This window comes from Crotalus tigris, unplaced genomic scaffold, assembly GCF_016545835.1.
Source record: "Crotalus tigris isolate CLP2741 ecotype Arizona unplaced genomic scaffold, ASM1654583v1 scf7180000017541.2806704, whole genome shotgun sequence".
Classification (NCBI taxonomy): domain Eukaryota; kingdom Metazoa; phylum Chordata; class Lepidosauria; order Squamata; family Viperidae; genus Crotalus; species Crotalus tigris.
In genome coordinates this window covers 2,112,340-2,229,337 of record NW_024096462.1, presented here as the reverse complement: position 1 = coordinate 2,229,337, position 116,998 = coordinate 2,112,340, and the positions used below count along the sequence as shown (strand labels likewise).

General features: G+C 40.3%; 5 protein-coding genes across 9 annotated transcripts; 1 reads left to right on the top strand and 4 right to left on the bottom strand.

The window, feature by feature from the left end:
* Positions 1 to 3,641: 3,641 nt before the first annotated feature.
* Positions 3,642 to 24,040, top strand: LOC120319359 (aldo-keto reductase family 1 member B1-like). Its single transcript, XM_039368186.1, has 10 exons — positions 3,642 to 3,818; positions 8,678 to 8,845; positions 9,743 to 9,859; positions 12,611 to 12,688; positions 13,877 to 13,999; positions 15,894 to 16,000; positions 18,044 to 18,125; positions 18,604 to 18,687; positions 22,254 to 22,336; positions 23,541 to 24,040. Exons 1-10 carry the CDS (start codon positions 3,753 to 3,755, stop codon positions 23,581 to 23,583), a joined length of 951 nt encoding a protein of 316 aa, XP_039224120.1. The 5' UTR covers positions 3,642 to 3,752; the 3' UTR covers positions 23,584 to 24,040.
* A 15,285-nt stretch (positions 24,041 to 39,325) lies between these two features.
* On the bottom strand, positions 39,326 to 64,096 carry USP18 (ubiquitin specific peptidase 18). Of its 3 annotated transcripts, none has more exons than XM_039367966.1 (12): positions 63,968 to 64,096; positions 53,386 to 53,516; positions 52,452 to 52,640; positions 50,882 to 50,978; positions 48,865 to 49,010; positions 48,566 to 48,645; positions 46,316 to 46,462; positions 45,531 to 45,626; positions 44,705 to 44,872; positions 42,195 to 42,326; positions 40,442 to 40,491; positions 39,326 to 39,748 (listed from the first exon to the last, which is right to left on the bottom strand). In XM_039367966.1, the coding sequence occupies exons 3-12, from the start codon at positions 52,630 to 52,632 to the stop codon at positions 39,643 to 39,645; spliced, it is 1,203 nt and encodes a 400-aa protein (XP_039223900.1). In that variant the 5' UTR covers positions 52,633 to 52,640; positions 53,386 to 53,516; positions 63,968 to 64,096; the 3' UTR covers positions 39,326 to 39,642. The 3 variants fall into 3 exon arrangements, with proteins under 3 accessions (XP_039223900.1, XP_039223819.1, XP_039223994.1); XM_039367885.1 differs by having other exon boundaries at positions 53,405 to 53,516; XM_039368060.1 differs by lacking the exon at positions 53,386 to 53,516 and having other exon boundaries at positions 63,968 to 64,062.
* A 7,584-nt stretch (positions 64,097 to 71,680) lies between these two features.
* LOC120319152 (tubulin alpha-8 chain) lies at positions 71,681 to 88,251 on the bottom strand. Of its 2 annotated transcripts, none has more exons than XM_039367754.1 (5): positions 88,115 to 88,251; positions 85,598 to 85,820; positions 82,904 to 83,052; positions 75,754 to 76,434; positions 71,681 to 72,122 (listed from the first exon to the last, which is right to left on the bottom strand). In XM_039367754.1, exons 1-5 carry the CDS (start codon positions 88,115 to 88,117, stop codon positions 71,829 to 71,831), a joined length of 1,350 nt encoding a protein of 449 aa, XP_039223688.1. In that variant the 5' UTR covers positions 88,118 to 88,251; the 3' UTR covers positions 71,681 to 71,828. The 2 variants fall into 2 exon arrangements, with proteins under 2 accessions (XP_039223688.1, XP_039223597.1); XM_039367663.1 differs by lacking the exon at positions 88,115 to 88,251 and adding an exon at positions 87,759 to 88,043.
* A 5,137-nt stretch (positions 88,252 to 93,388) lies between these two features.
* On the bottom strand, positions 93,389 to 98,360 carry LOC120319063 (tubulin alpha-8 chain-like). 2 transcript variants are annotated; one of them, XM_039367523.1, is made up of 5 exons: positions 98,079 to 98,360; positions 96,889 to 97,108; positions 95,519 to 95,667; positions 94,154 to 94,834; positions 93,389 to 93,707 (listed from the first exon to the last, which is right to left on the bottom strand). In XM_039367523.1, the coding sequence occupies exons 1-5, from the start codon at positions 98,079 to 98,081 to the stop codon at positions 93,414 to 93,416; spliced, it is 1,347 nt and encodes a 448-aa protein (XP_039223457.1). In that variant the 5' UTR covers positions 98,082 to 98,360; the 3' UTR covers positions 93,389 to 93,413. The 2 variants fall into 2 exon arrangements, with proteins under 2 accessions (XP_039223457.1, XP_039223365.1); XM_039367431.1 differs by lacking the exon at positions 98,079 to 98,360 and having other exon boundaries at positions 96,889 to 97,114.
* Positions 98,361 to 102,980: 4,620 nt separating this feature from the next.
* PEX26 (peroxisomal biogenesis factor 26) lies at positions 102,981 to 115,374 on the bottom strand. Its single transcript, XM_039367301.1, has 6 exons — positions 115,022 to 115,374; positions 114,577 to 114,833; positions 113,424 to 113,570; positions 107,445 to 107,758; positions 105,784 to 105,930; positions 102,981 to 103,420 (listed from the first exon to the last, which is right to left on the bottom strand). Exons 2-6 carry the CDS (start codon positions 114,795 to 114,797, stop codon positions 103,317 to 103,319), a joined length of 933 nt encoding a protein of 310 aa, XP_039223235.1. The 5' UTR covers positions 114,798 to 114,833; positions 115,022 to 115,374; the 3' UTR covers positions 102,981 to 103,316.
* Positions 115,375 to 116,998: the final 1,624 nt, after the last annotated feature.

The following is a 116,998-nucleotide window of genomic DNA, read 5'->3' as shown; positions in this document are numbered from 1 at the left end:
CCTAAGTTTAACTTCCCCCCCACCCCATCACTTCCCACAACTGGTCTCCCATTGTCCAATCATATTCAAATGAAATGTTTTGGGAAGGGTTGCTTCAGTTGTGAGCTGGCCAGTATGCAGTTGCATGACATTCTCAGCTATTGAAGTTGTGTCTCCAGAAGGTACAATGAGTAGTGAACTTTCCCCTCCCATTCAGCTCCCTCCCCCCCAAAGTTCATGGCAGATTGGCATTGAGCAAATGCAAAGTGCAGGCGTGAGATGGCAATTCTGACAATAAGATTGAGACTTACGTGAAAGAGGATTTTAAAATGGCACGCTTCAAGAATGATATGGAAAAAGATGCAGCACTGGATATACCCCATGATGAAATGGGCGGCAAACAAATTTAATAAATAATATTGAATTAAATAAAAATATACAAGTGAAACCAGTTGATGCCTTCAGAATTAAAAGGGATATACAAATAACAGATTTAAAGAGTCATCGGGATAACTTTCCTACATTGCATTTACAAAAGAGACTTTAAATTAAAGCTTTGAAATTTTTAGTGAGAAAGGACAAAAAACAAATGAAACACTAAGTTCTATTTGAAGAGATTAAAGACCAAGATTGTTAGAAATAAAAGGAACTTGCTTTATTTATCAAGGTTAAAATAATGTAGATACGTTGCTCTCTCTTGCAATCCTTAATGAACTTTTGCCAATCAGGACTGAAATTACCAGATTTAATTATTTCTTTATAGATAAGAGATGGGGCATGGGAAGAAGAGATAATTTTAAGAAAAGATAGTAATTTATTAAAATTGTTTATATTTTTGAAGTACAGGGTTGATGAAGGAAGAAGTCATTACTTTATATATGTCTTTTTTTTTACTCTTGTTTTTCTTTTTTTTCTGCAGTTTTTTTCTTTTTCTTTTCTTTTTTTAGTTTGCATTAGTTTTTCTCCTTTTAATTGTAATGTTTAATAAAATTACAATTAAAAAGATACTGCAATGGAACTTATACCAAGCTAGGGATTAAAGTAGATGATCTCTTAAGATTCTTTCCAACTCTATGGCTGTAGTATTCCATTTCCTACAGATAGTAATGAAGAGGGTTGAGGGTGGGCACAGAATAACACCACTCTTGCTAATTCAACAGTTACATTTTCAGCCATTAGGCTGGACAGGGGTAGGCAACCTTTGCTCTTTTATGACTCGTGGACTTCAACTCCCAGAATTCCTGAGCCAGCCATGCTGAGGGGAAAGGGAGAGGTTTCCAAGCTGAGCTATGCTGGCTCAGGAATTCTGGGAGTTGAAGTCCACGAGTCATTAAAAAGCCAAGGTTGCCTAACCTGCACTAGGGCAACAAAGCAGTGCTCTCCATTTTTAGCTTTTTCAGGTTGTACTTAGTAGTTTGAAAATGGGACTGTAAACTGAAAAAAAATGTAGTCGATATGTCATACAGGTAATCCTCCATTTATGAGCACCGTTGGGATCAGAATTTCCATTGGTAAGGAAAATAATTGTTAAGTAATTCTTGCCCAATTTTACAATCTTTTGTTTAGCAAATCACTGCAGTTAAGTGAATCATGCAGTCATTAAGCAAATCTAGCTTCCCCCCCCCCTTGATTTTGCTTGTCAGAAGCTGGCTGGGAAGGTTGCAAATGGTAATCACGTGACCCTGGGATGTTGCAACCATCATAAATACATGCCAATTGCCAAGCATCTAAACTCTTGTGACTGTAGAGATGCTGTGATAGTTGTTAAGTGTGAGTACTGGTCACTTTTTCAGTACTGTTGTAACTTCAAACAGTTGCTAAACAAATGGCTGTTGAGGACTACCTATTATATCTGTTCAAATCACACACCGGATAGCCTCCAGTTGATTTAGCTTTGAATTTCTAAGAGAAAATAAAAGAGAATATTCTCCATGGAGCACGAGGTAAAATGAGATTTTCCCCACGAGACAGAACTGAGGTTAGCAGCTCTGGGATTGCTGCTCTATTAACTGCCTTGGCTAAATGGCAGATCAACCTAGGGATTATTTGTGAATAAATGAGGGCTATATTTCATTCTTGAAAAAAAAGGAGAGGGAGGCAATTAGTCTCAGAGGAAAATCTGCTTCAGTCTCGGTCTTTTAAATCAGTGTTTCTCAACAGCTTTAAGATGTGGAGTAGGGAATTCTGGGAGATTATATGATATGATACTGATGTACTATGGAGATCCTGTGAATTAAAAATTAAAAAAGAGAGAGGAAGAGAGAGAGATTACACCTTGGCATTTTGACTCCTATACTGCAGTTCTACTTTTTTATAATCTCTTTTGCCCTTGCAGCCCCCCAACTAGGGGTGTTAAGCAGGCTCAAGTCGCAACTGCGATACATTACAAATTCAGATTTTTTTTCTTTTTTTTGTCAGCAAAATGTGGGCCAGGGAATTCTGGGAGATTTTATATATAATACTGATATATATATATATATATATAACAATATCATATTATGGGAGTGTAACTGGGAAAGATTTTGAGATTACCCTTGATGCTATTCAAATACAAAAATGTACTTGTGAACTTGGTATAACATGGCCTAGAAACTAGAAAACTGTGAGGTCTAATCTTGCCTTCTGTATGAATGCTGCCTCAGAGACTTTGGGCCTGCCACTCACTGTCTGTCAGCCCAACAAGGTTATTGTTATAAATTTAATAAATGAAAGGTGGTAAAGGGAGGACTACCTGTACTATGGACAACCACAACTTTAGCTACAGTACAGGTACTCTTCGGACTTGCAACCATTCATTTAGTGACTGTTCAAAGTTACAACACTGAAAGAAATGACATGACCAGTTTTCATACTTACAATGACCATTGCAGCATCCCTATAGTCATGCGATCAAGATTCAGTGAGAGAGGGGGATGCAGCGGGTAACAAATGCCTTGCTTAGCAACAGAAATTTTGAGCTCAGTTATGCTCATAAATCAAGGACTGTACAAAAATGGGGCACAGCCATATTGTTAAGAAAGCCTGTCCACCCCTAAAATATCGGTTTCTAATCTGAAACGGGTTGATTTTGTGAACTGCCCAGAATCCCTTATGTGAGATGGGTGATTAAATAAACTGAATAAATAAAACGAAGTTTAAAAGAAAAAAAAAACCCCTTCCCTTTGCTCCAACAGCGCTCCACTTCGGACTAGAAAACTTGTGAAGCGAAGGTTGCACAGTGAATACGCCGTACATAAATTAGGTTTTCTGGAAATTCATCCACTTCCCTCAACGGTCGTACCATTTCGCATAATCCTCGGCGCGAAGCTAAAAAAAAAACAAAACAAAAGGGACTTTGTGGTTCAGAGCATCCTAGTCTCCTAACTCTGTAGTAAAGCGTGGGGATCCTTGGTGCTGAGGAAGGTTTCATTTCCAAACCAGGTGTCATCAGTGCATCAGTACCGAAGTCTTTCAAAAGCTGGGAGTCACCCTATAAATGCCCATAAATGCCATTTATGCCGCCTCACATAAATCCCTGCCCATCATTCCCTGGTTGCTTGCCTGTCTGCCTGCGCTGACCCTTCCGCTAGATAAAATCTAGCAGCGGGTAACCGTCCCAGGAGGCATTAAAGATCCAGCTTTGGAAAAACGCCTCTCTTTTTCACGCCCCGGCGCGCCCGCCTCCCGAGGCGGGTCTGGCGTGTATAAAAGCGGCTTGTCCCGGTCGTGCCTCGCCTGGGTCTTTCTCCGCACTTGGCGCGCACATCGGATTTGGGCTTCACGGAGCGGCTGCCATGGCCAAGTACGTGGAGCTGTACACGAAAGCAAAGATGCCCATTTTGGGATTGGGCACGTGGAAGGTAAGCATTCGCAACCCGGATCTGGATGGGCATCGGTTGAGGTTTTCCCTCATTTGTTCCTTCCCGTTTTCGTTGGCGGGCTTTTGCTCCAAGGGTGACAAAGCCGAGGATTTGGGGAAGTGGGTAGGTGGATGGGGGGGGGGCTTTCGTTTTGCTTTTTGCACATGCCTAAAACCAAATTGCAAGCTTGCAATAAGCCACGTGTCTTGCAGGCTTGCAATTAAATTGCTGGCCTTGCCGCTTTGCCATTTCTTTCTCGTAAAACCGTGGGGCGGGTTTGTTTTTCCTCCTATGTTTTGCAGAAATCCTTTGTGAGAGGAAGAGGTTCCTCGCTGTCCCAGATGCAAGCGGCGGTTAGTTAATATCCGTTATGCATTTGGAGAAGGCTTCTCTCTCTTTAATCCCCGATATGGAAATAAAATTTCAGACTCTTCCATTTTCTCGGAAGAGGGGCGGAGACACTGACACTAGACGGAAATTAAATAAAATGGATTAAAGTTCCTTGGGCTTCGGATTTCCTAACGGTTGTCTAGAGCTAGCTTTGCTAGCATTGTTTGGGTACCGGCTTCCCCTTTAGATGCTGAAGTCTCCCAGGAGTCTGAGCTAAGGATGCTGGGAATTGTAGTTTGGTATTTCAAACCGGTCAGTCCTAGAAGAGATCAACCCCGACTGCTCTTTAGAAGGCCAGATCCTGAAGTTGAAACTCAAATACTTTGGCCACCTAATGAGAAGGAAGGACTCACTGGAGAAGAGCCTAATGCTGGGAAAGATTGAGGGCAATAGAAGAAGGGGACGACAGAATGAGATGGCTGGATGGAGTCACTGAAGCAGTAGGCGTGAACTTAAATGGACTCCAGAAGATGGTAGAGGACAGGAAGGCCTGGAGGAACGTTGTCCATGGGGTCGCGATGGGTCGACTTCGCAATTAACAACAACATTATGTGAGGGCTTGATTGCTCATTCCTGCATTATATATAGTTGCTTCCTTTGATATCACTTGGGAGCCAGTATTCTTCTCTTACCACTACCACTTTTTCACAGAATTAAAGTCCAGAATGTGAGGCTTTTGTCAGGAGATATTCTTACTGTGTTGGTAGTAAGTTCTTTTGAGTGGGATAAGATCAAGTGGCTAAAATCGAAATAGTAAGAATATTTTTCTCCCTGTTTCCATCTTTGCACCCTTAAACTGGTATGAAGAGAAATAAATTGCTTTACTGATGTATATCAGTATATAGGAGGCCCTTCATATTTAACTGCTGCATAATTTATTCCTAAATTAATCTGGTTAACATCATTTTTTTCTGAAAATAAATACTTGTCAGTCCAGTTCCTTAATTGACTTACTTGTATTGTCTTTTTAAAATCCCATGAGATCTTTTTTCTATGGCTAATTACAACTCTTACAGGATTTAAAGGCTCTTTTTACTATAATTAAGAAAGTATTTAATGGAATATCCCCATTCTTTTTTTAAAACATGCATTTTTTGCATTAGAAGCTTCCATTGGAGTGCCCTTCCTCTATGTACCCAAAATGATGGTACCTGGCTGGGGAATTCTGGGAATTGAAGTCCATGCATCTGAAAAGTTACCAAGGTTGAATAAAAGTACTCTAAATCATTTGTGCTGTTTATTCCTTGCTTGCCCGTGCAACAGGTTTCTGACCTCATCTAGGCACTACAGATATTCCTTCAGGTGAATGCCTTGAAGAAAATGGGCCTTTCATTTTTCTTGGATGGCCCTTCTATATACAATTTATGACCATTTAACAACCGTTTGAAATTACAATACTGCTGAAAAAAGTGACTTACGACTGGTCCTTGCACTTATGAATATTGCAACATCACACTGTCATGTGATCAAAATTTGAGTGCTTGGCAACTGGCATGTATTTCCGATAGTTGCCGTGTCCCGGTATCATGTAATTGCCATTTTTGACTTCCCCAGAGAGCTTCTTACAAACTCAGTAGAGGAGCAGGATTCACTTAACAACTGTGGCAAAAGTAGTAAAATTAGGTACAACTCACTTAATGACCACATTGGAAGTTCTAGTCCCAATTGTGGTCATAAGTCAAGGACTATCTGTAATCTCAAACCATCATGCAAAGAGAGAGTTAATAGCATTGGTCAAATTACTTTCAATAATTAGCAGTGACAGAGTCATTTCAGCAGGAGTTTTTGCTATAGAAATCTTCTGTTCTGAACAAGGTTTTCTTCTGTTAATTCTATTTTCTAATAAAAGGGCAGCCTGTAACTTTATCTTTGCAAGAGCCTTGCTACCTAAATCAAATATGCATTATTTGCCCTTAGGAGCAGAAGAATTTGTTCCAGAAATCCTCAGATGCCTCAGATAATTTACTTCCTTTATTGTCCTTGACATTTTGTTGTCTTTACAAGAGAACTACCAGTGCATCACTTGAAAAACTGTTAAGGGTACATGAAGACCTAATTAAGATAACTATATATTTTGCTTTCAGTTTTCATTGGAAGTGCCAGCTGCAAGTATCCAGAGTGGCAATCAGGATTCTGGGATATCAGCTGCACAGTGGTTTGCGCAGGCTATTAAAATTCTGCTTGGTTGTTTTTGATACAAGTACAAAGATAGGTAGGTAGGTAGATAGATAGATAGATAGATAGATAGATAGATAGATAGATAGATAGATAGATAGATAGATAGATAGAACGAACCACAAGGGATCACCAGTATTCTCAGGCTTGGGCAAGTATGTCAGCATCTTCCTACATGATGAAATAAATAAATCCTTAGTGTAAATAATATCCTAAAAACAAACAATTTCTGCTTTAAGGATAAGCAGTATGGTATCCTCTTGAGTATTTGAGGGTACAACTTCTATGTTGTACAATTCCCCAGCATGCTGAACACATCGAAAAGTTGCCACGGTTGAGAAACCCTGAAGGTATTGGCGCACTATGTTTCATCAGTGGCTTAATTTGCACAGAGAAGTGAATCAAATCCTGTCATCCTAATTCAGTGGTTCTCAACCTTTTTAATGCCGCGACCCCCAAACGGTTGTAAGTCGAGGACTACTCAACTGGTGCAGCACCGTTTGCAGAATGGGACTTTTGGCGGGCTCAGCAGGGCAGAGACAGCCTGGACAATTCCTATTGGCTTTTGAAAGCCAATAGAATTAGACTCTATTCAAGAGAGTCTATTCTATTGGCTTTCAAAAGCCGATAGAATAAAAGGGAGTAGCACAGCTAAGGAAAAGGGGGGAAAAATGGTGGACTGCGTTGTTTGGCGACCCCTGTGAAATGGTCGTTCGACCCCAAATGCGGTCCCGACCCACAGGTTGAGAACCACTGTCCTAATTAATTGGGAACAAGCTGCATGCTATTGAACGTAGTCCTTTTGTAACCTCCCACTACCACAAATGTCTAAATGAATCAATCCAGGGGCATTAAATGATATCACAGCACCCCAACCAGAACAGTACATTCGCAAAGAACTGATCAAATGAAGGACCATGCACATCATCAGCAAAAGGCTGGTGACATCAAAGTAAGCATTATTTCAGAGTGTTGTTTTTTTTCCTTTGAAGGTCAGAATAGGAGTTGGGAGACAAATTGTTCCCATCTGCACAATCAAATCCTTCATCCTGTCAAGAAATAGCCTTGAGTCCACACATGTGAAAGTTGCCAGGGTTGAGGAATACTGTGTTAGCTAATAACTAATAAATATATGTGTAAATAAATAAAAGAGCCAGTTTGGTCTAGTGGTAAAGGCACTAGTCTAGAAATCAGGAAACTGAGTTCTAGGCATGAAAATCAGCTGAGTGGCTTTGGGCCAGTCACTCTTAGCCCAATTCATCTCACAGGGTTGTTGTTGTGGGTAAAATGGGAGGAGGAAGAAATGTTAGGTATGTTCACCACCTTAAGTTATTTATAAAAATAATAAAAGTGGTATTTAAAAAAATTAAAAACTAATAAATGTATTGGATTACATTTCCCATTATCCCCCCAAAAACAAGACTAACATGTAAGGAGTTCCAGGAACCTTGATGGTTATCTTTTTTTTCCGGCTCTCTTCCTAGGTTTGCAGTTGCAGAGTATTAAATTATATCAGTATTTCTGTCAAAAATTGCAAATAAATTATATCACAAGTGGGACTTGGAAATGACAGTCATTTCTTGTGGAGAGGTTAAGTGTATACAACTCTCCCATCCAAGATAGTATAAGCATCAAGAGCTAAAATACCCACTCTGACTTTTCAGTCTGCATTTCTTTGAAAGTTAGCACCCCTCCTTAAGATAACTGCAGTGAACATGTTCATTGGCACTCATGTTTATAATATAGTTTCTTACTAATGAAGCTTGCAAAGTTGGCCTATGTAGATGTGACAGTTTACTTTTTCCTTGCCTAGAGATATGCCTAGACACCTCATTGTACAAATTGTGATTAAATATTGGCTGCAAATCAAGATGGGAAACCATGGTTAGAAAGGCTAGGAAATCCTATTTTGTACCATGGTCTTTGTTAGCCATGGTTAAGTATAAAGTACTTTCTATTCTTAATAAACTTTGTTTCCAAATTGACAACAGGCATGGTTAGTATCTGTTTTTGCATATCTTTGTCAGCATGATAAGACCCTGACAAGCTGAATGCGTTATTTGGAATCAGATATCATCCTATACTGCAAAATGATTTTGTTTACGGCTTAGCCATGCAGACTAAAGGTTGCCATCTTAAGTCTTGTATATTATATCATTTTTGAACCTTGCCCAAAACAAACCAACTGTGGTTAAATATTAAACTAATATCATCTTACTTTTTATAGGTAAGATGCTTGCCATGTAATAAATTAGCTAAATAGGATTCTTGATTAGGATTCTTCTGTTGTCCAGTCTCCACCAGGAAAAGTCAAAGATGCTGTGAAGAAGGCCATTGATGTAGGCTATCGCCATATAGACTGTGCCTACGTGTACCAGAATGAAGAAGAAGTTGGCAACGGTATTCAGGATGCAATCCAGGCTGGGACTGTAAAGCGTGAGGATCTTTTTATTGTCAGCAAGGTATATATATTTACATCTTAAGGAGAGAGGGGAAAAAACCCCTTAATTCTGAATGTTTTTAAATAGCCCGCAACAATATTTGTAATCTCCCTGGAGTTTAGGAAGATTCAGCAGCATACAAATTAAATAAATAACTGTTATAGATAGAAAAAAAATAATTTATTGTCAATCATACTGATTAGTTCCAGAGATGAAGTTACCGTATGTAAAGAATGCAAGATTAGAACTGGTATATCCACAATAGAATGTCCTCTAGAAAGTGGGAGACCAGGAGTTCTAGTTTTGACTTAACCATGAAAGCTAGCTGGGTGACTTTGGGCCAGTCATTTTCTCTCAGCCCAACTCACCTCACAGGGTTGTTGTGGGGAAAATAGGAGGAGGAAGATGTGTCGGATACATTCGCCATCTTGAGTTATTTGTAAAAATAATAAGTTTAGGATGAAAATAGATAAAATAAAATAAAAATTACAAATAGTTGTATAAATCACATTTAAGAAATTTTCCATTCATCGAGTTAATAACCTTGTTTGTCTTTTTTTTGTACTGGTCACAGTTGTTGAACTACTTTCAAGGCTAGGGGTTTTTTTTTGTAATGTGGATTGTGGCAGCAATTGCAGCTAAGGCATCTCCAGCATGCTTTTGGAGTTGACTTTAAATTTAGTGCCCCTATGCAGTCTATTGTTGATTTGAAGAATGGACTGGTAATTTAGGAAGTTGGTCTTTTTCTTGAAAGTTACTTTCCACCCTCCAGATTTTTCATGTTTCTTATACAAGATCTAGTCTGATTTTTAAATAATTCCTTATAATCCAAGGGAATTGCTATGGACACATTGACAGCCATATGTGTAGTTCAGGGAACACAGGAACTAACCTCTCCATATGGCGTTTTTCTTGCAGCTTTGGTGCACGTTCCATGAGAAGACTTTGGTCAAGAATGCCTGTCAGGCAACTCTGAAGGCCTTGAAATTGAACTACCTTGACCTCTACCTTATCCACTGGCCTCTAGGATGTAAGGTACGGGATATAAGGATCCTAGGAGGAAAACTGATACACAAGTACTGTGGGCTTCCCCATCCTTTCAGTATGTTTAGATTATAGTTCCCAGAATTCTGTAGCTGTTCAGCTTTTCTCATGGTCAATCAGCTGGGAACAGGAGGTCCACAAGAAGATCATTGATGTTCCATCCCACACTTTCCCCATTGCTATCTGATTGGCATCAGAAAGCTGAAGGGGGAACATGCAATGAAAATCCAACCTTAAGTATTTCCATTCCCACGCATTCAGATGAGTGGATGTGAAGAAGGCTGAGTATGTAAAAGTGTAATTAGAAGAGGCAAGTATGGAATTTGGGGGGGGGAGGTGGACACAGCTCCCACAAGCAGCTCTGATCAAAGACTGTTTGTGGCGTGGATTTTTCTATTGTTTGAGTGAATCTGTGTTTGAATGGGTTTCTTGTTCCTGTGATTTAATTCTGGCCATAAATTTGGCACTCACTATTTAGAAAACCAAGCTTTTAAGGATCCTGATTTTAATGGAGACTAGAACACAATTAACCCTGCAGTCCTTGAGTGATTACAGTTGAAGGATGGTGGTATAAACCTGGGGCTGGCAAAATAAAACACCTAGGTGGCATCCACACAGCCACAAACCAATTTTTTAATTATTAGAAAAATTAAAGTGGTTAACATCTGTTTTGGGAACTTCAGGGTGAAATATTCAAAAGCTAGCAAGGCGTGGTGGTGTTAACTATTGTATATTTGTATTTTGGGGTTCTGGTAGCATCTCAAGAGGCTCTGCCATGGAATCTGCCTTCTAAAACCTTTTGCTGATGTTCTCTGTAGACTTTTTATATTTTCAAGTCCATCTTTAATTTATTTAAGTAACTGGCTGAATAGTTTCATATAAATGTAAGAAAGTGCTGTTTTTAGTTTGTGAAAGGAATGTGCTCTTACTTGGGGAGCATAGATTATAATATCTGTTTTCCAATCAGTACACTCCGTGTTTAGCCTCCAGTATCTCATGGTAAAACTATGAAAAATTACTGCCAGGAATTTAGCAAATCATTATTTTAATTAACCGGATATTGCTTTGATTTTTTTTTTTAAGGCATCTTCCCAAATTCAGAACCAAGCACATCTTATTACAGGTGGTCCTTGCTTACCAACTACTTCATTTAGCAATCACTCAAAGTTACAACAATGAAAAAATAACAAAGCAGAATGGCTGCAGCCATTTTCCTTCTCATTCTAGGTTGCCATAATCCTTACATTTACAGCCATTGCCATGTCCCACATCACGTGATCACTATTTGGACAGTTCCAACAGGCACACATTTATGACCAACACAGAGTTATACAATCACTATTTATGCTTCCCAGCTAGCAAAAGAAGAGTTAATGGAGATGTGGAGGTAAAATAGCAAGTCACAGTCATGTGATGTCTTGCTTAACAACCGAATGGGAAATAATGTTGTAAGCCTATCATAGTCACATGACTTGCCAGTTCCAATTGCAGTCATTAAATGGGACAAGTTGAGAAGTTTGTGGACCACCTATAGTTCCTTGATACTGAGGCCCCTAAAAATGGCCTCTTTCTGACTTTTCCTAAAAGGGTTGAAATAGAAGCAGGAAACTTCTGTTGAACAGTGCTCACCTAGACCTCTCAAAGGACCTTAAATTCAGATACTGCTGAGATCCAGTGGTGTAGTTTCAGGCCATTTGTTTGGAAGGGTGAAGGATTTTTGATCAGGCAAATGGGAGCAGTTTCCCATGATCTTCAAAAAAAAAAAAAAATGAAATGATGTTTGATGTCACCAGTCTTGGCTGATGATGTGTTTAGTCCTTCAGCTGATCAGGGGCACGATATAGGAGAAGAAGCAGAGCCAAGGGGCAGAGTTAAATGAGTAATTAGTCTGGAGTCGTTACATTGTCACACATGATCCAAGTCCAGTCTCCCCTGAATTCTGTAAATTCTTATCTAGCACCAATTTAGTATTGACTAATAGTTGATTAGATTCTTGTGCAATAAATCCTTTTGAATTGCAAGTGATCCTTTATGCCTGATATACAATCCTTTCAACATTGCCTAGTTCTGCATACTGAATAGCACCATTAGGAAAGTTCCACTGCTTGGTTTTTTAAATACTTTTTTATTTTTTTATTCAAAAAGCTAAAATACAAACCTCCAAAAAATATTTTTTTTAAAAAAAGCCATTAAAATGTGTGCATAAGAAAGACACAGACACACACATACATATATATATATGTATGTGTGTGTGTGTATATAAATACACACACATACATATATATATAAATACACACATACACACACACAAAGTTTTTCAGACAGACTGGTCTGATTGATTACACCTTGGCATTTAAATTGCTATACTGCAGTTCTACTTTTTTTTTTTTTTTAATAATCTCTTTTGCCTTGCAGCCCCCACTAGGGACGTTAAGCAGGCTCAAGTCGCTACTGCGATACGTTACAAATAATATATATATATTATTATATATAATATATATATTATTTGTATTATTAATATATATTATTATTATTATTAATATTATTATTATTATTAATATATATATATATATATATATATATATATATATATATATATATATATATATATATATATATTAATATTATCCTCCATATTTTGTGTTTGTTTGTAAAATGCATGCTTTTAAAGCTTGGTTCTGACTAAGGCAGTGTCAGCTATTTAGAAGAAAACTGACTTGGGATCTTGCTATGTATTGACAGGCAGGAGATGATCTGTTTCCTGTGGATGATAAAGGCATGATGATATCCAGTAACACAAATATTTTAGACACATGGGAGGTATGTTCAATTTTAACTAAAGACGTTTCTTCTCTGTATGCAGTGGTTTGTAAGTAGATATTATATACTTTGCATTTTTATATTGAAAATATTATAAATTTGCATTTGTTGAAATTATGACCTAAATTTTATGTCCTGGAGATTTTTTTATTTGTGATTTATTTTAATAAGACACTTGCTTAATTATGAGTCCCTCCTGATTTTTTGAGGATATTTACCAAAAATGCAAAATATTTTTGCTTAGAAATACAGACTGAGTTCTTTTCCTTTATCTTGCCTGTGGCAAACTTTCAAAAGGAGATGAATCTCACTGTTCTCTCTCCTATTTAGGGTAAGCAAAAAACCCCAGAGAAAACGAAATTGCTGGAATTGTATATGCATTTATATGTTAAACACACTTTGCGTAATAATTCTTTGTTCAGGAATGTTTGATGTTACTATAAACTAATTTTCCATTTATTTCAATGTGAAATGCATCAAGCACATGAATATGCAAAGTATAAATCAATAAAGGTGTGTGTCACAACTGATTTTTGAGAGAGAAAAAGCATCTTGAAAAGTTACATATGTACAATTGAATTTCTATTAGTTGCACACTTTCCTTTTTAGGATAGTTTGAAGCATATCCAAATAACACATCATAACTAGAATTGGCTGACCTATTCACCTAGTGGGGTATATTTATACTCTTAACTGCTGGCAGAGTTATAAGCCAATCTTCTAACTTCAGAAATTGAATTGCTTATCTTCCTCAGCTCCCCCTCTGAAACTCTCTCGTGGCCAATCTCTGTGATGGGGACATATATTGTATTAAGACAAAATGTGGTTTAGTTTCAACTTACGTTGTATGAACTCAACCAAATTTGATTTACAGAATAAATCATGGCCTATAGCAATGTGTGACCCAGGGTCTCTCACATGCTGCAATATTCAGTTTATTATTATTATACAAAAATAATGAAAATAATCATCAGCTCCCCTTTTCAGCCTGATGTGTTCAGAAGTTTGTATGTTGTGAAGTGGTAGAATTCCAGAAAGGTCACACCAAGTGATGTTTCTCAACACAAACCTTTTTATAATGGTTCTTGCTGGTCTTGAAAACTCCTAAAAAGACTAATGTCAGGCAGATTTTTGTGTCAATATACGCAACTGCTTTATCTCATATTTGACCTTTTGTTATGTCATTAGGCAATGGAGGAACTAGTAGATGTTGGATTGGTGAAGGCAATTGGTGTTTCCAACTTCAACCATGAACAGATTGAGAGAATCTTGAAGAAGCCCAAATTGAAATACAAACCTGCAAATAACCAGGTAAATTCATAGGAAGTGGTTTGGGGATTATAAAGAATTATTTATAAAGAGAGATAAGGATCAAAACAACGTACCGATAGAATATTTGTAGCTCAGGGTTGAACTGAGGGGGCCTTGGGGCTCTCTGAGCTTGATGATTTTCTTGCAGACATTTCATTACCAAACTAGGTAACATCATCAGATCATCATTATCAGGTGATGTTACCTAGTTTGGTAATGAAAGGTCTGCAAGGAAACCATCAAGCTCAGAAAGCACCAAAGACCCCACAAAACAATGTTCATTGCACAGATATCGGGGAATAAAGGAAATTTCTGAATGTACAGTTTTGCTATACCTCCCCCCTTTAATCCATCATTCTGACAGCTGATCTCAACATTTTAAAATTATTTGTAATTCTAATTTGAATTTCACAGCAGGCTTGTTGATTGAAATTGTAAATTGAAATTAACATGATATATACTAATTGCAAGATTTATTTGTTTATTACAATTGAATGTAAAAAATTAAATCTATTATTTTGTACCGAATTAGAAAAATATACCATCTTACAAACACTGGAATTAGATATTTTACTAGGAGTTCTGTTTACAGCTCGATAAGTCAGAATCATTGGAAGAAGAGAATCTCCGGAGGAGCTCAAGATGCTTATGGTAGTCTGCTTTAAAAATATCTTTGTGAACATTAGGAATCGAAACCAATTTGAAGGCACAGCATCATCATCTATTGAAATATCAAACTTAATTATAAATATGCAATAACAAATTTAAATTGATTAGAAACTGTAACAGTTGCCTTTTTGCATTTCTACAGTCTATGATATATTCTGAAAAGTATTGGATGACAGAGAAGGATGCTTTAGAGTAAAATTACATTCTAAATATAGTTTGTCTGTTCTGTCGGATTCTGTTTGTGCACCAACTTCTCCTATGTCTTTTTTGCAAATACATTTTGAATTTCTAGATGTTTCTGAAACAAAATATTTTGCAAATCAGCAGCTCCTGATTAATAATCAGAATTCAGAACAAAGAATGTTTGAGAAGTTTCAATGGTGTCTCTTTAATAAGCATTTCAGCCAGAAGTAGAATTAAACCTTCAACTCTGTAACCCTATAAAGTACAGTGTATCCTTTTGATACACTTGCAAGCAAGTGGAGAACTCAACACATAAAGACTGCAAGAACAATTGCTTTTTTTCAGAGCCTCGGTGAAAGTGCATGAATAACATATTTTTATCAGTCAGGTTACATATTCTTTTGACTTTTGTGTTAGCCTTTCCAAATTTATTTTTTTCTCTTGTGACACAAAAATCTGTTCCATAGTTGCTGTTAATATGATTGTGTAATTTCTCTTGGCTAGAGGATAATTTCATATAGCATCACATTAACCTGACTTTAACCATGATCTTTTGAATAAACAAGACATTGTTGATATCACACAACCTGCTGAGCTGTAAATTAAACAAATCATGGGTATAACGTGGCAGAATTGCCAGCCCAACAAATAAAGTTGGGTTTGTTTTTTTTTTTAAAGGAAAGCATTGGGCTACCTGTTAATTTTTCTTAAGCAGCAGTAAGGCACTTCAGCATGAAAATCCTGCTAACCATTAAGTAAGGATTGCAGTATGAGTGCAATTATATAGGGAAGGCGTGTAATGGCAATGTAGCTTTAAAAAAGGAAATCTATCATGTTTTCTGAAGAAACAAACTGTTTGAAACTGGACATGATCTTTCTTTCCCACAGTGAAAAGAAGCTGGTTGTATCCACAATTGAACGTGACCCAAATGCAGATTGTAATTTTTTTTTAAAAAAATAAAAATGGGAAACATATTGAATTTCAGCCTGTTGTGGGGTAATAACAAACATAGACTGACATCCATTTTTGTATGTATTATAGGTTGAATGCCACCCGTACCTTACTCAGCAAAAGCTGATTGAGTACTGTCAGTCCAAAGGGATCTCCGTCACAGCCTATAGTCCCCTTGGTTCTCCTGATAGGCCCTGGTGAGAACATTTGGTCTTTTGTTCCTGCATTGAGCAAAAGCTGCTGGAGCTGAGAGTCCTTGAAATCTGATTTGCTAATCATTAACCGCACATTGGAATGCATAAATGAGAAATGGAAATGACTCGAGAGCTAAGGCACGCCCTGAAATTTATTTTATTTATGTATTCAATTTATTTGCCACCCATTGCCCTATCCAGCCATTCTGGGGAGCTTACAATATAAAGCGACAAGTGCATTAAAAACATCCAGCATTAAAATTAAAACATTAAAGATTAACAAGAGATTAAAGCAGTGGTTCTCAACCTGTGGGTTGGGACCCCATTTGGGTCAAACGGCCATTTCACGGGGGTCGCCAAACAACGCAGTCCGCCATTTTTCCCCCCTTTTCCTTAGCTGTGCTACTCCCTTTTATTCTATCGGCTTTTGAAAGCCAATAGAATAGACTCTCTTGAGTAGAGTCTAATTCTATTGGCTTTCAAAAGCCAATAGGAATTGTCCAGGCTGTCTCTGCCCTGCTGCACCAGTTGAGTAGTCCTCGACTTACGACCGGTTGAGTAGTCTTCGACTTACGACCGGTTGGGGGTCGCGGCATTAAAAAGGTTGAGAACCACTGGATTAAAGGGACAAATAGGTGAACGGGATGGAATCACAATTACAAAAAGAGATGACGGGCAGATAGTTTAACAGATGAAAGACAATGGATTCTCCCTAGTTCATCTACTTCTGAAAACCTCAGTATTAGAAGACATATTTTTGCCAGTTATAGTACAACTAGCTATCTACAGATTGAGTTTAATCATTCGTTTCTTTCTCAACAAGAATTGTGATTAGTAAGAGGAACATGGATACATTACAAAAATAATTACGGTGATTATCAATGGTGACCATTCATAAGGTAACATAACAGTGAATAAGAGAAGCAGCAGTAGTTAAATTACAGAAACATGTAAGGTGGTGACAGATTTGATGCAGAGAGAAAAGATTAGGAAATTGGATTCATACAATATGTGAAGCCTAAGATCACTTTAACAGTGTGTTTATTGTGTTAACCTAGTTCAGTGATGGTGAACCTTTTAGAGACAGAGTGCCCAAACTGCAACCCAAAACCCACTTATGCATTGTCGGGTGCCAGGTAGGTGTGGCCCATTGGCTGGGTGTGGCCAATAGGGTGGGTGTGGCTGCGGTGGGTAACAGCAGACTGGGTGGGATTAAAAAGTTCAATCAATCAATTCCAACTTTGCAAGATCTTCTTTTTCCCTGCGAGAAGTTGAAATTGACTGATTGATTGAACCTTTTTTCTTTTTGCACGGGGCGGCAGAGGCCTAAAGCGAAAAAGTTTTATAAAACCCGGCTGAAGGCCTAGCACTGGGGCGACAGCGCGTGTGCCCACAGAGAGGGCTCTGAGTGCCGCCTCTGGCACCCGTGCCATAGGTTCGCCACCACTGACCTAGTTTAAATCTGAGGAAACTATAATTTAATGTGCTGGGTGAATCCACCCCTAGATTGGATTTATACAAAACACATGGGTCCATAAGAATTTATTGATTCGTTTGTTTGTTACATTTATTTGCTGCCTATTTTTCCAGTGGGCAGCTTACTTAGTTTACTTAGCCTGTTATATGAATTTACCCAATGTGTTTTATAAATTATTTCTTTTTAGGTGATCTTTATACTTTAACTCAATAGTCATGATTCAGCTAAATATTATGTGTGTGAGTGAAAAAGCCCTCCAAAGATCACCAGATGTATTCGGGGGCTAATGAGATGTTAAGCCATATGCTTATCATCTCATTATCAAATTCCTGCACTAAAGAGAAGAATTTCTCTTCTTTTTTTTCCCTTTTGTAGAGGATGAAATCATATATTAGGAAGAAGAGCTGATTTGGGAAACTGCTACAAGATACTGTAGTGATGCATCGTTTTCCTTTCTAGCTAGTTAACTTTGCAGCTGGATAGCAATATTTTTATTAAATTTACCTATTAAATGTACATTTTCTCAGTGTTATTAATTATTTGCTACCCTTGATTTCTTTTAATGCTAGGGCCAAGCCTGAAGATCCTTCACTCCTGGATGATCCAAAAATTAAAGAGATTGCAGCTAAGCACAATAAAACAGCAGCTCAGGTGGGTGCAGTTAAGTAGGAAATCTCATCAATCAGATGGTGATTGGAGGGGCAGATTCTCTAACACAGAGGTCCCCAACCTCCGGTCCATAAACTGGCACTGGGCCACAGCATGCCAAAAACTGGGCCATGCAAACAAGTGAAGCCCCATCCGTGGGATGCCGGCAGCATGCAAACCCACACCCCCTCCAATCCGCGGAAAAACCTCACGCCATAGAACCAGTCCCTGGTGCTCAAAAGGTTGGGGGGCCACTGCTCTAAGGAGCAACATATAACTCCTAGGTAGACTGTACTAACCAAGATACCAAATAGTGCAGAAAGGAATGGTCCATTTTGCTGGGGGGGGGAGTATGTGTGAGTTCTTGGAAGGGTTTATGTGTCCGCATGTTAATATACATACATGAGTTGAGTGGGAATAAGATACTTATTTTTTTCTGATCAATAATCCTTACTTGGTTTGGCCTGATCTTGACTCTTAGGTTCTGATCCGGTTTCATATCCAAAGAAATACAATTGTGATTCCCAAGTCCATCACTCCATCACGGATTGAAGAAAACTTCAAGGTAAAAATGATACCCACTTCTGGATTAGTTGGTTCCTACATAGCATATTATGGTTGGTCACAGTCAGCAAGATGTTTAGACTGGATTTGGCATTTTTATGCACCTATCAAGTGCTTCCCAAGGATTTGGGATAGGCAGATGTTGATTATTATTATTATTATTAACTATTATTATTAGCAGCAACCCAGATCAATCCAGTATAGGATGAAGGGAGGCTTCATTGGAGGCTATGTGATTGGTGTTGCTCGGGTTGGTAGTTGGATATTTTTTGACTTCTCAGTGACTTGACTCCAAATCACAATGGTGATATGGTACGATATAAATGTGATGCTGCTTTACACAAAAATTGGTTATTTGCAATTATACTTCCTACTAAGTAAGGATGGTTGTGGGTCACTTTTTTGGTTTAATTAAAACAATATGCAGCAAGCACCTGACTTGCTTCCTTGCCTAAGAGATTATTAGAGCTTGGGCTTCCTTGTTTTAACCTTCTAATTGTTTTATTTCACTATTTTATGAGTCACTCAACAGTGAGATGAATTGCAGCATAAATTTGATAAATAATATCTTAACACTACAGCATCCTGGCTCTCACATGGCATGTGTTATCCATAAAATGAAGAATTCTCTGTTCATTAAAGAATTCCAAATTTTATATAATTGTTTTAGATTCTTTAGACAGATGGAATATACTTTGTGTTGTTTTGTGTTTTCTCTTCTGACTTAATCGATTTAATAGGATTTAAATAGCAGAATCTGGAAAGACTCTGAGACTCAGAAAAAGGAGATGAACAATTTTATAAAGGCTGGCTGGTTTCACACTAAGCCATAATGTGTATTATTAGATTAATGGTTTAGTGCATCAAATGAATATAATTACTCATTGCTTTCCTCTTCTGAAGTTGGTTTGTCTGCATGAGTTGACCATAAGTGAGGAAATATTAATAAGACTCAATCTGAAGACTCTCCTTTGATTCCCAAGATTGAAACAGCTTGCCCCAATTGTGGGATGATGGATATCGCTGAAAGGTGGCTTTGGATAAATTATAAGATTCTTGAGCTCTCCTAATGTTATTTTATACAGTTCCTTTTTTTCTTGATCGTTGGCAATGTTGGCTGGAGCAGATTGGAGTTATAGACAACATGTCTGAACAGGCAGACATTTCCCAACCCAGCTATAGCTTCTTATAATTGCATTGGGCCTCTTTGTATATCTGGCAGCTATTGCATTTCTTACTGAAGATAAGGTAGGCTGTTAGGCAAAGAGTTATCTGCATGGATGGGAAAAAACAACACAATTATATTGGCATTGTAGGGCTTGATTGAAGCCAGCTAATGCAGAGATTAATTGCACTCATTTCTCCTTTACCTTTCTTCTGGACTGTTTGGCTCACCTATCAATTTAAGATTTGTGGACTTCAACTCTGTGAAATCTGTGGGCTTCAACAGCCAGTGGGGAATTCTGGGAGTTGAAGTCCACAGATCTTAAAAGCTGCCAACACTGGTCTATGCTAGCTAATGTGAGCCAAGTAGCCGAACTGTGGGCCACTTACGGCCATTCCAGCCACATTTTTGTAGCCCTCGGGGTATCATCAATCTTGGGACCTCAATTTCCACTAAAAAAGGTCTGTTTTGTGAAATGTTTACCCTGGCTGATGACAGTTATACATGAACACAGAAATGGAAAAAGATTGGCAAAAAGTAGGGCTATATTATATAAAATGATAAAGAGAATTTTCTGTGTCTCATTTGTTCCAAAATTACAGTTTTGGAGGAAGAAAAAACACCAACTTGAGCAGTAACTGGCAAATGTATATTTTTTTTCTAATTATGCTATGGCTTTCAGATCAGTATCAAAAAAAGCAATATATTCTGCTTGCTCAGGTCAAATAGTATAAATGGAATCTACTATGAATTTTCAACAGAGTTGCCAAATTGTTGCCCAGACCAACTATATAAACTAACTTTGATTTTATTATGTTTAATGTCATCCTTTTTGTTAGCCTGCTTGTTTTTGTTAGAAAATTGAGAAGCATTCTCAATTAATTAAATTAATTTAATTGCTTCAAGCAGAGGATGACTAATGTAGACTGATGCAAATGTGTGCTGCTGAAATATTTCTGCAGGCAGCAGAACCAGGCACAGCATGGCATGAACAGTAATATATTTAGCAATGGAAGAAAATCAGTATAATGAAAAAACAGGAGTACTTCTGTAGACTTTCAGAAATTTTGGACAATAATCTTTGTACTAACTGGGAATCACAAAAGTTGAAGATATACAGTATATGGCATCCATGGTTAAATAATAATAATAATAACTTTATTACAATCATAGACCAGCAATAGACATCACTTTTTACAATATATTAAGAAAAAAAATAGTACTGACATTAATAGTAAATAAATAACATCCCTGTTAAGAAAATACATGTTCTCAAAATGTTAGGGTCACTCCCTAGTTTATGTGAGTGGATAGCCGATTAGTGTGTGAGTAAATATAATGTTCCAAACATTATTAGAGATATCTCCAAAAAATTGGCACAAGTTGACGGGTATAAATCTGTAACCAATTTTTTTCTTGTGCACATTGCAGCAACACAGTATTTTGCCACTGCATGCGTGATAGAAGGGTTTGAGTCCTGGAGGAGAAAGCCTACATAAAAATGGTCTGCCCTCCCTGGCAATCTCTCTAATAAGGGGAGAATATATACTGTCCTATAAACTCGGTAAACTCACAGTACAGTAAAACATGTGAGATGTCTTCGACTTCTCCTTTACCACATATACATACCCGTTCTGCTACTGGTGTTCTCTTATACCTGCCCTGGAGGAGTGCTGAGGGAAGAATGTTAAATCTGGCTCTGAAGAAAGCTATTCTTTGTTTTGGGAAGGTCAGATCATTCAGATATCTTGCCGATTCTATCCCTACTGTGGCAAGGCAACCTATTTAGTTCTTCTTGGAACTCCATGTCCTTTATTCTATTGGATACTACTTGCTTTGCTTGGTCAAAGCCTAGGGACATTAAGAATACCGAAGAGAGCCCATAAGAGCCCAGTTTATGATCTATCGCCTGCTTCCAGGGGGAAGGGAAGTTGTCAGCACTAATGGGGACAGTCCCTCTGGAAAGAAATGCAGTTTAAGCCAGTGAGTGATCATCTTCCAGGCTCTTACCTGGATTTGGGGCATGCCTGTCTCAGTTCTTAATTGGGCATTTGGGGTTCTTTTGGGTGCAGCTAAGATAGCTCGCAGGAATTTGGATTGTATGGTTTCGAGCAAGTTTCTCTTTGCAAGGATTCCTGTTTGTGCCCCATATAGAATTTGCGCCAATGTTTTGGCCTCGAAAAGTTTTAAGGCAGCAGGTACTAATTGACCTCCGCCTGTGTAAAAGTAATGTTTGATTGCATTTAAGAACCTATTGGCTGCTTGCAATGTATGATCCAGGTGTGCCTTCCATGTCCCTTGCGAGCATCCATGGTTAAAGGTTCCTCAAGCTTGTCATTCAACAGAATGGTTTTTGGAGTTCTTAGAATTTCTTATAGTTGCTTTTTTTTCATGTCTGCTAGGTATTTGACTTTGAGTTGTCTAAGCAGGAGATGGAAACCATCCTCAGTTTCAACAGGAACTGGAGAGCTTGTGCAATGACTTCGTAAGTACAATTTGGAGAAAATGTTGGAGTGTTGTCCAATTCAGTTCTAACTAAAGCTATGATGCTTTATTGGGCAGCAGCCTGTAAAATGATTTTATTGTGCATAAACCAACTGATTTCTTACTTATTCAGCAAATCAGCACGTGAAATGAATATATTTACAGGTAGTCCTAGAGTCCCACAGCCATTCCTTTAGTGGCCATTTAAAGTTAAACAGCACTGGAAAAAAATGACTTAAAAACTGGTCATCACACTTAACAACCATCTCAGTATCCCCACAGTCACTTGATCAAAATTTGGGCACTTGGCAAACAGCGTGCATGTGCAACAGATCCTTTTGACAACCTTGTGTCAAAAGTATGCTGGACTAACACCCTGAATTTCCAGCCAGTAATGGCTTATGCTCCATTGTATGTGAAGAACACCAGGTTGGGGAAAAAGAGATAATTGCAAGGTGATCCAACCGGTCAGTCCTAGAGGAGATCAACCCCGACTTCTCTTTAGAAGGCCAGATCCTGAAGCTGAAACTCAAATACTTTGGCCACCTAATGAGAAGGAAGGACTCACTGGAGAAGGGCCTAATGCTGGGAAAGATTGAGGGCAATAGAAGAAGGGGACGACAGAGAATGAGGTGGCTGGATGGAGTCCCTGAAGCAGGAGGCCGGAGCTTAAATGGACTCCAGAAGATGGTAGAGGACAGGAAGACCTGGAGGAACGTTGTCCATGGGGTCGCGATGGGTCGGACACGACTTCGCCATTAACAACATAATGCTTTCAGAGTTGTGAGCATTTGGTGTTCAATGGCCATATTAATTGTTTATTAATGAACTCTATGGCTTGACTAGCCGGCACCTACTGTATGATTAGTACCTTCTTAGACCCAAATTGTAGACATATTTGCTAAATAATCATTGCCACAATTAAAATGTGGATTTATCATGTTTGATATTAATCCAGCTGGGTTTCTACAACAGAGGATCTGCCTTTGTATTTTTAAAGATGAGGGGAAAAAAACACCAAATGAAGAGACTCTTAGTGTGCTAGAGCTACATTTGTTTGAGGATCACAATTAGTGCAAGTTTTTGCTAGATGCTATCAAGGACTTTTGAAACAGCAAGTTTAGGACATTAGCGTACAATTCTTGCTTTGGCAAGATAGACCTAAGTGCCATTTAATCCCAATGTCTGATTCTTTCTCTCTTCAGGTGTATCAATCACAAGGACTATCCTTTCAGCATTGAATACTAAAAGTCCTGCAAAACACGGGAGTACACAGTGGACTGTTGGTGTTGATTATATTGGCATTTCTTTTTTGGATCAGTCTCTCCATGCAATCTTTATAAACTTTTTTCTGCCTAAATTGAATATGATGTGATTATTTTTATGAACATACATTTCTCTGGCAAGATCATAAGTGGCTGGAGCTTTAGAAAAATGAGCCATAGTTTAATTTGTCTTATATTTCTCATCAAATCATTTCAGATTAATGTCTCCTATTTGAAAAAGCAGAATATCTTTTGAACATTTGGGGGGGGGAAGTTTAATGATTTGTGTGTATGCTTGCATTACACTTAACTCTTTGGCTACATACTTGGGGCATTAAAGCTTTGGTAGAGTTGTATGTTTTCGTAGTTACTCTATGTGGAATTCTCATTCAAGAATTTGGAGTGTGTTTTGTGTTTAATAAAACTGTTTGGTTACTCTAGTGGCTCTTCTGTTTTCTGATGATAGAAATCATATTAGCTATGAATCATTTCCAAAACCCACATATTTAAAATAGATGTATTAAAAGCCTATAATAGGGCCCTGGTGGCTCACTGATTAGAAAGCAATATTGCAGACTAACTCTGCCCACAATCTGGGGTTCAATTCTGACCAAAGTTGACTCAGCCATCCATCCTTCTGAGGTCAGTAAAATGAGGACCCAGATTGTTGCGGTAATATACTGAGATTTTAAATCTCTCAAGGAGTGCTGTAAAAAGACTATGAAAAGATACATAAGTGACAAAATTAGTGGATCAGAGGAATGCTGTGGACATAATTTACTTGGACTTCAGTAAGGCATTTGATAAAGTAGATCACAACCTACTACTTGACAAGATAGAAAAATGTGGGGTAGAAAGCACCACCACCAGATGGATCCGTAGCTGGCTGACCGGCCTTACTCAGCGAGTGGTCCTCAATGGAACTGCATCTACATGGAGGGAAGTATATAATGGGGTGCCCCAGGGCTCTGTTCTGGGCCCAGTGCTCTTCAATATCTATATCAACTATTTGGATGACGGGATAGATGAGGAACTCATCAAATCTGCAGATGACACCAAGCTGGCAGGAATAGCCAACACTCCAGAAGACAGGCTTAAGATACAGAGGGATCTGGACAGACTTGAACACTGGGCGCTATCTAACAAAATGAAATTCAATGGTGAAAAAAGTAAGGTTCTACATTTAGGCAAGAAAAACCAAATGCATAGGCATAGTATAGGGGGTACCTTGCTCAATAATAGTAACTGTGAGAGGGACCTCAGAATCCTAGTGGACAATCACCTAAATATGAGCCAGCAATGTGCTGCAGCTGCCAAAAAGGCCAACGCAGTGCTAGGCTGCATTAACAGGGATAGAATCAAGATCACATGAAGTGTTAATACCACTTTACAATGCCTTGGTAAGGCCACACTTGGAATACTGCATCCAGTTTTGGTCACCGCGATGTAAAAAAGATGTTGAGACTAGAAAGTACAGAGAAGAGCAACAAAGATGATTAGGGGACTGGAGGCTAAAGCATATAAGGAAAGCCTGCTGGAATTGGGTATGTCTAGTTTAATGAAGAGAAGGACGAGGGGGGACATGATAGCAATGTTCCAATATCTGAGGGGCTGCCACAAAGAAGAGGGAGTGAAGCTATTTTCCAAGGCGCCTGAAGGCAGGACAAGAAGCAATGGGTGGAAACTAAGCAAGGAGAGAAGCAACCTAGAACTAAGGAGAAACTTCCTGACAGAGCAATTAACCAGTGGAACAACCTGCCTCCAGAAGCGGTGAATGCTCCAACACTGGAGGTTTTTAAGAAGAGACTGGACAGCCATTTGTCCGAAATGGTATAGGGTTTCCTGCCTGAGCAGGGGGTTGGACTAGATGACGTCCAACGTCCCTTCCAACTTTACTATTATTATTATAAGTTTAAGTGCTGTTGTTACTGCTATAGTTTTCATAAGAAATACCTTGTCATTTCCAGATTAGAATGGTTACCAACAGACCTCACTCCAAAAGGGATGAAGATTAGATCAGCAGCACACTATATGACAGGCCTTCAGAGATGGGTTTTTTGTTGGAACCTCTGAGACTCAATATTCAAGTTGCTTTTTTGGGAAAACACATAATTGATCAAGGAAGAACATTTTAGGACAGGGCTTTTCAACTTTTTCACCCATTGTACCACTTTTAGGATATGGCAATATCTGAGTACCACCAGTCGCCTAGCAAGGTGTCAAAAAACGTGATGACCAAAAAAAAGGGGGAAAAAGTGATAAAGTACAGGTAGTCCTCGACTTACAACAATTCGCTTGGTGACTGTTCAAAGTTACAATGGCACTGAAAAAAACTGCCCCCCCAAGCCACAACCGAGCAAGGTACCTGCCTGCCCACCTGGCAGTGCTCTTCCTCCTGTCCGAAGTTTTCATTGTTGTGAGCATTTCTGTTGAGGATTGGGGTGGGGGGGTGTTTGGTTTTTATCCCCCCCCCCATCTGCAGGGTGGTTGCAGCAGGTTTTGGTCCCTGGGACACTGTCCGTCATAAATATGAATCAGTTGCCAAGCATCTGAATGTAAATCACAAGACTCTGGAGATGCTGCAACATTCCAGCTGAACAGTGCTTCTTCTGCACTCAGCAGAAGCACCAGGATCAGCACCGAGCTCCAGTTGGAACCTGGAGCTGATCCTGGCACTTCCACTGAGCCCTGACAGCCCCGAAGAAGCGCCAATCAGCTGGAAAGTGGCACTGATCCTGGTGCTTCTGCTGAGCCCTGAACGCCCTGCAGCTCCAGCCATCTCTCGCTCAGGCTTGTGGGTTCTGCCACCGGTTCAGCTCATTCCCTTCTCCTGCTACCACTTTTCTAGGATGGTCGCGTACCACCGGCAAGGTGCCAATGTACCACAGGTGGTACCCGTACCACTGGTTGAAAAGCCCTGTTCTAGGAAGACCACTTGGGCGTTATGAGATGTTGCAAGGAGCAGAATAGAGGAAGGGTCCTTGATTCTAACCTCTTGCTCAATGCAGGTGTCCAAATTAAAACATCCCAAATGAATGGCTATCTAGTCTTTGCTAATATACTTCTGATAACGAGCACCCCACTGCCTGCCTGGATACTTGGTTCAATAGTCACTACTATTGTTGCAAGGATTTTACTAGCAATGTACTTTACGTCCCACAAGTAGATTATGGAATGAGAGACAATATTTCAACCATCTACCTATCATCCTTTCAGATATCTGAAGAGACATTGTACCTCTATCTTTTCTCAAAGCTCAATGTGCAATCTGACTCTGGAAAGAAGGCAGAGAAAAGCAGCTTCTCTGTTGTTCTTTGCACTCTTTCTAAGAATCCCTTTATAGGCAAGATCTCCCAAATCAGGTAGGCTACGGCATATATCCAAGAAAACTAGGAAACAAACCTCTATTACTGGGTCAGTCAACATCCAGGTCAACATGGGCTTCATTTAATGATACAGTTCCTGGACACCAGGTAACAAGGAACTAACAAAGCTTAGCTTCGTTTGCTAGGCAACCAGGACAAGGAACTGGAAAGTTGCTGGAGATTATGAAAAACTGTTATATGTCAAATCCATCAACTTCTGTCTTGTTTTTTTAATTTAGAAACTGCCCATTACTATTCCAGTGTCTCTGGGCAATTTACAGATACAAATGATGAAACCATATGAAAGACATACAGATAAAAACAAGAATAAAGTAAGGACAAATTTAAAAGAAAAGTTTAAAAGGTAGAAGGTGTGACCTCAAGTCACCAACCAACCCCAGAGTTGTGTGCCACTCTTTGATCCCACCACAGTTAGCAGAGCCCAGTCTTCACACTCTTCCAGAAAGCCCAAGAGTAGGGACTAACCTCACCTCTGGGGCAAGATATTCCATAGGGTATGGGCCAGTGGTTCTCAACCTTTTTAATTCCGCGACCCGGTCGTAAGTTGAGGACTACTTAACTGGTCATAAGTCGAGGACTACTCAACTGGTGCAGCACTGTTTGCAGAATGGGACTTTTGGCGGGCTCAGCAGGGCAGAGACAGCCTGGACAATTCCTATTGGCTTTTGAAAGCCAATAGAATTAGACTCTATTCAAGAGAGTCTATTCTATTGGCTTTCCAAAGCCAATAGAATAAAAGGGAGTAGCACAGCTAAGGAAAAGGGGGGGAAAAATGGCGGACTGCGTTGTTTGGCAACCGCCATGAAATGGTCGTTTGACCCCAAATGGGGTCCCGACCCACAGGTTGAGAACCACTGGTATGGCCAATGGCAGAGAAGGCTCTTTTCCTACCCTTCCAGCCACAGTCCGCTCCCATGACGGACGGCTCTCTGCACCAGACCACACAGCCCACCTATCTCAGGCTAACTGAGGCTCTATGGCAGGGGTCTTCAAACTTGGCCCTTTTATGACTTGTGGACTTCAACTCCCAGAATTCTGGGAGCTGAAGTCCACAAGTCATAAAAGGGCCAAGTTTGAATACCCCTGCTCTATGGTTTCAAAAAATAATTGCATGAAATTGGGAAAATAAAATTTCTGGAATCAAATTTCACTGAGAAATGACTTACAGCAGGCATGTCAAACACGCGACGAAATGTGACGTCGCGCAACGTATCGGAGCTTTTTCTCCATTGCCAGCAATGGGGTGGGCGCGGTTTTAGGATGATGTGTCCGGCCCAGCAGTTTGACATGCCTGCTGTCAATTCCATGCTGGCTCAGGAATTTTGGGAGTTGAAGTCCACGAGTCATAAAAGAGCCAAGATTGCCTACCCCTGCCATAATCCTTTCCCTGTTTTGATAGCAGTGTTCCAGTATCTCAGGGGCTGCCACAAAGAAGAGGGAGTCAAGCTATTCTCCAAAGCGCCTGAAGGCAGGACAAGAAGCAACGGATGGAAACTAATCAAGGAGAGAAGCAACTTAGAACTAAGGAGAAACTTCCTGACAGTTAGAACAATTAACCAATGGAACAACCTGCCTCCAGAAGCGGTGAATGCTCCAACACTTGAAGTTTTTAAGAAGAGACTGGACAGCCATTTGTCCAAAATGGTGTGGGTTTCCTGCCTGAGCAGGAGGTTGGACTCAATGACATCCAAGGTCCCTTCCAACTTTATTATTATTGTTGTTGTTGTTGTTGTTGACTTTCCTTGCCAGAAGGTGGCAAATGGCAATCACATGACTCCAAGTTACTGTGACTATCATAAATATGAGTCAGCTGTCCAGCGTCTGAATTCTGACCACTTGACCATGGGGATGCTGCAACGGTCGTAAGTGTGAACATTGTTGATAAGTCACTTTTTTCAATGCTGTTGTAACTTTGAATGGTCACTAAATGAACTTTTGTAAGTCAAGGACTACTTGTAGTCCCTTTCCCCCACCAAAAAAAGATATTCAAAAAGCCAGACAATACTTGATTTTAAGGCTACTGGACAGAGAACATGAGGATAAAAATCACATGTCCTCCCTTTGCATAAATGGCTGGTAATCTATTTTCTCCCTGCTTTTGCCTCCCTGGACAGATTATTTTGTCAAATTGTTTTTTTAATGTCTCTTAATATTTAATAAACACACATATTTTTGTATGTTAAACTGAACGGTGTATGTGCTTGCATTAATCTGGACATAGAACATTATTTAACAGGCTGCTGGATACAAATTAGTGTGTGTATGTGTTCACATGTGCACATGGACATGTGCAAAAAAGGTTCAAACCAGAAGTAGAATAAACCTGTAAAAGTGTTATTTCCTTACTTTTTTATTCAAGGTATTTTTATCCCACCGCAATCCAAAATAGATTCTCAGCCACTTACATAAAATATATAACACAGTTAAAACATCCACAGTACAAGCAAAGTAAGAAAAATAACAATAAACAGTATTAAGCCAAAAACCACAATAATACCATCAAAGTGGAAAATAAAAAAATGAAGCTATATAATTGTTAGGAAAAAAATCTACAAAGCCAATTGCAAGAAACTGGAAATTACTCTTTTCCAACCAGCAAGACAAAGTCCTTCTACTATAATAACATTATCTGCATATATAAATGAACATTGCCACATGTATTAACTTTCCAGAAACTTCTGTTCCCTAAGCTAAAGGTTATAATGCTTAACTGTCTGATCATATCTTGAACGGCTTTATTGTTAAATATGAAAGGCGTTTCTTGGTGGAAACTGTAACACTACATTTCATTCCTGGCTGTTGTTCAGCATTCCATCGGGCGTTAAGCAAAAAATTCAATATCACTGCAGGCCCATGCCTGTTTTGAGTTGGGACTTGTTCCTATCTGTTATATTTCTGCTGCAGTTTGAATTTTTGAATTTAATTTTTCACTGAATAGTGGACTAAATGAATGTCATCACTCTCCTCCCTCCTCCCAAACCCTTCACCACTTTCTGGCATCCCTGTCCAAACACCTTTTCTCACTTTGGCAAACACAGTCTTGTGGCACCTTGTTGACTGTCTATCTGTCTGTCTGACTAACTGACTTTGTCTGCCTGTCTATCATCTGTCTGGCTGGCTGTCTATTTTTGTTTTTTTACAACCCTGTAATTCCTGAACAGAGCTGAGCATTTAGTGGCTGGATGCTCTGATAGGGAAACATTTGTTACTGCCTAGGATTGAACTCTCAACCTTCCAGGTGGAAGGTGAGTGTCTTGACCTATAGACCACCATGACACTTATCATCTATCTATCTATCTATCTATCTATCTATCTATCTATCTATCTATCTATCTATCTATCTACCTACCTATCTATCTACCTACCTACCTACCTACCTATCATCTATCTTATATCTATATCTATATCTATCTATCTATATATAAAACTATTAGAGACAAATATCAATATCTATATATGTATATATCTATATATGCAGGTCTTGGTGTATTCAGGTCTTTTCCCGTGTAAGATTGAGAGCATCCTGGCGATGTTTCGACGAGGTCCCACTCGTCATCTTCAGGCTGGGGTCTTCGGCTTCGTGCTTGTGTGAGCAAAGTGTGATCAGAGCTGGCGTCTCTCTATATATATTGGTGGGGGTGTGTGGAGTGCTGGCTTAGTTGCTGTAGGTGGATTGGTTGGCTGTGTAGGATGTTACAACACAGCCAACCACCCAGGATGGTGCAACACAGAACTCAGGATATCACTACACTAGATCTCAGGAGGTCATCACACAACCCATTACCCAGGTCGTTACAACACAAAAGACTAATGGGCACACAGCCAGCACCTCAACTACTCAGGATGTTACAAAACAGCCAAACAATCCACAAACAATAGCTCCTACACAGCCAACCAATCCACCTACAGCAACTAAGCCAGCACTCCACACTCCCCCACCGATATATATAGAGAGACGGCAGCTCCGATCGCACTTTGCTCATACAAGCACGAAGCCGAAGACCCCAACCTGAAGATGACGAATGGGACCTCGTCGAAACATTGCCAGGATGCTCTCAATCTTACATGGGAAAAGACCCGAATACACCAAGACCTGCATACCTATACCTGTGAAAATCTACGAAAACAAATATCTATATATGTATATATCTATATATATCTATCATCTATCTATAGATAAATAGATTAGAGATAGGGATAGATAGATAGATAGATAGATAGATAGATAGATAGATAGATAGATAGATAGATAGATAGATAGATAGATTTTATTTATTTATTTATTTTCAAATATTTATATGCCGCCCAATCCCAAAGGACTCAGGGTGGCGTACAGAGTTAAAACAATCATAAAACAATAAAATAATACAGTCATACCGCGAGTCCGATCATATCCCGCCCCCCCCGGGGACATCAGCCCCAGGCCTGCCGGAACAGGAGAGTTTTAACGGCTTTCTTAAAGGCCAGCAGGGTGGGAGTAGTTCGAACCTCGGGGGGAAGTTGATTCCACCAGGTCGGAGCCACCACAGAAAAGGCCCTTTCCCGAGGGCCCGCCAGCCGACATTGTCTGGCCGACGGGACCTGAAGGAGGCCCAATCTATGGGACCTCACCAGTCTCTGGGAGCTGTGCGGCAGAATGCGGTCCTGTAAGTAACCTGGCCCTATGCCATGAAGGGCTTTAAAGGTGATAACCAACACCTTGAATTGTGTCCGGAGACCCACAGGAAGCCAGTGCAGCTCGCAGAGGATAGGTGACACGTGGGCGTACCTTGGCGTGCCCACAATTGCTCTCGCAGCTGCGTTCTGAACCAACTGCAGCCTCCGAACACCCTTCAAGGGTAGCCCCATGTAGAGCGCGTTACAGTAATCCAGTCTTGAGGTGACAAGGGCATGAGTGACTGTGAGTAAAGCCTCCCGGTCCAAGTAAGGCCGCAACTGGTGCACTAGGCGAACCTGTGCAAAGGTCTCCCTGGCCACAGCCGATAGATGTTGTTCCAAATTTAGCTGTGAGTCCAGGAGGACACCCAAGTTGCGTGCCTGCACTGAGGGAGGTAAATTTGCCCCCCCCCCCAGGACTAATGATGGACCATCCAGTTGGCCTTTGGGAGGCAAGACCCAGAGCCACTCGGTCTTGTCAGGGTTGAGTCTAAGCCTAGATAGATAGATAGATAGATAGATAGATAGATAGATAGATAGATAGATAGATAGATAGATAGATAGATAGATAGATAGATAGATAGATAGATAGATCCATCTATCCATCTATTTTCTTCCTTACATACCACCAAATTCAATAAAAATCGCTCCCAGCAGTTTACACCATAAATACTAACAAATTTTTTGGCATATGCATTCTTGAGTGAGAACCTTTAGCTGAAAAGTTCAACTGCCTGTCCTTTGGGAAACATTAATACATACCTGGATACAGAAAAACAATGCTCCCTTGTAAACAGTAAGGGCAAATGATCATGGAATGCAGGAGACACAGTTGGTGACATTGCAAAATGTCAAGGCATAAATGTCCCACAGTGGCCATTCATCACAATATTAACTTGTGATAACAATCTTCCCGTTGAACAGTCACCAATCTGCTGACATGGCCTAGTTAAGAAAAGGAAAGAGGGAACCTTCTGGATTTTTAATCTTTTAACTAAGTAAGGTTATCCCTGTCTGGTCCACATTTTCTATATACTAATGTATCATATTGCAAATGTACGTGGTTTTAGCCAGAGCTTTCTAAAGATACCCCAAAACATACATCCCAGATTCCATATTTCCAGGTACTAATACAATTCTATAAAGTCTTAGATAGCTTAGGATCCATGGGCAAAGCTGGAACGGACTTGTTGGTCGTTTCAGCAATGGCTTACATTGTGGTGACCATTTAAATTGGTAGCTATCATTACACCACTGTGTAATGCTACTATGCACCACCTCAATGTGTCACATTGTCCTGGTGAACCCTGCCTTCCTTGGCACCCCATGCCGCCAATTGTCAGACCACACAACTCATCCCATTCCCCCAACCAGCAACTAAGAGAGATGTGGACTATAATTGTGTATACCTGGATAGAATCAGGTTGGAAAGGAGGTCTTGCTTTGAATTATGCCTTATTTGTTCAAAAAGGCATTCTTCAATTGCCTTTTTTTTAACGTTAACTGCAAAATGCCAGAAGCTTTCCTGCCACAGACTTTCTGAGCCAAAACAAAAGCAACCAGTTGGGACAGTAAAGCTGAAGTATATAAAATAACACTGTCCATGTCTGTGGTGCAGTGTTGTCCACACAGGAGTTTAAAAATATACCTGTACCGAATGAGAACTCACAACATCCAGGATGTCTTCCCAAAGGTACATTTCCATGGATTCAGAAGGATCTTATTTGTAAAATATTAAAATATGGGCAGCATAGTCTCTTTCAGATATGCTTATTATCCTTAGCTAACCTTTGGTTGCAGAACATGGGTGGAAGTGGGTGTCTTCAACTTTTGGCGTCTGTGGGCACATTTGGTATCTGAGGAAGCCAGTGTGGACACCCATACAATTTTCCACTTTCTCTTATTCCTCTTTATCAAAAATGCTATCCCGCTGAATTGATAGGGCCTACTTTCCAGTTGTCATGTTGTGACAAAAACACTTCAAAAGCTGTGGAATCACAAAGCCCCCTTCAGAATCTGATAAATCAACTTCATACATTTGGGTTTTTCCCCTCAAGAGCCTCTCACATGGAGTCCCATTTATCAACTGGAAATTCTGGTCCCAATTGTGGTTTATTTATTTGTTTGTTTGTATCCTGCCTGATTATTTTTACAAATAACTCTAGGGGGCAAACATATCCAATACACTTTCATCCTCTTATTTTCCCTACAATAACCCTGTGAGGCAGGTTGGACTGAGAGACAGTGACTGGCCCAAAGTCACCCAGCTGACTTTCATGGCTGAGGCAGGATTTGAACTCATGGTCTTCCCCTTTCTAGCCTGCTGCCACAATCACTAAACCTGTAAGTCGAGGACCACTCATACTGATATTTAAAGATTTATTTATAGAGTAAGTCCTCTATCAGTCCAGATAGCAATGTCCTATAAGTGCTGTTTATCAATTGCCCTTCCTTCAGAAAGTCCAAGAATGATTAAGATTGATGAATGCAAGGCTATACTAGCCATCTTCTGTTCCATCTCTCCATCTGCATCTCCAGCTAGATATCTGCTTAATAACACACAAATATGGGATGACCTCAAACAGAGTCCCCAAATTTTCACAAACCAATGTCCCCACCTGGAATGTTGAAAACATCTCACAGGCATTTGTCATATAATAATTGGTGTGATCAATTTCAAAATACCCAGACCGCCCACCATTTTCTTTTGTAAGAATGCCTCTGGGGCCTGGGTGGAGTGAAGAGGATTTATTGAAAGTACAAGGAACACTTGAAGCTGGTGCTGTTTTATTGAAAGCTCATTTCTCATAAAGGTTTGCAACGGTCTTCCTGGCAGTTAATTCTCCAAAGAAAAATGCTCCCTCTTGGAAAGGAAGCACAGAGTTGGGGACTCCAGATTCCTTTCATATCGCCTCATTCTGATTGAAACATATAAGTCATTGATACAGTGATTTATTTATTACAGGTAGTCCTTGACCTATGAACGGCCGCTTAGTGACTGAAGTTATAATGGAGCCCCCAAAAAAGGGATTTAAGACCTGGATTCAAAGTTCCAATATCCACCTTTGCTGCACCATCCCCTTGCTCACATGATCAAATTTTGGACGAAGGGGTCTGTATTTTTGGCTGTTTGCAGCATCCCTTGGTCATGGGACCGCGGTTTCCAACATTTTTGGTTTCAGGAAAAAAAAAATCCATAGCAAACAATGACTGTTCATTTAATGGTCATGGCATTTGCTTAACAACCACCATAAGAAAGGTTGTAAAATCGGTTACAGTCACGCAGTGACCGCTTTACAAACATCACAATTTATGACTGAAATTGTGGGCTCAGTTATGGACGTAAGTCAAGGGCTACCTGGAATAATTTGTGCTTCAGTCACGTCCATTCACTGAAAGAGGAAAGAAATTGTTTTTCTTTGATAAGCCATGAAACAAACTTGTTAGGTTGATCCACTCCCTGAGGAAGGCGAAGAAGACAGACAGGTCATTTTTTGGTCTTGTTCACCTGAAAACAAGGTCCTCAAACAAGCTGGGCTGGAAGGGATTGACTGAATCAATGCCTCATTGTCTGTGTTAAATAAACAAAAATTCTCTGCCTAAAAGATTCAATTTGAGCTGCAGGACACAACTCAAAACATTTTAGAAAAGCCTTTTAGAAGTCCCTCTTGGGACAAGACAGAAGGTCCTGTCTCTCCAAGGCCACTTCAGTTCAGTAAGCAACGCTGTCCTCCTTTGCCCTCAGCTTTCTGCAAATTTTTCCTCTATAATTGAAATTTTCCACGTTGGAAGCAGTGATACATTGATGATTTATAAAGAGGAATTATTTAATGGCTAAAGAGATACAAAAGAAATTTTTGTGCAAATTTTGACCATTGTTTGGGGGCCTTAAATGAATTGTGAAGGCTATTCTAACCTAAGAAATGCAATTCTGAACGATGACAGTAGAAAAATCTGTAATATTGCAAAGCAAAACTCTGCAAGACACATGCTCTTCTAAAAGTTTTTCCTGTACAATTGTCCTGCCTTTTTCAATGGACTGGGTCAAGAATAGAGACCTCAGGAGCTGGGTTTTCATAAAAATAAATTGTGGTTGACTCCTTTGTAGCTCTGCAAGCCAGCAGATATGGTTATGCTCAGCATTTTAAACAAAGCCAGGATTGAATATACTATAGATGGGAATTTGGTGTGAAATACAATCATGGTCTTTTATCAGTAACTGTCCAACTTTTTCTTATTTGATGAGAGCCTATCTCATCATCAGATAAGCGGTCCCAATTTTGAAGGGTTTTTATCATAGGGAACGATTTCTTCATATATATCAGAATTTGTGTTCATGCCACTTAAAGCCAACTAACCCCGTTTCCTGGCTTCACACAATCTACTGAACTGTGACCTAATCACAGAAGGACAGTGTGCAGTTGCCAATGTTGAGAAGCACTACGTTAAAAATTCTACCATTTTTTTTTTAAGTACAGCTACAAATTTTAGGACAACTGCATGTAAACCAAGCAACAAGGCAAGAAAATTGAGGCCCTCAAGATAACATGGACTTCAGTTCCCATAATTCCCAACAAACATTTCCATTTCTGAGAATTCTGGGAGTTAGAAGGCGCCCCACATGGAAGTTTCTAGGTTGGGAAAGGCTATGCAATATGACAATACCCAACATCTCTTTCTTGTTTGTAACCCTGCTTAGATCAAAAGGATTGACCTAAGCCTTTTTTAGGTTTCTCAGCTCTGATTGAATCTATAATGGCAGTGTAATTTATGTGTTTAATCTGTCCTACAGAACTGTCCCCAGTCTTTCTATGGAAGGTGTGTTATCCTGTCTCCTCCACCATAAAGAGATGGGAGGACAGATTTATAGCTATGCCTCCCTGGAAGTAGGATACTTAAAAGCAGTTTTTTTCAGGTAAAAAATCCAGTATAGTGTAATGTGGATTAGAAGTGTTGGATGAGAAATGGGGAAATCCAGGTTCAGATCCTTCTGCTGCAGTAAAAATTGATCATGCGACTTTGAGCCAATCACTCTCAAAGCAACCCACCCCTAAGTTTATTGAGATTAAAGAGAGATTCCTGAAGGTTGTACAATCGAATAAAAGGTTGGAAATGAAAGCCAGATGGGTAACTCTGGTAGTCTTTCTTAGCCCAATTCATCTCAGTGTTATTGTGAGAAAAATGGGAGGAGGAAGGAGTATTAACTACGTTCAATACCTTGAGTTGGTTTATAAAAAAAATAATAAAGGTGGGATATAAATAAATAAATTTAACACACAAAAAGAAACTGGCAATGTTAAAATCCACAAAGCATCTCTTCATCATCTGATATTGGATGCGTCCAAGAACACCCCACTCCATCCAAGAAAATTTAGCCAAAATTCTATTCTCCCTTGCAATATATTTCTATGCAATATATTTCTAAAGCTAATTCTTTTGCACCACTGGGGGGAAAAATGGAATTTCTCTGCCTCGTTCTTAGGCTGCCCTCTGCTGTCAATCCATTGGAAACAATGTGGTTCTAGATTTCTTAGCCCAGCTTCCATAAGGAATGTCTCCTTTGCAGCAGTAGGTAGAAGATCCAAGACACCTAGTATACCTGGACATCCTTTCAGTCAAACTTCTCCAAGGAGTTTGTTGGCATTTTGTAACCAAGATGAAGCACACTCAGCATCTGAGGATGTTCTCTTCTTGCTTCAGCAAACCATTTTCTTGGTATCAACTTTCTTCCTAACTTTGAATGCTTTCTCCACCACTAATGCTTGTTTCAAATTGTCTTTTAAAAGGGAAAAGTAGAAATTAGTCTCAGCCCAAGTGCTTTCTCATCTAAAAACTAGTAGGGTTGGAGAAGCCAAAACTTGTAAGGTTAGATTTGGCCTGTCTACCAGCGGGTCATTACATGAACATAAACATGGAGAGGAAACCTGTATCCAGATCTGATTAATATTGCCCTCTAGAATTCCTCAACATCAATATGACCATGGGTTGTACAAATTGTATTTAGTATGTCTTCACTTTGGATTTTCCAAAGTCCAAACACACCTTAATATTCCATAATTGAATTAAAACTCATTTATGATCTGCTACCATCCTTAATTGCATTTTTATTAGATCTGCTCCCATCAGAGGTTTCTCATCAACTTAACAGAATGCTATGATTAACTCTCTTTCTGCATCTTCAGAGAACTACTTAACTGCTTCCTGACATAGAATATTTTCCAAGCAAGAAAACATAATTAAAATATAACATTATTCATAAATATTGCAATGACAAGTTGATGATACTGATTATTTATAAACAATTAGTTTATAAATATATAAGGCATTATATTATTATAAATAATAGTATAAAGCATTCCTGAAATAAAGCAAAACTAAAACAAAGCAAAATAAATCTGTTGTAGATACAAACCCTTTTGCTAAATTTGATAATTTATTTATTAAATTTATATGCTCGCTAGTCCAGCGCCAGTAAATTATTATTCCATCCCCAAGCCAAGTAGCTAATTTTCTAGCCAGTTGGTTATTTTTTATACTGTATCCCTCATTTGTCAGTCTTATGAACATGTCCAAGGAAACCTGAGATAGATCAAGTAACCATTCATTTACGGAAAAAAAAGTGTCATTTCATTCACTTCCCCATTCCAAGGAATTTCTGGCACATGGTGGCTATAATAAAATACATCATCATAAAATACATCAAATTAAAGCACTGGAGTAATCGTAAGAGAGTAGAGAAGACCTCATTCTACGACTGATGTTGAAACGTTGATCTAAGAAATATATGCTCCAGGTGTTCTTCTATTATACAATGTGCCAGAATTTAAGCAGATGTAAAGTATCTCTTTTTCAATCGCAGCATCTTACAATTCCTATGACTGTCTGTAGGAGAGAGTAGCTGGTAATTAACCATTGTATAATACTATGTCCTCCTAAAGAAAAAGCAAGTTACTCAGGTCACTGAAAATGCAATTTCAAGTATACAAATTCATTTTAAACAGACACACTTGTATATATTAGTCTTGTGCAGAAATACTAAAATTTACTCCTATGCTAATTGATCAGTTGTGATCACTCTAGAACAGTGATGGCGAACCTTTTAGAGACCGAGTGCCCAAACTGCAACCCAAACCCCACTTATTTATTGCCGGGTGCCAGGTGGATGTGGCCCACTGGGTGGGCGTGGCTGTGGTGGTCATGGCAGATTGGATGGGTGTGGCCAAGATGGGCGTGGTCACCTCAATGTTGCTCATGGGGAAGGATGCCCGTGGGGGGTGGGCAGGGTTGGGAGAAATCCAGGGGGTCTCTGGCAGGTGGGGCAGGAGGCAGGTCCTGCGGGGTGAGGCGAGGCAGGGTGGGGATGCCATTGCCATGTGGCAAGGCAAGGGGCGCCTACTGCCTGACACCATTGGCCCCCACACACAGAAGCCAGCGAGTGCATGAGGGCCGACAGTGCCCATCAACAGCCACAGCCTGCCAGCCCCTCAACCAGCGCACTCTGTGGCTCTGCAGCCCACCACCAGCAGTTCAAAGAAGCCGCCTCTGAGGTGGATGGCCGGCCAACAGCTGAGGCGATGCAGTGGGTCATGCCTGGGAAAAGGAGAGCATGCGAGGCCAGGAGGGACGGGATGGGGGGGAGGGAAACCAGCCGTGCTGGGATGCATCTGGCCACGTGGGACCTCGGCGAGTTAGCAGGCGGCTGGTTGAAGAGATAGTTGCCATCTCTGGGGTATGGCACGTGTGCCCACAGAGAGGGCTCTGACTGCCACCTCTACCAAACGTGCCATAGGTTCACCACCACTGCTGTAGAAACTGGACCCCCAAAAAGGAATTATGGGCAGCTTTCCAGAGCTATTTAGAAATAAATTCATTCTTTTGTTTATGTACTCATTTTCTAGAGGGCTAACTACATTCCTAATTCTCCCTTTGAGATGTACATTTTTCATATGAATTGTCTTTCACTGATGTTGATGGACATGGGTTCAACTTGCTGGGTTAATTCAGGGAGTGTGAATGGGGCCTTCCCAGTTACTGTGAGTCTTCATTTCCATTGAGAGGGATCTGCTACTCCTTCTCATGTAAACCAGAAGGTAGGCAGTTTCACCCCTGCAAAACATGAAAGAAATAGTGAATGATGGGAAAGCAGATCAATTGATAACACAAGAATTACTCCTTCAAACATCTTTCAGGGAAGTACATAGAATCTTTTGCCCGGAATTCAGACAATTTAACTTGTTTCTAACTGACACAAGGAACTTGGTGTCCTCCAAATGTCTCATAATCAATAGGAAAGGACAATACAGATAGTCCTCAATTTATAACCATTCATTTAGTGGCCAAAGCTACAATAACATTGAAAAAAGTGACTTATGACCAGTTTTTATTCTTACAACAATTGCAGTTTCCCCATAGTCACATGATCAAATTCAGAGCTTGGCAATTGGTTCATATTTATCCTGCTTGCAATGTCCCAGGGTCATGTGATCACATTTTCAGACCTTCTGACAAACAGAGTCAATGGGAAAACCAAATTCACTTAACAACTGTGTTCCTAACTTAACAACCGCAGTGATTCACTTAACAACTGTGGCAAGAAAGGTCATAAAATGGAGCAAACTCACTGAAGACCTTTCTTAGCAATGGAAATTTTGGGCTCAACTGCAGTCATAAGTCAAGGACTACCTGTATATTGTACTGATCTAAATTTGTTCTCCATACAGTCAACTATATTCGGTGGTTTCCACCTTCTCCTGCCTCTGAACTACTATTTCAGATGGATTAGAATAAAACCTTTCTTACCAACAGAGAGATTGTCTTCCATAAGTAGATTTGATATCATCCCAGAATACCTGCAGAATATAAAGCACAAGCGTCCACATTCAAGGATATTTTTCAAAACATGTTTCACCTATTGAATGGAAAGTCATGGTTTATTTTAATTGTTGTTTGTGAAACAACATAGAAGCAAATTAGTCCACAGCATAAACCAGACCTGGCATTTTACAACCCCAGGACCACATTCAGCCCTTTTTACTATGAGCACACAGGCCCACATTAAAAATGAAATTGTTGCCTGCTCTCAAAATAAAGTATATATCTACCCATACCCATAACACACACACACACACACACACACACACACACACACACACACACACACGTATATATATATATATATGTATATGTCATGGTTCCGACAGATGAATCTCTTTCAAAACTTTGAGGCCTTGTTTTCCTTAAGGAATCTTTTATTTGAGAAACAAAGTATCAGCACTACATAGCTGAAGCCAAAAACTGAATTCCCCTCCCCTGGCACAAAGTAGCAAAGAGCAATTCCTTCCTCCAATTAACTTGAAGTGTGGGCTTTCTCCCCATCTTTCTCCCCAAATTTCTAGCAATAACCTTGGGTTCCCACGGCTGAGTTATTATTGTTATAATTAGCTGGACTCTCATTCCCCCCTCCCAGCATCAACGAACTCTAAAAGCAATAGAGAAAAGATGGCTACATTTCCATCTGTTATCAAAGCAAGAGCAGCGTTGACATATATGTATGTATATGTATGTACATGTATGTATATGTATGTACATGTATATGTATATGTGTTATGTATATCTACACACACACACACAAATCACTGTCCATTTTGAATACATAGTAGAAAGAAGAAATTTGAGAGTTCACAAGTTTGATGCTATATGGAACAAAACTGTGACTGAATCTGGATGTTCTGCTTCGGATACCACAGAGCCTCCTCCCAGGATGTAACAAAGAAAATAGGTTGTGAAGAAATGTTAACATCCCAGACAATCCTGCAAACTTTGCTCAAGCATCGCTTATATGCTATGTCCTGGATAGAAGAAAGTGAACTACCAATGATCTTTTCTTCCATCCTCACCATTCTCTGCACTGCCTTCCTGTCTGAAGCAGCGATGCTTCCAAACCAGACTGTTAATACCATATAACAGGATGCTCTCGATTGTCCCTCTATAGAAAGTGGTAAGGACAGGGGAAGGAAGTTGTGCTTTTCTCATGCGACGCAGAAAATGCAGCCGCTGCTGTGCTCACTTCACCAGTGTCTCGCTGTTGAGTGACCAGGCTAGTTTGTTCATTAGCTGCATACCCAGAAACATGATGCTGCTAACCAGATGAGTCATTAATGCACAGAGCAGTGTGTCTGTGCCTGCCTTTTCTAAAATCAACAATGATCTCTTTGGTTTTTCCTACGTTTAAAACGAGGCTATTTTTGTTACACCAGTTCACCAAACCCTCTACTTCCTTGCGATAAGCAGCCTCATTATCATCTTAAATAAGGCCCACTTCTGTTGTATCATCTGCATACTTCACAATATGGTTGGTGGCAAAACTGGCACCACAGTCATCAGTCAACAAGGTGAACAACAGCGGACTTAGGACACAACCCTGAGGAGAATCTATGGCAAGCTATCCCATTCTGCCTGCAGGAGCCCCAGATTCAAGTCAAAATGTATCTAACAACATTGGAAGTGATTGTGATTCTGAAAGACTATCTCCAGGAGTGTCTGGCTTCCTCACCTTACAAACACTGGAATCGTTGAAGCAATACCACTTATATTCGGTGAGACTCCAGATATAGGCACAATAATGACCAAAGTCAGCTGATCCCGAGTGGGCAATCACCGCAAAGAGATCATACATCCCATCACGCTGGAAAGAAGTACAGAACAATACTTTGAGGAACAATGCAGATGCAACACTTTTTTCTTTTAACAGGGAATGACTATTATTGTCACATCACTCCTGGACCTTCTACTGTCAAAGGACAATTGTCCACAACATGAGTTCTTTTGTTTCAACTCTTTCCCTTAACAAGTACCATTTTTGCGCCTTGCTTTCTATAGAACAATTAGGGCATTTTACCAACAAGGCAATTGTTTATTTTAGGGGAGAGAGCAGGGAAGAATCCTGATGCAGGAAGTAGATCAGATGTTTGGGAGTTTTCATGTAGTTGCTTGGCAGAACAAGTTGGGAGCGAAGAAAAGGCATTTCCTCCACCTACATCTAATTATGCTACAAATAAGCCCTATAGTAGTGATTCTCAACTTTTTTAATGCCGCGACCCCCCAACCGGTCGTAAGTCGAGGACTAAACCGGTCATAAGTCGAGGACTACCCAACTGGTCGTAAGTCAAGGACTTTCCCTGCCCAGGAGCACCGCGCATGCGTGGTGCCACCCCCTGCGCCAGCCGAAGCGTAGCTGGCAAGCGGCAGAGACGGAGCAGGCCAACCACCGGCTGGGCCACCAGCTGGCCCAGCCCAAGGGAGGTAAGGCACCCGCCGGAAAAGGGGAAAAAAATGGTGGACAGCCTTGCTTGGCGACCTCCATGAAATGGTTGCGACCCCATTTTCCCCAAATGGGGTCGCAACCCATAGGTTGAGAACCACTGCCCTATAGTGTCTCTGTGATGTTTCCTTCACCTCATCCTGATTTTTTCTGGCTTTAAAGTAGTATTTCTCAAATAAACCATGGCTGTTTCAAGGTAGATAACATCTAATGCACTTGGTCAAGTCTTCTATTATTGTCACAGTCAAGATGATTCACAGAGCCTGATGTCTATTAGCCATTTGCTGATGGTGCTGGCATGCCCTTCTCCTTCAGTCTTGGGCTGGCTTCTTGAATACCATTTCCTTCTCCAAGGGGAAAGAACTGGCATAATAAGGCACCCTAAAACTTTTTATAAAGCCACCTCATATTAAGCATCCTGAATGGAAACCAGCTTTCATCTTCAGACTCATATAACTTTTTATACAAAGGCAAAACGTGAAAGGTGGAAATCAAACTACTTTTATAATTCAACAAAGGTCTTAAGGAAGTGGGTTTAGTCTCTCAATAATTTCTAATTTGCTGACTAGATGTAGACATCAACCAAGAACCTCTTCATGATTGGGTAGAGCCAATCAGCTTCTCTGTTTCACCTAAAACTCACCTTCATTTACCCTTTATATTCTAGAAAACTATTAGTTTAAAAAAAAAAGAAAACAAATAATGTTTTTATCTATATATCTAATTTGTACTGCTAAATCTTCAAGACTCAATGCAGTTTACATACTAATATAAAATTTCCACAGTAAATAAAAATAGCGAACAACCAGGAATACAGTATTTGGTAATAAATAAGAAATATGTAAGTAAAAATGGGGAACAGTCATTCCTCAAGATCCTCTGGAACAGCGGTCTTGAAAAATTTTCAGGCTATCATAGATCGGTCCAGTCTAGTTTCCAGAGAAAACAGGGTCTGAGACTTAGGGTTTATTCAAGGGGGAAATAGCTAATCAATTTAATTAGGCTGATTGTGTTAATTTATTTGAAATGTGATTCTCATTTTATCTTTTCCCAATATATCTCTTTCAGAGAAAGAGAGAAAGATCTAATTTCCCATAAACACTGTTCAGGCAAGCCTTCCCAACATGCAAGACTGCACAGTTACACTTTACACTGACACTGGGCTTGTTAAGATCTGCATTTCAGGGTTTGGGGGTGGGGATCCAAAGTACCTTCATATATATTTTTCTAGAACCGGGCTGAAGGAAAACATCCAGGATATATGGACTAAGGTGTCTCCAGCTGAACAGATTAGAGCAGTGGTTCTCAACCTGTGGGTCAGGACCCCATTTGGGGTCAAATGACCATTTCACGGGAGTCGTCAAACCATGCTGTCCGCCATTTTTTTCCCTTTTCCCTAGCTGTCCTACTCCCTCTTATTGGTGGCCACACCCACTTGGGGGTCACCACAACATGGGGAACTGTATTATGGGGTCACGGCATTAGAAAGGTTGAGAACCACTGGATTAGAGAATATCAGAACGCTCTGTCTGAATGGACACCTTGATAAACAATGGAAAATCCATGGAGAAAAGGCTGCGTCTTCGTCCTGGTCTGAAATACCAGTTTTGGGTAATTATATTATCCAAAGCTTTAAAGGCCATGTCTGGGGTTCAAGGACTGGCTATACCCCTCAGATCGCAATTGCTCATCCTAAATGATAGTAGCCTTAATGCCAGAGGGAATGCATGTCAATATCCTACCTTTTTAGCATCTGGATGAAACTGTTCCGGTGCCAAGATCTGGCTGAAATCTAGCTTTGGTGGGAAAGCCAAGCTATGTGTGACTTTCCTAGTTCTGTTGCCATCTTTGGAACGGAAGCGAGCAAGATGCAGCGTCAACATGCGTGGCAAATACGTTATTTTCACCGTCTGCAAAATCAGCAAAACATATTCTGTCTGAATAGACAGTCTTGATAGGCAGTGGGAGATCCCTGGGGAAAGGGCTGTGTCCTCTTCCTGGTTGAAAACACACCAGTTCTGGCCAACTGTATCTAAAGAAGGCTTTAAGGACCATAATTGGGGTTTAAGAACCAGCAAAAAATAGTCCATTGCAGCCAACATAAAGAAACTACAAAGATGGGATTTCTCTACAATTAAATACAATTTAATTGTATGTAATTGTGATACAATTAAACTTCAATTCCCAAAATTGTCAACCAGGACGGGCTAAAATCTGGGTCTAACATTAAGTAACATATACTGGAGGCTTCTTCCAAGGTGTGTTTGACAAAAGCCATGGAACTGCTTTGTGGATTTTTTCTAGCCATAAAGAGATACAATACTAGTTATCTTAGGCCAGTGTTTCTCAACCTTGTCAATTTTAAGGCATGTGGACTTCAACTCCCAGAATTCCACAGCCAGCAATGCTGGCTGTGGAATTCTGGGAGTTGAAGTCCATATGCCTTAAAATTGTCAAGGTTGAGAAACACTGTCTTAGGCAAACAAATAATTTAATCCTAAAATATAAAGGCAATGAAATTCCCAAAACAATCATCTCTCCTATCCCGCCACCTAAAACAAGCATTACCCGCAGACATGATGTTTTCTTGTCACACTTCGTACAGTAACACATATTTTCTTTAGTTAATTGCTCTGGTCTGAAAAAACTGCGTAGTGAATTTTCCTAGGAAAAGAGGAATAATGCATTGTAGAAAGCAAGGATAGATATCAGTTCCCTCCAATATATCCCATGTTTAATTCTTTCCACTTAAATTAAGGCCATAAAGCTACCATTTCCCAACCTGCAATTCTCCAGATATATTCAGCTATAGGTTGCATCATTCCAACTACCAGTGGTAAGGTTAAGAGTAATACCTCTGAAAATGCACTTTTACCACCTATTTAAAGTAATCAAGGAGCATGCTGCAGACTTCATCAGGCAAGGAATTTTGGCAGGTGGAGTCTAAGAGAAGGGTCTTTTCTACTGTGGCCCCTACCCGTTGGAATATCTTGCTGTCAGAGGTGATATCCACCTCCATACTCTTGGTCTTTTGGAAGAACCTCAAAACGCGGCTCTGCTGGTTGGCTTGGGCCCCCGAAGGAGATGCTTTACACTGGAGGTGGTTGGTGGAGTTATGAAAAAGATAACTCACCTCCTTATCACTCGTGTACCTGGTTCTTAGTTTTATCTAATTTCTGTTCATTTTAATGTTTTTGTTTTTATGCTTTTTATTGTATTGTAAGCTGTCTGGTCACTTTGAATAGTGAGCTAGGCAGCAGAGAAATTTGATAAATAAATCAAGTTTGACATGCCTGCCTTAGAGTATCTTGGTTGCATCTTCCTGTCTTTCAAAAATGCCCAAATGAACTTACCAAGTTAATAATCGGATGAGAATCAAAATCAAACATTGGAAGATGAAGCATTAGCTGGTTACTGTCTATCTTTATTTCATGGAAACATTTCTGGCACACCAAGAGCTCTTGTAAACGGATGGTATACAGATGAGTCAATCTTTCAACCTTCAACAAATGAAAAGTGAGAAGAACCAAAATGGAAACAATTTTATTATTATTATTATTTTATTGCTTTCTCAGAAATGTGATTTTGTACCAGTCTTTCCTAATTTGATAATAACCACATGCTAGAACTGTGAATCCAAGAACCTCGTTCTGTCATGTATGCAGAAGGCTCAGGTCTATCTAGAGCAGTGGTTCTCAACCTGTGGGTTGGAACCCCATTTGGGGTCGAACGACCATTTCATGGGGGTCGCCAAACAATGCAGTCCGCCATTTTTTCCCCCTTTTCCTTAGCTGTGCTACTCCCTTTTACTCTATTGGTTTTTGAAAGCCAATAGAATAGACTCTCTTGAATAGAGTCTAATTCTATTGGCTTTCAAAAGCCAATAGGAATTGTCCAGGCTGTCTCTGCCCTGCTGAGCCCGACAAAAGTCCCATTCTGCAAACGGTGCTGCACCAGTTGAGTAGTCCTCGACTTACGACCGGTTGAGTAGTCCTCTACTTACGACCAGTTGGGGTCACGGCATTAAAAAGGTTGAGAACCACTGATCTAGAGGGCAAGAGCTTAGAGCAGGCTATATAGGTAGTCCTTGCTTTATGATCACAATTGGGACCAGAATTTCTGTTGCTAAGCAAGGTGGTTGTTAAGTGAGTTGTGCCCAATTTTATAAACTTTTTTTGCCACAATAAGATCACTCCAGTTGTTAAAAGAATTCAGCTTCCCCCATTGACTTTGCCTATCAGAAGCCAGCTGGGAAGGTCGCAAATGGTGATCACATGACCCTGGGATACTGCAACCATCATAAATGCAAGCCAATTGCCAATCACCCAAATTTTGATCACATGACCAGAGGGGAATATCGTGATGGTCATAAGTGTGAGGACTGGTCATAAGTCACTTTTTTCAGTTGCTAAACAAATGGTTGTTAAGTCAAGGACTGTACCTACCAATACAGATACAATACTACACAGTTTGACACATAGATTCTATGTCAGCGGTTCTCAACGTTTGTGTGACGGCGACCCCCGTCACACAAACGTTATGCGCATGCGCGGCGCGGCGCGCATGGGGGTGGGGCCCCTGCGCGCGGTGCGCATGCGCGGTGCCGCCCCCCGCGCGCAGCGCGCATGCGCGGGGGCGGGCCCCCGCACGCGCGGTGCGCATGCGCGGCGCTGCCCCCCGGAGGCACAGCGCCGCCCCATGCGCGGCACGCATGCGCGGCGGCGCCCCCCAGAGGCGCGCCGGCGCCCCACGTGTGGCGCGCATGCGTGGCGCCGCCCCCCGGAGGCGCGGCGCCGCCCCCACGTGCGGCGCCCGTGCGCGGCACCGCCCCCCCGGAGGCGCAGCGCGCCCCCGGAGGCGACAAAATGGCGGATCGCCGCGTTTGGCGACCCCACAAAAGAGGTCGATCGACCCCAAATGGGGTCGCGACCCATAGGTTGAGAACCACTGTTCTATGTGGTTCCTATCATTGTGAGACCATCTAATGCAATGCTCTACTATGTCCAACTTACTGATGTCCAGACAGTTAGAATTTTAGTTCCCATAATTCCCTCCCACACCAAAAAAAACTTGGCCAAATTAAATAATATGCAACAGAGATCACTGCTACATTGAACAGAGAGGAATAGGGGGAAAAAATAATTACGATCATTTAATTAGTTCTTTTTTCTCTTCTGCTGTCTCTTAAATATATAATCATTCTCTTAAATATACTGCTCAAAAAAATAAAGGGAACACAAATGTATAGGATCCTATACGTTTGTGTTCCCTTTATTTTTTTGAGCAGTATATATAATCATTAAGTTGGCAGAGAATCATCTTTACTCTTCTAGGACATCAGTAGACGAAGCAGGATTCCACATTTCCCATAATACTGTTTTCCATTCAAGCTTCCATTTAAAACTCAGAGCCAAACTACGTTACACTAATAACATTGGATGCTCAGACAGCCACCACAGCAAATAGGAATGCAGAGTAGTCAAAGTGTGAAGTCCAGCAATTGGGCTTTTCTTAAAGCAGATTACAATTAATTAACTCCTCATGCTTCTATAAAACCACAGTGATAAAAGTATTTTTTCATCTTTATAAAAGTAGGATTTTACCAGGTCTGTGTTTGTGATTTGGTCTTTAAGTAGGTTCCAGATTTTGTAATAGACTTCTGAAGCATCGTGGCGAACAAACACTAGAAGAAACAATAAGCCACAATTTAGCATAGGGGATTTTACATTATATTCTTCCATTTTCCAAATCCCTAGATATTTTTTAACCCATTCTGGACTCCTAATAAACCCAGTAAGTCCATTTGCAGAGTTTTGCCTTCCCCAGCTAACACTATTTGCTTTCCAATCCCTAAAGGTTATGCCATCCAAATGGTATCCAAGAGGCTCCAGGTCTTCCTTACATCTCACGCCGTGACGAGAAAGGCAGCAGATAAGATCGAAAGGGCGCACAGACTTCCCCTTGGCCTGCTGCATACTTTCTAACAGCAGAAGCATTTGGTAAGGGACACTGGCCTTCTGTTCTGCCGCTCCAAATGGTACTTTAATCCTGCAGTGAAAAGAATCAAAATGTGATTGTCTTTCACAGTCAGGAAAAACTGAGCTCATACTTGAAGGCCAGGTCCTTAAAAAGAAATAAAAACCTAACACATTTACTATATTGTACAGACAGGAAGGCCTGGAGGAACGTTGTCCATGGGGTCACGATGGGTCGGACACGATTTTGCAACTAACAACAACAACAACAACAACAACAACAGAGATTGCAGTTTTGCCATCACCATAAAGGAAGGAGGCCAACGATTTAAATGTGGCTTTAAAACTTCAATATAGAAATTTAAAGCTTTATTATTTTTATAAAAATAAAACATTATTTGTGTAAATAATACATGTTTTATTAAATAATAATGCATTGCTGTTGCACACCTGGTTTAAAAGAGTCACACTAGCTTCATGGTTCCAGTTAATCATAATAGTAGCCACAAGTGAAGTAGGAAATGTTGAAATTATTCTATGGTTTTACAACAATCCTGTAAAGGAATGTTCATTTTTTTCATTCTGCAAATGGGGAGGCTGGATTGAAAGAGGTGGCTTGCCTAAACATTTACCCAGAGAAATTGTTAGAAGAAGAGATAAGAACAGGCATTTCCTATTTTCAGTTCGCAACTGAAAAATATAGAAGCAACTTACTACCGATAGTCCTTGACTTATGACCGCAATTGAGCCTGGCAATTACAGTCCTATTTATGACAGTCATAAAGCAGGTCACCACATAACTGAACCCACTTTTACGATTTTTTTCACAGCAGTCGTTAAGCAAATACCATGGTCGTTAAGAGATTCCATTATACCAAAGAGTGTTTTTTTGCCAGAAATTAGAAGTAAATACAAGAAACTGACAAAAAATGTTGAAAATTGCAATCATGTCACTGTGAGATGCTGCAAATGTGGTTCAGTCACATGACCATGGGGAGAGGTAACATCAGAACTTTGAAAGCAAATAGTAAATAGTTGGAGGGCCAGTTGTAATTTCAACAGGTTGCTAGGCAACTAATCATAAGTTAACTACAAGTAGTCCTTGACTTACAACCACAATTGAGCCCAAAATTTCAGTTATTAAATGAGACATTTATTAAGTGAAATTTGCCCCATTTTATGACCTTTCTTACCCAAGTAGTTAAGTGAATCACTGCAATTGCTAAGTTAATGACACAGTTGTTAAATCAATCTAGCTTCCCTGTTGACTTTGCTTATCAGAAGGTTGCAAAAACTGATCACGTGGCCCCAGGACACTGAAACCATCATAAATATAAACCAGTTACCAAATGTCTGAATTTTGATCACATGACTCAGGGATATTACAACCGTCATTAAGTATGAAAAACTGTCATAAGTCATTTTTTTCCAATGCTGTTGTAACTCTGAACTGTCACTAAATGAACTGTTGTAAGTCAAGGACTGCTTGTACCTGCACCATCTTTGAGGTTGTTTGTTTCAACTTCCCAGTTAGTCCTGCAAGATAGTCCAGACAAGAAGCACAAGCTTCTATCTTTATTGTAAGTTACATTACATTAACTGAAGCTTGCAAGATTGAATGAATTTCTCTCCTCCGTTCCTTTTACTCTTTGGAAAATTGGGGAGGGTCCCTTCTGAAACATTTCCCTCTCCCTTCTGTGGGCTGAGATGTCTTTTCCATGCTGGTTGACCAGTCTGTAGCTTTCCTTCCTGTCTCCCAAGGTCATTCCCACAAACCAATGCAATCCCAGTCTAAGCGAGGGGCAGTTTCTTATCCAAACACTAACCAGCCCAATCTTGCTTAGCTTCTCCAAAACTCGCCATGCTTTTCTAGCTACTGATGTTGGAAAAGGAACACTCTTTAGATTGAGGACAAATTAACTATATTCTCTGAGCACGACTCACCTCCGAAGTATCGTAGTGAAGTATCTGTTCATTAAGAAGCTTTGAAGCAATGAGTTGATGCAACAGCTCAATCCAATGTTGTATAAGCCAACAGCACCTGAAAGACCCAAAACCAGAATGAGCAGCTTGGACAAAAAGGAAGGAGAAAGATATTGCAGATATCTAATGCTACCTGCTTTTTCAGAGAGACTACAGGACACCTATAGCAATATGAAGCTTATACTTGAAGGAGAAAAGTGTGCAGGACTTTCCCATTTAGAGGAAGGAGCACTGAATTCAAAATTATTTTCATTAGTTTTCTGGTAAATGTAATCCCTTCCACAACCTATGCCAGTGGTGGCGAACCTATGGCATGGATGCCAGAGGCGGCACTCGGAGTCCTCTCTGTGGGCACACGTGCTGTTGCCCCAGCTTCGCCTGCCCCCACAACTCCTCCTCTCCAGCAGCCCCCCTGAAGATAGTCGCCCCTGAACGTGCAAGGACATGGCAGCCAGGCAGCATAGACAAGACTCTGCCCTCACACCCCATCATGCACAGTTGATGCTGCAGAGCGGAGGCAGAAGGTGTGACCGCCATAGCACTGCTGGGCTGCCTGGGCGATCTGTGGCGGACCTTGGAGGCGGTGACTGGCCCTGCGGGGCCGGGGCAGGGGGTAGAGCGGGGGCGGGGCCAGTTTTTGGGCACTTGGTCTCTAAAAGGTTCGCCATCACTGACCTATGCTATTTTCAAGTCTTTTGCCACTGGAGTTTCAATATAACTTTTTCCAAGCGCCAGAAAGAGAAATATGAAATCCCCAGAGTAAGAGTTCCAGCTTATAAAATTATAATGCTATAAAATCTGGTATCCTGCTAAAACTCTATTATAGTAATTATAATTCAATCCTTTTGTTACGAAGGATTGAATGAAAAATTATGTATGGTCCTCCTTATCTAAGGAGTTGAAGTAATAATAGGCAACCATAGAGGAAAATGATGACAGGCAATAGAAATTGGCCATGAAAACTTATGCCCCCATTCCCGGCATCCAGACCACTGTAACACACTATACTTAGGGCTGTCCTTAAAGACTATTCCAAAATTGCAACTAGTTACAGTAGCTGCACACTTATAGGCTCCAACACTGGAAGCAGGTTACACCAGCTTTGTGGAGTCCAAATTGGTTTTCAGTTGGATTCCAGGTCCAATTAAAGGTGCTGGTTTGAGCTGTAAATAAAGCCCTTCATGGTTTAGCATCCAGATACATTCTGGATTGTCTTTTGCAGCCAGCTGTAGTCCAGCCAATTGGACCTAGTATGGAGGCTATCAAGCTGGCTGCCTCTTCATTGCTTTTTCACAAGCTCCTGAAGACCGGATTTTTCCAGGCAGCTGTTCTCTAATTTGATTCTCCTTGCCATCTTTTATTTTCTCCCTTCTCTAGTAGCATTCTTGTTTTATTTCTTTTCCTATGGAGCTTGTTCTATATTGTATTTTGCTATGAGACATGCCAATAGGGTTCTTTCTGAAAGGAGCAGCGTACACAAATAAAAAGTCAGATCAATAAATAAAGCACAAATCAAAGACGACCCAAGTACCGTTTCTTGAGTCTGCCATTCCAATGATTTCTTCAAACTGCTTGCTAATCTTTTCCAAATTCTTGTTGTTTTCTTTCTTGTTGTTTTCTTTGTCTTCTTCTTCTTCTTCTGGTGCCAGAATCTGATAACCATACAGTTTGGGAGATCTTTTTTCCTTGGGATGTCCAGATTTCTGACCCATCAAGGTTGCTGTGTACAAAACACACAATAAACTAGTTACAGTACCTGAAACTCTGACTTCTTCAGTAAAGCAGGTGTACACAAATGAGGGCTTAGCAGCAAAGCCTGACCCACTTAGTAGTACTCAGCTCCAGATATTTGATAGGTTTTCAGTTACAAAACTACTGAATAATTTAAATGGGAAAAGGACAGCCAGTCTTGGTCTAGTACAGTGGTTCTCAACCTGTGGGTCGGGACCCCATTTGGGGTCGAACGACCATTTCACGGGGGTCGCCAAACAACGCAGTTCGCCATTTTTTGCCCCTTTTCCTTCGCTGTGCTACTCCCTTTTATTCTATTCCAACAGGAATTGTCCAGGCTGTCTCTGCCCTGCTGAGCCCACCAAAAGTCCCATTCTGCAAACGGTGCTGCACCAGTTGAGTAGTCCTTGACTTATGACTGGTTGAGTAGTCCTCGACTTACGACCGGTTGGGGGTCGCAGCATTAAAAAGGTTGAGAACCACTGGTCTAGTAGTTAAGGCACCAGGCTAAAAACTGGGAGACTGTGAGTTCCAATCCCACCTTACGCAATGAAAGCAGCCGGGTGACCTTGGGCAATCTCTCTCTCTCTTAGCCCAACCAACCTCACAGGGTTGTTTTTGTGAGAAAAATAGGAGGAGGAAAGAGTATTGTATACGATTGTTGTCTTGACTCTAAAAAATAGTAAAGGTAGGGTATAAATAGTATAAAATAAAATAAAAAAAAATAATAAAACCTGTAAAGGTCTTCCCTACCCATCAGTCTTCTACATCAGGGGTGGGGAACAATGGCCCTTTTATGACTTGTGGACTTCAACTCCCAGAATTCCTGAGCCAACTTTCCTCAGATGACTGTATGCTTTCTTTTCTGAAAATAAGAGATTCCAACAGCCTGATATTCCAATTCACAGGCACACCCAAGTCAACTTTACAACACAAATTAATTAAAATATATTAAATATAATAAATCAATATAAATCAATTCATTAATGTTCAAATTATGGGGAAATTATCAGAGTTGTGTGATGTGGTTGTTAAAAGGTATCAGACTGGTCCTAAGGACACAAAGGTCCTAGTCTACTCTCACCCATAGAAATTATTTGGGGACAGTTTTTCCTCAGACCAGCTTACGTCACAAGGTTGTTGTTTTTTAAAAAAAAAATTATTGGTTTTTTTACAATAACAATCTCCAATGCCTGGTTTACAGTGTGTTGTCTTGATTTATATATTTGGAAAAAAAATTAATTAACAGTCAATAATGATTGATCTTGATAATTACATAATTAGTATATTAATTAATATTATATTTCTTTGATCTTCCCTTCTCCCAGTTGTATTCTCCTTCTTCAACCTTAAACAAATATAATTCTTAATATTTTTAATGTATGATTAACTAGATTTTTTCATATTTGTACAGATAATGATAACATCTATGTATAACTTTTTAATCAGCTTATATTATTCTTATAAAAATCATCTCATTAGTTCACCCTGCATCCTATTTTCGTGGTTTTTGTTTAAGCTTAATTTCCTCTTTATATTCAATCCATTCTTATCAGTTATGATTTTCTCAATGCTAGTCATCTAAATATTCAAATTTTTCCATTTCAGTATACCATCCCAATATTTTCATATTTCATGCAAAAATACCGTACTTATCTATCTTATAGCACCTGCCTATAACATTCTTTCTGATCAGCTTATATTTCACTTATGTTTATAAAAGTTACATTATCCCAATATTTTTACATTTCATATATTGTAAAACATACTATACTACCTAAATCTCTTATCCCTCTTGTTATAGGGCCCCTTTATGTTCAAAGTTCTCTATTCTTTTAACCATATTCAAACAAGTGTTTGCTGATATAATACTCCAACTGGTAGGGTGAGTCAAGTCTCTTGAATCTGTCTCTAGCCTTCTTCTTCTGTCGAACTGCTTTCCAAGTTGGTGTATTCTGCTTGCTCGGCAGTTCCTGTATTTTTGTAAGTATTGTTGGGAATAAAGAAGATAAAATAGGTAAAATATATACTTTCTGTCGCCCAAACTCTGATGATTCTCCTGGGAATTCTATAGTCCATTCTATTTTTGTTGTTATATCAAAGTCTTGTAGATTTTTTCCTATTTGTATTAAATTGTAGTTCTTTTCATTTGTAGCATCATTGATTTGACCATGTTCTTCTAATTTGTGTTGTGTTATCTGATTTGTTTATTCCTTCGTCATCATTTTCTGAGTGTTTTTTGATTGTAGATTTAGGTTAGAAATGTGCTTATTTATGTCGTCAAAGTTGGTTTTGATTTCCTCGTGGTTTAAATCTATTGTCATTTGTATCTGTTGTAACATTGTGTACATTTCCTCTTGAAAAGTATTTGTCTTGCCTTGAAATGTTGCTTCTGGAGATCTTTGATGTTCCAGGCTAAGTCCTTCAGGGGTAAATATTGAATGTGGTGGTCGACATTTTTTGATAGATATACGATATTCATGTTGTCTCCCCCCCTTCAAATAATCTTTCATCAATATTTTAGTCTCTATAATTAGTAATACAGGCAATATTTCTGTAACAGTTTTTTTTATTCAGAGATCAATTATTAATCAGTCAAAGTTGCAATTCAGTATGTTTAGCCACCTTAAGTCCTTCCTGTAAATTCTCCTCTAAAAGATTAGCCAAAAGCCTAAGCTTTTCTTATTTTATAAACAATTCTTAGATTTAGACAACAGTCCAGGTATTTTTTTTTCAAACACTTTTTAATCTTATAGCTGGCCTAGCTCTTTCTGTTCCCAAATGTCTTCTTAAAAGTTATTTAAAATTCAAGGTAACAGATTATTCTTTGTTTCTGGGCATCCTGCCAATTTCTGAGTCATTATTGTTAATGTTCTGTGCTCTGATTCTCCACTAGGTGTCAATAGTTGTTTATTTTCCAGTTTTTTCAGACAAAAAGTTATTATTGTTATATATTTTTTATAATTTTATCAAAATCCTTTAGGGTATAGTCTTAACAGGTTTTTTTTAGTTTCTAGATTTTTCCAGACTGTAGAATTTTAAATTTCATTTCAATATATTTCTTCCCCTTAGTATTAATTCGCCGCTTCCCTCTGTGAGGGAGTGGGGATATAGTCCCTTCCCTTCACTTTTGGAGGTTTTATTGCTTTGGGGGTCTTTCCCAAGGATTCGGTTAAAAGATAGAAGAGAGAAGATCGATGCTCTCACCAGTTCCAAGCACACTGTTCACTAATGTTCTGGTTCATGCTCTTGGACTTTGGCTGCATATAGCTTGGGCTAGACGCTAATGTACAGCTAGCCTTTCTCCTGTCAGGTCAAGGGCTTCCCTAGATCGAATGAAACAACCGCTGCCATTTCATGATTAACAGAGTGCCCCTTCTTCACGGTCACCTCTTCAGGGAAACTTCAGACCCATTTAGGGTCCCCCTGGCAGGGCGAAACTGGCTATGGGGAGCGGAGCGCCGCTATCCCATGGTCGTGCGCTGTGGAGCAAAACCGGAAGTCCTCTCACAGAGTTGTTGTTTGGGGAGGAAATAGGAAGAGTGTGATCTATGTATACGCCAGAAAGAAAGGCAAGATAACAGTCTAAGAAAGAAGCAAGGGAAGGGGATGAACTCATCAGATCCAATCTCAATTCTCAGTCAAGGAAAGATATTTACGAGCAGAAAGAAGAAATGATTTAAGTAAAAATACAAAGAGCCTGGGAAAAGGTCTTTCAATAAGAAGAGAAGAGGACACAACAGTATTCCAGTCTTCAAAAGAAATCTAAAGACAAAGCAGACATGATAGGAAAGAAGAGCAGTCACATATAGGTGGTCCTTGATTCACGATAGTCCCCGTAAAAGGTACTTACGACCCAATTTCAAAGTTAAGATGGCCGTGCATGCGCACACACACACACACATCTGAGGTCACATGTTCACATTCTGGGCACTTAGCAACTAGCTCATTTTTATGGCCTTTTGGAGCATCCCAGTGACAAGACTGCTATTTTTGACATTTTTTATCGATTTCTGGCACTTACTTCCAGTTTCTGCCAAAAAACATCTATTGGGTATAATGGATTGGCTTAAAAATTGCTACATTCACTTAACAACTGCAAAAAAATGTCAGAAAATCATGTCCAGTCACATGGTGACTCACTTAACAACCACGACTTATGACTATAATTCCAGGCTCAATTACAATCGTAAGTGGAGAACTACCTGTAATTCACTTTTTTTAACTGAAATGGCGCAGCCAGAATGTCACTTTACTATATATAGAAGATACACATATGGAAAGGGTTAAAAAGGGGGGGGGACAGGAGTTTTCATTCTCCAGATGTGCCTGCAAAGTAGAGTAAGAACAGCCCAGGTAATGCCTACTGGTACAAAGCTCCACCTATTTTTTTATGTGTCAAACATGTAATGCACATAAATATGGTCAGAGATTCAGTCACACTATCGTGACTGCTATCTTGACTTTTCTGATCACATCCTACAGATATCCCTGCTTCTCACCCCTTAGCCTTGCTGAAATATCAACGATTTTCATAATCAAGGCAGCTGGAAGAATATTCATATCTCAAGTGTAGCTGGAATAAACCACACAATCCTCAGCCTCTTGATACTGAAAGAAACATGGTGGGCAGCCATTTTCTGCATCATGTTTTCCTCTCGGATTGTGGAATAACAAATGCTATAAAATGGGGGGGAGGGTTGGGGGAAGTAAGAGGCAACCAATGTTAAGTCAAAGGCCCGTTCCTTCCTGGATAAAAGTGGTTTGTTGCTCCTCGTCATGTAGAGACGAACAATCAGAGACACAGAGCATCCAGAGTTAACACCTCTGTCCTATGTTAAGGCATACATGACTTTTCTACATGGTATTACTAATGGAAAAATCATTTTTACATTCTCAACTGCATTCACGAGCATCCACTGATGGTACATGTCTCATAAAACATTTTTAGCATCTCCTTTCTGAAAACCAAGCTAATTTTGTACTAGTTGGATGGAGAACGTGGTTCCTTTCAAAATGCACCCAAATACCTTGCTTCAAAGTCAAAATCTAAACAGAATTACCATACCCAGAAGGAGAGCTTCAACCTACAGAAGATTTGTAAATAAATAGAAAAAAACCAGACTGTTGATATTTATATCTGAGCAAGAATCAAACAAAGCTCTTGATTGGCTCCAAATAGGGTCCCCAAGCCAGGTGTCAAAACCATATATTCAAATCTTGCAGAAAAGCAATAAGATGGAGACCATCTTAGCTCTGGGGGAATGATGTTCCAAAGAGAGGGAGAGAAGGCCCTTTTCCTAAGTCCCTTCAGATGTACATGTAGTCCTCAACTTACAACAGTTGATTTAGTAACTGTTCAAAGTTACGACGACACTGAAAAAAGTGACTTATGACTATTTTTCACACTTATGACTGTTTCAGCACCCCCATCGTCACTTGATCAAAATTCAGATGCTTGACAACTTGGTTCATATGTATGACAGTTGCAGTGTCCCGGGGTCATGTGATCGCCTTTTGCAATCTCCTGACAATCAAAGACAACGGGGAAGCTAGATTCACTTAACAACTGTGTTATAACTTAACAACTGCAGTGATTCACTTAACAAACGGACAAGAAAAGTCGTAAAATGGGGCAAAACTCACTTAACAAATTTCTCACTTAGCAACATAAATTTTAGGTGCAATTGTGGTCGTAAATCAAGAACTATCTGTACTTCCTTGATAGTTGGGACTTGCAACATGTCCTGCCTTTCTACGCTGGTGAGCCAGGTAATTGGGGAAGAGGAGGTCTGCCAAATAACCTGGTCCCAAGCCATGTAAGGTTGTAACTAGCAACCTGAGCTGCATCTAGAAGCAAATTGGAAACCAGTGCAGTTCCCACAAAAGAGGTAAAACATGTGAAAATTTAGAATTGCAGGAAAACATGTGGGCCACTGTATTTTGAGTCAACTGAAACTTCCAGATACTCTTCAAGGGCAGCCCCATGTAGAATGCATTACAATAGTCCAATCTGGAGGTGACCAGGCCAGGGTGACTGTGAAAAGGGTCTGTTGGTCCATGAATGGTATTTAAGATCGGTCCTTAAAATTTCAGCCACTGCAATATCCCCACAGTCATGTGATTACAACCCAGTTGCTTGGCAACCAACCTGTACTTAGGAACATTACAAGGTCCCATGATTATTAACTATTTACCTGCCTACTTACTTACAAATCACCAGGAACTTGTCAATCCTTTCCAGCTTCCACACGGACTTTGCTTTTTTAAGGCTGGCAGGCAGTTGCTTGATTGACAGCAAATGGACTGTCAAGATTGTAACATCACATTTTCCAATCACATCACTTAGCATCAAAAGTTTCCACCCCAATTACCGTATTTAAGCAAGGACTATCTGTATTTATGTCATTTCCTTTGCAGTAAAAGGCAGTCTGTTCACCACAACCTTTGCCCAGTAACTTTCTTGACTGCCCAGTCCAGCTAACACACCTTATATTTTCTAGCAGCCTCCCATTCGAGTTTTAACCAGGTCCGACTGCTCATTTAGGGGGAATCCTTCAAGGTCTGCTATAACTGTAATACTGCTTTTTAAAATGCCTGTTTTATGTTTATTTATTTACATCCCACCTTTATTATTTTTTAATAACAATACTCCTTCCTATTTTCTCACAACAACCTTGTGAGGTAAGTTGGGATGAGAGAATGACTGGCCCAAAGTTACTCAGCCAGCTTTCATGCCTAAGGTGGAACTAGAATTCAGTCCCCTAGTTTCGAGCCTGGTTGCCTTAATGACTAGACCAGGGGTAGGCAAACTTGGCTCTTTTATGACTCATGGACTTCAACTCCCAGAATTCCTAAGCCAGCCATGCTGAGGGGAAAGGGAGAGGTTTTCAAGCTGAGCCATGCTGGCTCAGGAATTCTGGGTGTTGAAGTCCACGAGTCATAAAAGAGCCAAGGTTGCCTACCCCTGGGCTAGACCAAACTGGCTCTTTTATTGTTTTACTATTTATACTTCATCTGACTTGATTTTCTGAAGGTCATAATATGCAACTATATTAAGGCCCCATCTTCATTTGCATGTCACCATAATGCCCTCATGCTCTGGCAATGCCAATCTTCTCCCTGACCACAAGTTTTCCATCTCTGTCTATGAGTGAAACAATCTCAGTTTCTATTAATTTTAAAACCATCTTTTCCCCTTTAAACTGACCTTCTTTCACTCCAGAGCTTCAGAATGTGTAAAACCTGCAGTGACCAGCTTACTCATTATTATGGGAATGAGTTCTGTTTCAGTGGTCTTCCACGCTCTGCTTCAAGTTCTTTCTCTACCAGTTATTTTCCTGGCTTCCCAACTTTGATCTTGAATTGTAACCAGCACTAGAAGGCAGCAAAGATCTGCCAGTTTATTGGAGAATGAGATCTTCTTATTCTCTCAAACAATATTCTGAACTTGCCACATCACCATTTGAAGAAGTAGTCTTCAGCAACCTCAGCTATCTTTCTCCTCACATCAATATCCAGAAAATAATAAGGGTATGTTTTGGGGGGAGTGAATTGGAGTATTGTTCCAATTTGTCATTTTCCCTGTATTGGTCAGTTTCAATCACTTTTAGTTCCCAGTAGAAGTTTAACAGCTAAGCAGTCTCATTTCTCCTGCTTTAAAGGACCTACCTAGATAGTTGCGCATTCTGTCCCAGTGCCTTCCTCCATGTTTCTTTATTATAGAGGTAATCCTCAACTTACAACCACATCTGAGCCCAAAATTTCTGTTGCTAAGCGAAACATTTAAGTGAATTTTGCCCCATTTTGCGACCTTTCTTGCTACAATTGTGAAGTGAATCACTGCACTTGTTAAATTAGGAACACGGTTGTTAAGTGAATGGCTTCCCCACTGACTTATAAGAAGGTCGCAAAAGCGGATCACATGACCTTGAGACCATCATAAATATGAGTCAGTTGCCTAGCATCTGAATTTTGATCACATGGCCATGGGAATGCCGCAACAATTGTGTGAAAAATGGTCATGTCACTTTTGTCGGTGCTGTTGTAACTTTGAATGGTCCCTAAATGAACTGTTATTAAGTCGAGAATTACCCTGTACATTACCCATGAGAAATGAGAAAACTGGTGAGAGGAAAGAAGAGGGAAAAGCAAACTTAGAAAAAAGTAAGCAGAATCCCAAAATGAGAGGCTTCCGATTGCTGATGCAAACTACACACACACTCACACACAAATACACACATGGTGGAAACTTTCCTCTCTGGCTGGGCATGTGCTGAAAGTTGACAGGTAGTAAACCCAACCACTTTGCCTGGACAATAGCAGTCACAGACCACAACAACAGCATTTTGCCGTGACTTAGAACAGAACGGGCAACAAAGAAGCAACAAGGTGTTGACAAGGAAGATAGCATTTTATGCATGGTTTTATTTCTAAAACAGGTTTGTATCTTAAGCCAGGAGTGGGGAAATGTCTTAAATTTCCTAACCTTTAGATTCATAGGACTAAATAAAGTTATAGTTAGAATATTTTATTTATTTTTAGATTTCTGGGCTGCCCATCTCATTGAGGTGACTCTGGGTGGCTTACAGTCATGTGATTAAAATACCACGTAAAACATTAAAACAATTGTTATCTTCAGTTCAGGTTTGAGCTTGGTGCCGAAGTTAATGAGGAACACCAGACACGAGGTGCAGGTTTGTGCAGTTTTGTTTCCTTTTATTGAAGCACTTCACCAAAAGGAGTGCCAGCCAGCAAAATGCCAGGATCCAGAACAAAGGGTTAAGAAAACTTTATACAATTTCACTAAAGCAGAAGGTGGGACAAGGTGAGATATATAAGAAATATCATCTAATAAACATTTTAGTAATGATCTAAAAATTTGTTCTATTGGTCTGTTTTATTCCTAAACCTTGGCTAATGAATGCTCCAGGAGTTATCTAATACACATTCTATTTGTTCCAAGCCCATCATAATAAGTAATAACCATAGGTTTAAAAATTCAGATAAAATTTATACGTATTCTATGGGCTTTTTGAATATACAAAGCCATAACTGACCCATCATATTTTATCCCACCAGATCTGGTGATCAGAGCCTGCCTAGTTAGATCCAGTTCAAGTATGTAACCTCACAAAAATTGGATTACCTCACTTAAGCAATCTGTTTTCTTTGCAATTCCACAAAACAAAGACACTGGAAGATCTTTCTCCCAAGACAAAGGGCAGGAAGGGGAAATGTGCCTTTTCCTAACTTTTTTCTGATTTAACTTGAGAACAAATATGAATGCTGATAGTTCTGAATAAAACAGAGATGGAGACCTAGCCTGCTTTGCAATCAATGTTTATTAAAATGTTCACCAGTCTGGGTGCATTGGGGGGATTCAAACTGTCCACAAAATATATATAGTCCTCGACTAAATAATCACAATTGGGACTAGAATTTCAGTTCCTAATCAGGGCAATTGTTAAGTGAACTGTGCCTGATTTTACAATCTTTTGGGTGCTCAAACACAGGAGGATTTTAAGAAGAGATTGGACATTTATCTGAAATGGTATAGGGTTTCCTGCTTGAGCAGGGAGTTGGATTAGAACAGGGGTCTTCAAACTTGGCCCTTTGATGACTTGTGGACTTCAACTCCCAGAATTCCTCAGCTAGCATGCCTGGCTGAGGAATTCTGGGAGTTGAAGTCCATGAGTCATAAAAGAGCCAAGGTTGCCTACCCCTGAGCTAGCCCAATAAGAATTTGTGTCAGCTTGTTGGAGAACAGCTTGAAGCTAGCTTGCCAGGTGAGCAGAAGATCGAGAGAGGGAGAGAAAGAGAGAGAGGAAGGGAGAGAGAGAGAAATAGAGAGGAAAGAGAGAAAGAAAGGGAGAGGAAAGAGAGAGGGAGAGGAGAGGAAAGAGAAAGAGAAGGAGAGGGAGAGAAAAGAGGGAGAGGGAGAGGAAAGAGAGAGAGGGAGAGGAAAAAAAGAGAGACAGAAATAGAGAGGAAAGAGAGGGGGAGAGGAAAGAGAGAGGAAAGAGAAAGAGAGGAAAGAGAAAGAGAGAGAGGGAGAGGAAAGAGAGAAATAGAGAGGAAAGAGAGGGAGAGGAGAGGGAGAGGAAAGAGAGAGGGAAAGAGAGAGAGGGAGATGAAAGAGAAAGAGAAGGAGAGGGAGAGGAAAGAGAGAGGAAGGAGAGAAAGAAAGGGAGAGGAAAGAGAGGAAAGAAAGAGAGGGAGAGGAAAGAGAGGGAGAGGAAAGAGAGAGAAAGAGAAAGAAAGGGAGGGAGAGAGGGAGGAGCGCAAGTGCGCATCTCGTAAAGGTAAAAAAGGATATATGCAGTGTTAGCTTCATTTTAGATGTCAAAAGGGTTTTGCGGCTCCCAGTGTTTTGTTTTTGGTGGGAAACCGGTCCAAGTGGCTCTTTGAGTGTTTGGGGTTGCCTACCCCTGCCCTAGTTAATAATTACCAGTCATCCTGCCCAACGAGGTCTTGCTCCTTGTGGTGCTTGTGTCAAGCAGTGGACAATATTCATTATATTCTCCACTATCCCCTTTATGAAATTAGACCCAAATTATTCACGGGAGGTGAACTCAAGGGCTCAGACCTCAAATAATTGAATGAGCTTCTTGCAGATGTGTCTCCAGCTATTAGCAGCGAGGCTACTTTCCTTCTGCTGTCATTTAAACTTAGAAAAATAATCTTAAATTTTTAGTCGTAGCTGTAAGAAAAAAAAATCTTTTTAACTTTTCAGTCTCCGCTCTGCCATTATGTTCTTTTACCCCAATTCCTTCGAATATTCCTTTTATTACTTCATTTTATGTTTGCCTTATCTTCATTACTTCGCCTATACTATTCTACTATTACTTTGCTGGATTTTAGGCGATGCTAGATGTTACTACCAGTGGCTTAATAACAAACGCCCTCCTTTACATCGCAATAAACCATTCGGGCCCATCATAGTTCAGTTCAGCAGACTTAGTCTGCTTAGTTCAGTGTTTCTCAACCTTGACAATTTTAAGGCATGTGGACTTCAACTCCCAGAATTCCACAGCCAGCAGTTGAAGTCCACATGCCTTAAAATTGTCAAGGTTGAGAAACACTGGCTTAGTTAGTTCAGGGGCTTCCCCCCCCCCCCGGCGCGAGTAAGCCACTTTGCGGTTTAGCCAAACGTCATGCACCCCCATCTCCCTTGGAAAACTGTAGGAAAAGGCTTGCAAAAAACCTGGGGAAATTCAGCAAGAGGGCTTTATTCCATAAACCAGGATGACAAGCCTAGAAAACCAAAAGGGGACGGGGGGGGGGTGGGAAGAGGAGAGACTGAGTGAGCCTTACCGTGGACACTGGGTCTCCAGATCGTCCCGGATCTCTCCTTCGCGAGTAGCCAGCTAGCGTCCTCCCCGCGTCCTTTTCTCGCTCGCCCCGCCCCTGAGTTTTGCTTTCCCGGGGTTGAAGCAGGCAAACTCGAAAGCGAAACTTAACTGCGCTTGGAAAGCAGCGTTTCCTCCTCCTTTTCCTCGCGCCCCGGAGAAACGCTGATGCCAGGTGGCCTTTCTGGGCTGCGTTTGACGTGGCTGAGCAGCGTTTGAGAGTTGGAGAAGGGAGAAATGTTTTAACTTACTTTTATTTATTACATTAAATGTCCCAAAGCCTGGAAAAGCCGTTTGCTTTTCCAAAAGGCAACTGTACGTTCTTGGGGATGGGGGGGTGTTTTTTTCTCCCCTTGAAAACGTTTCGCTTCTCATCCAAGAAGCTTCTTCAGTTCTGAGCTTCATGGATGAGATGCGAAACGTTTACAAGGAAGAACAAAAACAAAAAAAGTCCAGTTGCCTTTTGGAAAAGTACCTTTGGGACAACCATGACCCGGACGATTGGCGATCTCCATAGATATTATATTAAAATGCCGCCCATCGGTTTGCAATCAAGTCAAAGCCACGAGATAAAACATTAAAAGTATTAAAATCATTTTAATACTTGCTAATATTAATATTGAAATTGACTTAACATTAGCCTAGGTAAGGGGTAGGCAACCTTGGCTCTTTTATGACTCTTGGACTTCAGTTCCCAGAATTGGCTCAGGAATTCTGGGAGTTGAAGTCCACGAGTCATAAAAGAGCCAAGGTTGCCTACCCCCAGGTAAGGAAGGGAGACTGCCTTTCCCTCTCTTCCCCCTCTCTCCCAGTGTTTCCCAAAATGTGGTCCGAGGACAATGGAGGTCTCCCCAAATTCTCTGAGGGGTCCGGGAATTTAGAAAAAGAATAGAACAGTGATGGCGAACCTTTTAGAGACTGAGCGCCCAAACTGCAACCCAAAACCCACTTATGCATCCTTGAGTGCCGAGTGGGTGTGGTCCATTGGGTGAGCATGGCCAAATGGGTGGGTGTAGCCAATTGAGTGGGTCTGGCTGCGGTGGTAACGGCACACTGGGTGGGACTAAAAAGTTCGATCAATCAATTCCAACTTTGCAAGATCTTTTTTTTCCCCCTCAGAAGTTGAAATTGATTGAACCTTTTTTTTTTTTTTGCACATGGCAGTGGAGGCCTAAAGCGAAAAGGTTTATAAAACCCAGCTGAAGGCCTAGGACTGGGGCGATGGTGTGCATGCCCACAGAGAGGACTCTGAGTGCCACCTCTGGCACCTGTGCCATAGGTTCTCCACCACTGGAATAGAATCTTAAAATCGCGTGAGAAGCCACAGCAACAATGAACACACCCATATGATGTTTAGTGTGGTAAATATGATCAATGTAACCCAAACAAACAACAGCTCTTCTGAGGTCTTCCATAATCTTTAAAAGTGGGAAGGGGTCCTGAAAGAAAATAGTTGAAGAAACATCGACTTAAAGAATCAGTTGGGAAGTAAGAGAGGACCGAAACTAAGATGGGTGCATGAAATCGTTACGGGGGGGGGGTGTTCAGCCTTTTCCACTCCCCTCTTCCTACCCCCTTCCCCAAAGTGCTGAATTGCAACCTGCCTGGTGAACACAGCTTGGAGCTTGGTCTGGAGCACTGCAGTCTTTGGGTGGGGGCGGGGAGTAAGCAACTCCTAATCTTAATGAATGCCAGATGTTTTGGGGGAGGCAAAGGGTGGATGCCACTTTACAGTCTTTAGGATTTTTATATGTTGTAAGAATTATTTCTGTGGCTACATCAATTTGTAAAGTCTAGGACGGTAGAGTTAACCCATTGCAACAGACTCTTTTTAAAAATGTTTATAATTTGTATCCCACCTTTATTATTTTTACAAATAACTCAAGGTGAATATCTCTGACACTCTTATTTTCCCCACAAAGACAACTGGTGAGATGGCTTGGGCTGAGAGTGTGACTAGCCCAAAGTTGCCCAGTTGGCTTTCTTTTTTTTCCTTTTTTTAATTTTTTATTAATAATACAAAATTAAAAACACATTGGACGTAGATATGACGTCACTGGTTCCATACATCTTCCAACATTTTACAATAGTATTAGTACTCATATAGACATATAGTTCTTGAAATTTGCTCACTATTTATAATATACTATTAACACTTTTGCCCTTATTTCTATATATCTATTTATTTTTTAAATATACATTTGTCTGTAATCTATATTTTATTCTAGCACTATACATTTATCTTGGCTACCCTCTTATTGTCTATCCAATCATAAAATTGTTCCCAGATTTTATAGTACTTGGTTTCACTTTTATCCTTGAGTTCCCATGTAAGTCTATCAATTTCAGCGCAATTGAAGATTTTCAATATTATTTCCTCTTCAGTTGGAGTATCTTTCTCTTTCCGTTTTTGAGCAAAGGCTATTCGTGCTGCTGTTACTATATGCAGTAGTAAATAATTTGTGTCTTTCTTATATTTTCTTTCTATAATTCCCAGTAAGAAAAATTCCGGTTTGGCTTCTATATCAATTTGCAAAATTTCTTCCAACCACTTCTTTAATAAGTTCCAAAATTTTTGTGCCTTTGGGCATTGCAACCACATGTGGTAGTAATTCCCAACGGTCTCTTCACACTTCTAGCATATCGAGGATTTCCCCTTGTTCATTCGTGCTAATCTTGTGGGAGGGAGGTGCCACCTATAAAACATCTTATAGAGGTTTTCCTTATAGGAGGTTGCTAGAGTAATTTTTAGATTTTCCCCCCATAAACTTTGCCAAATATCCAAATCAATATTGTGCCCAAAATATTTACACCAAATTATCATCGTTTCTTTCACCTGTTCCTCAATCATATCTTGCTCTAATAAATATCGATATAATTTACTTATAGTCTTGGCCCAGTTGGCTTTCATTGCTAGGGAGGGACTAGAACTCAAGGTCTCCCTTGCCTTAAGCACTACTAGACCATATTGATGTGGGGAAGGTGTGTGCTGTGATTGTTGTACACAGCATTGTGTACCTATGTTGTGATGTGTCTCATCCTTGATTATGGACATTGACTTTTGAAAATTGTATTTAAAAATGGCAATATAGGAATAGTGGATGGAAAACCTAGGCAAGGTAGACCATTGCAGTACAAATCTGCTTTTGTAGATGCATCAACACACACATACAAAAGTCTGTGAACACACAGAATTTGTAGAGATAAGGGCTTATGTGCTGATACTCATATTATCCTGCAAATTTTAACATCCGGTAGTGTTTATAGGATCATCTCAGAGATACCAGTGCCAGCTTTTGGGGGGAGGATGACAAGATAACTGGGGCAGCAGGGAAATAAACAGGTGGTTTGAGCCATCAGTTCTCTAACCCCATAGAGATAATTCTGGGGAACAACATGGAAAAAGAAAGTGAAGGAAATGGCAGAACAGACACAGCAGCAGCTGATCCACAAGGCTGAGCAATTGCAGCTTTTAATATATGTGCAGCGGTCTTGCAGGAGGCCTTTAAGTCTATGCCAGAAAAACATCCCACCTGATCCACTTGGAACAGTTACTCTGGATGGAACAGCATTGGAGAGCAGAGCTTTTACTGTGGGGTCAGACAAGTGGAAACAAAGGAGAGGTTTCCACACACCCCTTTTTTCTCCCTTTTCCTTAGCTGCTTCTCCTACACCAAAAATGTCAAATACAAGGCCTGGAGGCCGGATGCGGTCCGCAAAGTGGTTTCATGTGGCCCACGAAGCCATCCTGGAAACAGTGAAAGAACGGCCTCCTCTGCCTTGGCCCTGGCCCAGGCCAGCTGGGAGCCAATGTACAATTTTGTGGTGGCCATCTATGCTGAAACATATTCAATCTTAGCTCCATAAGCCCCCCCCCCCGCATGGCCTGAAAGGAACAGTGAGACTCCTCCAGTGGACCATGCCTTGGCACTTGCCCTGGTCCCACCCCCTTTTGCCAGAGACCCTCATATCTGTCCCATTCCTGCCCAGCCCCCACAGGCACCCTTGATGCGAATGATGTAGAGCTGGTCACACCCACCCAGTAGGCCACACCCACTCCATCCACACCCACCCAGTAGGCCGTACCCACCCTAGCCACACCCACCCGGCCCCCTGAGGGCAACCGCAATGCTGATGCGGCCCTCAGTGAAATTGAGTTTGACACCCCTGTCCTACACCATCAACACCCTCTTTCCCATGTCTATCGAGATTCTAGGTCATCCAGGTCATAGTTATCCCAAAGATGCTTTTTTTCATGAGGCAACTGGACTTTCTTGTTTTTTCTTTGAAGACATTTGGCTTCTCATCCAAGAAGCTTCCTCAGCTCTGACTGGATCAGTGGTTCTCAACCTTTTTAATGCCGCGACCCCCAACCGGTTGTAAGTCGAGGACTACTCAACCGGTCGTAAGTCGAGGACTACTCAACTGGTGCAGCACCGTTTGCAGAATGGGACTTTTGGCGGGCTCAGCAGGGCAAAGACAGCCTGGACAATTCCTATTGGCTTTTGAAAGCCAATAGAATTAGACTCTATTCAAGAGAGTCTATTCTATTGGCTTTCAAAAGCCAATAGAATAAAAGGGAGTAGCACAGCTAAGGAAAAGGGGGAAAAATGGCGGACTGCATTGTTTGGCGACCCCCGTGAAATGGTTGTTCGACCCCAAATGGGGTCCCGACCCACAGGTTGAGAACCACTGGACTGGATGGTGAGGAATGGAAAGATTTATACTCCTTGCAGACAGCTCTTCCTTTGCATTCTTTTAGCAAGTCGTTAATGCTAATGCTACCTGGAGGTTTATCTGTTTCCTCAGGGTCACCTGAGTGGTGCAAATGTGTGGGGGGCCTTATTGGAACTGTTGAAAGGACTTACTGTAGAACTCTTTCCCATGGCAAGGAAAGCAGAAGGAAAGTGATGGAGGAGAAATGGGGTGCCAGGTCCCCCAATTTCAAAGAGATGTATTCCCTCCAGGGCTTATCATCCAAGGGTGGCAGCTGAAGAACTATTCCTATCCCACTTCTCTTCTCCCGTGGAAGAGAAGCAGAGGAAGTGTTTAGCTGCCACACCCATGAGATAAAATGTGGAGAAATCAGATTGTGGTACCTGGAAAAGTTGTCCCTCCCTCCTCTTCCTCTCTGCTTTTCTTGCCTTGGGAAAGGAGCAGAAGCAGGAGAAGAGGGGAGACATTGCTCATTGCTGGTTTCATTGCTGAGCAAGAACCCAGCTATGCAAAACATCCCATTTTGGGAGCACTTCTTTTTCACTGTACGAGTTACTGATTTGCTGTAACTTTCATTTCATAGAATCAATCGGGAACAGCCCACGTGGGCATAACACCTCCTTCTTTAACCAAACGTTCTTTAAACAAACGTTCTCGATTTCCCCTCTTTATTGTATGTACTTGAATACACAGAAACCACAGTGCAAATTTTTTTTTTTTTTTTTTGCGGTAAAGGTGGCAGTTTCCGAAAGTGACAGCATCTATTCTGCATGATTTGTAGCTGTTTCCGAAACTGTATGTTAATAACCAGATTCTTCCTTTTTTCTAATCAAGAAACTGAATCTCACAATTAACCTGGCTTTTTCTCAGCTGCAGAGTGGGGAAGATATCGGACTATCTTCCCCAAGACCTCACTTAACCCGGAACTCATCCAGATAATTTGGCAGATCCCTTCCTTTGAGCCCAACCTACCTCGCAGGCTTGTTACGTGAATAAAATCGTCAACGTCTGAATAAAAACAGAGAAAGCAATCTAAAAATAAAGACAGGAAGGATGTTGGAATAAGAACTGAAATGAGATAAGGAATTATACTGGCAATTTTTCTCCAATCTTTGGATTCACACGCAGTCCCCAAAGAATTTATTTCTAGATAGCCAAGGAAAGGAAAAATTGAAAGATGTATGAGTCACATTGGATTGCATTCTCTTAACAACTTCATCAAAGTAAAGTAGAAGAAGTGTTTCATCAGGAGAGTTAACAAACACAAGGATGTAGCATTATAGGTGTCATGTTGATTTTTTTTACAGTTCTTTAGAATGTTTTTTTTTCTTCCAAGTTTCTTTTGACTAGGGAGCTGAACTTCCGTGTGTGATATTTACTTTCTCCTGAATTTTTCCCACAATTTGAAAAACACACATTTTACACACATAATTCCAGGACCTGAGGATTATAGAAGTTGAAGTCCAATACAATTGAAGGCCACCTGTTTGGCAAAAACTGGTCTCGTCCCTATATGTATGGCAGACCAAAGGTAAAAGTGGCTGAGTTGACATACTGTTCCAAATCATGGTTTGCTTAATGATGGTTTGTGGAGTAAGTCACAATGGCTGGATTAAATGGTAACATAGAAGAGAGATGTACATCATCTAGCATATGCTCAGTTTGTAATGGACAGGGTCCCTTAGAGTTAGAGGACTGCCTATATACAATTATGAAAAGCATTAAAAACTATAATGGCAATCAGAAAAAAAAATAATAGACGGAGGGTGTTGATAATAATGGAGCCACCTCACAAATTTCACCCATCCCCTGGAGTCCCCAGGCCTGTTGGCATAACCAGGTCTTGAGGGACCTTTGAAAGAGTGATGAGGCTGATCTCACCTCTGGAGGAAGAAGGTTCCAGAATGCAGGTGTGCCATAGCTGAAAAGGCCTACCATCTGTTGTTGTTAATTGCGAAGTCTGTCCGACCCATCGCGACCCCATGGACAACATTCCTCCAGGTCTTCCTGTCTTCTACCATCTTCTGGAGTCCATTTAAGTTCACACCTACTGCTTCAGTGACTCCATCCAGCCATCTCATTCTCTGTCGTCCCTTTCTTCTATTGCCCTCAATCTTTCCCAGCATTAGGCCCTTCTCCAGTGAGTCCTTCCTTCTCATTAGGTGGCCAAAGTATTTGAGTTTCAACTTCAGGATCTGGCCTTCTAAAGAGCAGTCGGGGTTGATCTCTTCTAGGACTGACCGGTTTGAACGCCTTGCAGTCCAAGGGACTCACAGGAATCTTCTCCAGCATCATAATTCAAACGCCTCAATTCTTTAGCGCTCAGCCTTTCTTATGGTCCAACTTTCACAGCCATACATTGCAATTGGGAAAACCATGGCCTGGACTATACGCACTTTTGTTGGCAGGATGGCAGGCCTGCCATCCAAATGTAGATCCCTAGGCAAAGGAATCCTCAAACACACAGTCCCTCAAATAACCCAGTCCCAAGCCATGTAGGGCTTTAAAGGTCAACATCAGCACCTTGAACTGCTGAGAACATGGCTCAGCCTCCAGGCTATGGCGCACTACCAAGCTGCAGCCTGTTTGGAACTGGGCCATTCAAGTTGTGAGTGAATGCCTGCATGTGTGCAAAGCTCCCCTTGCGTGAGCAGTAGCTGCTTGCCCTTGCGCACCCACCTGCCATTCACAGGGAACTATCCCCTCTTCCCTCTTTCCTCACCACAGGGCTGCCAAGCCAGAAAGGTTTGAGACTGCTAATGTAGAGCACATTGCAATAGTCCGACTATTTATGACCATTGTAGAGTCCCGGGATCATATGATCACCTTTTGCGACCTTCTGACAAGCAAAGTCAATGGGGAAGCCAGATTCACTTAACAACTGTGTTACTAACCTAATAGTTAATCTGGCTTCCCCATTGAGGACTACCTGTATGGCCTAAGAAAAAATGTAGGAAAACTCTTCACAGACTGATGATATATTTATATATACTGCTGGAGTAGACAAGAATGCAACTGATATTCAATTACTATGCTTCTTTTGTCCAGCAAAGACTTGTGAGAACTTCGTTTGTGGCCCAGAAATGCACAGCTAGGGACTGTTTCCATTTTCAAAATTCCTCCCCATCATTTTCTTCTTCAAAAGAATCTGTTCCAACTTCCTCATAGTCTTTCTCCAATGCAGCTAAATCTTCCCGAGCCTCAGAAAACTCTCCTTCCTCCATGCCTTCGCCAACGTACCAGTGTACAAAGGCTCGCTTGGCGTACATCAAATCAAACTTGTGGTCCAACCTTGCCCAGGCTTCAGCAATGGCTGTGGTGTTGCTCAGCATGCAGACGGCTCGTTGCACTTGAGCAAGGTCACCTCCAGGCACAATGGTTGGGGGCTGATAATTGATGCCAACCTGGAAAACAGAAGGAGATAATAGCCTTGGTAAGAAGTGTAGAGAGGAAAAAAAGCAACGAAAAAATTTAGTTAATTTTATGGCGGGAGATTTTGATGACACCGTAATGAATTTATTCCCATAGTTTCCTGTAAAACAGACATGTCAAACACAAGGCCTGGGGACCAGATGCGGCCCACGAAGTGGTTTCATGTGGCCCATGAAGCTTCCTGGAAACAGTGAGGGAACGGCCCCTGCTGCCTTGGCCCTGGCCCAGGCCAGACGGGAGCCAATGTACAATTCTGTGGTGGTCATCTATGCTGAAACACATTCAGTCTTAGCTCCACAAGGCCGTCTGGAAACAGCAAGGAACCAGCCTCTGCCGTGTTGGCCCCACCCCCTGGGTGCATGTTGAGGAGGTGTCACCCTTTGTGAGGAATGAAGAAATGGACCATGCCTTGGCGCTTGCCCCAGTCCCACCCCCTTCGCCAGAGACCCTCAGATCTGTCCCACACCTGCCCAGGCCCCCATAGGCACCCTTGAATTGAACGATGTAGAGCTGGCCACACCCACCCAGTAGGCCACAGCCACTCCATCCAAGCCCACCCAGTAGGCTGCGCCCATCCTGGCCACACACCCCCAGCCCCCCCCCAAGGGCAACCGTAATGCTGATGCGGCACTCAATGACAACCCTGTTCTAAAAGCTAAGCTAAGGGAAGCCATATTTCAAATATTTTATAGTAAAAAATAATGGCACAGTGGCTCAGCAGTTAAGATGCTGGGCTTGTCGCCTGGAAAGCTGGCAGCCCAGGTTCAAATGCCACGTGACAGGATGAGCTCCTGTCTTCGCCCTAGCGCCTGCCAACCCAGCAGTTCAAAAGCATGCAAATGTGAGTAGATAAATAGATACCACTTAGGTGAGAAGGTAACAGCACTCCATGACATCATGCTGGTCACATGATCACAGAAATGTCTTGGGACAGCCCTGACTCAATGGCCTTGAAACAGAGATGAGCAACCCCCCACCCCATAGTCGGCAACAACTAGTGGAATAAAATCTGCAGGGACTCCTTTTTTATAGAATAAAATAACTTCAGGGTATTTTTGGTGTGCAAAAGCCTGTGATGTTAAAAGTTAAGAGAGAATATTTGCATCTCTCCTAAACTGATTGCTAAGGGTTAAGGATATGAACTCTTCAACAAAATGCTGTTTTTGACAATCCCCAAGAAGGTCAAGATAGAGATCATAAGGATAATGCTTCTTTAAAACACATGTTTTTACAACATTTTACACTTATTAGGTTTGGGGAGAAAGTATTGGATTGTATAAATATATTTATGTGATTAAAAAGCTAAAGCATTCAGGTAATATTCTTTTAAACTACAGTGATATTAAGTCTTCTTTCATCACCACTTGATTTCCATTGGCTTTAAGACACAACAGTATTTCTCAACCTTGACAACTTTCAGCTGTGTGGATATCAAATGGCCGAGAAATTCTGGGAGCTGATATCCACACAGTGTAAAGTTGCCAAGGTTGAGAACTACTGGAATAGAAGATGATTACTGTCTTCATCATATTTGTTTCCTCTCAAAGCACTCCATCGTTCATTAAGTACGTTGGGAATTCATCTACACATTGTAGGAGGTGACCAGGCTAAGCCCGAGGGAGGAGTCAAACTCATCATCAGTCTTGAATTCCTTCACACTCACAAGAGAACTAAGTCCAGCCCACCATGAATTCTGTTGACTCGTATCTACTGCAAATTTGGGTTGATCATTAGTAGTTCACATTCTTGTAGAGAGCTTTAGCATACAATAAACATATATATTCATCTGAATTGCCTGGACTCTTAATTTCCTGTGCTTGACAGCTATCCTTCCCTTTTCCTCTTTTCCCCAGGAATGGAGCTTTCTGGGAGATCTTTGACTAATAAATCTCTGATATAATCAGTTCTCCTATCGAGCCTGAGTGAAGGAATTTCTCACATGCAATAGTTCAAAATCAGCCCCAAACTTTTGTGAATCCAAAATGTCACAAGATGTCCTAGAAAAAATGATCTTATGTGACTCAGTATGGACTTTCAGCTATTCATGTAGTGACCATTTGAAGTTACAGTGGCACCAAAAAAAGTGGCATGATCATTTTACAAACTTGCAACCATTGCAGCATTCCCCCATAGTCACGTGATCAAAATTCAGACACTTGACAACTGGCATGTACTTATGATGGTTGCAGTCAGTGTTGGGATTCAGCCGATTCGCACCACTTTGGCAGAACCGGTAGCTCATTTTTTGTTGCCCAGGCCCAGAATGCACTTCTGGAAGCAGCATCCACACAGAGAACCGATTGTTCACATATTTGAATCCCACCACTGGTTGCAGTGTCCCGGGGTCATGTGATCTCTTTTGCAACCTTCTGACAAACAAAGTCAATGGGGAAGCCAGCAGGCGCTAGAATTGAGTTCAGAAGTACTGTGATTTTACTCCATGCTATTTATACAGAAGAATCTATGATTGGTCAATGCAGTTTGGTGCCAAATAGGAGTCAAAAGTCTACTTATTCAACATAGGTCTCTTTTGGGAACTCCAGATTGATGCCTTTGACCCCTCCCTCAGACTCAGTCTGGTCATCTCCTACATTAACACCTGCAGTGATTCACTTAACAACTTTGGCCAAAAAGGTCATAAAATGGGGCAAAACTCACTTAACCTGTCTTGCTTAGCAATGGAAATTTTGGGCTCAGTTATGGTTGTAAGTCGAGGACTTCCTGTATTGCCCAAAATGAGAGATAATTTACACAATATTAATCAGTATTTGTGTAGCTCTGAGTTTAATTTATTTTACTTACCACCATTACTCACAGAACAATTGTACATTTTTCTATAAAATACATGATTCTACTTGCTATTGTTATTCAAATATACAGTATAAGCATTTTGGAGAAAGCATGGGGAGGAATGAGAAACAAGTAAAAGAAATGAGTGTAAATGAAGACAAATAATCTGCTCAATGTGATTATATTAAAAGTTGATTTTAAGTTTCCTGTTCAGATTATGCAAACAACCAGATAGCATATCTAGAATTGCAAATGTTTGTGTAGGAGCATTCATACTAACAGTACACTTCATTATCTTTTGTTTGGAATGGAGATGTTTTGTTTTGAATTTTGCTGCATCAGGACTTAGAGAAGCTTAGGAGGGGCATAAAATGAATAATGTTCATTGTAAAACAAAAAAAACTAAACATGTCTACTCAAAGGACATGATGAAGTATAGGGCATTTTCATAAAGATAGATCAGCAAATAAAAAAGCTATTTGAAGGCTAAATTATTTTCTAAATATATATAAAAAAGTTTGCTTATTTATTTATGGTGAATTCATCTCGATGTCCAGAATGAAAAAGGTTTCTTAATTGACTTGCATAGTTTCTTTTAAAAAGTAATTTCTGTTATAGTTCAAGCAGGCAAATGTATACGCTCACTTTGAAGCTCTTCTGAAGGCTTCCCCCAATTATAATGAAATGTGATAAACTAGCTTCTGATAAATACATTGATGGTTACTTAAATTTAATACTTCCATGGATTATATCCAGTATGTCAATGTGCTTCTTTTTAAGACAGAAGGAAGATATTTAATGATTGCTCCTCACCTTGAAGCCAGTTGGACACCAGTCCACAAACTGGATTGTTCTCTTGGTCTTGATAGCAGCGATTGCGACATTGACATCTTTGGGCACCACATCTCCACGGTAGAGCATGCAGCAAGCCATGTACTTGCCATGACGGGGGTCACATTTGACCATCTGATTGTTGGCCTCAAAACAGGAGCTGGTGATCTCGGCCACAGAGAGCTGCTCGTGGTAGGCCTTCTCAGAGGAGATGATGGGCGCATAGGTCACCAAGGGGAAGTGGATGCGAGGGTACGGCACCAGGTTGGTCTGGAATTCAGTCAGGTCCACATTGAGGGCCCCATCGAAGCGCAGAGAGGCAGTGATGGAGGAGACAATCTGGCTGATGAGACGGTTCAAGTTAGTGTACGTGGGCCGCTCAATGTCCAGATTACGACGGCAGATGTCATAGATGGCCTCATTGTCCACCATGAAGGCACAGTCGGAGTGTTCCAAGGTGGTGTGGGTGGTCAGGATAGAATTGTAGGGCTCCACCACTGCTGTGGACACTTGAGGGGCTGGGTAGATAGCAAACTCCAGTTTGGATTTTTTGCCGTAATCTACGGACAAGCGTTCCATCAATAAAGAGGTGAAACCTGAGCCCGTGCCTCCTCCAAAACTGTGGAAAATCAGGAATCCTTGTAAACCTGAGCAGGAATCTGTCTATAAAGAAGTACAATCCAAGGTGAGCTATGTGTATCTCAACAATTGTTTTTAGCCCATTCAGTATTTGCTCCATCCAAAAACCATTTCTACAATTTAAAATCTAATTTGAAATCTTGTTTGTTGCTATGGCTCTGTACCAAAACAGATCTAGGCACATGCATCAAAACAGATCTGATCTACATAATTACCTTGCTATATGCTGCAGATATTCTTGGAGCATTTGGGGGATCTTAAAAGTAAATTCTCTACTATTTTTAATACTTAATTAAAAGACATAATATAAATATTTTTATGAATTTACGAGTTAGTAAGGATGTCTCCATGGGACCCTTCCAATTTCCTCATTTAATGCAAGCCACTTAGTTCTTTACAAAAAGTGGTAGTTTCAGTGAGAGATTATGGAAACCTGAAATCCAGTGGTACTATGAGTTTTCAATAAGAATCTACACTGTGGTGAGCAAATCTTTTTGAATGAAAACTTATTTATTAGCATTTTTTTGGTGTGCATCACATCTTTCTAAAATAGACTACAGCTGTCCTTAACCACTACTCCTTTACTCCTAGCTATGTGATATTGTAACTGCCATGTAATACAAGGAGTATAAAATAACACTATAACAATTACTCTTTCTCGAGAGCTTCCGGTACGAGGCGACGGCGATGGCGGCTATCTTCTAGCCGTCCAGCTGGGGAAGTGTCAGAGCCGCGGAGCACAGCGTGCATCAGCTGGCCCGCGGCTCGGAATTCCCTTCCCGGGCAAAGGGAAGGGACAGAGAACGCAGAAGTAGAGGTAGAACCCCTGAACCCCCTCTGGATTTATTTCTAGAGGGGGTGAAAGGAGTGTTCCCTCGGAGCTTCTGCTGATCTCCGCCTCCCAGCTGTTTTTGCTTCCTAGGAAGCAAAAGAAACCGCCGCTTCTATCTCCGCGTTTATAGCATTTTGGTGAGTAATTTTTAAACGGACAGAGCAGTTTAAAGGATTTTTGTTATATAATTTAGGTGTTTATTTTTTTTATTATTTGGTTTTGACTATCTTTCCTTCTTTTCTTTTGTTATATTAGTGAAAGGATTTAAGATGGTGTTTTGAAAGTGTCGGAGTTTTTTTTCCTTTCCTTTTTGTTTTACTTTCCCTTTTTAAGGATTGGATTTTGCTTTTGCTTTTGGCATAGAATTTTTTTTTCTTTTGATTTGTTTGCCCTTTTATTCTCTGGATTTTCTCTGGATTTTCAAGGACTATAGTTTGTCTCTTTTAAAAAAAAATTTTTTTTCCCTTTTTCTTTCCTCCTCCCTTTTTATTTCTGTGTGGAGGGGAAAGGGAAGTGAGAACTGTGTTTTTTAAAATGGCTTCAAAGAGACAGCAGACTTCTTCAATACCTAAGGTTGTTTCTTCTCCTATAACTTCTACTGTACAATTACAACAACAATCTAAACATGTACCACCGGCTCAGCCACCACCCTCCCCCCCTCTGCTTGGACTTTCAGCACAAGAGGTTAGAGGCATAATGGGAGAGATTGTAGTCCAAATGAGAGAGGAAATGAAGCAATTTGCTACACAGATTAAATCAGAAATTAAATCTGATCTTAAAGAAGAGATAAGGGGGATAAAGACCAAACTGGAAGAAAATAATAATGATTTGCGACAAGATATACTTGCAGCAGTTTCAGGTTTGGCTAATGTGGTGGTCAAGCTGGATGCAAGACTTGAGGAAGTGGAAAATAAAGTTGATTCCTTTGATGATAAAATTCAAGATGTGGAAAGGAAGGTGGAGACCTCACAAGAAGATATTTTGATGTTTCAGTACAGACAGATGGAGTATGCTTTGAGGATTAGAGGCCTCAAGGAAGATATGAATCAAGATTTGGTGGAGGTGGTCCTCACTGATCTGGCGGTGGCCTTGGATATGGATAAAGGAGAATTACGCAGAGAAGTGGAAAAAATGTATAGACTTAACTCTTGGATTGCCAAGCAGAAGAATTTGCCTAGAGATGTGGTGATTTATTTTACAAAGAAGTCCCTGCGGAATGAGATTATACAAGCCTTTTACAACAAAAGATTTCAGATTGCTGCCCAAGATGTTATCATTCTAAAGGAAATCCCATCCAAAATTTTAAGATGCAGGAAAGATTTCGCTTTCTTAACCAATGAGCTTAAGGCCAGATCGATGCCATTTAGATGGGAAATTCCGATGGGTATTGTGTTGAGCCATGCGGGGACACGTTATAGATTGAATACAGTTGACAAAGCTAGAGAGTTTTATACTTCGGTCCTGGGTGCAGGCTCAACTCTATCTGGTCAGAAATCTCCGAGTGGCAAGGAGGTCGAGCAGCAATCTGAGGCACTAGATTTGGTTTCCGCTGGGATGTTACAAGCTGAAAGGCAACGCCAGACGGAGGTTAAAGAGCAGAGAATGACCCGTGCAGCTTATAAACGTAAAGAGAAGGAGCAACGTAAAAAAGAGCCCAAAGAGAATTCTTCTGGAAACGCATCACCGCCGGTGGGAGGAGCAAGACCCAAGAGTTATGCAACACATGCAGCACTTTCAGATCTTGATGGTGTCTTCTCCAGGCTGCGTGCCAAGGGAGATGGCAAAGTTTTTGACCTGGAATGTTAATGGTTTGAATTCTCCTCAGAAACGGAAAAAAATCTTTTACTATTTGAAGCAACATACCAATGATGTTATTTGCTTACAGGAAACTCATATCCTACTTAAAGATCAGAAATATTTAGTCAATGCTCGTTTGGGATCTCATTTTGTATCTTTTGCTCCTGGGAAGAAAGGGGGAGTTGTTATATATGTTAAACAAAACCTACCAGCTTGTCTGGTAGAAGCAGATCCCCAGGGGAGATATGTGATGATTGAACTTGGTTTATATGGTAAGAAAGTACTTATAGTGGGACTTTATGCTCCAAATCAGCAACAGGAACAATTTTATAAGCTGTTACATCAAAAAATAACACTGCTTGACTATAGATCAGTGGTATTAATGGGTGATTGGAATGGTGTCTTAGATATACAAAGGGACAAGAAAGGTTCCTCTCCCTTTCTTAAACAAGCAAGGTTACCTAAAGCCTTTTTTGATATGAAGGATGACTGGGAATTAAGGGACTATTGGCGGGAATGCAACCAAGAGGAGAGAGATTTCACTTTTTTTTCTGATAGACACCAATCTTTTTCAAGAATTGACTTTTTTTTGATTACTACGGATTTGTATAATAAAGTAAAGAATGTAAAGATTTTTCCTAGATCACTGACGGATCATAGTCCAGTTTGGATGGAGCTGATTCAAGAGAAAGAGGAAAGGAGATCCTGGAGAGTTAATGAAAATTTGTTCAGACAAGAGAAGAATGTTCAAAAGTTAAAGGAGTGTTTAAAGGACTATTTTGCTTTGAATATGTATAAGGGGACCTCAATGTCAATGGTATGGGATGCAGGTAAAGCATTTATGCGTGGTGTTTTGATAAAAATGAATAATTGTCATAAGCGGAAGCAGATTCAGAAACGTAGAGAACTTGAAGATGAAATTAAATCAAAAGAAAGGTCCTTGATTTTAAATCCTTCTGATGAAAGTATTAAAGAATCTGTAAAGTTATTAAGGTCACAATTTAATATGTTGATAGCAGATCAAGCTGCAACTAATTTATTGTTTATGAAACAAAATACATTTTGTAATGCTAATAAGCCTGGGAGATGGTTGGCTTATCAATTAAGAAAGAAACAGAGACAGAGAATAATAGAGAAAATAAATTACAAGGGTAAATTAGTTTTTCAGAAGGAATTGATCAAAAAATCCTTTTTGGACTATTATCAAAAGTTATACAAATCTACTAACGTGCAACTTCTAGATATAAATAAATATCTAACTGAGGCAAGCTTCCCCAAATTGACTGAGGATCAGAAACATGAAATTAATGGCTTAATTACCAAGGAGGAAATTGCCTCAGCAATTCAACAATTGAAACTAGGGAAAGCACCGGGTACGGATGGGTTAACAGCTGTTTATTATAAAACTTTAATGGAGGAGATGATCCAACCATTAAGTGATCTTTTTAATGGTATCTTACAGGGTTTAGAGATCCCTCCTTCATGGCGTAATGCTTTTATATCATTGATTCCAAAGGAGGATCAAGATCTTACTTTAAACTTATTACAGTTGATTCATCATTATGGTGTGGTTTCGGGTTTCAAGATTAATGTAAATAAGACTAAAATTTTACCTAAAAATATGTCCATCAGGAGAAGCAGATTTTGGCTAACTTGACGGGTTTTGAAATTGTTAATAAGGTAAAATATTTGGGGGTGATGTTGTCTGTTTCTAATGTAAAATTATTTAAAAATAATTATGAAAGGTTGTGGGTCAAGGTACAGAAGGACTTGAAGAATTGGGAGAAGTTGCAATTATCCCTCATGGGAAGAACTGCAGTGATAAAAATGAATATTCTACCCAAGTTTCTTTTTTTGTTTCAAATGTTACCGATTTTGAAAAATGAGATTAACTTAGGTGAGTGGCAGAAGGGTCTTAACAAATTTATTTGGGCAGGGAAAAAGCCAAGGGTTAAGTTTAAAATTATGCAAGATTTTCGTGAGAGGGGTGGATTCAAGGTACCAAATTTGAAATTATATTACGATGCAGTGGTTTTAACACTAATTAGTGATTGGGTAAATTTGACAAATCCTGAGATACTTCATTTAGAGGGAAGATTACGGGAAGATTTAGCGCAAGAAAATATTATTTATTCTTGGTTTCAATATAGGCAACTAGTAGATAAATGGAAGGTGGATTGTAAATTGGGTTTTCTTAGAGAAGATGAAAATCTTATTAAGCAAGTTAAGGATCAAAGACAAACCCACATTAAGAGAATTTATGGGGTATTAGTTGAAATGGACTCAGAAGCGGAATTAATTAAAGACTGCATGATTAGATGGGCGCAGAATTTTGGTGTCCCAGTCTCATTGGATATCTGGGAAACCATTTGGGTGAGAAATGTCAAATTTACACAAGCACAGAACTTAAGGGAGAATTTTTATAAAATGTTTTATAGATGGCACCTTGATCCACAAAAAATGTCTCTTATGTACCCTGACGTACAACCCAAATGTTGGAGATGTGGCTGTATGGATGCTTCTTATTATCATATTTGGTGGTCATGTAGAGAGATAAAAGCATTTTGGATTAAGATATGGTGGAATATCCAGAGAATTTTTAGAAGGAGGGTAAAATTTACTCCGCAATTATTTTTGCTGGGTATAGTTACAGATTGTGATACAAAGGAGGTTGTATTGATGTTAAATTTGATTACAGCCGCGAGGCTGTTAGTAGGACAATATTGGAAGAAGGAGTCTTTGCCTACATTGCAGGAATGGTTTCTCAAAGTAGCCAATTTGGCGGAAATGGCAAAGATTTCGGCTTTTCTAAAGCAACAAACGCAAGAGAAGTTTCTTGTCGTTTGGGATAAATGGATAAAATTTACACAATTTAGATTGGGTACAAAAAAATATCATATAGCCTTTTCATAAGTTTTACTTTTATATATATATATATATATATATATATATATATATATATATATATATATATATATTAATGTTACATATAGATATTTTTTATATATAAATATAAATTTTTTAATTAAATTTTTTATTTGTTAATTTTTAATTAAGCCTATATTCTGCTCTGGGAAGCTCGGGGGGGGGAAGGGAGGGTGTATGTGAGGGGTGGGGGATGGGGGGGGTTATATGTAATGTTTAGGTTTTTTTTGTATATGTTGTGTTTTGTTTTGTACTGTTCTTGTTTTTTTTGTAAAATTTATAAAACTTTCAATAAAAAAAAAATTACTCTTTCTCTACTGTATGAGGAATATATATAGTGGGCACAAAAATTACTTGGCAAACAAGATGGCTTAGAGAAGTTTTCCTAGCATTGAAAGTATGAAATTCATGAGTTTTTAGATTGTAATTTACCTATCTCAAACCATATACAGGTAATCCTCGATTTATGACAATTGAGCCCAAAACTTTTGTTGTTAAGAATTGTTACATGAGTTTGGCCCCCTTTTATGACCCTTTCTTCCACAATTGTTAAGTGAATCACTGCAGTTCTTAAATTAGTAACACAGTTGTTAAGTGAAACTGGCTTCCCCATTGACTTTGCTTGTCAGAAAGTCACAAAAGGGGATCACATGATCCTGGGACACAGCAACGGTCATAAATATGAGTCAGTTGCCAAGCATCTGAATTTTGATCACATGACCACGGGGATACTATAACAGGTGTAAGTATAGGAAATGGTCATAAATCACTTCTTTCGGTGCTGGACTACCTCTATTAACGCGGCTCTTAGCATATCCAGCTGGCATGACTGGAACTGAACTTTCTAGCATTAGATGTCTACTTCTAGCACTAGATTTACACTGGATTTCTGCCTCAAAATCATTTCACATTTAATTGTCATGCAGCGTTGACACTTACCAGCTTGCGAACACGATCCAGCACCATATCGATGCTCTCCTTTCCAATGGTGTAGTGACCCCGGGCATAGTTATTAGCTGCATCCTCCTTGCCAGCAATCAGCTGCTCTGGGTGGAAAAGCTGGCGGTAGGTGCCAGCCCGTACTTCATCTGTTAAGAAAGATCAATATATTGTAATAAATATTAGTGTCATGGTTCTGACAGATGAAACTCTTCAAAAGAATTTCGAGGCATTGTTTACCTTTTATTCAAGTAGCATAATATTGGCACTTACATAATCGAAGCCAAAAACTGAATTCCCCTCCCCTGGGCACATAGTATCAAAGCACAATTCCCTCCTCCAATTAACTGTCATAAATCACATTCCCCAATTAGCCTGAAGCACGTGCTTCCTCTCCAGCTCTCCAGCCACCAATTCTTTATCAGCTCTGAGTTCAATAACCTTGATTCTCATGCTATGTTTTAGTGTTGTTGTGTCTAGCTGGACTCTCATTCACATCCCCCCCCCTCCCAGCATCATCTAACTCTAAAAGCAAAAGGGGGAAAATGGCTACATTTCCATCTGTTGTCAATGCAAAAACATCCGATGTTAACAGCGTTGACAATTAGATTATCTTCAATAATATAGATGTGTTCCTTCCCAATTAACTTCTGACACCATCTTTGTTGGCTAAATGACAGAAGGTTTGCATGTTATTTTGGCTTTGGCTTCTTTTGAAAGTGTTCCAGGCACAGATTATTAACATCAAATATGGTCTTGCTGGATACTTAGAAACCAAGTAGGAACTCTGGCATTGCTGGGTCTGATTCTCGATGATCTTTCTACTTTGCACAACAGAGAACAGAATTATTAGTACGGAAAGTCCTCAACTTAGGGCCCCAATTGAGGCCAAAACGTATGTTGCTAAGTGAAACATTTGTGAAGTGAGGTTTGCCCCATTTTACAACTTGTTCTTAAGTGAATCATTGCAATTAATAAGTTAGTAACACAGTTGTTAAGTGAATCTGGCTTCCCCGTTGACTTTGCTTGTCATGACCTCAGAACACTGCAACCGTCATAAATATGAACCGGTTGCCAAGCAGCTGAATTCTGATCGTGTGACCACGGGGATGCTGCAACGGTTATATGTGTGAAAAATGACCATAAGTCACTTTTTTCAGTGTCATTGTAACTTTGAACGGTCACTAAATGAAGTGTTGTAAGTCAAGGACTACCTGTACTGGTGACACATTAGTGATATATTGTTACCTCAAAATAAATTCTGATTTTTTTTTACTTTTTTTCCCCTTACAACATCTCATTCTCTCCCCTCCCACACACACATACACGCACATAAACAAACACACACAAATTATTTAAAATAGATATTTAGAGATCCAACATATTAAAAAGCTCCACCAAGTAAATCCTGTCCCAAATGGATATTATGAAATATTCACACAAGGTAGCCAGCAAGATTCCTTTTTCTTTTTTTGCTTACTCTTTCAAAATTCAGGAGAAATAAATTTTCTCATATTTTAAAAGCTAAGAAATATATAACAGCCAGAGCAGAGCTGGAAGCATACTACAATAACAATAAAAATATAACCTGTTTAGGACCTTGTTGTATAAACTGGTGTTCCAAAGCCTGTATCAACCTCTGCTAATAATAATATTGGTGTTAGGGTATCATACAATATATAGAATATAATAAATAATGATGTTATGACTGAAGAGTTAAAATGGAAGCCTAATTTGTTAAATTAGGAACATGCAAAGAAGTACATTAACAAAAAAAGTTATATAATTGAATTTATTTCAACATATTCATGTAACGAAAAATATGTAATTAAAGCGAACCAGAGCACATTTATCTAAATAATTTCAACTGTATGGGATTAAAAATTAGAGACATTAATTTGCATTTGCACATACTAATTTGTATGTGTGGGACTGGGACTACAGATCGAGTTCCCCTAAGTTAAGTCAGTCAACTAATTTTAGAAACAAGAAAGGACAGCAAAGTCATTGGTCTATTTTTTATTGCCAAGAAGGGGGAGGGGAGGCATACCCATAAGTTTTCTTGCGTCAGGTATCTAAATTATCTGATTGATTGGATATTATTGTTTCATTTATTGGTTAATGTGATTCATTTGTTCCTTCAGTTAATCATTCAAACATAATTCAGTCAAGACTCTGGTAGTTAAAACCATGATATTTATCCTCTCCTTACCAGTTAAGACAAAAAAAATTTCTTAGGTTAGCTCTGTAAGAATACCAGCAAGTGAGAAGTTCCCCCTGACCAAATCAAGTTGCTTCAAAAGAAAATAAAAACAAATTTCAGCATAAATAAACTTGTAGGATTGGTTTTATTATTAATCATAAATTCGTTGCCTAAGCATACTCTCAGAAGTGCTTTGATTGTAGATTATGTTCTTAGCACCTTGACTCCCCCAAATCTCAAGGACATTTCTGGTATAGAATTTTGCATAACAGGACCTGATGCAGACTAGGGAGAGGTCTTATGGATGGCTGAAGACATCCTGTCAAATGGTTTTTTTTTTTTTCATCCTTAAACAGCAAATTGCACATACCATCAAAAGCCCCCTTCCATAATGGTAAAATACTAGAATATCTGATTTCTCTGCTCCATCCCAGCATTGCAAATGCTCAGTAATTCCCATTCTATTTGGCATCACTCATGATTTCACTGACCTACTACTGTGGGTTCCAAGTCCACCATAACAGCTCGTGGCACATGCTTCCCTGTGCGAGTTTCACTGAAGAATGTGGTAAAGGAGTCATCATCATTAAACTTGTTGGGTTCAGCCTGGAAGGTGCCATCTGGCTGGATGCCATGTTCCAGACAGAACAGCTCCCAGCATGCATTACCAATCTGAACTCCAGCTTGTCCAACATGAACAGAGATGCATTCACGCTGTGAGGGAGAAAAATAAAGAAAGAAAATATCAGAAGAACAGGAGACATATAATGCCTATTTATCTCCACTCCCACTCTTCCAGAGAAAATGATCATTGGACCTTTAAGGATAGAGGACTTAATAAGAATCAATTGTTTGATCCAACTTGGAACTCTTCAGAGAATTTGGATGAAGATCCCATCATTTCCACCTTATAACCAACTGGGTTGACTATGTCCACCGGACATGTCCATCACACTTGCAGGATACCATGATGGAGAAGACTAATCTAGACAGTGGTCTAAAATTTCCAAGCATCAATATTTGTGTAACCAAAATGATAGCACTCAGAAAGAAGATAAAAATGCTAGCAATCCTGGGAAAACCCCTATTTTGAAGAAGTACAAACAATATTGACAAGAGTAACCATCACTTGCAAAATCCAACAAGGACCAAGATTAATTTTTGGCCATAAAATGCTGTTAGTCTATTGGAGGCTAACAGCAGTGAAGAAGAAAATGGAATATTACTACACTGGTCTAATGTTTTTATTATAATGATGAGTCTTTAAATAGGTATATTACGGATGCTATTTCAGCAATAGAGCCAGTAGTTAAGGCACTGGGCCAGAAACTGAGTTATTGTCCCACCTTAGGCATAAGGACAGCTGGGAAACCTTGGCCAGTCACAATATTTCAGCCCTAGGAAGCAAGCAATGGCGAACCACTTTCAAAATCTGACCACAAACAGCATACAAAAGCTTGCAGCAAAGTTAATGAAAAAATGAGCATTTTTCAGGATTTGTTAAGCATTCTCAAATTGAAACTGTATGCAAAGAGCAGCCTTAACATCATACAGACTGCCTAATGGGTTTATTTTTATTTCTGCCTGGGCTTTAACTCAGCTAAATGATATTTCTGCATGGGCTGTAACTTAAGAAAGCTGTGTTGCCTTTTGATTCTTTAACCCATGTGATTGGTAGGAGTGATGGCAATGTTTTCCTTCCCCCTTACTCCCCATAATTTCTGTTGTTGTTTCTATCTTACATATTTAATTTAAGACATCAATACTGTCCATAGTCATCACAGATTTACTCGCTATAAAGATAAAGTTAAACAATGAGAAATGAAGTTGGTTATGGTAAAAAAAAAATAACTTTCTCTTTTGTTTCTTGCAAAACATCCAGTTTAGCAATTTGGAATCATCAAATTTGGATGGGAGAATCATGTTCTCATATTATCCGTTGTTGTTTCTCTCTCACATATTTAATTTAAAATATTAATACCGTCCATAGTCATCACAGATTTGCTGGCTATAAAGATGTGGCTAAACAATGAGAAATGAAATTGGTTACGGTAAAAAAAAATAACTTTCTGTTTTGTTTCTTGCAAAACATCCAGTTTAGCAATTTGGAGTCATCAAATTTGGATGGGAGAAAGGGACAGAAAGCCTGAAAACAGATTAACTCTCAAAGTTACCTAACAAAGGACAAATTGGTTAATGATTTTAGTTCAAGTTCTGGGGTACATCATACAGTCACATACAGTCTGTCTGATGGTTAATGAATACTAAATCTTTTATAGGAAAAGGGAATGTATTGCTCTAAGCTGTCACTTTTAAGTATAGGTTGCTTGCTAAGCCATAGTGGTCCAAATCATACATGCTAAAATCATGTTCTCATATTATCCAACTTCTTTCTGACATCTTACAATACTTGAGGTTCTGCTGCTGGATTTTGGTGCTCATTTTAGATGTTTGAAGGGTTGAAAGGGTGGAAATGTAGTGGCTTGCTGTCATCCCCAAACATAATACCACCCATAAAAGCTAAAAGAGGATACAAAAAACACGGGCGAGTATCTTCCAGTTATGGCAGCACAAAACTGGACAACCTCAGACAGCTTTCCAGAAGCTAGAAAGACAGACTTGAAACCTGTGATTATTTAGATGCTGTCCTACCTTGGGCTTAGTGGAATGGGTGATCTCAGCCAACATCATCTGGGCAGGTTATGAATTTTGAGTTTCCTACTTATTCCCAGGGTAGAATGCCATTTCTTTTGTTGCAATTCATCCTAGAGGTATTTTTAACTCAGGTTTCTTGCTGACTTCTGCTATCTCCTGTTTATTCCCAGGTAAGCATGCTTAGGACTGCACTGTTAACCACTCCAGCTTACTATGGGGTCTATGCTAGGAACACCACAATCTGGCTAAGAGGTAATGCCTAAATTTATTTTTTGAATAACAATTTACAACTTTTTAGAGCAGGTGGCTGCGAATTTCTTCATCCTTGTTTCCCCTCTGTTTCATTGGCTTACCATAATGGTCTGTCTGAGTCTGACTCTGGCGTCTTTTCTTGATCAGGAGCTAGAAGGCTTTCGTTTCTGTTTTCCCTGTCTTTCCCCAATTCCTTCTGCCACCCGTTGAGCTGTAATGAAGGAGGAGACTGCCACCCAACACCTGTTGTTGCCTCTCAGTGTCATAGAGCAGGGGCGGGAAGAGGTCATAATTCCCAACATATGCACCCTCTGAACCACTTACATCACCAGCCTCTGAGACTCACAGTTGCAGCTCACATCCTAAAAATTCTAAATTATCCATTGATGGGTCTAATCTGCCCAGCCATGAGAAATAGTGGTTAGATAAATTTAGATCTGATATCTTTCTTATGATCTTTGACCAGCCTTTAAAGTGAAAGAGGTAGCTTGACACAACAATTTGTTACAGCAAATTGAAGGAAAATAATAGAACGGTAAAAGCGAAATGCCTAAATAAAGGTTTTGCACATTTGTAACTCTGTGAAGATGGTAGAGGACAGGAAGGCCTGGAGGAAAGTTGTCCATGGGGTTGCGATGGGTCGGACACGACTTCGCAACTAACAACAACAACAAACTCTGTGAAGATATTTCGCTACATGATATGTGAGTGTGGGGTTAGCAGTCCTCAAAAAATAAACATAAAATGTATTTGTATGGCTTTTGTATTTGGAAATGATTAGGGTAATCAGACCATGTCTTGGGGCAGCATAAGAAGAAGGACACCAGTATGAGGACATGAATTCTACCACTCTGGGTCCATAGGGGCAAAGTCTCTGCAAATAGGAGTCCCATGAAATTTTCCCACCAATAGAGCTGAGGAAAGGTCATCAAAATGGGTTCCGGAAAAGGCCCAGCTATACTTGCATAGGGTTAGATTGTATAGATAGCCCACCGTAGAGGATTTGCATCTGCCTAACTCAGTGGTTCTCAACCTGTGGGTCGGGACCCCATTTCACGGGGGTCGCCAAACAACGCAGTCCGCCATTTTTTTCCCCTTTTCCTTAGCTGTGCTACTCCCTTTTATTCTATTGGCTTTTGAAAGCCAATAGAATAGACTCTCTTGAATAGAGTCTAATTCTATTGGCTTTCAAAAGCCAATAGGAATTGTCCAGGCTGTCTCTGCCCTGCTGAGCCCGCCAAAAGTCCCATTCTGCAAACGGTGCTGCACCAGTTGAGTAGTCCTCAACTTACGACCGGTTGAGTAGTCCTCGACTTACGACTGGTTGGGGGTCGCGGCATTAAAAAGGTTGAGAACCACTGGCCTATCTAACATATGGCAATGAAAGGCCCTGGTGATGTCCCTTGGACAATTAATGCCCCTGATTTTCTTTTACTATTGTTTTCACCTTCCCCAGGGTTTTATTTCTTTCTTTTAAAAAAGTGTAATATCTCAGCTTGAATGCAGCAGCTATGAAAAGGCAAATTTCATGCCAGGTCAACGGGGAAAGGACAGAAAACAGAAGAATCAACATTATAATGCTTTTATGCGAATCTGTGGCATACTGACATATGTAGTACAGGTAGTCTTCGACTTACAAATCCAACTGAGCCCAAAATGATTATTGCTAAGCAAGGTAGTTGTTAAGTGAGTTTTGTCCCATTCTACGATCTTTTTTGCTACAGTTGTTTTAAGCAAATTACTGCAGGTATTAAGTGGATCATGTGGTTGTTAAGCAAATCTGGCATCCGCCATTGACTTTGCTTGTCGGAAGCTGGCTGGAAAGGTTACAAATTGTGATCACATGACAATGCAACTGTGATAAATACATGCCAGTTGTCAAGCGTCCACATTTTGATTGTGTGCCTATGGGGAAGCTGCAACAGTCACAAGTGTGAAGACGAGGTGTTGTGTACTTCGTTCGCGTGTGAATGATGAAGACACATGGCAATGCTGAACAAACGCTTTATTCACCTTCTACAACAGCCAAGCAAAAGCAAAAGGCACGCAGGCCTTTTTATATGGCCAGAAACCCGGACAATGTCAGCCAATAGGAACAGAGCATTTTCGTGCCTTGCATATGCGCTCAAGGCTGGCGCCGCTCTGTCTGGTCCCGGGCAGCTTTTGGAATGCCCGGGACCAATGCAACGTCCCGAGCCTGCTTTTGCAGGCTCAGGACCCAACACTAGGCATAAGTCACTTTTCTTAATGCCATTGTAACTTGGAATGGTTGTAAGTCAAACTACCTATGGATATAGTCCTGGTTGCTGCATTTGAAAAATAATGGGAAAAAGATACAGTCCTGGTTAGATATAACTCTGGTTGCTGCACTTGAAAAATAATAGAGTTGGAAAAAAGTGAAGAAGAAGACAACCAAAGTGATTACTGGACTCAAGAAATGACTAGGGACTTTTTAGTTTAGTAGAGAAGCCAAGGAGAGGCATGATCAAGAATTATAAAATCTTGCTCTGTTCATTCCACGACTAACACGGGCATGCATTTCTAGTATTTGTTTCTATTTCCCAAGACGTAGTGAGTCCAGGGGTGTCAAACTCCCAGCCCGTGGGTTGGATGTGTCATCCGGAAGCCACACCTACCCCATTGCCAGCAATGGCAAAACCGTCCCAATACGTTGTGAGATGTCATGTGACGTCGCAAGTTTGACATGTCTGATTTAGACAGATGAACCAGAGTTTCTCAACTTTGGTCATTTTAAGGTACCGTATATTCCGGCATATAAGACGACTTTTGAGAGCGTTGAAACAGGCACCGAACTCGGGGGTCGTCTTATACGCCGGAAATAACGTAGTTTCCGGCGTATAAGACGACTTTCTAGGCATGCAACTCGGCGTCGATTGTCTTGCGACTCGGTGTCGAAGTCGGGGGTCGTCTTATACGCCGGGTCGCCCTATACACCAGAATATACGGTATATAGAATTCTAGAAGTTGAAGCCCACAAATGTTAAAAGTGGCCAAGGTTGAGAAACATTGATCTGTAAAGATCAGCCCAACGTGAGGCTTTCTTATGTAAGACCCATTAAAGGCTGTGCATCAAGGTGGAGAAAATCTGTGACTTTATGGTGCCCCTGAACTACAGGTGGTCCTCGACTTACAACCACAACTGAGCCCAAAATTTCTGTTGCTAGGTGAGACAGTTGTTAAGTGAGTTTTTCCCTATGTTATAACCTTTCTTGTCACAGTTGTTAAATGAATCACTGCAATTGTTAAGTTTGTAACATGGTTGTTAAATGGATCTGGCTTCCCCATTGACTTTGCTTGTCAGAAGATCGCAAAAGATGATCACATGATCCTGGGACACTCCGACTGTCATAAAAATGAACCAGTGGCCAAACATCTGAATTTTGATCAAGTGACCATGGGGAAGCTGCAATGGTCATGAAAACGGTCATAAGTCACTTTTTTCAGTGCCGTTGTAACATTGAACGGTCACTAAATGAACTGTTAGAAATTGAGGACTACTTGTACAATTCTAAGCAACATTAGTTACCATGTGTCATGTGGAGGGAAGTGAAAAGTGTAATTAAGCAACACCAGGAAGGTCAGGTTTGCCCAACTCTTAACCCACAGCCTTTACTCTGAACAGGTCTTACGTAACTAAATTTGCTTATGTTTGGCTAATGTGTATAGATGTTCTCTTGGCTAAGCTTTGCTATATGTACTGTGCTAAAGGCAATATGAAGGAAATACTCCATTGCTTTGCAATAGCTATTAGCTGAGTAGGTTTTTGATATAGCAGTATATTATTTCCTCTTATCGTTAGACTTGTGGACTGGGGCTGCTGGGAGTTGAAGTTTAGCAACATCTAGTACAGGATTTCTCAACCTCAACAACTTTAAGGTGTGTCGACTTCAACTCCCAGAATTCCTCAGCCGGCATGTTGATCTAGCATGTTATGAATCGCTCGCCCCACCTCCACCCCACCCCCATATTAATCAATCACAGGAATTAAGGCTCGATGTCTTAATTGCCTTTGAATACTCCTCATGAAATTGTTAATGGTTTTGCGTTATATGCTCTATGACTGAATAGCTATCACTCATTTAGGACTTTGTGGAAGGATTTTTATTTCCCATCAGTCAGATCCAGTTGCTGGGTCTTAGTAGTCAGCAAGAGCAGATGCTCTTGCTCCCCAAAGCAGTGAAAAAACTGACTAGAAAGAGCCCCAAGTTGGAGTCAGGCATTGAAATAAATTGTGTTTGCTTGAGGCCTCAGATGATATGGGACCACATGCATCATGACTTAGCATTACCCAGATAGTCCTCTATTTATAACCAGTCATTTAGCAACTGTTTGAAGTTCCAATGGTCTTTCTTAAGGGGTATTTATGACCCAGATTCAAAGTTCCAATGGTCAAGGACCCTCCACATTTATATGACCACATGTCAAGTGCTTGGCAACTGGGCTTCATTTACAGCCATTTGCAGCATCCTGTGATCAGATGACCATGTTTAATGAAGGTTTTGCTGAAAATTGGTATTCACTTACGTTTTTAGCAAATCCATGCCTAACAAACCATTGGTTCACTTAATCTTGGTGTTTGCTTAATGACCATGGGAAAAAAGGTTGTGACTGAATCACTTTACAGCCATCATGAGTTAATGGGCAGGCTCCATTATGGTCATTACTTGAGGACTACTTGTATATTAACTAACTCAAAACACAGTTCAAATAATCATGGTTAAACACTTCTAAAAAATATTCTGACTTGCTCTAGCTCAATGATGGGGAATCTTTTAGAGACCGAGTGCCCAAACTGCAACCCAAAACCCACTTATGTATTGTCGGGTGCCGGGTGGGCATGGCCCATTGGGTGAGTGTGGCCCATTGGGTGGGCGTGGCCCATTGAGTGAGCGTGGCTGCGGTGGTAATGGCAGACTGGGTGGGACTAAAAAGTTCAATCAATTCCAACTCTGCGAAATCTTTTTTTTTCCCGCGAGAAGTTGAAATTGATTGATTGGTTGAACCTTTTTTTTTTTTGCACACGGCGGCATAGGCCTAAAGCGAAAAGGTTTTATAAAACCCAGCTGAAGGCCTAGGACTGGGGCGACAGCGCGTGCCCACAGAGAGGGCTCTGAGTGCCACCTGTGGCACACGTGACATAGGCTCACCACCACTGCTCTAGCTTGTTATAACAGGAAGGTTTCTTAGTTAATTTTCACTTAGTTCTTATTTGGCCAGTTCTGGTTGATATCACATAAGATGAACCCCTGACCAGTAAATCTTTGTAGGCATGAATCATGCCACCCACATAACAAATGTTCTTCTTAGGGCTCTACAAATGTTTCTTCTTTAAAGAAAATTACAGCGGAGACAAGTTAGTGCAAAGAGAGGAGCAAACTGTTAAATTTCCTCGCTGCCAAGCACCGAATCAAAGGAATCAGTTGCCACTTCCTCATAATCTTTCTCCAGTGCGGACAAATCCTCTCGCGCTTCTACAAACTCTCCTTCTTCCATGCCTTCGCCAACATACCAATGTACAAATGCTCTCTTTGCAAACATGAGGTCAAATTTGTGGTTCAGCCGTGCCCAGGCTTCAGCAATGGCGGTGGTGTTGCTCAGCATGCAAACAGCACGTTCTACCTGGGCAAGATCTCCTCCAGGAGTCACAGTAGGGGGCTGATAATTGATGCCAACCTGGTAGGAAGGGAAAGAAGAAAAAAGCAAAACAAAACAAAACAGTCTCTTTGAAACATGGGAGGAAAAGGGCAAAAGGGGTGCATTGCTGATTTTTGAACTAAGATCGAAGTCCGTCATTGGTCCAAATTAGCTATGCCTATCTATCTCCTTTTGGAATCCACTACATCTCTAGAATTAAAAATATGTGTGCTGCACTGGGAGGTAAGAATGGAAAAACAGTCTCAACTTAGATGTGAAGCATCTATAAGGAGTCTGATGGCTGCCCAGAGTCACTCTTGATGGTGAAATGGACAGCTCATAAATTTAATAAATGAATAAACGCTCTGGCCCATCAATTAGAGCCATTAGTTCTTAGTGCTTATCTGCTCTTGTTCTATTGCTACTGTTATCTATAGTAGTTAGGAACTAAGAAATCCTGGCAGCTTTTATTAATTGCTCCTCACCTTGAAGCCAGTTGGACACCAGTCCACAAACTGGATTGTTCTCTTGGTCTTGATAGCAGCGATTGCGACATTGACATCTTTGGGCACCACATCTCCACGGTAAAGCATGCAGCAAGCCATGTACTTGCCATGACGGGGATCACATTTGACCATCTGATTGTTGGTCTCAAAACAGGAGCTGGTGATCTCGGCCACGGAGAGCTGCTCGTGGTAGGCCTTCTCAGAGGAGATGATGGGCGCGTAGGTCACCAAGGGGAAGTGGATGCGAGGGTACGGCACCAGGTTGGTCTGGAATTCAGTCAGGTCCACATTGAGGGCCCCATCGAAGCGCAGAGAGGCAGTGATGGAGGAGACAATCTGGCTGATGAGACGGTTCAAGTTAGTGTACGTGGGCCGCTCAATGTCCAGATTACGACGGCAGATGTCATAGATGGCCTCGTTGTCCACCATGAAGGCACAGTCGGAATGTTCCAAGGTGGTGTGGGTGGTCAGGATAGAATTGTAGGGCTCCACCACTGCTGTGGACACTTGAGGGGCTGGATAGATAGCAAACTCCAGTTTGGACTTTTTGCCATAATCCATGGACAAGTGTTCCATCAATAAAGAGGTGAAACCTGAGCCCGTGCCTCCTCCAAAACTGTGGAAAATCAGGAATCCCTGCAGCCCTGAACAGGTGTCAGCCTAAAAAGAACATCACAATTTAGATACTTATTTTCTCCATCCATATTTTTTTTTACATTGTTGGATTCCCCAAACGAATTCTAAAGCAGTGCTCTGGAAGAACTGGATGTGTACTATATATTGACTAATTTTAATAAGCCTACGTCAGTGGAAATCCTGGAGGTATGTTTCTATTCGCTTGCCAGATATGACAATGAGAAGCTGTCCTCTCTTTCAAACTAGAGGTCTGACAATCTCACTTTAATTCAGCTGCATTCTGTTTACTAGGACTGAGATGAAAACCAGGCAATCTAGCAAATGTTGCTAGCTGGAAAGAGACTTCATCCATCCTTTGAGGTAGACTGGAATCAAATATGTGTAAGTCAGTAAATCTTGTATAGGTTACCATATCTGGACAGGGCTATGAAATTTTGGACAATCTTTGAAGAGCACAAAAAAGGCAAAAAAGGGACCTCTTGTTGCCATTATGGCTGTCTGGATTTTTGCAGCCATATCTGGTTACCCTAACACAGGGGTCTTCAAACTTGGCCCTTTTATGACTTGTGGACTTCAACTCCCAGAATTCCTCAGCCAGCCAAGTTTGAAGACCCCTGCCCTAATAGAAATGCCATTGGTTCCTGATGACTATCTTCTAAGGAAATCAAACACTTTCCTTGGGTCATTTTCCAATTCTTTCCCCCTTACCAGTTTTCGAATGCGATCCAGTGCCAACTCAATCCTGTCTTTACCAATGGTATAGTGACCACGGGCATAGTTATTAGCCGCATCCTCTTTGCCAGTGATCAACTGTTCTGGATGGAAAAGCTGGCGGTAGGTGCCAGCCCGCACTTCATCTGTAAATTTTAAGAGATAGTTTTTTTTTTAACTTGGTGTCCTAAAAAAAATGACTTGGAAGATCAGAGGCATACATTCGGAAAATTCATATCTAGGAGCCAGAAATATATTTCAACATAAACAGCAATACTAACTTTCCAAGGACTGGGACTGTAAGCTGTGGATGAATACAATATAGCAGTCTTTTGGTTGTGAGCATAAGAGCGAGAGGAGAATTTTCTATGAGATTCTCAAGGTCCAACATACAAAAATATAACATATTTTTAACAATGTACTCCAAGGTTAAATATATATTGACTAACAGAACTGAATAATAACACTATGTGTGCTTCAAAAATTATTTGGAAGAATTGCTGCAAACCTTGTGAGAGCACAAACACTGCCAGCACCATCCACAAGTAGGGTCAACATTATCAAGATGGCAGGCAAAATTTTGAGTTGTAAGCCCTGTCCCTTTTAAGTTAGGGTGCTGCCCACCATCTTGGCAATTTGTGGGTTCTTTGACTTTTGGTTTTCATGGCTTACAATGAAAATTGCAGGCTTCATTGTGGTCATAAACTGAGGGCTTTCTGAAACATGAAAGATGTGGTAGTTCTGTGCCTTTACATCCTATAGATTTAGGGCTTTATAGATGATAACAAGACCATATATACTGGATCTGGACTGTAAGTTAGTATTTCTATTGATAAGAACTGGGATGTGGTGGAATGTAATCAGAGGTTGCAAGAAGGAAGGGCTCTTTTCCAGAAGGCAAAGAGACAGCAGAGCTTAGAAAGCCTGGTAGGCAAGAAGAGAGAAAGCAATTCACGGAGTATATCTATAGTTACTACAGATAATTGCTTTAGTCTGGCAAGATTCTAGGTGTATAACAATAAATGAACTACTCAGAAATAACTCTACATGTTGTACTTGATTCTTTGACAGGGTTCACACATTGCACTAAGACAATATCCCAATAATTTAACCTGAAGAAGCCTCAATTGGTTGTGTTCCCACATCACTTAGCCTAAAAACCATAATTTATCAACAGTGGCTTGGATTATGCAATATAATGAGCTCCGTACAAACAAACCACGCTATGTCTTAATATTACACATAATCCCATTTCCTAAATCAAACTAAGCTACATCATTGAAGCACAGGGGGGAAAACCCAATAATATTGGTCCATTGAAAGTCATGGAATTTGATGCAAGGCATGTTCCTTAATGATTGACTCACCAACTACTGTTTGCTCCAAGTCCACCATGACAGCCCTTGGCACATGCTTTCCCGTGCCTGTCTCTCTGAAGAATGTAGCAAAGGAGTCATCATTATTGAATTTGTTATTCTCAGCAAAGGTGCCATCTGGCTGGATCCCATGCTCCAGGCAGAAGAGTTCCCAGCATGCATTGCCAATCTGAACTCCAGCCTGGCCAACGTGAACAGAGATGCATTCACGCTGCATGACACAAAAAGTATAGCATTTAGATGACACATGACACATTATTTTGTGCCCTTAAGTTGTATACATAGCTAGTTGAGGATTTAATGTCCAAATTCAGCTACAGAATCTGAACAAATTTACAAGTGAATGCATATGATATGACTGCTGGAAATGATCATATTGTGTTGGGACCTGAAAACATAAATAAGTGGATTTACACATCATATTTATCTTTGGTTTGCTCAATTGCATTCTCTTAGTTAAATAAGCCATAATTGGTTGAATTCAAACATCATATTAAACTATAATGCATGCAATGGGGAAGGTGTTTTGCTTTTTGGATTTTCAGTAAAATTTAGTCCCTGGGATTTGGAAATCACAGTTTATCCTTGAGTTTGTGACAACTAACGCACTGATAGGCTTCCAGTAAAATCAACACCCAAGTCACGAGTCTTGTGCCACCACACAATAACAAGAATTATGTTGTCAATGTAGAACATCTGCTGTTTGGACATAGCTAAATCTGAGCCCTGATTAAAAATGTTCAGAAATTGTTCCTTGTGTTGAACTGAAATCCTTATTTTGGTTATGTAAACCTGCTGTCTGGCCACCTTCTTTTCTTTTGTATACCTCCGTGTCAAGCAGAGGCTAAATGTCAACCAAAGTAAGTGAATTCTTTAGCCCCATCATGTCCAACATAGCATCTTCCCAGATATCTTGGTCTCCCATCATTCCTACCTAACACGCTGGATCAGTGTCTCTGAAGCTGGGAACAAGGGCAATGCAATCCAGTTGTGGAAGTGTTTATCTAATGAGCATTCTAGTTCTCCAGGAACCTCTCTGTATTCCATTCTTCACCTGGACAGATACTCTAACAGCCTATCTATTCCATCTCTTTAGGCACAGACAAGGGTAAAAAGCAAATGGAAAAAAGCTTGTCTTTTCCTGACCCAGTTCCTGGGCACTTGGGCACTTTCATGCTTACCATGGCGCATTCAGTGGTGCTCACGTCCCTTCGAGATCAGCACAGCAGCTATGGATGTTGATGCTCCCACTGCTGTCTTGCTTCTAAGCAGCTTGGCAACAAGGAGCTCAGTCCATGCATGGTGCCTCCAGGAAATGTCCTTGAGCATCATAGTGCAGGAGGAGGTCACAATCACCCCAGGCAACCTCCCCTGCTCTCCTGTCTTCCTGTCCATTGACATCAATGGACAGTCATCCAGCCTTTGGAGATGGGTTTCGTAGGATCCGTCTGTACTGTATGCAGTGTAATTCTATCTTCTCCCTTTCTACTTGTTTTATGAAACCACCCAAGCACTGACACACCTAGACAAAAATGCAAAAACAATTCCATCCTCTCTCTACATACCATGGATTCTCAATAAAAACATACTGAGAATCCCATGGTTAAAAAAAAGAAGCCCATTTCTGGTGGGTTTGCTTATTTGAACAGAACATTAAGATCTTTCTCACTATCACTGAACATTGGTTTAATTTTCATCCATAATGCATTCTAGGACAAAGACCCTGAGCTCTGGAATCCACCAGTGACCGTATCCAAATAGGCACGTCAATCAGAGAATCAGCCAAATAGGAAAATTAATGAATTTTACCATTGCTTTGCTCAAGCAATTTGAATTAAGAAGTCACAGCGGAACATTCAATCATAATTCCATCTGAACTAGCTTTAAAAACTAGCTTATTATTCTCCGAGGTGAGCTATTTGGTAAGGCATTCTCTGGTCTGTGCCATAACATGAGCTGGGAGGTCATGTGGGAATGGGGATATCCCTGCCCACAACAAAATACATCTATATATGTGCTGTACCACGATTTGTTTGATTTTAGCTCAGTGCGCTGTTAAACAAACCATGACTTATTATGAATGAACCTAGTTTTAGATCCCAAAGCGAATTCTAGAGCAGGATGTTGCTTGTTTATGTTCATAGTTGTTTCATCGTAGATGTTTAATCTGAAGTAGTGGGGGGAAAGTTTAGAAGGTTTGAATGCCTCTTGAGATTTGACCTTCCTGATTACAGTTGCTAGGAGACCGTGGGCTGATCTGACTAATAGATGTGTAAATAAAGGTGAAGGACTATCTGAACTGAACTGCTCACTGTTAAACCAGAGTCCTCTTTGAAATCTATTCTGAATAGACCAGTTTCAGACACATAATTTTGGACAGTGAGATGGGAGGCAAATAAAATTGATTAGTTCGCAGGCAAGGTAGTCAAGCAGATAGCGGAAGACAAACTCCAAGCTTTTTTTTCAATCCATTATTGGGCCCAATATGGAGTCCACACCCTTCCTCATTCAGATGTAGAAGACTGTACCTGTGTCAATTTTACAAAACTGTACAGCTTTCAGCAATATGAATTATGGTATTTTTTTTGGACAGGACTACAAGGCAGTTTTTCAGGCTTATGCTTCAGAAACAAAATGCGAATGCCTGGGACTCACTTTCCAGAATACACAGTCCACATTATTCAAATGTCATTGCCCGACTGTATTGTTTCAAAGCAGAAGGTATAAGAGTTATAGTGATGAAAACACCAAGCTAGCCACCAAGAAATCGGGAGTTGTGGTTCCACCTGAGGCACAAAGGCAGCTGGATGACCTGGGGCCAGACACAGTCTCAGCCCTAGAAGAACAAAGTAATGGCAAACTACTTCTGAGAAATATTGCTCAATCAATTACTAAAGCTTGTAAAGAATCACTGATCAGACAGCACCGAAGCAGTCTTCTTTTGAAGAAGTTTGTCTGCTGTGACAGAATTCTAATGAAACAGAATAGAGTCTCCATAGATGAGTTAAAGCACAATTGTAGATGACCAGGTTGAGCCCAAGGGAGGGGTCAAAAGCATCATCAGTCATGAGTCCCTTAGCACTCACAAGAGTTCTAAGTCCTGCCCACCTTGAATTCCTTTGACTCTCATCTACTGCCAATTTGTTTTGGCTGTTAGTAGTTCAGATTCTTGTAGAAAGCTTAAGCTCGCAATAAGTCTTTATACCCATTTGAACTGTCTGGATCTTCTGATTTCCCTGGAGCTTGAGAGCAGTTTTCCAAATTGTGAGGTGTGTAGAGGAAGTGTGAAGAACCTTTTAGTTATAACTAGACAACCTGTGGCCTGTTTGGTCATTTCAGAGATATTTCCTTTTTAAACAGAGAAACAGAATGACCACAGGCAGGCAAAAAAGCAATGAAAATGGGAGTAACTCCTGACTTCCTGTTGGCGTCCTGTTGACTTTGCTTGTAGGAAGCTGGGAGACATTGAAAATGACAGTCACGTAACTGACCATGTTTGCATGGTGGTGAGACAGTGCAGAAGCACTGAAGTGGTCACAAGTCTGCCAAATTTAAATCCCACAGCAGTCAAGGGTCCTGGATTTTGGATGTGTTAACCCATTTGAAATATGTTGATTCAAAAACTGTTGCTCTATGTTACACCCTTTTGTCCAACTAAAAGTTACAAACAGACGCAATTTTTGTAGTATATAGATAAATGCATCTTTCCCAAAATCTCATTGTAGTGTTTTAATTGTTCATATGTGTTCATTTTGGTATTTGTTGTTTTAAGTTGTGATGGCAAAAAAATTAGGACTAATTTAAAGCACACATAAACACAGTTACTCATCATTCTGTGTCAAGCTGTGTTAGCTAATCTTTTTAATAGTGCATAACCTTTTGAATAAAATGTATGAAAATTTATTTCCAAACATTTCAGCTAGCTAGGATATGTCTCTCTGAAATTCCACTACCCACTGAAGACTTCAGACCTTTTAAATTTAGCAGGTTTTTCAGCTTTTATTTTTGTTCTCTTCTGTAAGCTCCACTTTAGCCAACATTGTTTGGTCAGCATTTCATCCCCAGAGTTCCACGTAGTATTATCTTTAGCTTGTAAACTATAGAGTATGTGCAGCCTACAAGGGAGGCCGTGGTGGTCAAAATATAATGCAGTTTATCTATTGCAATTGCATAGACAAAGTCAAAACAAAAACTGGCGCACAGATCAGCATTACCGAAGGAAATAAATATAAATTTCATTTAATAGATTTCTAAGGCTGTCCAACTGCCGGATTCATTCTGACTATGGGCAGAATATTATTCAATATTCAAAACAGATAAAAACAGCTGAAGTGTACAAGTATACATCAGCATTCTTTGTGAAGAGATGTTTTGTATCCAGAGTAAAATAAAAATGTGGGTTTCTAATGTATGGAAATACTTTTGCAATCAATGCAGATACAATCCAATTTGGTTTAGTGGTTAAGGCACTGGACTAAGAGCAGAGAATGTTGAGCTCTAATCCTGCCTTACACATGGAAGCCAGTTGGTTGACCTTGAGCCAGTCACACCCTCGCAGCCCTAGGAAGCAGGAGACAAGGTCAAAGTGCTTCTGAAAATATTGCCTGGAAAACCCCTGGCATTTGTTCATGTAGCTGTCAAGAATCAAGACTGATTTGAAGGCAAAAAAAAAAACAACCAACCATTATAAATGGGTATCTTGCCTTGGTAGTACTCCATTCTTCTTTGTCTAATTTTTCTTCGGTAGAGATGACAAAAGATGCCAAACAAATAAAACCAAAACACTTTTGAAAATCTTAAATAGACATTAAACGGGGATAACAACTGGTCTAAACATCATGTAATATCATTTGCAAATTTCTTCCATCACTGAAAATGATTCATGTTTATCCAACCAAACCATTACAAAATAATGAGCAGACAAAGTTGCTAAAAGCATTACAGATCTTCCTTAAAGACCTGCACAGAAGACCACAGGTATCTGCTATCACTCATTAGCAAGGACTTTTAAAAAATGCTACATTTATATGCTACCCATCTTCCAGATAAGGCGATTCTGGGTTTCACTACCAAGTCAGGAAAAGCAGTGTCTACCCCCAAGGCCTACAGCAGTGGTGGCGAACCTATGGCACGGGTGCCAGAGGCTGCACTCAGAGCCCTCTCTGTGGACATGTGTGCCGTCACCCCAGTCCTAGGCCTTCAGCTGGGTTTTATAAAACCTTTTCGCTTTAGGCCTCCGCCACCATGTACAAAAAAAAAAAGGTTCAATCAATCAGTCAATTTCAACTTCTCGCGGGAAAAAAAAAGATCTTGCAAAGTTGGAATTGATTGAACTTTTTAGTCCCACCCAGTCTGCCGTTACCACTGCAGCCATACCCACCCAATGGGCCACACACACCCAATGGGCCACACACACCTGGCACCCAACGATGCATAAATGGGTTTTGGGTTGCAGTTTGGGCACTCGGTCTCTAAAAGGTTTGCCATCACTGGCCTAGAGGCTCTGATGGGTAAAGGGATGAAAGGAAAGTTGGGATTAAGATGATTAATCATTTCGTATCTTGCTTGCCACACTGGCAGCTCAGCCGTAAAAGTTAAAGAGAAAACCACTTAACCTGATATGGCTTCTCTACTTTCTCTGGAATCACTTCCTCTTCTTTGAGCAAAAACACTCGTGATTTTTAAATGGAGTCTGCACCAACCATTTGCTCTCTAGATATGACGTGTCCATCCCATCTGGAGGCAACCAGTGTGATGGAACATTGTGGACTGGATTGCCACAAAAGAGGGATGTATTCCAGAGGAATAAGAGGCAGCTCAATTCAGATAGTTTGTGTAAGAGAAAGAAGGTGGAAGAAACCGCCTCCCTAATAGTTCTCAGAGAATATGCTGGAGTATATAGTAGAAAGCTTTAGTCTGGCAAGATTCTGTCTACAGGTATGGAACAATAAAAAAATCTACTTGGAAGAATTGCCATGTGTCTTTCTTGGTTTGTGGGCTTCACAGTCAAGTACAGAAAGTTGATTAATGGAGGAAGACGTTCTGTATGACAAATGTATACGAGGAGATGCAGGCACAGTCTGTCCAAGATAGAAAAATGTTTAATGTCTCCTTGACAAAGCGAAAATTTAAAAAAGCGAAAATAGTCTGTCACACCTTGATCTCAATGTTTACTTGGAAGCAAGTGTCACTCACTTAAACAGAACATGCTTCTAAGCAGGAATGAGCACAACAGCACATTTCAATACAAGAGACACCACTTAACGTGGACTATTGTATTTCAACCAGCCACATGCACTTCAGAAGACATTCTTGGTCTTTGAGGAAATTCCTGTAGCTTTATGCTCAGCATTGTCCCCAAACCTGCAGTGTTGGCTTGGGAGCATTTCGTAGTATTCAGAGATAACAACAAAGCTAGCTTAGTCTTGAACAGGAGGTCTTCTGCTTGAAGGAAATAAAGCCGAACGGGCTTGATGGAAAAGTTGAGTCAGCCTGTAGAGGAAGGGTAGAGAAGTAGGAGATGCTAGGAAGGAAAGAGAATAGAAAAACAAAAATAAAATTAATGCTACATGCTACATGCTAATTTACATCTGGCTACAATACACTTCCAACTAAATTGGGATCCCTCTGTGATATTAATGTTTTGCAAAGCAGCCTTCAAGCTTGACTTGATTGCTGACCTGTCACAGATAGGCACTGTTTCAGTTTTCAATCAATCAATTAATTAATGCTCACTCTGAGTAATATGGACTTTGACGCCCCACTCTTTCCTACTATTAGAAGAAGCCTTTACTCTTCTGAAACTGGCTGCATTTCTCTGGAAGAAAGTGGATAACTGAGAACAACTTAGAGGTTGGAAAAAAGGAAAGATGCAACATTGCTCTCCAAAGCCTGTGATATAAGAAAATCATCAACAAAATAAGTAAGGAAAAAAATTCAAGAAAACAAGGAGGAAACTTCAGCATCCGACATCAAGTCATCCTAAGGAAGAGGTGACATATTTAACTAGAAATATAAAATTAATTATTTTAAGTATGTGTGTCTACTTTTTTATCTGACATTTTTTATCTCTGTACAGAGATCTATGTGTATTGTTATGAAATTCTTAATCAACAGGCACCTTCCAAAAAGCTAGTATTCTCCTCATTAAAAGCTCCTTTGAATACAGCAATGGATTTTTCACTGTAACCAATTTGCCAACTATTCTACTGTATTGGTAAATTGGGTCAGCTCAGTAACTGTGATAACAATCATGTCCAATTTGATTTATCTCTTGTAAGATAGATCTATCTCCCCAAAACTATAACTGATACCCATATATCTTGAACGACTGTTTCAGGAAGTGGCACTATAGCAGTGTTTCCCAAACTTGACAATTTTAAGGCATGTGGACTTCAACTCCCAGAATTCCACAGCCAGCATTGCTGGCTGTGGAATTCTGGGAGTTGAAGTCCACATGCCTTAAAATTGTCAAGTTTGGGAAACACTGCACTATAGGATTTTCCTTTTTATCAACTCATTTTTCTTTTACACAAAGTGAGGTGCGTGGGTTATATAGGATCTCTATCTCACGGAGGAGGCTAAGTACAGGTAGTCCTCAACTTATGACCACAATTCAGCCCAAAATTTCTATTGTCAAGTAAAATGGTTAAGTGATTTTTGTCCCATTTGATGACCTTGCTTGCCACCGTTGTAAAGTGAATCACTGCAGTTGTTAAGTTAGTAACATGGTTGTTAAATGAATCTGGCTTCCCCATTGAGTTTGCTTGTCAGAAATTGGCAAAAGGTGATTGCGTGACCCCAGGACACTGTAACCGTCATAAATATGAGTCAGTTGTCAAGCATCTGAATTTTAATCAAGTAACCATGGGATGCTGCAAGGGTCATATGATCAAAAAGTGATACAAGTCACTTTTTTCAGTGACACTGTAACTTTGGTAACCAAATGGTCACTGAATGAACTGTTGTAAGTTTAGGACTACCTGTATAGTCATCTGTCTAAAGACAGGTGGTGGCAGCAGTATCATCCAAACAAGCACCCCAAGACCAGAAGGTAAGGTCATGATTTATTTTGTTTAAACTAGCTAGAGTCTACCTAATGACTTAGAGCAGGGGTCCCCAACCCCAGATCCGTGGACCGATACCGGGCCGGGTCATGCCAGCAACTGGGCAAAACAAGCAAAACCCCATCCGCAAGACGCAGGCAGCACACAAAACCACACACCTTCTGGTCCACAGAAAAGCCTCTCTCCATGGAACCAGTCCCTGGTGCCCAAAAGGTTGGGGAACTCTGGCTTAAGAGTTTAAAAAAGCAAGAAAAATACCATAAAAAAGAGAGGAATTCATAAGCAGCCTAGAGACAGATGTATATGCAAGAAGGAAGGAAGGAAGGAAGGAAGGAAGGAAGGAAGGAAGGAAGGAAGGAAGGAAGGAAGGAAGGAGAGAAAGAGAAAGAGAAAGAGAGAAAGAAAGGAAGGAAGGGAAAGAAAGAACGAGGAAGGAAGGAAGGAAGGAAGGAAGGAAGGAAGGAAGGAAGGAAGGAAGGAAGGAAGGAAGGAAGGAAGGAAGGAAGGAAGGGAAAAGAAATCCAACAGGGGTTCCATCCTCAATCAACTATTGAAAAACCATCTGATCTCCCAGATGTTGATCTGGGAGATCAGATGGTTTTTCAATAGTTTCCTGGGCATCATCAGAGTGGGAGCTTTCCAAATCAAAATTTCTTTTCCCAGACACCCTTTGGGTCCACACATCGTGCCAAGGATTCTATGTCTCATATTATTCCCATTATCCATTTTCTCCACTTCCTGCCCCCATGTACGTAGTTGTCTTCAGATAAGACTATTTCTCCAGATGTTTCCCTCCCGCTTCCCCCCCCCCGTCCCCTACCTGGGTCAAGTCTCACTACAATGAGACACAATAGAAAGGCCACCAGAAGTGTCTTCTTGAAGGGGAGGAAACTGAACTGGCTTGCCAAAGACTCCAGCACTCTTCTCAGCTGGACCAAGACATTCAACATCCTCTGAGATGCTGAACCTGCAGCACAAGGGAAAGAAACTTCACCAGGGAATGACCAGAACCAAGAACACCAAAAAGTGAGCTTTCTCATTTCATTTTTTAAATAGATGTACGACTTTATATTTTTTGTAGTTTTAATTGAGATATTTAAAAAATAATTAATTGTTATTTGATTCTCAATCATCCAGGTCATGGCTGTCCCCAAAGTGCTTTTCAAAAGGCAACTGGACTTCCTTAGTTTTTTTTTCCTTGAAAACATTTTGCTTCTCATCCAAGAAGCTTCTACGGTTTAATAGTTCTGAACAGTTCAGAACTGAAGAAGCTTCTTGCATGAGATGCAAAATGTTTTCAAGAAACTAAGGAAGTCCAGTTGTCTTTTGAAAAGCACCTTGGAGACAGCCATGACCTGGATGATTGAGAATCTCCATAGACTGTTATTTAGTGTGTTAATTATACAACCTACATTTGCTTTAATCAATTATTTCTAAAATAAATAAATAAAAAATAAAATAAGATTGGATCTAAATTTATCTTGCTGTTTTAAAACAATTGCATAATCCTGCTTTAACAGGCACACAAAGTTCATTTCTTCCAGGTGTGTCAAACATTTCTTGATGAGTTTGCCAGCCCCAAATAAACAGTTAATCAAATTAAGAAGCTGGTTTCTTATTCTGAAATAAGGTTTAAGCTGTCTATTCCATTAATTAATCTGCTGTGATAGGACTGTATTGCTCCTTATTTATACTAGCCCTGTAAAATATAAATTGCAGCAAATTTGTTTGGAGTTCCAATAACATGCTATACTTTAAAATGACTGGTCACTTTATGTTTCACTGTATTTTTCAAGATTATTAGTAACTGTTAGATGATCTGTTCACCTAGCTTAGTACCAGCTCGTCTTAGTGACAGAGATACTCTATGATTCCACTCTTTTTCCTTTTACTAAAATTGTAAAGGATTCAGCATACAATTTTTCATAAGCCAACTATATGCCTCTAAGCTAAGGTTCTCCCCTAAATGGAATCTAGACCTGTTTTTGCTTCCGACTGAAATTGTTGTAGTTTCCATCTGCCTCAAGGGGAATGTTGCTGGGAATGGAATGGCATATCAATTAAATCTATTATTATGATTAGCACATCTAGATGTTGTGAAATACAAAGAGCCAATCTGTGATGCAAAGGGACAAAGAAGGCTGTGAATCTTTTCTCTCCTTGGACCTGTTCAACATGTTTATCGAGAGAACTCTGCTTGTGCAATCAATCATTCAGATGTATAAGTCTCCTGTCTTGAGCAGGGGGTTGGATTAGAAGACTGCTGAGGTCCCTTCCAGAAATATGATTCTGTGTTCTGTATTCTATTGTGTGTACCTAAGGAAACAGGACTACCAGAACAGAGCAGCCAAATTTTAGCACTGAATGGTGATGCTTTGACCAAGCTGGTACCATTGCTTTATTGGAAGTTCAATGCTTATTGCAGGCATAGCTGCAAATGATTTTACAAGACACCCAGAGTTCCATCTACAAGAATCCTACCCAACTGCAGCTTCCATGATATCTCTGGGTGCTCCTCAGGAACTGGAGGTGTTTCATCTTTCTGTAGCCACTGATGCTTCTTCTCTTGAAGGGTTTTGTGCATGTCTTCTTGCTGTTCCTGGCTCAAAGCTTTACAATCTTGGATCAGCCCCTCTGCTGCTGAAAAGTGTCCGAGTGGCAAGAGCACATGAAAGAGATAAAGCTGAGCCAACAGACCATAATTTGACAAGTTCTGATTGGATGGATAGTATAACCAGTCCCCACCAACCTCTAATACCACATGAGGTTCTTCCACTTTGCTATGGAGGAGGATGCTGAAAGAGAACATATGAATAACACTCTAAGTCATATTTAATTTCAACATTCATATTTCAGCTAGACCCGTCTTAGACATTCAGAAGTGCAAAGTACCAGTAAGATGTAACATCCATGGGTCCTAATGGATGCAACAGATTGCACTAATTAGACCTCCTACCTTTTATTTAAATAATAATAATAATAAAGAAATGAGGAAGTTAGCAAAGTGAAGGGTGTGCCTCCAGCCGAATCTATATTTCCAGCAATTCTTAGGGTTTTATGAGAATTCTCAGAAGATTGAAATTAATGAAAAAGCTTAGTTTGGCCATGCACCTATTAGAAAAAAAGACCTAGGGAGATGGTTGTATTCATCCAAAGAAGCTAGAGGGGAATAGGGTTCAGCTAAAAGAATTATTCTAGTAGTATCTATGGGAGATAACTTTGACCAAGTTTTGCAAGACCCGTTACCTAGGCAAAGGGGCCCAAAACATTCTTTAAGCCTCAGGAAAAAAAATATTATTTAGAACTAACTCAGGTAAAGGTCTCCCTGATTCACTGAGTTGTAAGAATTTGTTGGGAAGCGACAGCACAACCAGACGTGCAAGATTCTGCTATTATGACAAAACTCAATAAAGTTGGTTCTAGTCTTCCTGTGGAGAGTTGAAGACTCTAGTCTTCCTGTGGAAAACAGAAGGTTTTCTGGTCTGGTCTACAAAGGGGAAGTTGGCAGAAGGTAGAAAGAAAACAACTGTCCAAATGTCAACAGGGGGATTCAAAAGATGTCTTTATTGTTGATTTTTGAGATGTCTTTCTATGGTAGAAATGAAAAGAGTAATAGGTCTCTGTGACATATGCTTAATACTTCCATTAAATACTTCCATTAAAGAACTGAACCAGGTGCATATTATATATATATATATATATATATATATATATATATATATATATATATATATATAGGTTTTGCTAACAAAGAATAAAGAGAGAATGGTATAGCTATTTCGGCTATACCATTCTCTCTTTATTCTTTGTTAGCAAAACCTAAAAATGTAAAAATGATGTCGCAGTTAGTGACTGCTGCTTGTGGATGGCTCTAGATTGAGCTGATACAGGCAAAAGAAAAGAAAAGAAAGAAGATTTCTTTCTCCCATATCTGGGCTGACAGGGTGTTCATTCAAGGTAAATATATATATATATATATATATATATATATATATATATATATATATATATACACACACACACACACACACACACACACACACACACATACATACATACATACATACATACATACATACATATATTCAATAATGGTGAAAATGCGACTCCCGGGCATAATTATAAATGGAATGAATAAAGCGCGTTCACCAGGAGAGTTTAAAGTTAAAATACTTTAATTAAAGTATTTTACTATATTAAAAGGTTGTCAAGCTTTCGTTGGGAAAACTCCCCAACATCTTCAGGGCTGAGAGACCGTTTCTTGTTAGCTCGCTGCGTCTTGTGCCGGCAACACCCATGGACTCCAAAGACTCCTGTCGTGCACGCGCAGGAGCGAGAGGCGTCGGAATGAGGAGGAGAGTAGGGAAGGAGCGTTGTGACGCTCAGGAAGATCGTAACTCCACCCCCCCCAGATCAAGACCTCGGATTGTGGTATGCGCGATGGGAGCGCAGAGGATAAAAAGGAAGGGAAGGGTGTGATGGCCAGAGATAATTATAACCATGAGATCACCCCCATAGAAAAACAATCCATTGAGCCACCCCAGCCAGTCTGGAACATTGTGCACGACCATTCTATTGACAGTTGGGCACGAGGGAGGGGCGTTAAGGATGAAAAGAAAGATACTCATAGAGAAAGTGACTGGGTGAAGCGTGATTGGAGAAAGGAAAAGGACAAATGCAAACTACCACTCGAACCCGAAAGGGGGAATGGATTGAGGGATAGAGACAATCGAAGAGACAAGGGGTTTACATCACCTGCCTTAGAATCCAAAGAAAAGAAGGTAGATGAAGATACACACGCAGCTAGGAAGGACAGAAAGAAACGAACCACCGGAGCATAATTTAACCAATTGCGTCCGGTGACGAGATCGAGGAGCCGAGTGCAGACTCCGGCCTGCCTATAAAATGACTCTCTCACACCCTGGCGGTCCAGCCCTGATGATGCCGGCAGGTGACGGCGAAAGCTTGGCGTTTTTAAATTAAACTTTTATAGTTTTAATCAATACCTTGGTGTTCATTTTATTTTGGATATGAATATTCCCAGGGTTCATATTTTTAGTGTTATTAACTACATATATATACATATACACACATATATATACATATACACACACACATATATATATATATGCACACATACATACCTACACACACATACACATACATGTATGTATGTATGTATATATATGTAGGTCTTTGGTTATTTGGGTTTTCCTCCGCGTAAAATTGGAAGTGTCTTGGCGACGTTTCGACGAAGTCCCATTCGTCATTTTCAGGCTGCCATGCTTTTAGGAGCAATGTGTAATTGTAGCTGTTTCTTCCTTTTAACTGCCAGTGGGGGTATGAACTGATTGGGTGGGAGCTTGACTGTGTTCTGATTGGGTGGAGGTGTGTTCTGATTGGTTAGGGGCTTGGTCGTGCTCTGATTGGCTGCGTCACAATCTCAAATCCCCCTGCAACTCAGACTAACCTGAGCACAACAAAGCCCCCACCCAAACAGAACACTCCCCCAGCCAATCAGAGCACGCCCAAGCCCCTAACCAATCAGAACACACCTCCACCCAACCAGAACACAGCCAAGCTCCCACCCAATCAGTTTATACCCCCACTGGCAGTTAAAAAGAAGAAACAGCTACGATCACACATTGCTCCTAGAAGCACGAAGGCGAAAACACCAGCCTGAAGATGACGAATGGGACTTCGTCGAAACGTCACCAAGACACTTCCAATTTTATGTGGGAGAAAACCAGAATAACCAAAGACCTACATACAAACATCCACAAAAACCTCAGAAAACATATATATTTACATATATATACTTTTGAACTATGTATGTATGTATGTATATATGTATGTATGTATATATGTATATTTCAAAAGTCAATAAATTCACCACTGCCCAAAAGGCACAGTGCCTCCAATGCCTCGCTATTCCTGCCACCTCCAGCATGCCAGGTATTCCTTCATTTGCCTTCATTTTTCATTTATCAATGTGGCTTCTTCCCCTCTACAAGCTGTGCAAGCCTGCTTTTAGTTCATTATTATAATTATGATCTAGATCAGGTATGGGGAATGATGGCTCTTTTATGACTTGTTGACTTCAACACCCAGAATTCCTGAGCCAGTCATGCTGGCTCAGGAATTCTGGGAACTGAAGTCAACAAGTCATAAAGGGGCCCTCATTCCCCACCTCTAGCTAGACAGATGGGATTATTATTGTTGTACTACCTTCACCTGTTAAGCGATTTAAAAAAAAACTCTAAAAATTATTTTTGACTCATATATTGTGTGATGGATTATTTTCTGAGTATCCAAAGCTCTTCTCAACATCCCAGATGTGATCCTTGGTCCCCCAAAATCCAGCTTTTTCAATACATTTTAGTTTTATTCAGAAGGTTAAAATACAAACTCCAAAGAAGAAAACAAAATACAAAAACAAAGCAAAACTAAACAAGATTAAAAAAAAGGAAAATAAATGTGCATAAAAAGAAAACATACACATAAATTGTTCCCCCTAATTGAATACTGATAAATATATTTCAAGAATAATAGTTTCCCTCTTTGTGAAACCCAGCTTACGAACGTCTACAACCCAACCCATTTGACCTGACATCTATCTACTATATATTTTTTTAAAGGCATAGTTAACAAGTAAAACCAACAGTAGAGTTAGCAGGGGTATCAAACTGCCGGCCTGTGGGCCGGACGCGTCACCAGGAAACCGCGCCCACCCTGCGACATCACGTGACATCGCGAGTTTGACATGTCTGAGTTAAAGGATCCCACTCATCCTATGTAGCAACATAAAGATAGGAAAACTTTTTCTGCCATGAACTGTGTTCTAGCCAAGATAATTTAGCACAAGCTAGCAAGTTAAGTTTTCTCTTTCTCCCCATCCCACAGGATGTTGGAGATCTGCTCTTAGCTGAGATCTGAAGTTTCCCACCTCTTACTGCCAAAGCTCCATCTTACTGTCTTTTCTTCCTCAACCTGCCTGATTGGAGTGAGGGTACCCACTCTAATAGACTTGAGTGCACGAGAGAGAGGTTAGGTTTCAACAATTTGCCTGGATCATGGGCTGCACTGGTTGGGCATGAGCAAATCCTATCTTTTCAGCTTAACCCACCTCACAGGCTCATTATGACCATGAAAATGAGCCAGCCTGGTATAAATTATCCTGAGCTGCTTTGAGAAAAGACAAAGATGACTAGAGGTGAATGAGATGATAAAACAGGGACACACTAATTATCTTAATAGGTCTAAGGACGGCAGGGAATATTTAATTCCAACACTATCATCATTTAAAGACTCATTTGACAAGGACGTTTTAAATTTTCAGCTGGAAATTTGCCATCTTCTTCCTCTCCTGTCACCCAGATGTTGGATAAAAGACAATTTATCCATACAGTCAAAATAGCTGGTCACACAAAGTATTTTTTCAAAGCCAGACACTTTCCTTTTGGTGAGAAACTGTACAGTTCATTAGTCCTGGGGAAAAAATTCCAAGTTGATAGGGCCTAATCAATCAATAGCTCATTGGAAGAATACCTGCTTTACAGTAACTTCCATGTTTAACTATTGACAACTGCCATTGAAAAGGATAAGAGAGAAGGAGACAGTAAAATCCTCTGCCAGAAACTGTGGAAAACAACTGTTATTTGGAACAAAGAATACTGGATTAATATGATCTTGTCTAAGGAATCTTCCTGAATTTCTTAGTATAAACACCCCTATCATAATTGGATGGTTTCAGCCAAAGAAGGATCAAATATAAGATGTTTGATCTTTAATCTGTTGATCAGTTTTACAAAGCTATATATCACTTACTAGCTACTGAAATTCTTGCAAAAAGCATCTATTATTTAAAAAAAAAAAAATCCCCCCCCCCAGTGTATTTAGGCAAGAATGCAACTACAAGATAATTTAAGGCTGTACAATTTTACTTTACCTGCTAAAACAATTTAAGTACTTGCTTTCCCTTTGGAGAGTTAACATCTAGGACCACAATGATTTGAGTTTTGTTTTTTTAAATGGAACTGCATCCCCACTGAAGATTAGAAATGTCTTAGTAGAGCAGAAAAAATTCTAGTTTAGACTGACACTGATTTAAGCAACATTCATCTAAAAACCTGACAGAATAGTTGCCTGGTATTACACTAGATTTACAGGGGTAGGCAACCTTGCCTCTTTTATGACTCTGGACTGCAACTCCCAGAGCTCAGGAATTCTGGGAGTTGAAGTCCAGGAGTCATAAAAGAGCCAAGGTTGCCTACCCCTGCACTAGAACATCAGAAGCAACATGCCTGGAAGTACCCATAATCCAAGAGTAAGATTAAATTACAAATGTTCTTGATATTTAACTTATTTTAGGTGGAAGCTCTTTACACAATCTATTATTCCTGCTTGGGGTGGAGGAGCAGTAGCTGATTTGCCATTCAGACACACGAAAAGGGAACTCACCAGAGCTCCAGAATTTTGGGAGGCCAACATTCAGGTTTGGGGTAGTACTGAAGAATCCATGGGAGGACCTCTCTCCATCGATCCATCTCTGCCAATGCTTGGATGCCAACAATGCACAAGGAGCATTTCAGATCTTCAGAGCTGGATCTACAAGTCAGATAACATTGTGTATGTGTACATTAGTGTGCAACCAAAAAAAAAAAAAAGCAGAAAAACTGCAGTCCCATAAGCAATCCAATTGCAATCTCTGCCCCAATTCTAAGGATGGATCAGATTCAGATCAGTTTGTGTACCCAAACATATTAGGGCTCATGGCATAAATCAATCATCAAGATCCATTTTCCAGTTTGCAAATCTGCTAACAAAAATCTTGACTTCTTTATTGTGAGTGTGCTTGGTTTAGATACAAGTAGTCCTTGACTTATGAACAGCTGCTTAGCAACCACTCAGTTAAGACTGACCTCCCAAAAGGGTACTTACCACCTGGTTCTGAAATTCCAACGGCATCGCATCTTGCAATTATATGATTACTTGTCCGGGACTCAGCAGCCAGTCTGCATTTACAACTGTTTGCAACGATCCTGTAGTCACATGATTGTTTTGTGACTTTTGCCAAAAACCAGCATGTATTTCTAGTTTTGACAAAAATGCTCCATTAACTAACAAACTTCACAACTAACTCCTACAAAAAAGGTCATAAAACTGGGTTACCCACATGACTGGCCCACTTTATGATTGTCATGACTAATCTGCAGGCTCCATTACAGTCATAAGTCGAGGACTACCTGTAACATTGCTGTTTCACTGTTTTTCTTCAGTTACATTTTATACAGGTCAAAAGACTTGGAGACACACACACCCCGCCCAAAAAATTAAATAATGTGTACCATTCACTCTTTTAGTGTCCCGATATACCTCCCCTTCATTCCTTAACTACTCATGCTAATAAATACCAGCTAAATAAAAATAAATAGCTATAAACCATTCCCTTAAAAGCAGAGATAAGAAAGTAGGTTTTGTACAACTCCAATTTTGATCAGCCCAAACAAGCACAGCTAACAAAACGGATGGGTAAAGTAGTCCAACAACATTTAAAGAAAGCCTGCACCAAGCCGGTTCTGAATTCTCACTCTTCATTCCAGTTGGCACCTACCCGTCAGAATCACCCTCCTGTTCCAAAAGGCTCTGGCAGCCTTTCTCACACCTGTCCACCGCTGCAGCAAAGTCCCTGTCCAAAACCAGAAGTTCGGCCGCTTCTTCTAATAAGGAAGCTGCTTGGGGTGCCGCTGGAGAGAGAAGGCCGGGCTCGCTGCTTCTTAATAGGCCCCTTGCCCTAGTGATGGCAGACAACATCACCGACGAATCGTTCCTCATTATGACATGATCCTCAAACTCAGCTCTGCTGGAAGCCTGGGGAAATTTTAGACAATAGGGCGTGGATCAGTTTTGGAATTTGATTTGATGATTATTGGGTTCTCTTAATACACTTCCACGCCTAACGCCACTCCAGTCCATGCAATTAGTTGCTAACAAAAAGAAGCAGAAGAGGATCGAGGGGATTGCAACAGCTAGTACTGCATCCTACTAAGAGATTTCACCTTGTATTCTTCAGTACCCAAGAGAAAAGTCCGAGCAGCGATAACGATCTGGGCAAAGCGAAAGACCAGCTCCAAGTGTAACTAAGCTAGGATGATTTATTGGCTCTGTAGATCCTTGTCCCAACCCTTTTTTTTTTTCTAATCCTTGCAAAAACAATCAAAACGCGCATTCTTCACCACTGGCTGCAAAAGAGATCCTACGCCCGTCTCTGCTTCCCCGGGCCGCATGAAGTGCATTTGCTGCAACAAAGCCCAGATGCCTTTTGCTTTCAATGCAAAAATTATAGGACCACGAAGGAGAAAAGGCTGGTTGAGGAATTCCGGACTACAACGACCAGAAGGCTCCTTTTACAGGAAGTAGTTTAAAACAGGAGGAGCAGGAGGCGAGGCGAGGCGGGGATTCTTACTGTAACGGCAAACCTTAGCTTGTGTTTGTTTTGCGCTTTTGTTGCGTTTTGCAAATACAGCGAGAGGGAGGATTCAGTAGGTCTGCCTTTCTAAAGGTTTCTCAAATAATCTTCCTAGATTTTTAAGGATTTTTCTGCATGCTCCAATATTGATATATTTCAATTCCAGCCCCTCCCGCCCAAATTTCTAATTAGCAACTGTCTCAAAGTCAAGCCTGTGCTAGGTTACCTTTTTTTCTAATGCGAGGTAAAATGATTGGTATTCATAATTTGGGTGGCTAATCTGTCACCACTATGATTAATTTCGATGAGATATGTATGATTAATTTCGATGAGATATGTGCTTTTGAGGAGCTTTTATTCGTTTTCCTCGTTTTACATAGAAAAACTGGTTTGCATGAGATAGTAGGCTAAATGTCCTTGGTGCTCTCTGCTTGCTTGTTGCTTTACTCACTAGCACTGATGATGTTACGTAGTTAAGGTAATGAAACGTTTGCAAGAAAACAAGCAAGCTCAGAGAGCACCAGGTGCCCTCATTTCAACACTGAGCTGCAAATATTCTCCTTCATAGGCTAAATGTGGTTACCTAATTTGGGGTCCTGTTTAGAAAAAGAACAAGTGAAGTTCGCATTGATCTGGGTTTCTCAATATTGGCAAGTTTAAGATGTATGGACTTCAACTCCCAGAATTCCTCAACCAGCATGCTGGCGGTTTGGAAGTCCACCGTCTTAAATTTACCAAGGTTGAGAAGGTCTGGTTTAAGAATCTTTGTACTAAACTATCTTTGAGACCAGGTGTCACCACCCACAGGGATTATGGAGGGGGGAATTACCACTCAGATTTTGGGGCCATGCTGACTAGGTATTATGGGAGTTGAAGTCCAGTATATCTGAGGGCACCTGTTCTCTCTTAAAGATATAAAATAATGCAATGGAATTTTTAGACGCCTAGCCACTCTACTACATGAAGTGAGCTGTATCTCATGAAAATGTATGTCTTTCAATATGATTTGTTAGTCTGAAAAGATGCTTCCAGACTCCTGATTTTTGGCTAGAGTAGGCTAATATTGCTGTTCTCTTACAATGAATAGATGTATTTCTTCTTTCGAGTCACAAGGTGTCACTCCAACCATGCATTGCGTTGAGATTAAGAAATTTAAATTTGAAAATAAGATTTGATAAAATAATGCATGCTACACTCACTAATATTCTGAATTATATATGGTGGATTTCCATAACACACTAGCCTAAATCCTACTTTGGGCTCATTACGCCAAGACCCAGCTCCTGAAGAAGATACTAATGCAGGGAAAGGTAGGAAGAAAGAGAAGATAAGGACGAAAAATCAGCAAGATTAATGGATTCAGTTACAGTGATGACAACCTTTAGATCTGAAAAAGGTGAGAGATAAATCACCATGGGGAAAAAAATCTGTGGTTGCTAAGAGTAAAAAATGACTAGGTAGCACAGAATCAATCAAGTCTACATTGTTTGAGTGGACCTATAAATACAGCATACCCTGGTATATGTACCAAAGGATAACGGTGTTATGTGAACACAATTCCAGAGTG

What these genes read in the sequence shown, in the direction of transcription:
- LOC120319359 (XM_039368186.1), top strand. Translation starts at nt 3,753, where the DNA reads ATGGCCAAGTACGTGGAGCTGTACACGAAAGCAAAGATGCCCATTTTG. An exon ending in ATATTTTAGACACATGGGAG is followed by an intron (nt 12,689 to 13,876) that starts GTATGTTCAATT and finishes TTATGTCATTAG; the next exon opens with GCAATGGAGGAACTAGTAGA. An exon ending in GGTTCTCCTGATAGGCCCTG is followed by an intron (nt 16,001 to 18,043) that starts GTGAGAACATTT and finishes TTTTAATGCTAG; the next exon opens with GGCCAAGCCTGAAGATCCTT.
- USP18 (XM_039367885.1), bottom strand. An exon ending in TTCTCGTCACGGCGTGAGAT is followed by an intron (nt 48,646 to 48,864) that starts GTAAGGAAGACC and finishes TGTTTCTTCTAG; the next exon opens with TGTTTGTTCGCCACGATGCT. An exon ending in TTCATCCAGATGCTAAAAAG is followed by an intron (nt 42,327 to 44,704) that starts GTAGGATATTGA and finishes ACTTCTTTCCAG; the next exon opens with CGTGATGGGATGTATGATCT.
- LOC120319152 (XM_039367663.1), bottom strand. Translation starts at nt 87,797, where the DNA reads ATGATGTTGGCTGAGATCACCCATTCCACTAAGCCCAAG. An exon ending in CTTGGAACCCACAGTAGTAG is followed by an intron (nt 83,053 to 85,597) that starts GTCAGTGAAATC and finishes CTTTCTTAACAG; the next exon opens with ATGAAGTACGGGCTGGCACC. An exon ending in TGGATCGTGTTCGCAAGCTG is followed by an intron (nt 76,435 to 82,903) that starts GTAAGTGTCAAC and finishes ACTTCTTTATAG; the next exon opens with ACAGATTCCTGCTCAGGTTT.
- LOC120319063 (XM_039367431.1), bottom strand. Translation starts at nt 97,114, where the DNA reads ATGCAGCGTGAATGCATCTCTGTTCACGTTGGCCAGGCTGGAGTTCAG. An exon ending in CTTGGAGCAAACAGTAGTTG is followed by an intron (nt 95,668 to 96,888) that starts GTGAGTCAATCA and finishes TAAAATTTACAG; the next exon opens with ATGAAGTGCGGGCTGGCACC. An exon ending in GGTGTCCAACTGGCTTCAAG is followed by an intron (nt 93,708 to 94,153) that starts GTGAGGAGCAAT and finishes CCTTCCTACCAG; the next exon opens with GTTGGCATCAATTATCAGCC.
- PEX26 (XM_039367301.1), bottom strand. Translation starts at nt 114,797, where the DNA reads ATGAGGAACGATTCGTCGGTGATGTTGTCTGCCATCACTAGGGCAAGG. An exon ending in CAGGAGGGTGATTCTGACGG is followed by an intron (nt 113,571 to 114,576) that starts GTAGGTGCCAAC and finishes TCTGACTTGTAG; the next exon opens with ATCCAGCTCTGAAGATCTGA. An exon ending in TGTAGTGAGACTTGACCCAG is followed by an intron (nt 103,421 to 105,783) that starts GTAGGGGACGGG and finishes TTTCCTTCCTAG; the next exon opens with CATCTCCTACTTCTCTACCC.